Source organism: Corvus hawaiiensis, chromosome 15 (genome assembly GCF_020740725.1).
Source record: "Corvus hawaiiensis isolate bCorHaw1 chromosome 15, bCorHaw1.pri.cur, whole genome shotgun sequence".
NCBI lineage: Eukaryota > Metazoa > Chordata > Aves > Passeriformes > Corvidae > Corvus > Corvus hawaiiensis.
Window position 1 is genome coordinate 9,033,483 of NC_063227.1, and position 137,675 is coordinate 9,171,157.

Consider the following 137,675-nt stretch of genomic DNA (forward strand, 5'->3'; position numbering starts at 1 on the left):
TGTTCAGAGACCTCTGGGCCATCTCCCACCACCATCTCTCCAGGCAAAGGGTTTCCTCTGGGCTTAAACTCCCAGAGGCACGGCAGGTGAGACAGGGTGGCATTATATGGTAATTGAAATGGGGTGTATGATGAGGTGGGGATCCCTGCACACAGGTAAGGTAAAGCAGGTGGGCAGGGGAGTTGCACCAGTGGGGAAGGACACAGAAGGTCATGGACTTGTAGAGCCCTGTGTGACTGGAGCTTCATGGCAGGCAGTGGGAGCATCCTGAGGGCTGATCAGGAGAAGAACACCTGCTCTTACCACTTGGAATGGGGTGCAGAATGATGCCCCAGTGCTCCTGGATGCAGCTTGAAGTTGTTCTGGCAGCTCTCCTCTGCCACGGAAGGGAGGGGATTCATTGAATTGACTGATTATTTTGCATGTCGGTTTCACACTCCCTTTCCCTCCACTCCTGGCACACACATACACACACGCCTTCTCTGCTACCTCCTAAAAGACAAAATCTCCTAGGTAAGGGACCAGACAATCTCAACCTGGGCACGGCAGATGGGGAGAAGCGGCTCCAACCACTCCCAGCAGAGGGGCGGCACAGCCGGATGAGGCAGGAGTGTGGCATGTGAGCGGGAAAACCCCCGACGGAGCCCCCCACCCGTTGGGCAGCCTGCAGGCAGCCCTGGAAGGCTGGAAGGTTCTCTCGCCACGCCTGCTCTGGGGCAGCCCTTGGGTACTCGTCCACCTCCGGCTGAGAAGGGGGCGCTCCCAAAACAGAATCGAATCCACACCTACAGGAGGACAACGGCGTGGGAAGAGGGGGAGGGAAGACGGGGAGAACAACGCAACTCTCATGCCAACCTCGCAGCCGGCTCTTCCTGCAGGAAGCGAATCCCGGGAGCTCCCGGGGAGCTCTGCCCCAGCAGCGCCGAGGGGATAAGGATGAGACGCCTCCTCGCCCGCGCCGGCGGCGGCTGCAGCACCGCGGACAGCGGCCGGCCCGTGCGGCCGCGCTGAGCGCTTCAGCACCGCGGACAGCGGCCGGCCCGTGCGGCCGCGCTGAGCGCTTCAGCACCGCGGACAGCGGCCCCGCGGACATGGGCGGCCGCGCCCGCCCCGCGCCCCGGCACTGAAGCGGAGCCGGCCCCACGCGCACATGTAAGATGCTGACCGGGGGTGGTGCCCTGCCCGAGCCGTTCTCCTCTCAGCTCCTTTAAGAAGCGCCCTGGTTCTAATGCCGCTCCTTACTTAGGCGCTGGGAAGTTTTGTGGGGGTTAGAGACGTGTCGGGGCGACTCGGTCTCCTGCGAGCCTGAGGATGGGCTGGTGAGAGTGAGGCGGGTTGGCTGCGTGTGGCAGTGGTTTGGCTTTTTACTCTTGGAATCTGTGCTTGGTTTCAGTGTAACGCAAAGGGCTTGTTGTTACCAGCCACATGGTTTGGAGCCACGCTGTTGTCTTCTTTTGTAGTTGGGTGAGATCTGTAAGGGGTTTCTTTTCGTGAAAGTAGTGTGGTCAAGGTGAAAAAAATTTAGAAAAAAAAAGTGAACGGGGACACTGTATCATGCCTGTTGCAGCTTGCAGGGTCTAATGGTTGTCAGGAGTCCTTCTGTCCACGTTGTTTCCTGTCTAGAGATACCTAGGAAGTGAGCATTGCAAAGGGTGCATCAGTAGGGAAAAACGAAATACAGCGAGAACAGAGATTACTAGTTCTTTTCAAAGCTTTTCTTTCTCTTTTTAATAGAACTGCTTGTTGAAAATCAGCGTTACACTGCCCCCTGCTTGAAAAATTACAGATTTTTCGTTGCTCTCATCACTAGTAAAAATTTATGAATGAACAGGTATTTCTCTGTTGTGTTCTCACTATGATCTGAGCCTGAGTTTTGAAGCACTTCAACAGTGAGACTGAATTATTCCTAGTTCCCAAAGCCAGATTGAAATAAAGGAAAAGTAGAACTCATTCTTTTCATGACAGTTCATTTGGTGGTCAAACATATTAATGAATGAACAATGGGAGAGAATGTAAAAATAGCCTTATTTTTGGTACACCTATTTTGTATGTTCTGTGATAAATTTGCAATAACTAGCCAACTTCACAACTATAGATTAAGGGGAAACAAGGAGGGACGGAAGGAAAAAAAAGTAACCTAGTATTTATTTTATAACACAAGAAGAACTTGAATAAAAGAACAAAGGTGACTATTTTTCAGTTGCTCTTGCTGTAAAAGTCTTCTGTTGGTCCATGACATTGCTTTGGGATGGGAAAGAAAATGCTGATGATTAGTGTATAAGAAAGAGGAGGGCGAGACAGCTGAAAAGCAGTGGATGTTTTTTTCTGCAAGATAGCTGGTAGAAAGCCAAATTCCACTTCCTTTTTTTTTTCAAACCACAAGACAGAGCCTCCTTTCTAAAAGAGATCAGGGAGGATTTGAAAATGTAGATACTGGTAAAGATTTGGTGGTCTGTCCTAAATGTTTCTTGGCTGTTGTCCTCAGACCTTGTGCTTCATGACATGAAGATGTTGAAAGTGTTTGTGTGTGTCATTGATCAGCATTTTTTAATGGCATGAGAGGTCTGGTTTGTCTTCCTGAACATTCTCATGCTGCCATGCCCTAAAGGGATTTGAAAAGGTGTGGTTTTGCTGACTGCTCCTGTAATTCTACAAGGAGAAAGATCTGTTTCCAAATTTTTGTTTTATCTGTATGAGCAGTGGGAATGATGGGGAGGGGATATTGCTTCCTGCTACTGGTTTGTAGGGCTATGCTGCAAATGAATGGATATCTACCTGCATAGGCTAAAAAATTCTATTAATTACATCTAAAAATCTATTATAAAAAAAATCTAATAGTACATCCTAGACATGTACTCAACTTTTCATGTAGGAGAATGGTCACATTGCTGACAGTATTGAATTGGGGTTTTCAATGTTGGCCACAATCCAAGAATAAATGAAGTGGCACTTCAGCTTTTCAAAGCATAGAAAACTTCAGAAAAAGCTGCTGTCCATCAAGGCAGCCATCCCAAATTATACTGAGTCTGTTTACATAGTAAATCAGCAATATGGGAAAAAGGATACTTAAAAGTCTTGTCTTACAGGAAAAAAACCTTGACTTAAGGTAAGATTTAGAAGGCTGATCAAGATATTGGAGAAAAAGGGGATATCAGAGGACTCTGGTAATACAAGCCCGTGCAGCATTTGGAATAGCCAGAGTAGCCTATTGCATACAGGATAATAAATGTATGCAGTTGTGTTCAGTCTGCACTCCTCTGAAGTCTGGAGTATACTTCAAAATAAGTTGCAATTTTTAATTAAAAGATTAAACATCCTACTGTTTTTACTCCGAACAATTTGAATTACTCTTTTAAATGGATTGATTTCTATATCAATTTGTGTTTGCTTTTAGAACCCAACTTCCTTGGTTTTTGTTCGTGTTTATAGCATGTCTTGGCTGGCCAGGTTTTCTGTGTGGAACTAAGGGTTAACAGAGAAAAATGGTCCATTTGATGTATAAGAGCTGTGTCAATTCCAAAGAGGCCTCAGGGAGTCTGCAGCCTTTATGTGCCCTGATTCTTTTCAGAAGTATTGATGTAAGTAGAAAGAAAAATAATAAGTAAAGTGTCAATTTGACAGTTTCTGAGGCTCTGCAGGAACCGAGGGCAGTGCTTTCAAAATGGCTTTCAGAAACTGAAATTTTCTTTTCAACAAGGCAGAGGCAATGTCTCATCAAAGCCTGCTCTGATGGGTGCTTACAGAGCTTATAGAGCATAGTAATGGTTACGTATCTGAAGACTCTTCTGTAGTTTCTGGACAAAGAGGGCCATTGAAAGGGCACAGGGAGACTCCTGCCAACCTCTCTCCACTTAGGGAAAGCAAACCCAAAGTGTAGTCAGAGACCATAAGTTCCTAAAGCTGCCTTTGCAAATGTCCTGCTCAATTTTTAGGCTTAAAGACAAGTAAAGGTTGACATCACTTGAGAATTCCAGAATTGCTGCAGTTCCTAATACCTATTGATTTCAGTATCTTTTGTAGACTTCAGATGTTTTAAAAACTCAAGCAGGTACTATTCAGCCTCTCCTATACACTTTTAAAACTCTGGTTCAAAGTCATCTGTAAGAGCTCCAATTCAGCCTTTTAAGGCACTTGGGCCTTTGAATATTTTCTCCAAGCCCCAGCTCCAGGTGGTAGCCCTGCCCTTCCATAGGTTTTTGTGTGGGACTAGAGAGGCAGCAGAAGGTCTTGAATGGCAGAGTCGGGAGCACTGTGGAAAGGAGGGTCAGGGAGAAGCCATTTGCTGGAATAAGCTCGAAATGAAGCAGTTCAACTTCTTTCCTATGTCCACCCTGTCCTACACATCAGCACTCAGACCAGTTAAGAGAGTGTGGTTGAGGAAAAAAAAGCAGAGTTTCAGCTTCAGTGTGTTTCCAATGCCACCACGTTAAGAACAAATGTCATGTTATGCCATGTTCCCCTCTCAGACACTGAGTGTCTCAGCACCAAGTACTGTCAGAGCCAATTGCAAGGACCTGCTCTTAGTCACTTTAATTAGAAACTGAAACACTCCCACAGGAAGATTTGTTATGAGCTAAATCACCTTTCAGAAAGAGCTGTTCTTCTCCACTCCCCACAGGAGTCCAGACATCTTGTGGCTCCCACAGCCATGGAAAGCTGGATGTGCTTTGCTGCAAGCGGTACTCAGGCCCTGAAATTTTTTATTTTCATTTCCCAGACCATTTTCTCTCCAACAGCACTGCATGCATTGGCATCCTTTCCTAGAAAACACAGTATTTAACTGCAGTGCCTGATGAGTTTGATCACTAGTTGTCTCAATAAAATATGCAAATACAGTCATTTCAATCCAAAGCACCTTTGAAGAAAAGTGGTAAGATAAATGCAATCAAGTTACAATTACTTTTATTAAGAAAGCACATTACACACGCTCAGTAAATATGATTAGTTCTAAATCTGCCTGTGTGTAACTGAAAAGCAGAACAGAACAAGGTGCTGAGTGCAGTTGTGACATTGCAGTAGAGTTCAGTTTCCAAGAGCTTCAGCTGCTGCATACTTCACTCTTTGCACTACTGCTTCTCTTGTCATGATTCAGTGCTCAGGTCAAGCATAATTGTAACTTTTTTTTCAGAACAGGGTTTGATAGCTGAGCATTTCTAATGAAATTATTCAAAGTTAAAAGTGTAATTTTTTATTCATCTCTACATCTCTATAAAGATGGTAAAGTATAATAGCTGAGATATTGATCTCCTCTGCTGATGGCCAAGATGGGGGGGGTCATAATTCATCTGAGGTGAAGCCCTCTGAATGATGGTGCTCTTGCCCTTACCTGCAGGGAGTGTAGATCAACTCTGTGCTGTAGGGAAATCCCTGCAGAACATTTATTTCAGGATAAATATTGGATAGTCATTATCTCTTTGAAGAGCAGGTGTGCTTTCCTGTTTCCTCTTTTTCTGATGCAATTTCTGTTTTTAGAAACTGTGTATGAAACCAGTGTTCTCTCTGAATTGAAGAAAGTGAAATGAAGGTCCTTTGTTTTTGGCACGTTATTACATATACAACAAACAGGTGTGAATTAGCTCTAGGCCAAACTCTAACCTCTTTTGCAGGCAAAAATCTTAGAACTAGGCCAACAGCAAAATTTTATGTGGGTTTATGTTTACTTTGGGTGTGATTATAAGGTTATCTGTCCAATCTATCTGGGTTGTCCTTCAGAGGTAATAACATACCTAAAGAGAAAAGTTTTTCTAACAAAAAAAAAAGAATAAAGTATCAAGAACTGTTCTTCTACATCAGGGAAAATATCTAATAGATTCGTCACTGTTGAAAATTATAGATATTTCTGAGTTTCTTCCAGTATTGACACTTAAGTATAACAACAAACATAAGGTTGCCAAATATCTTACTGTGCATGGGTTTGGATATCAGAAAAGCCCAGTGGAATTCCTCCAGTTTGAAGCAGCTAATAAAATTAATTGTCCTAAAATATTCATGCATGTGCAATGCTCCTGCACTCAAGGGTGATCACTGAGCACCTACCAGAGCTGGACTGGTTTCCACGTGATCCCAGAAATGATGGCTTAAGTCATCACCAGCTCATCCTTTCAAGTTGCTTAACATTTTAAAAGATTTAATTCAACATTCAGGAGCTCCCAAGGCTGTAAATGTGCAAAGTGCTTTCTGGTTCTGTAACTCCCCATTTAACAAAGTCACAGTTGAGAAGTGTTTATTTGCATGTATAGTCCTTGCTTGAACTCAGCAAGGTTTCACTACATGTTTAAAACTTAAATGCTCTCCTGGATAGCTAAGGACAGGAGCTCCAGTTTAAAGAAGCACTTGTGCATATGGTTAAAAACTTCATTTTAACCACATGTTGCTCCTCGTGGCATCACTGGAACTGCTTCTGAGATGAAAGCTAATTGCTGAGGAAAATATATGTATGTATGCATATATGTTTCCAAAATTTGGACTCCACTGAAACCAATGAAACTTAAAATTTTGACTTCAAAGGGTCCCCAAATTTACCCCAGGCATTTTTCTGCTTTAGGAAACTCTGTATCTCTGTCAGATGTTAATTGCATACTTTATTTATTTAGATGTTATTGTTTTCTCTTATAGTGAACTTCATGCAGTCTAGGGAATTAATTCACTTAACCATATCTCCTTCATTATTCTTGTATCCCTCATTTCTGTGTGCTTCTTCAACTTCAAACCATGTTGGAAGGAAATAGTTTTAAGATTCATACAGCACTTTACCTCTCTGTGGAGCCTGAGATGTTATGTTCAGTTCCTACTAGCTTTTATTAAGTTGTTACACTGATGCATCAAAGCTTAGGAGGAGAGATTCTCAATTACGAACCTCTTTTTCAACCTTGTGTGGTCACAAATTTGATTTCTTCGGATTTGTTTACATTTTAATGTAACTTCTAAAAAATTGCTGTAAAATTTGTTTGAAACTCTTCAGTACTAGCTTTCTGTTCCACATCAGTACAAAAGCAATGAATTAAAATGATAGATACCTGTGTATATGTTAGTTCCATAAGAACAGCTACCTTGAGAATTTCTGTGTCTCAGATCTTTAGGTATTTTGGGTTTCTGATAACCCTGTGTTTTACCAGGTTCTTGCTGCTTCCTTTACTCCTTTGTTACCTGTTCTTGAAGGCAATGCATCTACTCCACTTTGTCTCCTGGCACAGTTCCCTCTCATCACTCACTGCAGCATTTTCCAACTTCTGTAGTATTTCTTCAGAGCAACACATGAACTTTTCGTTGACTGAAGGTCATAACCGACTTGGAGAACAGATGGAGTGTGGAAGGATGAACCTTTGCCACCCACTGAGCATTAACACCTGCTTATTTGTTACATCTGTCCACTGCAGCTCAGAGGCTCCTGAAGATTTTACCCAAGTGATTTAGGACTTGCTATTGGCCTGAGTGCAAATGCTGTCTGTGAAAGAGGTGTTTTTACATTTTTACTCAGGCTGCACATTCTATGGGCTTTGGATGGCAATTAACTCTGCATGCTTAGACTCTAAAAGACACTATGAATTTGCTGAAATTCTGCTGCAATAAAATTTTAAAGAAGAGCAACATTGAGAGCACTGAATGCAAAGTGTGAATGTTTTAAAGGCACAAATACATTTAGGATCTCAGTTAATTTCATACAACAGTGTGTTTTCTCACCCATGAGCCCAATTGCACATAGCATAGCTTTCTTTGGGACTTCCAGAGAAGGTGGAATAAGAATAGCTTGTCTTCATCTCACCAGCTCCAAGTGAAGGGCATTTCAGCCACGTAATCAGTGGGGAAATTAATGACCCTTTTCTCCTGCCCTCTGTTTGTGGTGAGAGATCTGTATCTTGTCTTTCTGCAGTAGCTCTCTAAAAGGTGCTTACTGGGGACTGATGTGACACTACATCAAGAGTTATTCCTGTGTTTTTCTAGACTCTCCCCTGAATCTGGGTACTTGTATTTGGCGTAGCTGCCAACTGTATTTCACTAAGAAATTAGATAGATCATTATTAAACTGCTCTAGATCAGGAAACAGAAACATGGTATTATGTACCATGAAAAAAAGCAGGGAATGAATAAGTGGCTTGCTTGTACCAGCTGAATCTTAGCAGAATATGCAATATAATTATCCTTGTTACCACATGTTTAAAATTAGAAACATGGTTTTTAACTTTATGGAACATAGTTTATTGGCCTGATCCAAGGTCTATTGACAGGAGACAGTCCTGCTAACTTTCTTTAGGGCTTGTGCCCTCAAGGACAAAATTCAAGAAGAGTAATTCAGAGAAATAATGTCCTGTGTATATGAATCCTAGATATGATGTAATGAAATTCTAAACAATACAAATGGAAAATTATGTGTTCAAGCATTTCTTTTTCTATTTATCAAGTCAAGAATATGCTGAGTATCCTTGTTGCAATCGGAAAGGGTGAACAAATCACAGGAGAGCTTGTCTTTTGTTCAGAAGCTAATCTTCATTCCACATGTGTCCTAAATGATTATTAGTAACTGGCTCAGGCCAGATCTGGTCACAATGACACATTTCCAACCTTATTTCAGGTTCTGTGAAATTATGACTCTGCCAGAGTATAACCAACATTCCTTTCTGGTTTTCTGCAGGTTGAGACACAGCAATTCTAAAGACATGCATCGGAGGCACGCGACCCTTCGGGAGAAGGGCCGGCGCCAGGCCATCCGTGGCCCTGCCTACATGTTCAACGAGAAAGGCACCAGCCTCACTGCAGAGGAGGAACATTTCCTCGATTCTGCAGAATATGGCAACATTCCTGTTGTGCGAAAAATGCTGGAGGAATCCAAAACCTTGAACTTCAATTGTGTCGATTACATGGGACAAAATGCCCTCCAGTTAGCGGTAGGGAATGAGCATCTGGAAGTGACAGAGCTGCTCCTCAAGAAGGAGAATCTCGCTCGAGTCGGGGACGCACTTTTGTTAGCCATCAGCAAAGGATACGTGCGCATTGTCGAAGCAATATTGAACCACCCAGCCTTCGCACAAGGACAGCGTCTCACACTCAGCCCTCTCGAGCAGGAACTGAGGGATGATGATTTTTATGCTTACGATGAAGATGGAACTCGGTTCTCCCATGATATTACCCCCATCATACTTGCTGCCCACTGCCAGGAGTATGAAATTGTTCACATCTTACTTCTAAAAGGCGCACGGATTGAAAGGCCACATGACTATTTTTGCAAGTGCAATGAATGTATGGAAAAGCAGAAGAAAGACTCCTTTAGTCACTCTCGCTCAAGAATGAATGCCTACAAAGGATTAGCCAGTGCTGCTTATTTGTCTCTGTCCAGTGAAGACCCTGTCCTTACTGCTCTAGAGCTTAGCAATGAATTGGCCAGACTAGCCAACATTGAAACTGAATTTAAGGTAACTCACCACTGTGCCTTTTTCCTTGGGCTGAGAGTGTTCAGGCTATTGTGTGGTTTACATGTTTGATCAAATTTTGGGTTGCTGTTTGAGGGGTGGGGGAGTAAGAGAGACTGGCAGAGACTGCCAGGTGTGTTAGCTATGCACAGAGTCAGATCACTGTCATTCTCCAGTTAATAAATGCTTGGAACTGAACATTGCATATTACAGCAGAAACTTAAGTTTCTGTGTTGCACACTGGGATTGCTGAGAATCTCTAGTTGGCAGCAGGAATAAAAATTAGATTATTCCAAAAATGGAGACTCATTTTTTGCAAAAAAAGGTAAGTCTTTTTAATTGAGCAATCTATTTCAGAGGCAGAGTTCTAGAGGCTGTTTTAAGAATCCAGTACATCTAGTTCTGCTACAATGATAAAAGGTATAAATCAAGACATTTTGGTCCTCTGTAAAATAATTTAAACTGCATTGCCTCTTAATGTTTTGCTGCTGCAACTATACATGATGAATTTCACGAAAAACAGGAAAAGAGAAACAATCAATAAATTGTTATGAAGTTTATCATCATGCCAAATACAGCAGTGTGGCTTGTGGAACTCTCTTACAAGTTATTTGAGATTTCCATTATCATAATGAGTTTGTAAATGTCCAATGCCATTTGCAGTATTTCTCTAAGTCATTTACATGACATAAAGGGCATTTTCTTCCTTTCTAAAATAAACTAGTCATTAAACCCATCATTTTCAGTGGCTCAGCCATCAACATAAGGCTGTTCTCTGACTTATGGCTATTGTGCAGCTACAATCATGATCAGTGACTCTGGGGTAATAAAGTCCACGTTGTGAGTACACTGGGGTAGGATGCTCACCAGGAATCCATGATTTCCAATTTGGAAAACTATTCATGTGTTAAAGCATCTATTTCAGGATTTGTGGCTCTATACTACGAAGGCCTAGGGAGGAGATCATCCCCCTGCACTGGGCACTGGGGAGGCTGTCTTGAATCCTGGGTTGGTTTTGGGCCCCTCACTCCAGGAAAGACATTGAGGTTCTACAGCAGGTCCAGAGAAGGGCAAGGGAGCTGGGGAAGGGTCTGGAACAGAAGTCTGATGAGGAGCAACTGAGGGGGCTGAGCCTTGAGAAAAGGAGGCTCAGGGGGCACCTTCTCACTCTCTACCGCTCCCTGAGGGGAGCCAGGTGGGGGTTGGTCTTTTCTCCCAGGTAACAAGCAACAGGAGAAACAGCCTCAAGTTGTGCCCAGGGGAGGTTTAGACAGGATATTAGGAAAAATCTCTTCACAGAGAAGGGGGTCAAGCCCTGGGAGAGGTTCCCCACAGAAGTGGCTGAGTCACCAATCCTGAAGGGATTTAAGAGATGTGTAGATGTGTCACTTGGGGACATGGCTTAGTGGTGCCCTTGGCAGTGCTGGGTTTACAGCTGGATCTTAGAGGGCTTTTCCAACCTAAATGGTTCTATGAATCTATGCTCTCCAATTGAAAAGTAAGAAGAAAACCTATTCTCGGGCTTTAAAACACTTTAGTAACCCTCTAACAGGAAAAAATTCCCAAACCACTGAGATCTCTGGGCAATAAAATCAGGGTAAGATTTTGCAAACTCTTTTTCCTCATTTCTATTAGAATGCAAGGACACAATAACTTGAAGGGGAAGTTTCATTTGGATTCAGTCTCAGTGAAGCAACCTCACTGGGCTCAGTGAATCCAACTGCTTGCTCCAGTGTGAAGCCATTAGGCTCATGCCCACACTTAACAACATTAATATCTCATTAATGCTCCAGCTTCTTCTCATAGAAAACTATGTATTGAGTGGAGCATGAGCAGCCTCAGCATTGCATGCCTGTCAGTCCTGATAAGTGTCTTGCCACAGAAGAGTAAATGTTTCTACCAGAATCCTTCCTTTTGTTCCTGGAGCTGCCAGCAGCATCAATACTGGCACTGGCAGGTACACAAATCCTCCAGGAGCAAACCAGCAATCAAATGCTGAAGAGTTTCATGGTGGTTATATCTCTGCACTGGCAAATGGATGGGAATAAATCAATACCAGAAAAAAACCCAGCACATTAGAAACCATTTGCAAAATGACTGCATTTCCAGGTTTTCCATGTTCATTGTCTTATTGGAAGGTTCTGTGCAACACATCCATACATGTTAGTGAAGTACCTACCCCTACCATTAGTTTACTTCAAAGATTTCACATTCCTTTAGTGTATTAATTCTTCCAGAAATTAGAAATTTCTCAGGATTCTAATGTATTCTCACTGTAGCAAAAAACCCCCAGAGGTATGTATTTATGTAAAAATATTTATTCTTATTAACATAATCAGTGTGATGTGAAATAGGGTATTAATAAAACAGTGGGGGTTTTTTCACAGAACATGACAATTTAAGAATTTGAGGAAAGAACACAATTGCTGAAAATGTATTTAAGAAGCCCACAAATGAAGAAGATTTATGAAATTAGACAAGTTGTAGAGGGCTTTCTTTGTGACTAAAATAGTACTTTCCCAGAATCTTAACTTGTTTGATTCCTAAAGTTCTATAATTAAAATTGGCTCAACAGATTTATAAAATGATCACTTTGGATTATTTAAGAACATTATTTAAAAATGATATGCAATTGCAGCAATACAGTTTTCAGGAGGTACAAAGAGTCCTTGAAACGGAAAGACACAAAATTTTAATAATGTAGGTGGACAAATAGTAATTTAGTAACCTCTAAAGAAACTCCTACCATGAGCTAATTAAAATATAAATGCAGTGCCTCTTGCCTGCTGCTTGCTGCCCCAAATCTCTTATGCAATAGCACCTTTCAGCACATCAAAATGAGAAGCCAATACATGTGCTATGTTTTTAGAGAACATGAATTTTTTTAAGCAAGTTGCCTCTTTGTACAGAGAAATGTGAAACAAAACAGCCACATGAACCACTTTAAAGGAGAAAACTTGTGTTACCTGTGGTTGGCCAGTTTATCCATTCTTTTGGTTTTTTACAATGGCAGAAGCTGAATAGATTTTTTCTCACTCTAAATTACTAAGATTCAGTAATATGCTGCAGATCTGATGAAACAGCTTTGCAAAACATTCCCCAGAAAAGTTTTCATATTAATTGGAGAAAAAAAAAATGCTGTGAAATATGTAGCCCATTAATCCAGAAATAGGTAAGGCCCTTTCCCCAAAGTAAAATGAAAAATAAGGAACCAATTGTTTCTATGAAAATACATGTAGGAATGGGGTGGGTGGGACACCCCTAGGAGATGGACTTCAGAAAAGAGAGAAGTGAACATCAGAGTCCCTGTGTATGTTTGCAGATCTTTATGCAAGGATATTCTCCTGTAGTGGAGGCAGCCCAAGTTGAAAAAATAACCTTAATGAAGCACTTTTTCAGTTTTGTATATCCCACTTGAAAGCTGAGAATTAAGAACCAGTTCATGACTGTCTCTCTGTTTCTAGTTTTCATTTTGTGTTTTAAAAAACCAAAAAAGCATCCACTGGAGCAAAGGCAGTAGAGATCGGGGGCCTCATTTAGTCCACAGGATGGGTCCCTTCATCTGTATTGCTCTTGGAAAAACACAGAAAGAGAGGATCCTGTGTGGATTGAAGGGTTCCAAGTGACCATGCTTCTGCAGAGTGTACGAACAACTGGGTGGGAAACTGAGGGGCACTTCAATTAAAAAATCAAAAGTACAATTAAGACAGAAATATAGAACAAAGTTAATGTGATTTGTAGTTTTCCACAAAGGGTGAAAACCAGACATTAGGCTAGTGATTAATATGTGAATCTGTTTTGAGGGGAAAAGCATTTATTGTCAGCCTAGCAGAGCTAGGATCCCTCTAGTCCACACCAGAAGAATTCTCCTCTCTCATTCTCCCTTTTTTACTCAAAAACCCCATTGCTGTACATTCCAATTTCTTTAAAAGCTTGCAGATCTTGGACCTCAGTCATAAAGCAAAGAATCCTTTTGCCATCTACCAGAGGATTCTGTTTGTTCTGCTCATATAAATAACCTTTATGTCACTTGTAGTATGAATAACACAGCCAGGATTTGTCCATCTGAACCAGTGATCACCCCTGAGCCAGGCTGATGAGAATTGCTCTCCTCCTTGGTCCAGAGAAATCAATCTCCCTCATGTCAGCCTGGTGTGAAAGCATATGCAGATGTCTGCACAGTTGCCAGCTGTTCACAGCCAGGTGACTCATTTCGAAGACTGGAATATTAAAAGCAGAGTCAACAGAATCGTTTTTATATGTCCATCAAAAGCCTTAGGAGATTGAATTTCTAGCAACCAGCCTGCAGGAAATGCCCTTGAAAGTGTCTTTAATAGCAGCATCAGGCTTAATATTACTGTCCACATTTAGGAAACTGAGTGAAACGCAGAATAATAGTTCTGTTTATTTTTCCTAAAGCAGCGTACTCCTGGCTGTGTACTCCTTTCTCTGGCGAGATCCCCCTCCACAGCCAGGACTGTTTTACAGCATTGCATGCTCTCAAATTAGACCACATACTTGTGTATGTCAGGAAACATCCTTGTGATGAAGTAAATCAGGCAATCCGGACAAATCAAATTAGAGACTTGCAAAGGAGGCTTAGGAAAGATCTCACCAACCATAAGCGGTAAATCAGATCTCAGCTCCTCTTGATTAAAATGTTACTAAAAGCAAGATCAAAATCACCACCTGGAAGACATATGGTGTGTGGTCTTTGTTTACTGCTCCCACCAACATTGTCAGGGTATTTACTACAGTGTAATGTTTTGTTTCTCATTCCCATGCTTCTTTGCTGTCACTTTTCCGCTCACTGTTGTCTTTTCTCTAAAAGCTGCTGGGATCCAAAAGCAGGTCCTGGCAGTGAACCTGCTCTCATGTGCAGGTGAGCATCACGTCCAGGCTCAGCTGGCTGAGGGACTGCAAGTGGCTGTGGGATGGGTGGCTGGCAGGGCAGCAAGTCAAGCGTGTGGATGCCCGCAGGGAGGTATGTGCCTCCTGAGCTGCCTCTTGTTCCATTGGGGCTGCAGTGATGCAAAGCAGCTGAGGCTCAAATCCCTGCATTCTCAGGATGTTCAAAGAAGAACAAAACAGCCCTTGAGACTCAATGGATTGTAGCTGTTAGGGATGATCTGGCTGGCATTCCTCTTGCCTCAGTAAGTCAGCTCCAACTTTTCTTCTGCCTAACTACAAATTGTTAACTTCACAGGATACGCTTAACTTAAACATCTTAAGGAAAATTACTTTGACAATTTTCTTGGTATTTCTGGCTCCATGCTGCATGGTGTTAAGAAAATCATTATTAGACTCTTGGTTTTTTGAAATGAGTGACAAAAACCAGAAAATGGCAGAAAACACTGAGGAATAAAATAGTAGGAAGTGGGCTTGTGAGAATGGAGGATAGCAGTGAACTTGGAAAGAGAATACTTGAAAACCATCAGACTGTAAACCAGCAAGGCTGCAATTTTAAACTCTGCTTCCTACCCAGGCTGCACAGACTCTTGGATTTGTTTGCTCTCAGGACTGACTGATGGGAGCAGGTGCCGGCAACTCCTCTCCCACTGAAACCAGAAACTGGCATGGGAACCTCCCTAATTAGCCTCATGAACATTCTTGTAAATCTCTCACTTAATATTTCTGCTCTGACCCGTTCTTCCTTGAGTGATCCTTTAATCTTTTCTTAATTTCTGGCCTCAGCATATTCTCTGGTAGACATCCTGCTTCTGTTATGTTTGCGAATGCTTTTTATGACTCATGTTTAATATTTCAGCAAGCTGCTCTTACAGGCTTTAGTGTGTTTATATGGCATTTGTTTAGGTTTTCACTTAATTTTTCAGAAATTCTGTTCTTTTCTGTATTTTTCTTCCAGACAGGATTTACATATTTTAAAGAGATGTATTTTTACTCAAGCAGCTTTCATTTTTTTTCTCATGTTTCACTTTGCTGGGTTTTAAGAAGAGAAGGCAGAAGGGAACTTCAGAAATTTGGTCTGGTATGCAGAATGTATTCATTGCCTTTTTCTTCTGTTTTTATTTTCTGCTGCACAGCTCTCAGTCTAACCTAGTGCCTGTTTTGAAAATCAAGCATCACCAATATAAATACTTATGAGTATATGAACAGTCACTATTCCCAAGTGATTTTTTTTTTGATATGAACTTTTCCAGGTCAGTCTTTAGTGAGAATATTATTTTTTTTCTTAGGGATGGAGTCAGGGATGTGGTTTGGTGGATTTTAGCCTTTAAAAAGAAGTGATCTTTTTTTCCCCTCTCACCTATAAGCCAATTTTCCCCACTGCCATGAGAACATGCACATTTAGAACCTATGATTTTTTTATTTCAATTTTCACTTGTGCAAAGCAAATGCATAAGCAGGTACAACCAATTATCCAACTCATAATACAGGAAAGAATCAAGTCCCAGTAAAGCAGGGAAACAAATTTCCTATTGTTGGAAGTTTAACTTCTTGTTGGAACAAACGAGGTATTAAAATAAGAGAGGAAATTACAAACTATAATGGAAATAGCCTGGGAGAAGGAGAATATATTTAAGCCTTGTAGTGAAATTAGTGTTTGGCTCTCTGAGTGGGACTTGCTCTGTGCAGAAGGAACTCATTCTCTATGCTGTTCTTTTTCAGAGACAAATTCACTAATAATAGATGCTACACCAGCTTTGTCTTGAGAGCTAAATTAATTAATTGCAGTTACATTTTTCCATGGGTATGTAGCAAAGACTGTGGAAAAAGGATATATATAGTCTTTCTGCCCTTAAAACCCACCAAATTTGTGACTCGTGTTGCTCGCTTTAAATATTTATAAATTAGGAAATATCCTTTATATGTTGAGAGTTGTTATTGTAAGTGCTCTTTTTAGGTTCTGTGATTAAATCATTTTGTGCCTGGCACATTGCCCAAGAAAAATGGTTTTAAAATGTTGCATGAGAAGAAAATTCAAAGCTTTTCAGAGGGGTGTAGAACTGATGCCAAAGCTGTGATGTCTGGAGCTGTGTTGAGAAATCCAGATTTGTATTTGTGTGTGTGAAGGTGTGTTAGCATCTGTCTATGTCTGTTCACAGTCAAGCAGAGTAGTGGATGCTGTGATTCATAGTGAAGGGTAACACTCAGTCATCTACAACCCACACCTGTACCTGGAAAAATTAAGACCATTATTTATGGAAGTTGTAACTCTGTTGGCAGCACAAGCCACTGAGCAGTCACATAAAATTGGATAATGTCCACTGCCCATGAGGGTATTTCACCTACTTTATGAGTGACATTGTTAAAACGTCCCAGCTAAAAGAAAACCTCTTTAAATGTTGCCAAAACACTTTATGCAGGAAAATGTTTTCTTCACTTTCCTGGGGAACCAGTCCATTCTCTCTTTTGAAAGAGTGAAAGGGGAAAAAAGACTCTTTCTACACATCAAATCACAGACCATAATCTTGCATTAGTGCAAGAAAATGTAGTGTTTGAATTAATGCCTCAAGGGTTCTGCTCCCCTAAAAAAAAACCCTAAAAATTGAAGGAAACTTTCAACATTTGAGGATGGCAAGACAGCTGCAACCCTGGAAATATTTGACTCTCCCAGAGTATAGCTGGTGTACTTTTGTTTCCTGTGATGCTACTGCAAGTGAGATTCTTGGCAATGCCAGTGTGCACGCCATCACTGCAATGTTTATTACCCTTTACAGCTCCCTGGGAAGTCATTTTTAGTCCTACTCAGTTAAGGATGAGCAACATTGCAACTGCAGCACTTACAGCTTACTGCTCCCAGCTTGACTGAACACGTCCCTGGAGCAGGATTCTAGTTTAGGTGAGCAACAGACATTATCATAAAAATATAAAATAACATGGAATCCTCTTAAATCTTTAATAGGAGACAACAGGTGGGTTCACCAGCTAGGTGGAAAGTAGAGAGCAATAGAAAAGTGTCACATAAGGAAGTAGCACAGCAGTTGTCTCACCACTGAAGAGCAATTTAGAAGCATTTTCATGCATAAAACTTTTAAGCCAATCACTGTGATGCTTTAGCCAGGTAGAGAAATAAATGTAAAATCTGGAACCAGTTGAAATTGCTTTAAGGTAATTTTCCTCCTGGGATTTCAGTGTTTCCTTACAAATAAGCAGCCCATCCTCCAACAAGAGCACATTTCTGTGGAGTTGGAAAACCCCTATTAACAGATACATTTTTAAGGGACCTGAAAGGCAGCAGCTGCTAAGGGTGGTGAGCAGAGTGAACTCTTTTACACATAAATAATCCTGGGATGAAAGTGTAACAAAAAAAAGGGGGGAAATCCAGCACTGCATTTTTTTTTTTCTCCCCTGCCAGAAATATCTGATATTAAATTTCTGAATCTGAAGCTTCAACCTCCCAGAAAATGGGTTGGACTGGGACTGTCAGCATGCTTCTCTCTGTATACATGGCTGGTGACTTCTACTTCTTCCTTTTGTAGCCTGCTGTAATGATTATATTAAGTCCAGATTTTCCACATAGTTCTTAAAATTCTGGATGTGATGAGCAATTTGGAAATTAATTTTTGTTATGTGACATGATTTCTGTAAACCCTTCTGAGGCACCATGGCCTTGTGGCAAGTAATTTCACTGAACCATTATTTTCAGGAAATATATTTGTGTATGTGCCATCTTATATACATAACATGGAGCATATTGAATATGTTTAGAAGGAGTTTAGAGCTGAGGGATCTCCTTTTCATCCTTCTTAAACCTAAACTTCTGTTAGTGAATACAAGAGTCATTTGCCTTTGATACAAGCAGTTGCTGAATGTTTTGTAGCCAGGGTGAAGTACAATAAAGCTTGTAATGTTAATCAGGAATGTAAAGTGTTTTGACTAAATAGAAGGAAAATAAACACCTGATATTTTGAGATAATTTGTTGTGTTTAAGGGGATTTGTGGGAAGGCAAGGTTAAATACAGTTATATTAATTAGTGCTACTATGATATAAAGCAAGTGAAATAAGGTCAAATTAAATGAATATAATGTCCACATGTGTTGTGGAGTCATATACACCACACATGGCTGAGCAAGGGAGAGTAAGGTAACTGCTGCGAAGATTTAAGTGGCATTTAACTGGCTAATGGGAGCTCTTGTAGCAGAAGTGAGGCTGATACCTGCTCCTCAGCCTGTTTCTGCTCCTCAGAGACAAGGTGTTAAGAAAGTTCTTTGGATTTAGAGATTATTTTGAGTTTAGGAATGAAGATGACCTGCCTGCATTGTGTCTTTTGTGTGCAGGCACTACTCTGAAACAACTTTTTGAGTACAGATGCTTAGAAGGTTGAATCTAACAGATACAATGACTGTCACAAACCCAGCAGAGAAGCAACAAATAGTTTAGAGATACTTTCAAAATTTAAGTGTAAAAAGTTCAGCTTACTACAATCTTATTATTGTCACATTTTGATCGTTATAACAGCTTTAACATGGGAGAAAAGCTCAGTAGCTGGCAAAATCATGACCCATTTGACCATTGAGTCACCTTCAGATTTGTTGAAGCCATGATTTCATCCTCACCCTTTGAAAGAATCATGTGCAGTGAAGCAGTGGGGTTACCAGTGGGTCTGATCCGAGGCTGCCCCCTGCTCATGGATTCCTCTCTTTATACAAATGAGGAATAATGTATCACATCTCGGATCAAGCCATCTATCACAGCAAGGTGTGATAGGCTGGTGTATCAGTAGGTGGGATCTATGTCTACCACAACCTCTCCCAATGATCTGGATTCTCCCATAGAATGTACCTTGGTCTCTCCAGTCTCTAAGCAGTAAAGGTGAGACAAACTCCTCTGTGCCACCTCCTGCTCTTCCTTTGGCTGCCTGGCCCAAGTGCCAGGCCCTTGCTGTGGTGCTCAGCCAGAGCCCTCGCTGCTGCTCCAGAGCAGAGCATCCTGCATTTCCCTGCCAGGTCTGCTGCCAGCTGCTCAGAGAGCTCCAATCAGTAGGGAGAATGATTTGGCCAGTTGCCTGTGTTTAGTTAACAGTGACAGAGTGTTTTCCTTTCTTGCCCACTGAGCGTGGAAGACAAAATGAGTCCTGGTAATCAAACTGGTGCATGCACTCGATGGCAGTGCAGCAAGGAGGGTTCCTGCTGCCCAGAGCTGGCTGTTTGAAAGGAAAGACTTATTGGCTCTTTCCCTGCCAGTCACTGGATCATCTGCAGTGAGTACAGAGCTCCTCTGACTTTCACCTTGCCCTTACACACTCACCATTCATCTAAGAGAATTTTCTCAGTGCATTTACTGATATAAAATGACACAGCAAGGTCATTTATTGTCAATTATTGTCCGCCTCCCATCAGCAATGAGTGGAACCAAGAGGGGTCCACCTTAGACCACCAAAGATGTTTTTCAGAAAGCCAAAATCCAATTCTTGTTGAGGAAAACAGACAGAAAAGGCTGTGATCACTACTGTAATATCAGTCCAATACAACATTGGTAAGCTTTGCATTTAATCAGTAACACCAAATGGCCAACCCATTCAGCTGGTATCAGCACTGGGGGTTTGGGGATAGTTAGGAGCCGGGAGGTTTATTATGAGCAAGATGACTGGTTTCCAAAGAGTGCTGCTCATTGTTCACGTTGGGAAGGGATATCTACTGGAACTACAAATGAGCATAATTAGGACGATTGCTCCGAATAGAATAATGATGTTAGATCAGCAGATGGGAGAATGGAGCCAGGTACATTTATCCAAGGCACAGTAGGGAATCAATATCATATTAATGAATGTAAACGAAGTAACACATTCTGAGGATCTCAAGTCTGACATTAAATAGGATGCAGATGGGAAGTGATTTAGTTTATCCCTCATTATGTTGTTAATTGTTGTTATTGTAGATAATTATGATGAACTTATCCTCACTGAGCCCAGGCAGACTATTCAGACAATTGTGGATAAACAGTAATGGTATACAAACAATTTTACATTGCTTTAAAATGGTGCTAGGTACTATAGTATCTATGGGGTTTTGGCATTTACATGATCAAAAATGGAATTTTTCTGGAATATAATTTGTTGCAGGGAAATTGTCACCAGTGCAGCATGGAAAGAGCTCATTGCCCACTGAGTGTCATTTCATTCTCACTGTCCAAACCCCAGGATCTGAACTCATTTCAGAACAAAGAGATGTAATTATGCACTTTTTATATTCATATTTCTGCTCAAGAAGGTTCTGCAGCATGACTTCTAAGTCTGCTTTTCTTACAGAGAGGACAATTTCCATATGGTCAAGAGTGCTCTGTGCCAGGACTCTGCAGCTAGGATCACATTTTTCCAAAGTGCTTGGTTGCTGCTTATGTGCTGTGGGAACCAGAATTTCACCCACATTGATGCTTGTGACCAGTTTTATAAGGAGTTGTTCTTCCCGGACATTGAGAACTGTGGTAGCTGGCTGTTTGAGACCTGGAAGACATATGGTTATTTTAATTATTGATATTATTTGCACCGTGGCTCGCAGTTAAACCAACATTCACTTGCAGGATGCATTTAGGAGGAGTCTTTGTCCTGATATGCATGTGCTGCTTGTAGCCAAAATTCCCATGAGAGGAGGGACTCATAGCACCTTTGAACATATAAGTGTGTTCCTTAAGCGAGTTGAAGCTGCCACACTTACCTCAGCCTAAGGGATAAATGAAGCTGTGTTGAGCAAATAGTTGCTTTGAATTTAAATCCATCATTTTCTCCTAGTTTTTTCCCATCTGATTTTCAGGAAACAGAGATTTCAAGCAGCTGAGCTGAAAAGAGCCACACAATTGAGGGAGAGAGAGCAGCTAATTCTTTTAGTGCAAGGAAACTATTTCCTCTCAAATTGTATAGAAAATAGAAATCTTCCCCAGTGAAGCTTGCCACAGAGAGATCAGGAATGTAATAAACATGGGAAAATGTGAGAGAGAAAAGGTATGCATGGCATGAGGAATGAGAAGCTTGGCCCAGAGATAACTTTGTACTTTGATTACGTCTCTGTAGTGGTTTGGTCCAAAATACTCATTACTGTTTATCTGCTGTGAGAGAAATGCAAAGCAGGCACCAAACTTGAAAGAATATAAAGAAGTTTATTAACAGACCTAAAAGAGGGAAAAAAAAATTATACCACCTTCAGAACTCTCCTCCTCCCCCTACCTTCCTCCCTTCTCCCACTGACAATGTAAAAAGACAACCCTTAAGATGTTCAGTCTGTTTACCACTTCCATAATAACCTTGTTCAGTCCGTTTAGAAAGAGAAGTCTCTTCTTGCTCGTGCTATGAAAACATTATCACAACGAGACAGCCGCCCACTTCCAAATATTGTTCAGTCCATTTAGGAAGAGGAGTCTCTCTGCTCGCATGTGAGTCCCTTCCCCCGACTTGCAGCTTTTCCCGCAACTGCCTTCGAGGGTCCACTCTTGAAGTTTTCTGGGGTACAATTTTAAGGTTAAGCCGTTCAGAAACAAAAACAGAGGCCCTTCTCCTTCCCTGGGAGCAAAGGGTCTTCATCATCTTCATCTTTAGGACTACCTCTGGGAGCATCTCTAGGAACTGAGGTTTTCTCCTTTCCCATTTGGAGCCGAAGTCCTCATCTGGTCCATCTCTCCCTGTCCACACTTCTCATGAAATTACAGCTGCATCAGCATCTGCCTATCTCAGCACAGGTGCTTTTGCTTACGAGTTGAACACTCCACCCCCCATATCTTCATGAAATTACAACGGGATACTCTGATATATCATAGCTTCACAACAGAATTTCAGCTTTAAGCATCTCCTCTCTCTCTTCCCTCAGGTTTTCAGCTGTTCGCAGCAATAAAAGGGTTACTCTCACCTCAGCCTTGCAGCTTTGCAGCTGGAATGTTGAATTTTTCTTATCGCAGTGGAGAGGGGGGAGAGCCGAGCCGATCCGGCTGCCCACGGCAAGGCAGTGGGGGGGGTTCCACAGCTGGAACAGGTCCATAGCTTCAGGATGGCCGTGGCCCAGCCCGGCCTGGCCCAAGCAGGGCCTGGCCGGGCCCGCTGGCCCCCACACGGGTCCTGCAGCCACCTGTCCCAGCGCTGGAAACGAGAGAGAGCTTGGAGGGGGAGTTTGCCTATTCTTAAATGTGGATCACAGAGGTGGTCACAACTTTAAGTGGCTTAGAGAATTGTCCATATTCAAACTGGCCAGCTGATAGGTTCTGTCAGGTCCCAGAGGAAGCTGTAAGCACCCCTTAGCAAGGACATCCCTTCCGGGACTATGCTTGCTAACCTATGACAGTGTCTCACGTCAGAGCTGCAGAATGACCTGAAAGGAGGTTGTGGTGGGGTGGGGGGTTGGCCTTTTCTCCCAGGTAACCAGTGATTCTCAGTGTCATATCCCCACACAAGGAGCAAACAAGTATTTGAATGTCATGGAGAGGGATTTGGAGCATGGCACTGCATCAGCATGAGCTTGACTTTACTGTTAATGTGAACAGATCCTAAACTCTTTTTCAACAAGAAAATTATCAGAGTATTCCTTTGAAATGCATAGATTGCATTTAAAGAGAAGCTGTTGACAGGGCACAGGAGACAGACCCTCTCCTTGGCCGAATTTGTGTGTTCCCTACATTTGGCATGCACATTTCACTAATACCTCTGTACAGCCTGTCCTGTTTTTGTGACGTCCAGGGACTTGGTAGTTTATCTTCAGAAAACAGGTGTTTCAGCATAAACATTCAAATGAGCTCAGGAAAATCTGCAAGAAAAAAACCACCTTTCACTTACTTGAGGAATCAAAAGCGTGTGGCTTATTTGTGATGTGTGCTTGAAAATGAGCTGTGGTGATATGAAAGAGAAGTACATCAAGCATCAAATGCCATCTTATGTTGAAAAGCTGCTATGCCAACCTTGGGACTTTAAATTCTCTCATTTTAAAAAAATTGTCAACCAGCATAATTTCTGTTCTAGGTTAAATAAATATTTTCAGAGACTTGGAATGGACTGTTAGTTCTCTGCTGAATAGCACTGATACTCGTGCACAGGGATGCTCAGTAATGGCACCTGTCAGGCTGAAGGTGACTTTGGGAGAAAGGAGTAGAGGAGATGGAGGTGCTTTTCCGGCAACTCCTTAAGTGTGAAAAAGAAAGATTGTATTCTGTTCAGGGTGAGAACTTTGGATAAGTCAAGTCATCCTTTAATTTCAGTGTAGAGGGAGTTCACATGTACAGGAAACTTATTTTAAGTTTCAAATAGTAAAGAAAATCAATAGAAGTAATAAAAAAGGTTGAGAGTGGACTGATTCTGAAATTTCTTATGCTAGGGAATCTAAAACTTTGGTTGAAGAGGTAGGAATTCTGCTCAGTCTCAATCCTTAATTTTCTTCAAGGATTATATTCAGTTCCTGCCTTTGCTTCCCCAAATAATCCATCCATTAATTTTAGATTTAAACAAAACAAAACAACCAAACACCTTTTAAAGGAATTGTTCCAAGGGTAAGTCAAAGTATTTTTCATTTTCTAATGTTTTTATTGATGGAGAAATAGCTTCCAAAATTTATTCATTAGTTTTGGTCGCACAGAAGCTACATTTATCAAAAACATGAATAATTTCCCAGAAGAAATTATTGGTAGAGTTGGCAGATTCATAAGAGCTAGAGCAGAAAAGAGCTAAAGTGCAAAAGAGTAGAAATAAAACAGGGAGGTGCAAACCTGTCCTTTCTGCTGCCTTTGACAGTTTGCACTTTAAAGTTCTTGGAATGTTATTGCTGAAGATTAAACATATACCTGCACCTGCAAATGATGCTGCAAAAGCACGGTGACAAATTTTAAAGGCTTTTCAACTCCACATCTGGAATCACTACCACCATCTTCTCGAGCTTCTTTAAGGATTTGATATATCTACCAGAAAATAGGTATAAGGTGAAATCCAAAGTCAGTGGTTTGATTGATTCCTTACTGCTCTATCCCCTTGGTGGAGGGATATGCTCTCTTAGAGATGAGTTTCTGCAGTGCATGTGAAGAGATGAATTGCAGCTAGAATGCTGAGGAGAATAAAGACACACACAAAAAAATAGTCTTATGGTAAATCAGCCAGTGCAACTGCCATTGAAATCCCTGTAGTGATGCAAGGGATGTTATTTCCATGGCTTGTTGGAAGTCAGAAAATTTTTTGTCTCTATCAAATCATCCTGTTGTTTTCTGGGCTTCTTTGGAGAAGAATAATGTCAACACAGACAGCACTGTGGTTTGTCCTTGGGCTCTTATATTGGCCGCACCTCTTTGTGTCTCATGACAGATCTAATCCCCCTTTGCCTGGAGGCCCCTCTGCTCTGCCATGCTGCAGCACTGTTCAGAGGACAAACCATGGCCATGTTTCTCTTGGATCCATTTAGAAGGGTCCAAATTGCTTGGAAAGCAACAGAGTCACACTTCTGAAATGTCAAACTCTTGTATATGAACAGATTGTTGATTATATTATGCTCGCTGGAGATTAAGAAGTCAAGGTCTGGATGATTTTAAAAATGAACCAGAGCATCTGTTCCTACCTCTAGAAACATTTAGTAACCTGCACCTGAGTAGTGAAATGTTTTAAACGAGCACTTGGCTTTAAACTCAGAGACATGCCCACTGGGTAAGGCACAGTATACCCAGAGCACCAATAATTCTCTGCTGCCACTTAAGAAGCAAGAGAACATAGACCAACTGGATGTGCTTTCTGGAAAATTAACTGTACAGCCTTGGCATACATAGACTGTGCATGCAGGCATTTAGTCTGGAAACAATAGGAATGCACTCAACTGTATTCAAAAGTGTCAGCAGCTGGCAAAGCTCTTTGGGAGGGGTGCTCAGTGCATTTCAGAGGATAACGAGGTTACATGGTCAGGATCAGTGCAGAGCACTTCCTTAGCATCTTCTCTCATTGCCTTCTCTCCCACAGGCCTCGTGCTTCTTTTCATTCCCAAATGTATGGCCAGTCAACAACGCTGTAAATACTCAGAAGGAAATCTGTCCCACAGCTTTTCTGTACCGGCTTGTGCATATTTCATATGATATCTAATCAGTAAATATTTATAAGCATTTTGAATATTTGATATGATGGCTTATTTAACAATTTCATTTCAAATATTGCATGAAATATTTCTGCTTTTTGTCCCCCTCCTTTCTCTCAGCTTTGTTTTCTTTCCACAATAATTTTTACTTGGGGGAGTTTTCTGTTCATATTTACAGAATTACCTCTCCATGTTTTTTTCTGCTGCCTCTTCTCAAAATGCTAATCTAAGCAATGCAATATTTCTCCCCTTGATATATGTGCATGTGTGATGTAGATTAAACACAAAGAGCCAAGAGCTCATGGAAACATGAAAAGAGGCTCTGTGCAATGCGCCTACAGCTTTCATTTGCACAGCAAATTTAATGCTACCCAGTAATTCCAGATAGGTTCTTGGTTTTAGTTTTTCTCATTTCACTTAACTTTTTACTCAAACTCCATCCCTCTGACCTGAAACAGCTCCTTTCTGAAAAAATCTGGTTGTTTTTGAACAGATGTGGAGACATGACAGAGTTCATTTAGAACATAATCAACAGATAATAATAGGGTACTTGGAGAAATTGCAGTGAATGACAAGTACCATCAGCCTTTTCAAAACAGCAAAATTAGACATTTTTAACTCCACATGCACAACAGTGTTACAAGAAGCAGGAAATGACTAATTTGGAATCCTTTTATTACATTCTAGTTTTTAAAAAATGATATTGTAACATTCTCAGGCATTATCCTGACCCTTCTCTGCTCACTGCCTCTATTGGAAATAAAATTCTGTTACATGTGTTATTTGAAACAGACTGGCTCTGTTGCCTACTTGTATCCCTCATCTTCTTCCCTGAGGCTTGACAGCTCTCAGCCTGTCAGGATGAGGCCCCTGCATCTCTCATGTGTGATTTGCAGTTTTCATTACTGTAAAAATCCATCTGGTTTATGAACCTCATAATCCTCAGACTTCTATAATATGGCACCTGATTGGGATGCTTGGGAAGGTTTGGGTTATTTTCATTGCCTGTGTCTGCTTTTGCTGCACTGCCAGGAGGACTGAGCTGGATTTTGTGTCTCCAGCCCTGAGTTTCTTGTTGTGGTACAAGTCTGACCCCAATTGCCGCCCACTGCCTGCCCAGGCTTGCAGCCAGGATAGTTCTCCACAAAACTTATTTAGACAGGAGGGCCATGAGGTGCCTGGTTTAGGGGTTGAACCTCGCTGGCAGGGCAGCGGTGAAGTGGTAACTGTCCCTTTGCACCCCAAGACACAGTGGCCATGTGCCCCTCAGTGTTCTGGCAGAGTCACGGGTGTCCTCAGGGCTATGATCTTCTAAAACTTGGTGTAACAAGTATCACAGAGAATCACAGAATACTCTGAGTTCGAAAGGAGCCCCAAGGATCATCAAAGTCCAGCTCCTGACCCTGCACAGAACAGCCCCAAGAATCCCACCATATTCCAGAGAGCCTTGTCCAAACACTTGTTTAGCTCTGTCAGATTGGTGCTGTGACCACTGCCCTGGGGAGCTTTTTCCAGTGCCCAACCACCCTCTGGGTGAAGAACCTTCTTCTAATATCCAACCTGAACCTCCCCCGACACAACTTCAGGCCATTCCCTCAGGTCCTGTCACTGGTCACCAGTGTCTGGGAGTATCTGGAAATGTGTGCTTGCTCTCCTTCACCTCTTCCTCCCACCTCTCACTGATCCTTGCCCTGGGGTGCAGCCTTCCATCCACTGTCCCACACTCCTTCCTGCAGGGAAAGCAGGATCTTGGATGCTTCCAAATGTGTGAAATATAGGCAAATGTGTGAAATACCCAGTGCTGGCACAAACACCGATAGAGCTTGGATGCTGCTTGTAAATAAATCTTCTTGGCTTCCTTGGGATTTTTCCTGTGCGTCAGAACTCGCAATTCAGGATTTTAGATGCAGGTACAGAATTTCTACTTGCATCACCAGAACTGTGCTTTGCAAGCCAGGATCAGGAGAAGCTTGGCTGTCAGACCTCTGTTAATCTCAGTTTTTAAGTAAAGAATAATGTGTGCTTGAGAGAAATACACTGACAGGAGAGTCATTGAGTGTGTTCTCGCCATCAGGGTGATCAGGATTTTCTGTGAAGACTGTGAGCATTAAGGAAGCCAGAACAAAGATGACAAATGGTTTAGAAAAGGGATCATCAGAAGACACAGCAGGTTCAGTTATCTTTGAGACATGTCTTAACAGATGAGCAGTCTCCTGAGAGATGTAATCTGCTCTCCTGCCTGGCTGCAGAATTGCTGGAGGGCACTTTACTTCATGTTATGTTATGTTATGTTACGTTATGTTATGTTATGTTATATGTTCTTTCTACAGTCTGTATCTTGGATAGGGTGTATGGCTGCTTGTGTCTGCTTAAAAATCAGAGTAAAAAACTTTGAATGGGGAAATCGTCCATAGTCTCTACAAATGTACAGAACCAGTAAAAACATTAAGCTTGGAGATGTGAATAAAGTTGGGTCGTGATAGCGTTTTCCAGCTGGGAACCTGCCATTTGCAGATGTTTTGGAAGCACTTTTCTAGTTGCTAACTAAACTCTTTCCTTAAAGAAAAGAGAAGAGGGGAGAAAACCTAATCTAATACAAGCTAGTTGCTCAGACGATGTGGAAGTGTTGATGAGAATTTCCTAAAATGTGCTGGTTAAGAGATAACCTTGTGAACTTTGCAAACGGTACATAGAGAATGATATTGAAGCTCAGCAGAGTTCTCACTCTTGTTATTTTAAAGCTGCAGAGCTAATAAAGTATCTCCATTACCTGTGGCAGCAAGGCATTTCATTCCCACTCTACATCTACTTTCAAATCTATTTATATTTGCTGTCCTTCACTGTTTCTGTAGTTATTTTGAGGCTGATATTTTTGTTTGGCCATCTATTCTCTCAGTGAAGAGGCAAGCTTTCTGTTTATTGAAATTCATCTTGGTGTGGGGAAGATAAAAGCACAGAACTGATTTGAGAGGAGCACTTTGAAGCCATAAAGAACAATCTGTCTTTCATTTACATTTCAGACCTTACCTCACCCTGTATTTGAAAACATTTACTCCACAGATCCTATCTATCTCCACAAAATGCTCAGGTACTAGATTTAGGTATAAATGGACCATCGTTTTCTGCCTGAGCCATGCGGACATCTTAAATCTTAGTGCTCCAGCTTGGCACATTTGTGGAAGTCTTGGTGCCCCAGCTTCTGCAATGGGGCATTCACCCAGATACAGATCTGCTTGTTGGACTCTTATGTCTCCTCTTAATGAAGATTTGAAGTTCTTGCTCCTCTCCATTAACAACACAATGAGAACATCCGGTCTGATTACAGCACTCAAGGACAAAAAGAGGAACTCAGATTTAAACCTTTTTCATAGCTAATAGGATGTAACCATACAAGTTTCACCTTGCAGAAGGTGTCAGCAGTAAAATCCCTGCTATTCCCCAGCTGTCTTCAGCCCTTTCTCCTAAACACGGATCAGAAACTGCTTCTTCCCTTTCCTGTGAGAATGCCCCACTTCCACTCCTGAGGGGCTTTCTAGTTCCCTGTGATTCTTCAATTATTCTGTGCTCTTCCCAGCTCTTCCATGCATGGAAAGCAAAGTTGGGACACACACACACACATGCACAGTAAAAACAACCTCAAACCTATAACGAAGTCATTAAACCCCCTGATGTTAGAAACTCCTTATCATCTCAGTCCTGAAGGGTAAAAACTGACCAAAGAAGTTAAGCCACCTCTAATGACATCATATTTTAGACAGTGCCGTTCTACTTAATTAATGAATGTTTGCACAGCGCTTTGAGATCTTTGTCTAACAAGGAAGGCTAATATGTTGCTATGAGTAAATGATAGAATCGATAATTTAGAAAATATAGAAGCACAAAGTCAGGTTGCCCTTATCATTTCTGCAAAGCCAGGTTTAACTATCTTCTTCTTTTGGCTGCTGGCTTAATTAGATAAGGTACTGAATTTAATTAACTCATCAAACCTAATTTGAAAAGATCTCTCAAGTCAGTAAGAGCTTGTCTTACGGTTATTATTCTATTTGTTGCATTGAGCCTTTAATATCACCATTTTGTTATGATATTAATGGTAGCCTTAATTGTGTTCTAAATTACAACATTTACTCAGGTGGCACTTTCCTTGTTTTTTAAGTGTCAGCATGTGAAAATCAATCACAATTTAATTTAAGGCAGGGAAATTGCTCTTCTACCCCTCTGTCAAGTCAGCTATAGGCTATCTCTTTTCCTGTAAGTGTAATTTGGGTTTGCAAAGTGCAATTATTTCACAGGAAGTCATGTTGAGTTTCTGAAGTCCCATTTCTTGGAGAGGTGTTATGACAATGATCATCTGGATGCTCTTTTGGGAATGGTTAACTAAATTCTAAGGTTTGAGGCTGAAGTTGGTATTACAACTATATAATTCATTTGAACACATCTGTGCGTGATGCTCCAGCTTGTTGTACCAGTCTGAAACTTCTTCAAAGTTATTAAAGAAAGAATTACTAGGAAAGAACCTAAACTGAAAAATTTGCTGTATTATTTTAATACAGTTAGCAGGACCTTTTTTTTGGACATATTTTTACATTCCTAGAAATATGCCACACAGAGAGGAGAGGTCAACTAATTGCTTAAAATCAAAATTTCTCTAGAAATTATTTACTTGTTCTGTAAAACTTGTTCTATTCTCATGCAAACTATGCTGCTGATATAGACATTGCTAATTAAGTCTGGAGGAGTTCCTGTACTTTCATGAAAAGCCATCAACATGCTGTGTGGAATCAAATGCTTTCTTAGTCTTCCAGGCAGTAGTTTTGCAGAAGTAACCTTGCTCACAATTGCTGTCTCTTCTTTTTTCGTTTGCCTGTTTGCAGCACAAATAAAGACCTTTTTTTCTGCTCTCCCTCAGAACGACTATCGGAAGTTATCTATGCAATGCAAGGACTTTGTCGTGGGGGTGCTGGACCTGTGCAGAGACACTGAAGAAGTGGAGGCTATTCTGAATGGAGATGTGAACATCCATTTGTGCCCTGAGCACCACCGGCCAAGTCTGAGCAGGATTAAACTTGCTATTAAATATGAGGTCAAAAAGGTAAGAATCAGTCCACTCTCAACCTTTTTTATTACTTCTATTGATCTTCTTTACTATTTGAAACTTAAAATAAGTTTCCTGTACATGTGAAGTCCCTTTGGGTCCCTGGTGAATATGTCGTCGCATTTAATTATGCTTCGTTGATGTCACCTGAAAAATAAACAAAAGATAGATTTCAGTGGGACCAGGACTATCCCTAGAACTTTAGCAGCTTGTGGCTTGATTTGCATTTTCTCACATCTTTTAATATGAAGAAGGTTATTTGCAAAGTGAAAAATAAATTCTTCTACAAGTATTTAAAACAATGATTCAGCCTTACAGAAGGGTGTTGTGTGAATGGAAAATGTTATTCTGGCAAATTCTAGGCCTGGGTGGTCCCAACTAATTGCTCCTACAATATGCATTGATGGAAACTGGGCTCCTGCTACAGGACTCGAAGAGCGTTCCAAATTTTCAAGCTAACATCTGCTCTCTCTTCCCCTCCCAAACCCACCACCTGCTTCCTTCTGCCTCTTGACTGTGCTGCTGTGCTGGCTGGAGAAAGTCCTTTCCTGCTACGAAAGCCATTAATTAAAGAGAATCTTAAAACATATTTGAAATTAAATGCTTTCATGCACGAGCATGTAGTATGGAGCCAAATATTTTCTCCTAGAATGTTGTGTCTCCGCTTTGTTCCATCACCAAAACCAAGTGGAACATCCCACTTCACTCTTAGTCAGATGTTCAACAAGCTGGGTCAAGTTTAGTTGTTGAAGCTGTTGCTTTGGTAACAGGCGGCCAAACTTGCTCTGATGGTCTTTCAGAAAATGAACTAATCTAAACGACACAGATAGTACCTCATCAAGGAACAGTGCCCAGTGATCCATGGCCTGAGAATCATCAGTCACAGAATCAGGGAACATTCTGAGTTGCAAAGGACTTGGTCAGAACCTCGAGCCTTTTCAGTGTGTGAATTCTCCTGTGCTACTTTGCTCACTTATCCTTCTAAATATTTGTGTCCTCCTCTCGATACCAAGACCATGAGCTGAAGCTGCTGTGCTGCTCTGAGCACTTCCATCCTGGTTTGCCTGGTTCCAGAGGGACATTCCCCCATTTCTTACCCTCTCTATACATAGAACTTTTCACAGTGCATGAATGCTGACCTAAAGCACCTGTGGGAGGTCATGTACACTTGATCTTTTCATGTATAAATATCTTCCTATACCCAGGAAAGCTGAGCATCCTTTCTGGATCACAGCAACTTGTTGCACATTGATAAAAACCATTAAACTAATTGCAGGATATGACCTTGAGCATTCAGCAGTCTGGTGATGACTCTCAGGTCAGCACAATCTTTTCAGCAGCTAGTGTGTGTCTATGTGTAAGATGAGTACTTAGCAGCTATCTTGAATCTGTGGGAGACAGACACATTTAGATAAATGGTTTTGGGCTTTGGCAGTGACATGATAATAGACTGGTTTTGGTCACACTTGCTGAACAAAGACATTGTGTTATGGTAACACAGTAATTATTTCCTTAAGAGGCAATGCATTTCAGGTGCAAGCTTTTTATTCAGTTGAGAGATATTTAGGTTTATGTGTACAAATCCAGTGCTTTGAAATCCATTTCCATTTTAAGGAAATCCTGTAATAGAGAGAGGTGAGAGGGAGGGTGAAGTATTATGGATATTTAACAGACCAATTTTTGGACAGATTCTGTAAATTTCAAGTCACTTTTTCAAAGCTAATGACTCATCATGACTAAACCATGTCCAGTCCTGGGCTCCCGAGTCTGAGATGTGCAGCTCCTGTAATGGGTCCAGCAGAGAACAAAGGTAATTAGGGGACCAGAGCATCTCTCTTATGAGGAAAGGCTGAGGGAGCTGGGCCTGCTCAGAGCTGAGAAAAGAAAACTGAGAGGAGAGCTCATCAATGTCTGTCAGTGTCTGCAGGGAAGGTGTCGAGAGGATGGACCAGGCTCTGCTCAGTGCTCCAGGTAACAGGACAAGAGGCATCGGACAGAAACTGATGCCCAGGAAGTTCCACCTGGATATGGGAAGAATTTCTTTACTGTTCATGTGACCGAGTACTGGAACAGATTGCCCAGAGCGTGTGGAGTCTCCCTCACTGAGGACATTCAAGAACTGTCCAAACATAATCCTGTGCCGTGTGCTCTGGGATGACCCTGCTTGCACAGGAGTTTTATACAAGACAACTTTAGGGACTTCAGAATGGTCTGAAAAAAAAAAAAAATCCAAAAAAAGGAGTTAGAGGTTATGAGTTATTTTTTCATTAAGTTCATATGCAGACTAAATATTTGCATTTGCATGTGAAATTTTAAGAAATATTTGATGTTTAAAAAATCTATTTCTACCATTAGCTTCCTAATTCACATTTCCATATTAACACTCAGTGCCTACAATAGGCTTTCTTTGATGAAAAATTGCAGAGAACAATGAAACACATTGAAAATTATTATTTAATATCCATTATTTTACTTTTACAGCTGCTGATGCAGTCTGTATTTCATCACGCTTTTATTTCCAGAGTCTGGGAAAGATGTCAAGGACTCCCACCCTCAGACAGAAGAGCAATTGTTCATCAGAGTTTCATCAGGTCTTTTAAAATCTCCCTTGTTCTTTTAAATTTCTTTGTTCCTTCACTGTCCTCATACAGTGCAGTCACTGCAGCCACAGTGCCTAAGGAAAATCTTGTGTTCACACCAGGGCTGAAGCCTTCACACCTCCCCTGCTCAGGAAACCTGTAACTGGTACCTATAGCAGGTTTTTGTCCATGCCCTAAATGATCTGTCTCTGCATTTTTCCTTCTTTGCTTCCCATTAAAGTCCCCTGTTACTTCGTTCATTTTCAACTTCAGAAAAGCAATTCTCTGGTCAAGTGAAAGGACACAGCTTTATTGATCAGTATCTTTCTTCCTAATTTACAAAGTTTGAGATGAATCTTGTAAAGTCATTCAAGAAAGCATCAAAAATTACAGGCTTCACTTGTTGGTCTTTTTTTCCTTTTTTTCCTTTTTTTTCTTTTGCAAAGCATGCTACTAGCACATATGAAATGATGGTGAGAAGCTTAAGGCTCTAATTAAAGGACTCTCCATAAAAGATATCTGAAGAATTAGGAAATTCTGCTTTTTCATATTTTGCACCAAAGAGTAACCCAAAATTACAGTAGTTTACAAAGTTGTTTATAAAAATGCTGTATTGCTGTTATTCTTACCACTTTTTGAAAGAACTAAATAATCACTCTGTACCCCAGGATTTTTGGAAAAAATTCACTCAAATGTCCTCTGCTCAAGTTTTTCAGAGGCATTCTTCTGTTTAGACCAGCTGTCTTAATGATTCCCGGAAAATTATTAAAATGGGAACAGTTTGTCAAGAGCAAAACAAACAATTTTCAAACACTTAAGCATTTACTGAGTCCTGGATTCTTTCCAAGAACTAGACTTTTAGCCCATGTTATGGGATGGCTGCAAATTTACCATTGTGTCCCCTGGTTTATTTAGTGATGCTTTGCACTTGCACACTTCAGCCAATAAGAGATTTCTTGCTCTTCCAGCCACGCAGGGTCTCAGGGACAGGGAGGTTGGGTGCAGGAAGAGCAGCCAAGCACTCTGATGATGCTGCAGCTAGGCTGTGCAGTTGTTAACCTGGACACTGGAGCACAGGCTGGGAAGTCTCATGGTGAGAGCAAACTGTGGAGTCCAGCAGCTGCTCATAGAAGTGGCAAAATAAAAAGCAGCATTAAGGTGGAACAGGTGGTTTTGGTGGATTATAACCAGAAGTGGCTTCAGTTGCCTAGTGGAAGTTCTGATCCCGAGGACGATGAGCTCTGTGGGCCATGGATACCCTCAGCTGCTCCTCAGGCAGGTTTACAACATCTGAAAGCTTACTGTGTTCTTGACTGAAATTTTTATAGTAAGGTTTTTTTTCTTTTCTTGAAACATTCAAACAAATTTGTTTTCACTCAGATACTTGAAGTGTAAGAGTAGCACACATTTTTTCTGTGTGTGAACTCATTTCTAATTAAGCCAGCACATGATTTCTGCTTTTGAGAAGCAGAGGTTGGAAATACCTTTGGACAGCCAATGATGAGAAAATTAAAGTTTTGATGTCTCACAACAAAACCATTTTGCTGCTGTATATCAGCTGCACAGATGCCTTCATATTTTATATTCTCATTTTAGTCTGTACCAATATGATCCTTTCTTGCCTCTCTTTAATGTTGGCAGGGGACTTGTGTTGACATTTACCTTTAGGTGTAAAGCTGTTGCTTCTCTGTAGGTGTAAAGCTGTTGCTCTTCTGTAGGAGGTGACATTCATTTTCCTTCTTTCCCAATGGCAGAATTATCATTGCTCTATTCTTTTAATTGCAAATGTTGAGTGCCCACCTCTGTCTTCTCAGCAGCTCCGTTCATAACCACCATAAAGCCAGAGCACCTTTCTCTTTCATGAGTTTTAATTTAATTAACAGTAAGACACACAAATTGGGTTGGAAAAAAAAAAAATTAAACAGTACACCAGATGGCTGTGTAAATCCTATTTAAGAGAGAGCTGGAACAGGAACTTTTTTCATAACTATATTATTAATAATTAACATATGGAGGATGCTCTGAACAGAATACTCGTGGCTGCATTAGATTATAACTTTGCACTGCGTTGGTCACGCGACTCCGATGCTTGAGGGCATAAGATGTCCCAGCTCTCATTAACTGCTGCCACAGCCTGAGTGGGAGCTGGAGAAGGTTAGTCCCTGAATGGGCAAAAGAACCAGCCCTGCCTGTGCTGAAGAGAGAGTTTTGACCCCAAAACATGCAGTAACAGACACTGTCCCAGCCACAGGCTGGGGGACAGCTCCTGTAGAGCATCCTTAGGAAGGTTACCTGGGAAAGCTTGGGTTTTGCATGGGAAGCACAGGAAAATAAGGTGGAGAACAGAGGGCAGGAGAAACCCAAAACTGACAAGAAGTTCTGACACTTCTCCCCTTGGAGAGCAAGGAGTGTATCTGTGCCACGTGCCATGGTGGGTGACATCAGAGCGCTCTCAATTTGCAGTTATCCTGCAGAATCCTGTGGGGAGTGCCCTGGGGAGGGACTGCTGCAGGGGAAAGGGGAGAGGGCACAGAGGGCACTGCCCACAGGCTGCACACCAGCCTTAACACCAATGGAAAACTACATTTTGGTAACACAAATGAAATTATTCAGATGCACAACTTTAGTTTAGGAATTTCTCATAGGATGAACATTGATCTTTCAGTGCCCCAGTGGTTATAACATGCACAGATACATGTCCTGAACAGGACAGGGCTATGTTTTACCACCAAATGAGAAGCCTCAAGGAGGAGAACTCCTCAGTCAAAAGGACTTTCAGGAAGTTGTACTTTTGTTCGTGCAATCCCTCGTTAATTTTTTTTCCCACTTTTTAGTTTCAGGAATATTTAACTGAGGCCTTGTGAAGTCATTGATGTCTTGGACAGTGGTGGTGGGAAGAAAAGTATCTCTTGTTTCCATCAGGGGAGAGCCAGTGAATACTGTAAAATGTAATTTAATATCTAAGTGAACAGTGGAAACACTGTGGTCATTCTGGACTCTAAAGCTTATCCATGTAATTTTTCTTTTTACACTTTTAATTGCATGTTGCAGATGTTTTGACAGAGATGGGAAAGGGAAGGAGTTACTTCCCTTCCCCACAGAATGCATTTCTATATCTGAGTATTTCATTAGCAAGGTTCCTTCCTCCCACTGAAATCTGTGACTCTGATTATTTCCTTTTTCCCAGATGTTTTAATTTCTTTTCTTTGACAAATCTCATTTTGTTATTTCCTGCCCATACATCCATCCTCTTAAGGTTTCAATGAATCATTTCTCCATCCTGAATATTGTTTGCAATATTCCAAATTTACTGTAATATGCAGACTTAATTATTTTCATTTGCAAAGTGTCAGGGTCTTAAATGTCCATCAAGATACAGACAAGTGAGCAGAGGAACACATCAAAATCATTGCATGGATGTACCTCACATATGAAAGGACTTAAATTACCTTTAATAAATAAATAAAATTCCCACAGGAAAGAGCAATTGATATGGTTTGCTACAAATCTGACCTTACATGACTTCAATTTTGACTTTGCCTATTTCCCCACAGGCAATAGACCTGTAAAGGTGCATTTGGGATGAAAAGTCAGATATGGATTAATAGAACCCTTAAAATAAATATAAATAAACCAGTATTTCAAGTTCTTGAGGGTCTTTTCCCAAGTGATATTTAAATGTAGATCTGCATGGATACTGTCCCAGGGTGAGGCTCTCCTGCATGAGCTTCTTGTCACACTCCTGTAGATGTCTGCATTTGAGCATATTTTTGGGACTCTATACCTGGTGGAGAGAGGAGTCTCATCCTATGAGCGAGTCTGTCTCCCCACCAGCCCTGCTGGGAATAAATCCATCTACACTAGAGGCAGCTGAGCTCGAGCACCAGCCCAGTTTCTTCACCATGTGGCCAAGGGAAAATAGTTCCTGGCTCTCCTGGGGGAGGAAGAGGCTATGGCGTTTTAAATCTCTTCTTCTGTGCCCTCTGTGGCTGTTTTTTGAGATACCAAAGGGACACTGTTGCTTGGTAGTTTTTTACTATGGCATGTTTTCAGATGAATAATTCAATAATAAGGATTTTCAAGTGGTTTTGATTTTGCACAGATATGAAAATCCTGGAATGTTAAAGGCTGGGACTTGCAATTCAGTTTCTTGTTTTCAGATAAATAATTCAATGATAATATTTATTCATATATGTAAAAAGAGGAGAAATCAGACAGTAACAATAAATCTCTTCAGCAAACATGCAGCCCACTAGAACAAGAAACTGACGTTTTCCAAAGAGCCAACCGCCTTATTCCCTACCCTAGAGAAGAATGCTGAGCCCAAAAAAGCCCTATCTTTGTCTCAGGAAAGTCAAATTATAAAGAAACTGAAGGCAAAACAAGGCTTAAACTGAACCAAAGAATTTGTGTAAACTCTACATTTTCTAGTTACACATCTCAAATATATCAGGCTTACCTTTTCATTTCATATGGTATAAAATTAACAGGAGAACAACAAAAGTCCCTTCCACTATTATTATTAATTTTGCTTTTCCAGTCAGCACTGAAAAGCATTAGTGTCAATGGGCAAATTGCATTTGCAATGGTCTTGGCAGTTTTATTTACCCCATCATTTTTGTCTTCTATTAGACTAATTTGTTTTTATTGGGTTTTAAATGGTGTCTGGTCAAAGCCTGTTTCTACCCACGTTGCTCATCCTGCCAGGATCGTGCCATGGCCTTTACGGAGCTGAGCCACACGGGGGCTTTGGGACAATCACACAAGCACCGGGATGATCTTCACTGCCCTGCTTCTGTCCTTTGTCACCTTTGCAAAGTGAGATCCCAGTCCTGCTAACGTACTCACTGGTTTAGCAGGGAGCAGATCTGCCCCAAACACTCTTGTTTTTATAGAGCAGAATGAGTCACAGGAAGGAGATGTGCTTGTAAGCTGGAGCTATGTGAAGGTCTCAACTGTTCAAAATTATGATTTTGTACTGGATAACTCAGGTCAACCAGCAAGTGGATCCAGGTATTGGATTTCAATAAAACTGGGGAATGTGTGAGTATCCTGGGATTTTATGTATTTGCCCTCTGCCAAATGGCTCTAACAAGAAAGATTTTGGTTCAGAAGGAAACAATGTGAAAGGTTTTGTGAAAGGTGCAATTAATTACTAATACTAAATACTTGTGGGCTTACACCTTAAAAGTAATTCAGAGTGTGAAGTTGCACAATTAGTTGGGGCTTTTTTTCCTGATAATTCTGGCTCATCTGGGCCCTGCTTACAAATATAAACCTCTTCCCTTTGCTGCAGGTTTAAAACCACTGAAGTTAGACTCCAGATAGCAGGTCTGACTATTCACCAAGCCTGTCACAAAGCTCATCTGCAGGATGAGCAAGATCTTCATGAATATTTGTGTGCTGCCATTAGACAGTCAAATGAACCCCAGGGACAGAGGGAAAGCTGCAGCAATCCTCAGGGCAGGGACCTTTCCTTATTGTCTGGGTGTCTGCAGCAGTATCTCAGATATATATCTTTTGTCACGTAGTGTTTCCTTTTGTGCTGTGGTCAGATCCCATTGAAATGAGTCTTGATCAGTTGAATTTTCTTTCGTCCATGAAAATCTTACTTTTGCATCTGGACAAAGGAATTTGGACCTGCTTTTACTCTCTCTTATAAGGTTAGTCTGGTGCAAAGTGTTTTTAAAACTGGGCCTGTGGCCATGGATAGAATTTAAATATAATTAGAGCAAGTCTCTTTTGTGAAAAGGTCCTGGTGTCACAGCATGGGTCTTTGGAATTGAACTTCACTTGTTATTTTTAATTCATTAACAGTAGGGCATGTACTTTTCTATTTATTTCTTAAACTTTCTGCAGTTTTATTTGCCTCTCTTGCAGCCACAACAGCAAAGAGGGAACCAAGTTCCAGCCATATTTACCCTCTGACAACTTCACCTATCAGAATTTAACAGCACAAGCATTTGCTAAAGGCAAATTTTTTTCGCACTCCAGAGCATGAAATAAATCCATAGTATCATACAGAATACCCCACCTGCTTCTGCTAAGGTCTCAGAATAGTTTCTACAAAACAAAGGGCTCTTTGTTCACTTGGAGGTTCACAGAGCAGAGTACAACGTGGAGATAAGAAAAGGCTTCTGCTTGTGCTGGTCTTTCCCTGCACTGTGTGTTTTCCAGCAAACTTCAGTAATTCCCCCTGAGCTCTGTCATCTTCTGCTCTGCGTCAGGTGAAATGACTCTGCAATGGGTCTTTTACTGGATAAAAAAAATGTTTTGACACATTTTCCACCTTTTCTCCAGCCTCCAAAAATGTATCTTTCAGTCAAAGAAAAGTATTTTATTCAGTATAAATGCAGACCCTTTATTTAGGCTTCAAGCCTTAAAAATGCTTAAAATATCAAAAGAATCTTCAAAAGGGAAAAGTGTTATAAAAGCAAAGAAATTATGTTTTGTTTTAATACATTCATTGGTTTTTTTCCCCTGTCATTTGCATGTGGGCATATGCATACCCCTTAATTCATCTGATCCTCTTTGGTGAAATGGCAGTGTATTTTTCACCCTTCAGGGGAAGAGCAGTAATATCCTGCTTTGACCTTTCCCTGAGTTTCTTCCACCCCTGCCAATGTTTGCTGATACTCCCACAGCCTTCAGCAACCTGCTGAAAAAGGATGATTTCATTTCTCCTTTGGTGAATGCTTCACTGGGAGAAACACGGCACTGCCTATGCAGCAAGCTCAGCTTTCCCTCCCTCCCTCCCTCTGGTTTTGCTCAAGCACAGCAAAGCTGCCAAGGAAACCCCAACTCACCTTTCCAGACCAGCACTGGCTTTGGTCCTGCTGGGAACACAAGCACAGCAAGCTCAGTCAGCTCAGGCTGTGTTTGTCTGTGAGGTGTCAAGAAATCTTCGTGATAATTCTGACGTACTTTTAACTTTGCAGAGCACACAATGTGTGGGGTTCAGATCCCACCTGGTTTTTCCAATGTGTGGATCCCGGAAGGAGCACTGCTCCTCTGCTCCTGGCAACACAGAATCACAGAATGGTTTGGGTTGGAAGGGACCTTAAAGATCACCCAGGTCCAACCCTCCTGCCATGGGCAGGGATGCTGGCAAAATGGGAAAAGCCATGTATGCAACCCATTTGCTGTCCCCTTCTTTTTCACTTGTAATTTAGAGGCACGAGGTGACAATTGAAACCCTTTGGATGACTCATTTGAGTCAGCATTTTCCCTCAGATCTCTGGCATTTGATGCCTTACACACCCAGCCCAGGGTTCCTGTGAGCAGGTGCTGCAGCCTAAAATGTGTTAATAAATGTAGGTTTGCAGAAGCAAAGAGCTACATCAAAAGATAAATGCTTAATAATGAACCCAGAAAGGTTGTTCCAAGGACATGAATGCAGCTACATGATGGAAAGAGAAATTGCTCATCCCTGCCCCTGCCAGTGTCTCTTGACATCCCCAGTGTTCTACTGAAAGTCTATTTATGCAGCTCCATTTTAGCTCACACTCAGTGATTAAACACACTGAGGTTTGCCATAAGGCTGACAAGAAGGGACAAGCTGAGAGAACATGACAGGAGCACCTCAGGACTCTACAGTCACAGGTTCACGTTGTTAGTTCTGATATGCAGGGTTTTAAACTCCTTCCACTGCTTCACTGATGAGTTTTTCCTTCCTACCACAGCTCCTGGCTATTCTGTGTAGGGTACATTAGAAAAGTGAGATGATCCTGTCTGGGTGGTTAATTCTTTTGCCTGTACTTTTAAGGGGAATAGAATTATTTCAGTAATAAAAGAGAGACTGGTTTGTTTCTGCACGATTAATTCCAATGATCTGAGGCTGACCTCTGTCTTTTAGCTGTCTTGCCATAAGTTTCCTTATTTCTGCTGACACCATTTTTCTGTCCAAGACAGAGATTTTTCTCCTCTCCTCTCCTCTCCTCTCCTCTCCTCTCCTCTCCTCTCCTCTCCTCTCCTCTCCTCTCCTCTCCTCTCCTCTTACAGGCTCTTTCTCTGTTCAATATAGTAGAAAATAAAAAAGTCTCTCTATTACAGTGTTTTCTATCAGAAGTAACTTTCTATATGTTCACAGAAATATAAAGGTACTTTATCATCTGTGGGCTGAAACTCCTGTTTTGAACAGCTATGCTGAGGAAAAGACTCTCATTCTGTCGTAACGGCTGGAAAGTGTTTCCCCACAATGCATATACACGCTGAGCTAGCAGAAAGAGCTGCCACACATCGAATTAGATAGAAATGTGGAGAAGTTATCACTCAATGTGGTATCCACAATGATCTCTGAAACACCCTCTTTATTCCTATATGTAAAACTGTTTCTTTAGGTCCTTTCAATTCCCACTGAAGTCTCTGAGGAACTTTTTTCCATATTCCAGACAAATACTAATCTCTCTCATTTAATCCCCTGTAGCACAGGACAGGGGCTTTTGGAGCTGTCAATACTTTCCTGAGTCTTTCACTGCCTCTCAAAAATGCTGCTTTGACAGCTTCATTATTTGAGCTGACTGATGTGTGATTTTATTATAATTATTTTAGCCTTTTTTTAACTTAAAAAGCTGGGTGACTGATAGGCTGGAGGGAAGTACAGTTTCCTTCCTATATCAAAAGGTATGCACGGTACCAGCAAAAAGCACTGCCATCTACTGGGATCCCAGGGCCATGGGACCAGAAAAGCTTCCACCGTGGTTTCTGAATGCACAAGCACTGGAAAACATTTTGCTTTAGCTCGCAGGTCCTGATGCATTACCTTACTGCCTCTGCCCAGGAGATAAAGCACTCAATGCTTTTAAGTGGCTGGTTTTGGAGCCAGGCAATCCCCTCCACTGCCAGTGCTTCCATTTCAATCAGAGATATCCTGCCCTTCTGCACAGCCCTGCTCACACCACTCTTTCTTGTCTGCAGCACAGGAGCATCCACAGTTTGTCCCTAAAAGCCTCCTCGCCTCATTTTCCGGCACTGAAGAAAGGAAAATAGCATTTAATGGGAACATTGAAAAAGCACTGCAGCATTCAGTCCTCTGAAATTCAATATCACACATCACCATTTGTCATAATGCTTTGAAGCATTCTGCCTTGAAGCTTTTGTCTCAAGCTCTGTTCTTCTCCGTGCCTAAGTCACTAAGCAAAGCATTAGTGTAATCTTTAACTTGGTGTTAGTGCCCATTCCCAGGGGACAGAGAAAGTTAAATGGCTCTGTAACATCTCTGAGGAGATCTAAGATGAGTTTCTGAAATGTTGATAGAGAGAGGGCTGGCAGTGCCCAGGGGTCACTGTGTGTTTCATTAATGTCTGATAGAGAAAACAATGAAAACTGTACTGCTTGCTATAAGCAAATAACAGATCAAAACTCATTCATGCACTGATCTTTCTGATCCTTAACCTATTTTTCCCTCATTTTTGTAATAATCAGAGTAAGATGAACACCATCAAGGCTCTATGCCACTCCACCTGTCTTTATTGCCTTGTACAAAATAAACTGTTCCACTGAACTGGGTTTTATGGCAATTCCTTCTCAATTTTCCTATATTTGTATTTTCATTGTAGCTGTTCCCAGACAAAGTGAAAAAATGGACAGATTAAAATGTCTGATGAAGTCTCTGAAATGCCAACCAGAAGTCTTTGACTGTCTCATTGCCAAGGACAACTGAATTTCTTTGTTTGAATCAATTCTCATAATGCAGTGAGCAATTGCAAGAGGAGGAGGAAGTCTGGATGTTGCTTGGGCCCTTCATCCCAGAAGTCTGCACATTCACCAGTGTAATTTCCCTTTCCATGAGCCTCTACAATTGTTGTTGAATTCATGATATCTGAAAATAAAATTTGGAAAAGGGATCAATTCTCTACCGAGCTTCCTTCCACTTGATTTTTCTGTCAATTTGCCAGAAAGATAACAAGCCCAAGCAGCATTAGTACAGACATAAACGCTGGGCATTAGGAAATGCCTCCGTGTAATACTGCTGTCATCACCTAAAACTTTAAATGCTCAGAAGGACTAGGACTCATGATTTATAATTATCTTTTTTAAAAGCTTGCTTTTTTTTGAAAGCAGATTAAAAGAAAGCATATTAAAATGCTAATATTTCCAGGAAAAAATTCTAAAGACAAAGGAGGTTAAAAGTACCTACAAATTACTTTGTTCTGATTGATTTATTCAGTGGAAGGGGTAAAGTCTCATTTTCTTTTTTTTTTTCTTTTTGAGAAAAGCCAAATTCATCTCAAGAGCACATTTTAAACATCTGCTAATGTGCTTTTAATGAAGGAAAAGTGCTATTCCACAGCAATCCTAATTACTGTGCAACTGTATTTCCTTCTGAACAGTAACAGTTTTGCTATGCAAACATCTCAAAAAGAGTCCATTAAGTTCCCAATTCGATCATGGTTCACAGATAGTGAAGATGAAAGCAGAGTTAGCATTTTCTCTGCTTTTCAGTCCCAAGAAAACTACAGACAACGGCTGAAATCTTTCAGCTTAAAGGGCTGATCCAGGGCAAGGAGTGGCTGCCAGACCTGGTCCATGTCCAGGCAGGCAGGGCAGCAGTGGCCACCAAGCTCCAGCAGCCTCTGCTTTCCTCCTCTCTTTTTTTCTTGACCCCCTTCATCCTCCCCTTCACCTCCAGAAAGTTCTGCTCATTGAAATAGTAGAGCATTTTATATTTCCCTCCTAGGAACATTCATTCAGCCACTGAACTAATAAATGAAACCCTCAGTTCTGCTAATGCAATTAACTGCATCAGCAACATATTTATTTTTCATGTTTTCTTTCTGTTATTTTGCCTTTTAATTATCCTTCTTTGTGATTAAAGGTAGCCACATTCTAAATTCAATCACCTCAAAGAACAATATGAAATAAAGAAGTTTAATCTTTTATTATAAAACCGTTAGGTGGGATCTGGTGGTGCTGTAATTTTGCCATTAAGAAATTGTCCTTTTCACTTTTCTGCTGCTTGCCTTTCCTTTTATCTCTTTTTTTTTACCTCTGAACAGTAAACTGCAGAAGAGTCTCAGTTACAGGGTACAAAACAGGTACTTTCTGTACCAGAGCACCACAGCTTTTCCTTCTGCTTTTGAATTTGTCTTTTTGTCTGATCAGTAAAGAATGAGCTGTCATATTTTGAAAGGTACTCTGAGATAAAGCATTTAAAGTAGCAAAATACCAGCCAGATCTCATAATTTGCAGGAGAGCCCTGCAGAATGGCTCCCTTTTGGTCTTTACACAGTGAATAGAACACTATAATATTAGTGCCATGTTAAGCTGCTGGGTCAAGGGCCTCTGTCTCTAGCAAAGTCATGATGGTGTTTTTCAGCTTGACTTCCAAGTACATCTGTGTCTTTTCTGAATCCCAGGTAGACTGTCTTACCCCAAGAGGTAACTTGCTCAGAGGCATTTTGTCAGTGCTGACCACATGGATTTTGGGGTTTGGCTCTGACATTCTGCTTTTTAATCACATAAAGGTAGCTCTACCCTAGGGAAGACAAGGAGTAGAAGTGATGCACATTCTGCCAGTACCTGAGGGTCTTGTGTGCCTGCTTTGCAGTTTTCTGTTTGTTTGTCAGACAACAAAGACACGACCTGTCACGTTCCATGGGCAAGCTCAGGTTATTCCCTGAAATCTCATCCTCCTTAGACAATGCTACTGATGTCTCTATTTCTGCTTTTCTCACAGTTTGTTGCTCACCCCAACTGCCAGCAGCAATTGCTCACCATGTGGTATGAAAACCTCTCAGGCTTAAGGCAGCAATCCATAGCTGTGAAGTTCTTGGCTGTCTTTGGAGTCTCCATCGGCCTGCCCTTCCTTGCAATAGCCTACTGGATCGCTCCCTGCAGCAAGGTACAAACTCCTGACGGTGCGTGGGGTCTATGGGCATTTCTACCCAGGGCCTGGAATGAAGCCCCAGATTTTTCCATAATGCTGTTGGGAAATGATTAATGGCACCCTCTAGTATTGCGCCGGGGGAGAGCAAGCTGGAGGTGTCACTTGACAGCACAAATGGAACAAACTGGCATGGTTTGAGATTCATCTTGACAGGGAAAAAAGTGGGGTGGTGGGGAAAGAGGGTGAAGAGTGGGTGACAAGAAAGGAACAAGAAATTTATAGGAGATAACAACATGGGAGTGGAGTGAAGCAAGAACAGAAGAGCCACCAAAACTGGAAATAACTAAAGACAAGATTCTTTAGTTAAACTCTTGTTCCTTTCATGCACTTTTTATTGTGGGTTCCTCCCTTCTTCATGGCTCCTTTGTTACCTCTCCTCCTTCTTTCTGAGTTTGTGGTTTTAATTAGTGGAGCTTTATTGTGGTTTTAGTTAGTGGAGCATTATTGTGGTTTTAATTAGTGGAGCTTTATTGTGGTTTCAGTTAGTGGAGCATTATTGTGGTTTTAGTTAGTGGAGCATTATTATGACACGTGGGCCTGATACTCTGGCAAGCCCCAGGAAACTTCTTAGTGTTGCAGCAAAGACTAGACTTAATCATAAAATATTTATGGTTTTGAGGGAAAAGATGATGAAACTTAGAATACTGCTGTATACCTAAATATAGATCAGATGGAGGAGGAGAATTTGTTGAGACCTAAAGGGCAAAGGACCAGAGCCAACCATTAGCCTGGGTAAAATCTCGAGTTGTTTGTGGTATGAAATTGTAGAGGGTTCATCCTGAAAGAGTCTGCTCAAACAAGGGCAGATAAATAGGTGTGTGGCTGAGTGATAAACAGTTTTCTCACTGCTCTTGCCACAGAAAAACGGGTGGCAGGGGAAAAGATCATTTCACATTCAGCAATAGCCAGCAGCATCATCCCTTCCAAGGTAGATGTCTTCTGCAGGAGGCTTATCACAGGTACTTAAATTTGATCAAAATCACCCCTGGTGATTTTGTACAGTATTCAGTCTTGAAAGTATCTTCTCCCATTTCCTCTAAAAACCAGTGAGGAATCCCTTCTAAATTTATCAAACCCAAGTAGTTATAGATCCATCAATTAGTATTGAGGAGAGATTATAATTTGAAACGTATATTAATAGAATCAGAAAAACAGTCCTTCAGTATGTCTGAGATAATAAAACACACTCGAGCCTTGGTCTCCTCCAAAATAGCTCCAAGAGGAGTACTTGGTGTTAGAGTATATGAGGATGTAACTTCATCTCCTCGAGGTCTGTATCAACACAGAGCCCCTCATCTTCCATGGGTACCAGACAGGACTCCAGAGGTGCTCACAGAGAAGTGCATGTGAAAGCCAGGCTGTGCTGCAGGTGGTTTTGGCTGGATCATAGAGGGAATTAGTGTGGAATTACCACCTCGATTCCCTCATGTCAGACCCCAGTCTAGCAGGGATTTATGAAGCTGTTTAATTTCCTTCACCTCTGTTGAACGTGTTGGGAGTTGGCACACCATCCAACAGCAACGTTTGTGGTGCAGTCTCAGAATTAGAGAGGCCACATTTGAATATAGCAATAGGTAGGGAGAACAATTAGACTAGAAATAAGCGGACAATTTAAAAGAAAAGCATAAAAACGAAGGGGAAAGAAACTGAGGCAAAACCCCCCTAAAACTAAAACAGTTTTACAGCAGAAGTAAGAAACTATTGAGAAAGTTACTTGGTTTTAATTTCTTGAAGTTGATGTATTAAAATTTAAAAAGGGGGGAGGGGGGAGATACTTAACTTTTCATCAGCTTTGATTTCATTACACTAAACCTTTCATGCATTCTCATTTTTCAATGTCCTTTCTTTTCACCCCACTTTAGACTGTGAAAAACCACATGTAATCCTCTAGCACAAAGTCCAATTGAAATTTCTTTCAGGCAGGTATTGTCTTTTAATGCATGGATTTGCCTTGATCAGAACAATGTAGTCTTGATTTTTGATTGGGGCCTGTGATAGAAATAACTGAATAACAAATGCATTTTTCCCCCACAAATTTGTACCTTACCCAAAATCATTGGCCTCAGTTTCAAGGGCTGCAGGTTGATCCAAGAGCCTTGTGTCCTCTCACAGTGTTACTGCAGAAAATTCTACATAGGCAGCGTTTCCACTCTTGAGCAGTCCAGTTTTGTCCTGGTCAACTTTATAAATGTTTTATTTGGTTTTTACTGATGGAAGCAATATTGATATTACACAACTGGGCAATGAAATATTTTTTCCATAGGAACAACCAGTTATGATATTTAACTTAAATCAGGCCTGTCTTACAAGACACACAGGTGCCCAGGAATGAGTCAGGGACTCATTTCTTTACCAAGGCAGTGATAAAAATGGAGGAAATTTCTAATGTGAAATATTGCAATAGGAGCTGTCCAATCAACACTACTGTGTATCATATTTTTATGCTGCTCACATTCTGCAGTTTCACATAGGATAGTAAAGGAATTCATATTCAAAATTACTTCAAAGATACTGATGTATCTTAGCTAGGAACATACTTTGGAGCCTATCCTCCCCAAGAGAAAATTTTCTTTAATAAAGCTCTGTGAGGTTAGAATGTACCATACCAAATACTACCCACAAAAATTTGGTACATAGTATTGCCTGGAGTTTGCACCTCAACCTTATGTATTCTTTTCCACTCAGTTGCACAGAGCTGCCTTTATTAGAAGCAGTTTTACTGTCAGTCATTCATTCATTCATTCATTTCTGGATGCAGAGACTGTTGACACGACCCATGAAGTTTAAGCCTATCCTATCCTGAAATATCCATGCTCACTCATCCATCTCCTGGAGGCCATGAATCTGCAATAAACTATTGCTTTATATGTTGGTCTCTGAAGTTTTTTTTCATTGGTGATCAAAAGAGAAAAGAGATTGGATAGAAAAATTGCACAGTCTGTTGCCCAAAAATGTAATGACAAGAGCATGAGGGACTGTTTGGATTGTCTGTAGAGCTTCAAGATGTGTTCTCTTTCTCCTCGGGTTGGTTGATGTGCACGGCCAAACTTTGCAACACTGAGAGATCATTCATACACAGCCCTCAATGGCTGTTGTCTCATTTTCCTGTAACCATGCTGGGGATTGTGGACTGCAGCTCCCACTGCAACGGACTCTGCATTGTTTAAGCACTGGAACTTTAATGGCTCACTCTGCCTAAGCTGTATCTGTACCTTTTTATCCTGAAATACATGAAATCACTACAACAGTATCCTTCATGCTTCTGCTGTGAGCATAGCACAGAGCACAGTAATGGATTTTTTCTTTATGATGTTTCTATCCTTTTTTGTTCCTGCCTGAGCATTCGCAAAATTTTGTAATGATATCACACTATATATTTTTGTTCTGACATGTCTGTATGCTTCATTATTTTCCTATCATAGAGACAGGATACTAAAGTCATGCACTGATCTATTCTCTTCAGAATGAACCTTTGTATTCATTCACTGTTAGTGTTTCTATCTTAGCAGTACAGCCAGACACTACCCTGCAATCCTGGCTTGATGAAAGTGGTATTTTTATTTTCTAAAAAATCGAGAAATTGATACCCTCATGCAGTTACACACCTTGAGTTTAACGGTATCATGTTGTTTGAAAAATCTTTTAGTCATAAAGTGTTAGACTGGCTGGAGGAATTGACACTTCATTAATTTTTTACAGGATATTTTAGTCAACATCTTCTGTAGCTCTTACTTAAAATCAGATTTCTGAGAAGAGATGAAAAAGCTTCAGCTCAAGAAAATAATTGTAAACTTTCTGCAGTAATAAATGGGACGAAAGGCTGATGTAACACTAACTAAATACAAATTTCTGTTTAATCATGAGAGAAGTAAGTGAAATTACCCATAGAATTCATTTCGTTCTGTAATACACGGGATTATTTCTCTCATAACTGAGACTATGCTGCTTTAATCTAAGGTCTTTCTTTTTTTACATTTCTATAGACAGCAGAAAAATTCTCATTATCTGGAGAGGATTCGTGATTCAATAGGTAGATTCAATTTTTCTCTTTCAGTGAATTCAGGGTAGAAATGAATCTCATACAGATTGCAAATCCACTTTCTTAAAAACTTCTTGTTAAGGATCCATGGCTGTTTTTCCACTTTACTCTTGCAATCTGAACTCTCTCAGGTCACAGGAGGAAAACATCTGAGATTATTATTGTGTGGGACATTTTTCAGGCCTATCCCATCATCCCATCAGTACTGGAATTGTAATTTCTACTACAAAGCATAAATCTACACAACACCAACCATAAAAACTGTTGAGAACTAGCACTACACCAAGGGTGACAGCACTGGGGGTGAACCAGAACTGCAAGTGTTGAGACTATTTTTAACACACTTCATCCACTCCTACATCTGCCATATTATTCCTAGACAAGATTAAAGAAACTTGGCTTTCAAGTCAGTGCAATATCTACCCAATTAAACATGTCCTTATTGACCTCAGGAAATGTTAGCCAGGACCTGGGGAAAGAGCAGACATTTTCATTTTCTTTAATGGAAAGTCTCTCCATATTTAGAAACATGCAAATTTTCCAGTAGGATTTCCTATTCTGTCAACTTTATAAAAGATTTAATTGACATTTTAAAAACTCTGTTAAGAAAAAGAAATAAAACCCAGAATCCTAGGACTTCCTTTGAATTTCTGCTAGACCTAGAGACCTCCACTTTTGAAATACTTCCTGTTCTGCCATGAGCAGAGACCAGGGCTCCTTGGAATTAATCTGCTATTGGAGATAAATAAGAAACAAGGATTTTCCTTTTAATGTCCTTTTTCCTATGAAGTTTTATGATCAAATCAGTAGATATTAAAAAAAAATGGATGATACCTTGGCATCAAGGGGAATGAATCAATGAGTAATATACCAAAAAAAAATATATATATAATTTGCTTTGTGGGGGGTTTGGAAAGGCCCCATCCAGGACAGCTCTTCCATTGCTCCCTGTTGTGTCCAACACTACAGGCTTCAGCCCTAGAGCTCCTGAAAATGCTTCTACTCTTTCTATCTTTCTGGAGTAATGTTTTCTTGGTTCACAGAAAATGTAAAATTAAAAGAGTGATATTTAAATTCATTAACAAAGAAAGCTTTTCAAGAAGAGCAGAACAAATATTATCTGTAGTGAAGAGACCTGCTGCTCTGGTTCTTGGCTTAATGTCTTCAAATAAATCCTTGTGTTCAGGGAGTGATTCTCCAGCTTTTGTACTAATTATGAGAGAAGACTATCATAGCAAAGCATATGAAAAGCATTGCCACAGAATATTTAAACAGAAGGCTCTTTCTTACACATTGATAACAAACCAAGAATTCACCATTAGTAAAAGATTCTGACATATAACAATGATTTAAGGATGACAATTGTGTCCATCACTAGGATTTATATTGACACAAGAGTGCACTCATATAACACATACACAAACAAACATGTCTTTCATCTAAATGTCCTGTCTCTTCATTTTCCACTCACCATATGGCCAGGACAATTAGATATTACATGTGGGTTTAAAGGGGCATTGTAAGACATTGGCACGCATAAAAATTGCCCAATGTATAATGTCTCGTAATAGCAAATAACAACTTGAACAAATCTAAACCCTATTTAGCTAATGATCCAGAATCAATTATTGAATCCTTTTTACCATGGGCAAAAGCTTTCAAAAGGTTTTTTTATAGTGAAAAAAACTTCTAGGAGGTGGGTAAATAAAAACTTTATGATTGTGTATGTTCCATTGCAGCTGGGACGTACCCTTCGAAGTCCTTTCATGAAGTTTGTGGCTCATGCAGTTTCTTTCACAATCTTCCTTGGACTGTTAGTAGTGAACGCTTCAGACCGCTTTGAAGGAGTCAAAAATCTCCCCAACGAGACCATCACGGATCATCCAAAACAAATATTCAGAGTCAAAACAACTCAGTTCTCATGGACAGAATTGCTGATCATGAAGTGGGTATTGGGTAAGTAAAACCAAAATGTCTACAAGTTCTCCGTGGGAACTCAACCTCATTAGGAATAGCATCATACCCAGTGACAAGACAAAGGAAAAATTTAAAAAAACCCAAAACCCAACTAACTAACCAAAAAAAACCAAAACCAAGCTAAACAAACAAAAAACGCAAACCAAGACAACTCCCTGAAACTTAAACAATTCACTATGAGTCTAGAGGTTGATGTCAAGAGTTTTAATTAAAAGACGAGCAAAGACGACTTTGATCATGGTCACCACTTTTGAAAACATTGAATGATGCTTAGCAAATTCTCACTTACCTGATTTTCCACTTTCCATGGTAAATGCTATAGATGTTGCCTATTTACTTCTCTTGGTTTGATCACTGCATCTTAAAGAAGGTCTTGTGGCTTCACTCTAGGACAAAGTGAGCAGAAAGAAGTGTGGTGAGTCTGCCTGATTTATTACCCTGCCATGGGATCCTACTATAATTCACTGAACGTCAGTTTCTTTGTCTGCAAAATGAGTATAATGTCATGTGCTTTTTTTGTAATGCACTCCAAGATCTAGTGATGAAACCTGCTAGGCAAGTAAGCACTGGATTTTATGAAATTCGTAGTATGAAATTTTTACTGGTGAGAGGACAGTGCAGTGCTCAAATCTTTTAAAGGAATTTAAGTTATTCAACAATTACAAAGTAAAGATTCATGTGGGTGAACCCTTTGAGTGCAGAAGTGTGCCACATGCACAAGTTAAATTTCTAAGGAGTTTTAGACAAAATCAGATGTCTCACTTTTCCTACAGGCATCATTTACTCCTGGCAGGTCACTTAGCTTGAACCACTAATCTAAACAAGCTTGGGAAGATTTATTGGGAAATTGAGCTTATCAACTCTGTAGAATCTTTGTCTACTTCTTCTGTATCTATTTTTGCTCACCACCATGATTTTGATTCTTTTCTTGCAGCAAATAATTCCACTGTTCCAGAAGTACTGATGGCATTAAATTCCCCTAAAAAATAGGATATGGCTGCTCTATCTGATGACTTCCTGTCCAATGTTTCTTTGTTCCCTGTTCCCATGATAATCAGAATCCCATACAGGATATTAAGCTAGAAAATACTGAATAGATGCCAGACTGGATAGAGTAAGACTGTAAGATATATTTTTAAAATTATATTAAAGCAGTTGGACAAGATGATTAGATTTTAAACTAGGCATTCTTTTCTTGTAGGCAGTAGGTATCTGTCTGCTTGTTGAGTTCCTGAGAGATGAAGAAGAAAACATTTCATTTAAACTGAAGGTTTTCACTTTTCTGGGATAAGAAAGGTGATTCATTGTACAGACTCCTGAATATAATGAGATTTTCTAATGATTGCCTACATCTGCACTGACAATCTTCTCTGGCCATTTTACCTGCCTGCCTCCATAAAGCTTCAAATAATGTTTCAGCAATACTGAGGTGAAAGTTTGGTGCACATGGCCTGCAGACACCTGCACTTCTTGAGCCCCATGTGTGACCCTGAACTTTAAGGACTCTGAAAGCACCAAGGGTGGCAACTTTTGGTGCTAAAATCTTATAGGTATTATAAATATGTATCTTTAAGTACAAATATAGTTAAAGTGGCTAACATAGACCTACCTAGTGGCCTTCTCTGATGGAGTGACTGTGTAAGTGCACAAGGGACGGGCTGCAGATGTCACTTAACCAGACTTCTGTAAAGCCTTTGACATGGACCCCCACAACATCCTTCTCTCTAAAGCACAGACAGATTTGATGGGTGGACTGATAGATGGATAAGAAAGCTGTTGGAGGGTTGCTTGGTCAGAGGCTCAGAGTCCAGTGATGGACATCAGTGACAAGTGGTGTCCCCCAGGGGTCTGTACTGGGACCAGTGTGTGGATACAAAAATGCTGCTAGCAAGGATTTTCTTGCTATTTTCTAAGCCCGTGAGAGACTTTTCTCTCTCACAGAAGCGGTAGCAGAGTTATGCAAACAATGAAACACCTGCAACCTGGAGAAGTCTTGTTTATAGTCTAGTAGACAAATATTTTGACAATGGATGTTTTAGGATTTTAGCCAATCACCCCCAAGGGGTGGCTTGTCCTTTGTCCAATTAGACTATGAAGAAAAAAGTCTATAAAAGAGTTTGTAAAATAATTAAATAAATCAATCTTGCTGCACAATTCCTGCCTGCTGGATCTTCTCTCCTCCTCCCTACAGCTGCAGGACATGGTAATACACCCTAGGGCATATTTTTTTTTTAATACCAGTGTTATTTAATACAACCATTAATGACATAGACGGAGGCTCGAGAGCACCCTCAGCAAGCCAGCAGATGGTGAGTGCCGAGGCTGACACACCTGAAGGATGGCATGCACCATCCAGACAAGTTTAAGAAATGGAACCATGGGGATCTCATGAGGCTAAACAAGACCAACATCCCCTTGTACATTGGACACAGCAATTTTGGCTCATGCATCCAGGGCTCATTGCATGCCTCTTCCCTGTGGCCAGGTCTTCCTATCTCTTGCCTTCAAATGAGGAAGGCTGGGATTTTCCTTGTGATCAGTATGGACAGAAGCGTGCACTGAAAGCAGGGGGCGTTTATTTCAAAATCCCCACTGCAAGAGCAACCAGGGTAGCAGTTAAACTCTGGGTGGATGCAATCTGAGAAGTCTTAATCTCTTAGTCCAACAGCCTTTGGTGGACCCAGAAAGGCTCAAAGGCAGCTCTGCAACATCTGCTGATGCTCTTGATTTATGTACCAGGCCAGAGGATATAAAAATCTGACAAACTGTTCCTTTGTGTGCACAGGTGGTGAACAGCACTTCTTTCACACTCCCATTTTTCTTCCAGATGGGCTGTGCCTATATCTTGACTCTCCTTCCCCTGCTGAAACCAGAATTGCCCATCAAGGTGACATTTCTGATCATCCCTGCTGTGGGAACAAGAGACATGCAGAAGCTGGAGCATAGGAGCTGCTCATATCCCACATCTCTGAACATCAAACTCAGGGAAATGCCCCCTGCCAGAGCCATTGGGGGTCTCAGAAACACCACATGGAAATGTGATTACATCCTGGCAGAGCTGCTTTGCCTATTTGCTTCTCCTTATTTCTTACACCTCCTCTTATGTCCCATCCCCTGAATTTTAGCTGATTTTTCTCTTCTCAATACTTTTACTAAGGAGAAGCTTTGAATTACTATCTCACAATGTATCTACAATTACCCAGCAGTGCTGACCAAGTAATTACTGGAACTTTTCTACTTGTCCTGAATAGACATTTTTTAAAAATGATTGCCACAAAGTTGGAGAAAAAAACAGTGCAAATTATAGGCACATTACTTTCACATAGTGATTCTAATTTTGGTCAGACTCCTCAGTTTTAGACACTTCTTTGTTCATTAATCTGTGACTTAGGTATATTAAGTGAGCAAGATTAGAAATAAATTTGGATGGGAGTCATTTCTGGTCATCAATGAACAAGTGCTTTGTTGGGCAATGCTACCACGCATGTGGTATTTCCTTGAGTGCTTTAGCACCTTTATACAGCACACATGTGTAATGCACAGGGCTAATGGCTCCTATCCATCACTTCTGGGATGCTTTTTTTTCAAGGTAGAAATGTTTCTTTAATATTTCATCCTCGCTCCAGGAAAAGTCCTGAGAAACCAATTCTTCCACCTTCTCCCTTAGGCTATTTATTATTAAATCTCACTCACGGTGAGTGCCAGTGCAGGATGAAGCTCCTGCTTTTAACTCAGCCAAGCACCTGCAGACTGGAGGAGGAGAGCTGGGAGGCTCCTCTCCTGCCCTCCCTCTCCCTCTGCCTCTGCTCAGTGCTCTGCAGATCTCAGGCTCTCTCCCAAGACAGATCTACACAGGGCATAACCTATATCAGGGTACATCTCCAGGGAGATTCAAGGGATGTGGAGCTCATGGGCTCGCTGTGACCTTGGCTGATGGTGCTATGGATAGCTCAGCTTTCCTTTTTCTCTTTAAATCCTTCTCCATGCACATGGACTGACAGCAGCAGTTCTCCACTCCTCTACCCCCAGGCTACATTCCCACTGACCTGTTTCCCTCCCAGTAACCCATCTTCTGAGTGCAGCTCTGGGGACACCCTGTGCTTCCAAGAGTCTCAGAAGTAGCCAAGCAAATGCATTTACATGCCACACGACGAGAGCTTCCAGCAGAGAGAATGAAAGGAGTTCACAGAAAGGAGAAGATTGCAGGAGGTCACATGGAAATTGGCAGGCACCTCTCCTTCTTGATTAAATGTGAATTTTGCTGCTGCTATGGAAACAGGACTGGGTAGAGTGCAGGAAATATTTATCAGTGGGTTAAATATTCCAACACTTTAGCTATTCAGGACCAAGATTTCGGCCCTGGAGCCCTGCTGGGATTGAAAGTTGGGCAAATTAGTGAATCTGACCTGAGCTCTTTGCCCACTGAATTCACTTGTCCACCCCAGTCCTTCCCAGTAGGACACGGATGTTAAATATTTGAATTCACTGGGTTTGGCATTAAGGTTTATTTTTAAGTCTGTTTTCAGAAATCCTAAATTTGGGCTAAACTCAGTGTTTTCAAAGTGATAGATCAGCCTTTGATATATGGAAATTCATTATTTAATACAGAAAGCTTTATGAAATTGGAAGGACAGAACTTCTATCCTACCCTTTTTTAATCATACTAAACTTACTCTTGAACAGCTCTGTTTGCATTCTCAAAATGGACACACCCACTATCTTTAGGGAAGGAGGAAAAGAGCAGCAGAGCAAGCAGTGCCATTTTCAGTGGCACAGTGTAGGAAGGTCATTTTGGGGACAAGAAAGGAAATCTACATTTTTTCCAAACACATCAGCAGTAGGATTTTGTCATGTCATCAGAATTTTTGAACTGTGCTTTTTCTGTCATCATCAGAAATCAGCTTTACCATTGACTTAAACAGTGACATTTTGAGATTTCTACTTTGTAAGCACAAAAGGACATACAAACTAAAAGGTTGAATTAATTCTTAAGAAAAGATTACATGACCCATTCCCCATAAAGTCATTTAATTAAAGAGTCTTTTGCTTTGGTCTTAGAAGCCACTGAAAACAGGAAACAGATCTGTCTGGATACAAAAACACCTTCTGTGTTTGCCAGTTAAAGATGCTCTGATCCCTCCACAGGTATGATATGGTCAGAGTGCAAGGAGATCTGGGAAGAGGGTCCACGTGAATACGTGGTGCATCTCTGGAACCTGCTGGACTTCGGGATGCTGTCCATCTTCGTGGCATCATTCACTGCCAGGTTCATGGCTTTTCTCAAAGCCTCTGAGGCACAACAGTACGTAGACCAGTACGTTCAAGATGATGACCTCAATAATGTCACCCTTCCCCCTGAAGTTGCTTACTTTACCTACGGTAAGATGCTTTTTGCTATCTAATACTTCCTGTTCTTTTAGGTTAATGTGTGGCAGTACTGAAAGCAGCTTTTTTCTTGTGAATTTATATAGGTTTTTTCCTAATTAAACCGAATTATTTTCCCTAGATCTACCCATTCCAGCCATCTTCCCAGCCAGTAAGAAAGGATCCAAGCCTCATGCAGCCTCTGCTCTTGTGCCATTCAGGTCAATCACATCCTGAAAAAGTAGCTTGAGCAACAGATAATCACGAACTGGGAGTGAGCAGAATATAATTTAAATTACAGATGAATTAATCTGCTTCATTTTCCAGATGTGAGAGGAGGGAGACGTGTAAACTGAGGCTGCAGTAAGTCTGTACTTCTGCTACATCCAACACCTCTATAAAAATAAATAAAAATAGCTGCTGCTCCTCAAAACCTGCATTTTTGTAAAGCCTGTATCACCCATAAGTGCTGATACTGGGAAATGCAAGGAGCAGCAGTGCCTTGAAATTGTTATTTTGGATGGCTGAAATGGTTTTCCTTTGCTTACGGAAATGAATAGAGCTTCACACCCGTGTGGGGACTGGATCCACTGCACACCTCTGCAAACTCTAGATGTCACCCTGGGCAAAATCCATGGGGATTTCTGCTCACAGAGGGGCTGCAGGAGCTCCAGAGCTGGGCACCAAGAACACCACTTGCTCCCTAGAGCTGTGAGGTGGTTGTTGTAGTGCTGGGCTGCAGCGGAGAGCTGAGGCAGCACCTCCTGCCCTGCAGACATACCCCACACAGCCCCAGAGCCACGTGCCTGACCCACAGCAGGGTACAGAGCCACAGGATCTGCGTGGCCCCACCAGCTCAGTCTCTTGCATCCCTCTCTGCCCACGCAAGCAAGAGGCCACAGAAAATGTGGCTTTTCCCTCTCTGGCTTGCTGCTCACCCATTTAAAGTGAGTTCATGATACAAAGGTGCAAAGGGTCCAGAACAGAATATCCCAATGAGATCCTGTGAATCCCTCCATCTGCTGCTTTTCCTTTGGTTCACATTACTGCAAATAATGCCTAAGTTTACTGCTGTGGCCCTGAAGATGTCGCATGTTTTAGCTGTGAATCACAATCTTTCCACCAAGAACCTCAGTTGATGCAAGGACACTTATAAGCCATATTAATATAAATGTTTAAATTTTCAGAATATTAGGTAAATGATGCATATCTGGAGTTTTCTAAAGTAAAAATATTACAGTTACTAGACTTCAGAAACTGGTTTTAATTTAGAGTTAACATGAAAATGGTATACTTAATGTTTATACTTGCTTTATTCGAACAAATCCTAACTTTCTTCTCTAATGGTGAGGAGAGAGATCTTGGTCTCCATAATGCTTCCGTTCCAAATACTGACACAGTGCCCTGTATGCAAACCTACAGCTACATTCCACTGTGTTGTGGTTGTGGTTCTCCATCTTAAGAGCTTCAAATGGAAAAGGCACAACCCAGTTGATATTCAACTAGGAAACAGAAAATACTGAGTTTGTTTAAACCCATGCTGGTTGTTTTCACTGTCTGGCTTCAGTAAATCCCAGTGACTTGGTCATTTCCCATCTTTACCATGTGAAAAATACAACTAATTCACCCCTATTTGTACAGCATGCTGAGGTCCAGTGAACAATTGCCCCAAAGCTGTTTTTTCTCTTTAACTCCTAGCCAAATGCAAGGCTGAGTCTGGAAAAGGGTCATTTATCATAGTAGCTTCCATCTAACCCTTTCTGTTACTAACACCTAGTGTACATGTATTGTTTTAGCCAGGAACAAGTGGCTCCCCTCGGATCCTCAGATCATTTCAGAAGGCCTGTATGCCATAGCTGTGGTACTCAGCTTCTCCCGCATTGCTTACATTCTTCCAGCCAACGAAAGCTTCGGCCCCCTGCAGATCTCTCTGGGGAGGACTGTGAAGGATATCTTCAAGTTCATGGTCATCTTCATCATGGTGTTCCTAGCCTTCATGATTGGGATGTTCAACCTTTACTCCTACTACCTTGGTGCAAAGTACAACCCCGCGTTTACAACGTGAGTACCTGGGGGAAAGAGGCTGCTCTCGCAGGGCTCAGCCCCTTCCAGCCTGCTGCTGATGCAAGGTCTGCTCAGGTACCTTCTGCTGCAGCTGTGTGGGCAAATCACACCCAGGTTTTGACAGGGAAACCTGTACCACAGCCTGCAGCCCTGGCAGCCAGCTCTAGGCCTGAGGGTAGGGAGAGGAGCAGTTCAGAAATGGTTATCTCTGGAAATCAAAACAGCAGATCAGGGACAGGTTTTGTGAGATGTTCAGTTCAGTGTGTGAAGAGAAGCAGTGGAGAATAAGTTAAACCTAAGATTATTGTTCCTAAACCTGTAGGATGAAATGTATGTAAAATAAGAAAGGATTCTGCTTCTCTGAGAGCCAACGTTGGGGGAACTGAACCCAACAAATAGGGGCCATTCATTTAAGATTAGGGGCCATCATTCATTTTGATGATCCTTGTGGGTTCCTTCCAACTCAGAATATTCTGATTGTGTGATCTGTTTTAGGACATCATCTGAGCGCAGGTGTGATTACTGGGTGCCCTTCTGCAGAGCCAACTGCTGGTCATAGTGCTCAAAACAGAGCAAGACCAACCAGGGTGCCTGGGATGTGGGGTTTAAGTCCTGACTGGGAACTTTCCAGCAGAAGCCATCTGAAAGCTGCACAGAGCATCACACCAGGCTCTTCTCCACAGTGGGTCTGCCTGGGCCATGCTCACCTGCCAGCACCCACAGCCCTGCACAGCTGTCTGTGCTAGGTGTCCCCCTCCCTCACCTTGTCAGGGATGTTGGGAAGAGAAAGAGGTTGAAAAACGCCAATGGAATGCGGTTCAGAGTGAGGCTGCTTTTGAACTTACAGCCCTTTGGTGGCAGGACAAAATGCAGTCTCAATTCTGCAGGACCCCAGGAGCACAAGTCCCAATCCTGTGAGGGACAGCTGAGGTCCTAAAGGAGTTTTCAGAGCAGGGTATAGTCCTGCTGACTATGAGGGACGTGTCCCATGCATCCAGGAGAAAGCCTCCTCCCTTGCACTGCGATGTGGCACCAGCACACCACTGGGACAGTCAGTTTTGAGTCTCACAAATCCACCTTGACTGCCTTAGGGACACAGGGGGGGCTTTCCTTCCCACACACCTGTGTGTGTGGGAAGCTTGGCATGGTGTTTTCCCCTTGCTGTGAGCTGACTTCCAGAAAACCACTCCACAGCCACAGTGCCTGAGCTCACAGTGGTTACAGTGTGCACAGCAGACACTTGATGCTGCATTTGATGTGTCAATTCTGGAACATGTTACACAGCGAGCCTGGGGCTTAGCTCATCGCTCCTCTTGGAGAAATGACCTTTTCAGCATCATTTCTGTCCTGCAAGGGGCTGTTGCCTTCCAGTTTTACCACACACCCTCTTGTGCGACATGTAACCTGTAACATAATGTTTACTTTCCCTTGTTGAGCCAAATGTGCCTTCTAAACCTCTCCTGTAGCCTCAGGGTGCATTTTAATGGAAGGATTTGTGAGACCAGATGCATTTACATCTATCTGTGCTCAGTAGTCAGGGAGAAGAGAGCTGAGTATGTGGGATGTGACTTGCTTCATATTTGAAAAGAAGATGCCCTTGAAGCACAAGACGTAATGAGAATCAAGTCAGTACCATCCCTGACTGCCTGGTGGCACAGCAGCCCTCACTTACAGCATCCCCCAGGCACATCCCTGGAGAACGTCATTGACAAATTCCAGTTGCTGGTGCAATTCAGCGCAGTAACTCTCTTATTAGCACTCATTATCTAAGTGGATCTTCCAGCAGTTACTGTCCTTTGATTGAAATAATGATCAAACATTCACTAAAATGATGACTGCTCACTGGAGTAAAGATTGTTTAAATGCCCCAGGTATATTTGGACTGGGGAGAGATCCTCCTTAACTTCAGACTGCTGATTACTTATCCTGGAGGGACTTCATGTTGTTATAAAGCAAATTTTGCAAGAGCATAAATTTTCCTTTTAAGAATTCAGAAAAGACTTTAAAAATACTTACTTTCTTCTGATTATTTAAACACACAAGAGTGGTAAATGATGATCAGGGAAAAAAAGCCCTTTCATCATGTGAAACAGAGAATAGATTTACATTCATTCCAAAAAATCCTTCTTAGACATTCCTTTCAACAAACTAGAAGACTTGAGGTAGACAGTCTCAAACAATTTTAATAAGCTAATGACAAGGTTATTTTGGCAGATGGGCAGTCACCAGTTCTAGCAATGCTTCCTGCTCTATTTTTTGTGGCTGCTTGTTGGCCTTGCTGTAGGTGGTGGTCTCCTGCTGCCATTAACTTACTCATGGAAAGGAGGAAGATTTCAGTATTAGAGCTGAACAAGGAACTCAGCTGTTCCTTCACTGAAAAATCATTGGGCCAAAAAGGGGTAATGCTTACTTTGGTGTCCTCCTAACCCTTCTGTGACTTCAGCAACATCACAGAAGGCATTTCCTGGGGGGCATGTTTGTGAATTCTAATGAGAATGGGTGAAATTTTACACTGTTTTGTAGTCCAAAATATGACTATTTAACTGTGGGACCTGATTCTCAGAGGTCACTTGGACAGTTGTGACAGAAAAAGACCCATTGGATTTGTGCACTTAATTGACTGTGGCCAGTTCCAAAAAGCATTGACAGCTCCCTGGATACCTCAGTGGGAGCCCTTAGACAAACAGCTGCTCACTAAAACAACTCCAAATTACACATTTAAGAAAAGCACACCTTTCCAGGGCAGTATGTAAGCAGAAAAAAAGAGTGTATGCTGAGGGAATTGCTTGCTTCGTTCTAATGATAATGGTTAGTGAATGTTTGGTTTAACTTTCACCCTCCCTTGCTACTGTACTTTTGAAAGTGTGTGCTCAATTTCTCCTCTGTTGTCATCTACAAAGCAAGCACATAGTACCCCTGTGGCCTCTGATTTGAGTTATTATATGAAGTTTGTGACATTTCTTTCATTTTGATGTTCTGGAAGCAAAGGAAATAAAGATGCAGTTGTTTTTACTCCACACAGTTAAATATAGAGATTATTTAACTAACCATGGGATACTTTTAAAATTTTTTGGAAGTTCTTCAATGCTGAAGAGCAGATCATTTCCTCAGCAGTTGCCACTACGCCAGCTATGTTTATCTGTTTATCATATGCTGTGTACAGCACACAGCTCTTGAAACAGCCTGTAATTAAGAACATGCTATGCAAACAAAATCAAAATGGAGGCAAGGCTGATTGTGTTCATCTTGCTTTCTGCATCAGAAATCAGGCTGAAGGCTACAAGGGAAGCTTTTCTGTCTCACTCTCCCAAAGGGAAATGTGACTCACTCTTCAGTGCCACAGCTACTTTGAGGCTTGAAGGCTTTTTTCTACTTGTTTTGTCAAAATGTGATCATTTTGTAATTATATTGACTGCATTACTTTTTTGGCAGAGTTAGTTCTCAAACACATTTAAGGAGATAAATCTGAACGGATGCCTTAAGCTTTCTTGAAGAGGGCACAAGACTGATATGAAATCATAGCCTTGCTGAGAGAAATGACCACAGCAGCCAGTTGTCCTTTTTTAGAGTTCACTGTTTAAGTTGAGACGATTAAGAATCTCTTTGGCAAATCAGCACAACAGTCAGAGGGAAAGGATGCGCACAGGAAGCTCCACTCATGGCCGTGTGCAGGCAGAGAAATCCCCATCCCCTGAGGGACGCTGCCTTTTATTCCCCAGAGAAGCACCACCCTCTTACACCCCAGGCCCCTGCACCTTCCATAGTCCGATTGGCTCGTTTAGATGTCACCTCTAGGACATAGGTTCTCATCTGTGGGGTGATTCTTGGGCATCGAGCGATTCGCTGGTCTCGGTCCTATCAGCAGGTGGTATTGATCCCCTTATGCTAAGGAGACATGACTGGCACAGACCCTCACAGCTTCTAGAACTTTCCCTCTTTACCAACTTGCAACACTCCCCACCATCCTAACACTAATACAGAAAATGCTCCTAACACTACTTCCCCATAACAATTGTTAATCAGCAAATTTCCTAACAATTAACAATCAACTGGCAAAGCCAATACTAAGTGGTTAACTAATTAACAATTAACAGAGAACCCTTAACTATTCTCTCAGCTATGAAAACCAACTTAAGTCAGTTCAATTATAACACTTGCCATGATCCTTTTTGATGAACAGCACACTGCTCTTTACAAAAGCTAGGAAAATCTGCAACTAGATGATTGGCTATGGTCTGTTGGGAAGCATCATCTTCCTTGCTGCAAAATCTTTAACATAATATACAGATCATAATATAATAATAATCTGTAATATGTGTAATGAAAAAAAAAACCAAAAAAATCTCTGTGGTCTCCCCACTGCAACAGTCAGTAAAGAAGGTGATTGCTGCGTACCCACCTCCGCAAGGAGCATCAGCCAATCTGTCACTGCCAGACCCTCCTGCTGCCAGGAGCTGTCAGTCTGTGCAGGACTCCTGACTTCCTCCATGCCTTCATTTGTTTGCCTTTGAGAAGGATAAAACACCTGCTGACCTTGCAGGAAGGGGGTAAATTGCTTAGCTGGCAACAAGGAGACACACTGGCATCGTGGAGTATTTTAGAACTTGGCTCCTGAGGTCCTCCTCTCACGTTTTAGTGAGATATTCTTAAAAAAAAAGCCCAACTGATGTTCCCTGCAACCTGTGCCAGATCTCGTGCAGTTTGGCAGTAATCTAAAAGGGAGAAGGAAAGGGTCATCCAGCCTTTTTGAAGGGTAGGGATGGACTAGTACAAGGTCTCCTTAAACCATTTCCTCTGACAGAGGGAGAACTGTATCTGCCTGGGGACACTGCTAAGCATCACTTTGGCGCTACAGGTTAGGTCAACATCTCCACCACCCTCCCAGTCCCACCACCACGGGCATTGGTCCCTTACCTAACACTGGAAATAAGGTTTATGGACAGTACAGAAGAGCCCGGCACCCCCGCCCTTACCTCTGGGGCTCAGGGTGGTCAAGGCTGCTTGCAGCTCTCAATTAACTTTTCAAGGAGAATTCGGCACTGCTCAAGTGTAGAGGTTAATGTTTAAGCTGCAGAAAAGGAGCAGAGCTGACACATTGTATTAAAATCTGCCAGCAGGGTGAAAAACTTAGGGAACCTTTCCAAATTAAAAGGGAAGTTAATAGCAGGGTGCAGCTGGGCTCAAGGCTGGGGGTTATGGATTTTATTAGTTTGTGAAATCACTTAGGTGGTGGGTTTCAATGCCAGAGATCGTTGGTGTAATATGTGTTCCTTAACTGGAAAGTACAACATTTATTGAAGAAGCAGTGGCCAGATTGCTACTGTACAGTGGAGGGAATCTGACACATTAATGCTAGGTCAGCTCAGCTGCAGATGAGGGCAGGAGAAAAGAGCAGAGTGTTACAGGACGTGAAATGTGCAGCAAGTGGAAAAGTGCTGGTACCTGAGTGTAGCACAGGCAGAGATCATCCCACAAGGGTATCTTTGCAGTTGTGCAGAGCAACAGGGGTCAGTGATTGTGGTATCAGGGGCTTTAGGGATCAATAAAGCTGTGCAACATTTATTTGAAACATCGCTCAAGGTTACTCCCCACAAGAGTACGTTGTAACTATTCTATTTACTGCAGTTTTACTTGTAAATGAAACATGGTGTAACACAAATTATGATGGGAATTAAAACCCAGTTTGCTGCAGCAGAAAGGAACTGCCCAGCAAGCTGCACCAGCCTTTCAAAGGGTTGAAATTAATTTCTCTTGCTTTTTGTGAATGGTGTAATTGACACCAGAGTTGATGTAAAGCTTATTTTTCTTGTAGAATATGCTGTGGTTTGTGTCTATAAGTTGTTTTTAACAGATTTAGCAGGATTAGTCTGCCACCCTAGTAAAAAACATTTCATCAAAATAATTTTGTCTATGGCATTGTTTCATTTGAAGGTGTTCACCTCCTGGCAGGCAAGAGGAGAAAGGAGGAAATTAACTGTTAATGGCTAAGGATTGCTCGGCAAAGGCAAAATGCCTTCTAAATTAATTATTAGGCAAAATGCTTTAAAAATGTGCCAGCATCCCTCCTCCTCCTCCTTCCATCCTTTTCAGCTGTGGCTTGTGGCTGCTCCCCTTCCGCCTGTTACAGCCCCGACTCCTTGGATCAGTCTCTCCTTTTGACATGTTAGTCCAGCCACATTCTTTCCAGCCCCACTTCTCTTTGTCATTGGCTTATTCCCCTTTTTCCCATCTTTTAACCTTTTAATTTTCCTCTTGTTCCTTTCTACTTTCTACTTTTAAGCAAAGATAATAAACAAATCAAAATGCCTCTCTGCAACATCTTCTACCCCTCCTTAAGCCCAGTTTTTTCCTGCAAATGCTTGGGTGTCTGACATGTTTGCAGTCCCAAAGCAGTATGGGAAGAGAATCAGACTATGGTGTGACTATATTTGCACTCTGTGTTCTTTATCTTAATGCCACAAAGCAGAACTTTTCAATCCCTTCTCCTGGGTAAAAGGCTTCTCTTCTGCCCTGGAAACTGCATAGAATGAGGTCAGACCTGGTTCTATCTTCTCAGGATGAAAAAAGAGTGAGTGAGTAGAAGCAAAAAGCACTACATAAAAAGTTTCAAACTGCAAGTTGCCCATGGATTTGTCATCCCTATTAGGGACACAAAATCCAAGTGACAAGTAATGCACCTGATAACAGATGGAGCAAATCAGGGCACACTGGAACTTTGTACTATTAACCAGAAATCATATTTCTTTATCAAATTAGGAAATACGATTTGGCACCTCCCTGGGTGATGGATAATGGTTTACAACAACTGTGCCAAGACATATTTATATTTGTGTGTTGCTGCTTTTATTAGTAGGATGTGGCCTGGCTAACCTGGTGTCAACTCTATAAAGTGATTGTTTGTTTTATTTTTAGGGTAGAAGAAAGCTTTAAAACCTTATTCTGGTCAATATTTGGCTTATCTGAAGTGATATCTGTGGTGCTGAAGTACGACCATAAATTCATTGAGAATATTGGATATGTACTCTATGGAGTATATAACGTGACTATGGTGGTTGTGCTGCTTAATATGCTAATAGCCATGATCAACAACTCCTATCAGGAAATTGAGGTAAGATAAGAAATCAGATTATAAACTCAATGCACTTAATTGTAACTGATAATGCAAATGGTAAAAACCCAAAGAGAGTGTATCTTATTCCACATCCAAGGTTAGAATGCTGAAAACAGATCTTACACATTATGAGTTAAGGCTGAGTCTGTTCCCAGATTATGACTGAATTAATAATCAACAGTGAATCATTTCTAGAACAATTTTGGATTCCTTGTCTTTAATGACCCTCTGTGAGTAAACCCAATTTCCTTTACATATATTTAATGAAAGTGGCTTGTGATATTTTTTATTCCCTGTGTTGGTTATGATAATTTATCAATGTGTGTTGCCTTAGTTGCATTGTTTGCTTATGACAGAGTAATATTTCTTCTGACTTTTTGCCCTGTTCTCTACTGCTTAAACATTCCAGCCCATGTAGATCTGAAGCTCATGTGCATTTCATGAAAATATTCAGAAATTCCGTATTTTCCAATCACCAGGCATAAATTTTTTTTTTTTTTTGAGGAGTCTCTAGCGTGTGCAAAACAAGACTTTGTGGACATTTACAAAAAACATCTTTTAAAGCATATAAACAGAGCCCTCAAGGAATATGAATAGGTTTCTGCAGAAAGGAATTTGCAGGGTTTACCCAGCCCTGCTCAGTAGTATGGCTGTTACAGAGTGGATTTGCTAAATGCTTTGGACATAAACAACTCCCTGCTAATCTAAATAAAGGCAGAAAAAAAAATACATTATTTGGATAATAATGTTGAGTCACCTCTTACTTCTGATTTGTTAAATGTCAAACTTCTGCAGTTGGGTTTGTATTAATTACTTGTCCTAATCTCCACATTGAAAATGGCCAGGGCTGAAAATATTTTCTCACTGTAATGTCTGATTCATCCATGTGCTGTAGTACAAGTATAACTCTATCCTGTGCATGCTGTAACTGAGTCTAAATGTCAGAGAGACCTTACATACGCTCTCTGTCCCAGAATCTTCCAGGCTTGCAGAAAGCGGAGTCATTTCTCCAAAGGTTTCTAATCACTTAAGATCAAGCAATTTCCTGAATTCTATTCACCTGAAACAAGCTCTGCTTCAGAAGGGGTCTCAGCCTCTTACTGCATTTTCTAGTTTATTGTAGTAGACAGAGATGCTCTTGAAAGTTTTTGAGAGAAAAAAGATCTCTGAAACTATCTGAAGAGGTGCCCTATATTAACTTTGCAGTCTAAACTTTCTGATGGCCATTTTCTTGGCAAAATGCTTTGTCATTCTTCTTGATTGTATGGAAATTTTCAAAATTTTGTTAAAGATTACTTTTAAGTATCAGCAAGCAAAACAAGTGTGAACTGTTTGGCCCAGATCCTCCTAATTGAGGAAAAACTAATTCTTCTCATACTAATTAATTTCAGTCCTCACTAGCAGTGAGATTAAAGATAGTTGTAAAATCAGAATCACGTAGGTTGGAAAAAACCTGTGAGATCATGGACTCCAACCATTCATTCAGCATTGCCAAGGCTGTGCCAAACCATGTCCCCCAAGTGCCACATCTGCACATCTTTCAATATCCCCAGGGATGGTGACTGACTGCAGCAAAAGTCCCTACTGCCAAAGTGTTTGTCTGATGAGAGCAACGTCAGTAGTGTCCTAGGATGGACATTACTGAGGAATTAAATTCCATTCTGGTCAGTGGGCAGGTGGTTTACCATAAGCTGGAGTGACAAGACCATGTTCTCCTGCCTTCCATTTAATATCCCTCTTCATCTGCTTCAGGTTTTCTTCTGTTTATGCCTCAAGTATTGGTGCTTCCTGACAAATTTGCATTTATGGAAAGAAATCCTTTTGCCAGCCATAAAACAGAGCTACTCCCATCAGTAGTACTTTTAACTGCTTTAACAGAAAGGCATTAGAACTGCTCACTAGTGGTTTATTCTGTAATTCACCTTAAGGATTCTGTGAGGTGCAACCCCAAACCATGAGAAGAGCAAACGGCAAAAGTGAATGCTGCTGCTCTGGTGAAGACACATTGCTGTAACTGTGGCAGAATTAATCTCCGTTGTGTCATGCCCAGTTCCTGACCAGGTTTCAGAGGTACAGGGTAATCAGAGGTTATGAATTCCAGCAGAACACAGATGTACACGAGTACGGGGAGCTGGCAGATCCACACCTCTACTGCTGCTTCTGCCCTCCATGTACACCACAATGAACACAGCTGTACAGCAGCTGTATCTCATCCTTTCTTCTGCCTGATAAATGGTTCTGATACATGGCCCTGACCATCCTCGTGTATCAATGCCAAGTGAACGGTTTCCTCCATAAAATATTTGCTAACCGTGCCCTTGTTACTTGGAAGTGATCATGGCCCACCTTGGCAATTTATAAAGGAGATCCACAGACACTGAAGGATGGAGTTTTTCTCCACCTTCATCAGTGGCAGGAGGTGAATAGTAGGAGGATTAAGGTGTATAGGGATACATGGTGGTGAATGCAGACAGGATCCATGAGGAAATCAGCGGATGACAGAAGAACGCAGTGTCTGAGCCTCCCGATGGGGGATTCCTGGCCAGTGCAGTGGTAACAGATGACACAGAGCACTGCAGTTCATCGCAACAGTCTTTGCTGCTGTTATGCTCATAAAAGTTTCTCCTGCTTTCCATGTCTCTACGTTCTGACACATTCATTCATCATCATAGCAAAACCACCAGATTGTTACTGAGACAACCCCTTTGATATACAGGGAAATAGTCTAATATTTGGAAGACACATATGTTCTGTTTATGCACCACTTTGTTTAAATTTTCCTTGTTTTGAGATTACCACAGAGAAGCCTACAAATACACATTTTGTGCAGGGGCCTTGTTCTGGCAGGCAGAATCTGGTTCTAGTTAACTCCTACCTGTATGTTTGTCCTAGTCATAGCTAAACTCCTTCCTCTTTATTAATTTGGGTGTTGATTTGTTTTTCCTTCTTCTCTTCCCAAGGAGGATGCGGATGTGGAGTGGAAGTTTGCACGTGCCAAGCTCTGGCTATCCTACTTTGATGAAGGAAGGACTTTACCTGCTCCTTTTAATCTAGTGCCAAGCCCTAAATCATTTTATTATCTCATACTGAGAATAAAAATGTGCCTCATAAAACTCTGCAAATCTAAGGCCAAAAACTGTGAAAATGACCTTGAGATGGGGATGCTGAATTCCAAAAAACGGGTATGTTTTATCTTCCCTTTTCAGCTTCTTTGTGGAAAGGATTCCTGCCAGGGACCTTCTGGAGGGGCTTGCATGGTACACGGGGACATCAGGGACAGCACAGCCTCTCACAGGACCTCATCACTGCATGTTGTTTGTATCACATTGCAAGCAGAGGGTCCTCCCAGAGATGTGGCCTCATTGTCCTAGGCACCATCCTCACACCAGGGAAAGGGCAACCTTTATAAGAACAGGCACTTTTATAACTTTTGTAAAAGCAGGCACTCCAAGGCCAAATAAACAAGGTCAAAGAGAGGGGCAGAAGCAGAGGCACAAACAGGCTCACAGCTTGTCTGGCTCAGGCCCATTGGTCCAGGCTCTCCCAGCTGAGCTCTGTGACTCTGCCCAGGGAGGGGAGAACAGAGTGACACTGGGACTCTCCAGCTGAGACGTGTGCAGCCCGCCCTCAGCTGTAACCTTGAAAGAGAGACTGAGGAGAAGGAAAGGGAAGTTGGAGGAGGCTTTGCAGAATTTGCCTTTGGGATATGTAGACTGCTTTAGGTCTACCTGGATCTCTTGGCTCTCCTTGGAGGCGCAAACAGCCAAGCCATCCAGCTCAGGGTGAGCCATCCACCCATGGTGAGCCATCCACCCATGGTGAGCCATCCAGCTCAGGGTGAGCCATCCAGCCCAGGGTGGGCCATCCAGCCCATGGTGAGCCATCCACCCATGGTGAGCCATCCAGCTCAGGGTGAGCCATCCAGCCCAGGGTGAGCCATCCAGCCCATGGTGAGCCATCCACCCATGGTGAGCCATCCAGCTCAGGGTGAGCCATCCACCCATGGTGAGCCATCCAGCTCAGGGTGAGCCATCCAGCCCATGGTGAGCCATCCAGCCCAGGGTGAGCCATCCAGCTCAGGGTGAGCCATCCAGCCCATGGTGAGCCATCCAGCCCAGGGTGAGCCATCCAGCTCAGGGCGAGCCATCCAGCTCATGGTGAGCCATCCAGCTCAGGGTGAGCCATCCAGCCCATGGTGAGCCATCCAGCCCAGGGCGAGCCATCCAGCTCAGGGCGAGCCATCCAGCTCATGGTGAGCCATCCAGCCCATGGTGAGCCATCCAGCCCATGGTGAGCCATCCAGCCCAGAGTGAGCCATCCAGCTCAGGGCGAGCCATCCAGCTCATGGTGAGCCATCCAGCCCATGGTGAGCCATCCAGCTCAGGGTGAGCCATCCAGCCCAGGGTGGGCCATCCAGCCCAGAGTGAGCCATCCAGCTCAGGGCGAGCCATCCAGCTCATGGTGAGCCATCCAGCCCATGGTGAGCCATCCAGCTCAGGGTGGGCCATCCAGCCCAGGGTGGGCCATCCAGCCCAGGGTGAGCCATCCAACCCAGGGTGAGCCATCCAGCTCCAGGCAAAGCCCACAGCCTCCAAAAAGGATGGTTCTCTCCGGAGTTTGAGAGAACTGCTTGGGTCTGGTGTTCATCCAGTCTCTGCCAGCCCCTAAATTAAAGCGGGAAGTCTATCCATGGGGTTTAGTCCATATTACCAAATAATTTAACTACCAACATAGTGAGCATTGCAAAGATAGACAAGCATGTCTACAAATTCATTTAACACTGCTGTTTGTTACTGAAAGAACCACTAGAACAGTGGAGTATCAAAATGAAAGAAGTGTTTCTCCTTCAACTACCTCAAATAATGATTTAAAAATATAATGGTTTTAAAATGTTATTTGAATCAAACCCCATTAAGCTCACTTTGTTTGAAATTTAATTTCTGCTTCAAAGCCTAAAACAAAGTAATACAATTTTCTCTAAGCCTCTTCTTCCCCAGGCCACATGGGTGAAAGTGTCTGGCTTGCCCTTTTTCATGGAACTCATGCAAAATTCATATTTTCCATGGCTTTAGCATAAACAATTAAGAGTATCAGTCATTTCTTGCTTGCCTATTGATTTTGTTCACATAACATCTTCAAGAGTCTCTGTAACCTCATGACATACCTGATGAATAAGAAAGAATTTTTTAAAAAATTACATTATTACTTCAGATTTTTAATCTAATCATTATAAGCATCCTGATTTGAAAAAAAAAAAATAATAATAATCAGGATCTCTGGTTCAACCAGGGAAGAAAAACCTTTATCCAGGGCCTTCCCTCTACATGCAATTGCACATAGGTGCAGAAGTCTATGATATTTATTCCTCTGAATAAGTGATTTTTTTTTTTTTTGTTAGTACTTGGACCAAAAACCTCAGAGGTGGATTACAGTCAGAGAAATCTCTAACAAATACTGTGTGTGGAGTCCAGAAAATTCTCCTTGGAAGCTTCTAGAGTTGCGATGCCTCTGATAAAAATAAAATGGTTTATTTAAAAAATATATATTTTTCTTGAGCCAAAAGAAGTGGCAAAATGTGCTGCTGTTTTAAAAGGACCAGTGAAAATCAATTGTGTTTCAGAATTAGGTTTTATACCACAGTCTTGTTCTTTCCAGATACAAGTAGTTATCTTTCTTAAGTTGTGTTCTAAATTGATAAACATCAGCCTCATTAAGATAAAAGTATTTTGTGCCTCTTAACACCTTGTTGTCTAAAACTTGTGTGAATACCATTTCTGTCTACATAATTTAGAATCCAGATTTTTCCATTAATTTATATATTTTTTTCTCTTTCCTGTCTTCCAAAAATTTACTTGTTTGCCCTGAATGTTCTGGCTTTTGCTCTACTGTACATAGAAGCGTTTCCTACTGTTTTTCTAAAGCTCTGCTTAGTTTGGGGCTGTCTGGATATGAGAAGCTATCATTGATTTAATCATATCATGATGTTTTATAATTTCAGAAAGTTCGTTTTCACTCTAGCATTCAAAACACTGAGAGTTTTTCTGGGAAGAACGCTTATAACAAGCCCACAAGATACCAGGTAATCACAGCATGAAAGCAAGAGCCAGGGGAGAGGTCTGCCGGTGGACAGCTCTTACCTGCAGGGGTGATGTTTGCATTCTCCCAGTCGATGCCATCCTGGGATGTGCCAGGCTGGGGCACTGGCACAGGGCTGGGCTGGGGTGTTTTGGAGACAAAGGCAGCCTGTCACCCATGGAAATACGCATGGTGTTAGCATTTGTCATGCTGATTAATTCCACTCGAGGGTGTTTAACTTAATACACGAGATGTCATCCAACCTTTGCTCCTCCCATCTTGTATTGACAGCATTTCATTTCCCACGGCACAGAGTCATCTCTCCGGCTGCTGCATTAACATTTGCATGTGCTTCCTCTGGCAGTGGCTCATCCTGGCAAGCTAAACCTGCAATGTGCTATGGTTCAGAGACCTCCTTGTGGCTGCAGAGGTGGCACAGGGTACCACAGCTGTCTGTCCAGCAAGAGTGTTGTGCCAGCAGAAGTGTTATTTCTCGTGCAAGTGTGTCCCTAGGGCAATACAATAAACAGAATGTGCCCCACAGGATTTTTGCCTTCTTCTTTAACATATAGTGAAAAGGAATCTGATGGCAAGTGATATGTCTGAAGGGACTGACATTGAAGACAGATGAGGAAAATAATAGTTAAATTGGCTAAAATGTGCAATGCCCACTCTAGAAGTGGTTTGTCTTGTGTTGGTACAGCATCCAGCGCAATGGGCTCCCAAGCTGTTCAGCTGACCAGTAAGAAATTTCTACTGGTTTAAAAAACTTTTCAGGCTTTTCTGCCACAATAGGAGGGGTATCTAAAATTTAAGTTAGAAATGGGATACATTCACTCGGGCACCTGGAGTTAGTTGGCTTGATTCCATCAAAGGAAAAGAGATGAGAGATTGTGTCCTGCTCAAAGTGGCATTTCAGCACTTTTGACACTTTCCCTCCCATCCAAACCCACAGGTGATGTGTCAGCCTCTGCTGGACTGGTTCTCTTCCTGTAGCTATTATTTCTCAATGAGACCACCTAACAGTTGTGGTAAATTAGACCCTTATTTCCAATATTGAAAAAGCCAGAGGTGACTGTGAAAAATAGATAGAAAAGGATAAGTACCTGTTATTTTGTTTTAATAATGCTAGGTTTGTCTTCAAATTATCTTAGAACATTTCAGTTGCTGCAGGAAGAAATTGCCCAAATAATATAAGGAGAGTGTAATAGTCTTCATTATCTAAAAATAAAGAAGAAGGAACAGTGTGATAATCTGGCTGGCAAGCTTTTCTTCTACAACTGGGAAAACGTTTGAAGCAGATGCTTTTTGCTGAACTGTTTTCTTTAGCAGTGTTTATTGAGTGATGTATCTGCAGTCCCTGCAGTCTGTGTACTTAAGACTACATATGGACAGTGCTCTGGAGGGATAACAAAAATATACAGAATTTGAACATGCAATAATTTGAAAAGCATGAGGAACAAGTCAACGCAGCTGCCATGATCTGGGAATAAACTAGTCTAGGAAAAATGATACCTTTATCAAAGAGGATATGGGAACTGGAGTAGAGAGAGGGTATGTTATCTTTTTTTTTTCCCCACGTAATAAGAGCCTGTGTTCTGACTCCTTGTTTTAGTCTAAATTTCCTCTGACTTCTGCTCTGGAAAAAAATACTTATTTTTGTATCCAGGTTTTCCCTACTTTCCCCAAACATTACTTCATTTATGTTTTCTCAGGTGACAACCCTACCTCCCTCTGGATTCCTCTACCTTGGCCATCTCCAACACAGCGTACGTGCACTGTGCCTCATCTCTGTTGCCTTAGTGACTCACTTGCTTAGCCAGATGCCTCTGACATACAAGGACAGTCTTAGACATCCCATATTCCATGGCTGCATGGCATATACAAATGACTGGATCCTTCTTTGATCTTCACAAGCCTTTTGCACTGCTATAAGCCTTATTCGGCTGCTCAGAAAAAAGGGCAGGTGTACTGTTTCCTTAATCTGTATTTCAGACCCTTTGCAGAATTTTTCAGTGATGTTCCAAGCAGAGATGTGATTGCTCTGTGGAGAAGTGAGTCCATGCTGGGAGAGGCTTCTCCCTTAACACTGGACATCTGGTCAATCAAAGACACTGAGCTCTCCTATGTTTGCAGAGAATGTACCTAAATCTCTGTCTCTTAGAGAGCAATTCTTTTTATATTTAGATGTTTTTATTCCTTTTTTTCCCTTATAGCTTTTTATTATGAGATTTTTTTCCCCACTGAGTATCTTTTCTGCATTGAAGACGAGGCTATCACCGGTACCCCAGTGTGCAGCCCAAGACTGCCAAAGTTACTTTCCTTCTAGATAAAAAGAACTTAGACATTTTTGGAACAATAGCACATTGCAAGCTCATATCCATAACCATAATCTATTTCCATACATACCCTTCCTCACTAACAATCATCTTCCATTTTGTAAGTCTACGTGGCTCTGTATTTTTCACTGTATATGTCTCTTAAAATCTGCCATTTCCCTAAGGAACTTTTCTCTCTTAAGCCAAGTTCCCCACCTCTGTTCAAACTCTCTTTTCTCTGTCCTCCTCTAAATTTATTTTCTCTTAAAAACCCAGTCACAAGGCTGACAGTCTTTCTGTGAACCTCAGGTCAGCTGCATCGTGCGTGAGTTTGTTAACATTATTAATTAACCACTTATTTTTTCCTGTAAATTACTATTAGACAGCAACATGCCAAAAGAAGGCTTTGGAACCCATTCCTTAGCTTTCTATTGGATCAGCTGTGTTTTCGTTCTGTCTGTGGGACATGCTCTACATTCACACACATCCCACAAAATACCCCAAAGTGCTTCATATGTGGGGTCATGATCGAATGGCTGTCAATCAACTACTGTAGTACAATGTCCACAATATAAAATATAAAATAAATGAGAAATAATAATAATAATAGTAATAATAATAATACCCCTAGTGAAGACAGATGTTTGAATTGCTCATAGTAAGTCTGGAATGAAGGCAATGTGGACAGTCTCCTACTAAAGGAGTGGTTCTGTTCTCCTTTCAGAAGATAATGAAGCGTCTGATTAAGCGCTATGTGCTGAAGGCTCAGGTTGACCGAGAAAATGACGAGGTCAATGAAGGCAAGTGGAATTTTATAATTGATACACCTAATGAGCATGTGCTGTTATTGCTGCTGACCTGGCCAGTACGAGGGTTGAGCTCAGTTAAGATCCTCTGTAGAGAGAGCTTGCCCGTGCTCACACTCAGGTGAGCAGTGCTGACTCTGAGCCACCCTTGTAACCTTGAAACTCCAGGTCCTTGTTTTTCCTTAGTGGAACACACATGTCACAGGATTTCCACAGCCCTTCTAACCCCTGTAGCTCTAACTCTCCTTCCCTTACAACAGCCAGGGTATTGCCAACACCCAACCTGACCTTGGTGTCTAAGTAAAGCATTTTCTGACTGTGCTGCCCAGGCCTGCCCCAAGGACACTGCTTTGAGTGGGATCCAGATCCATATTGCCATGCTGGCATGTGGCATTTGTGTGCAGATGGAAAAGAAGCTCCAACACCTCTTAACTGCTACCCTCCTGCAAATACCCTGTGCAGGTGGAGATCAACATGTGGAGAGAGAACAAACTTGAGGAAAAATCATGAACTCTCCACACATATTTGCTGTTGCTATTGGTACCACTACTGCGAGTACAGGTTATTCCTTATAACTGCAGATATCAAGTGCATAGTGCAGGGAGATCAAATGCAGCTCCACACACATTCCTGACCAAACACACTGGAATTACTGCTCTCTCAGGTCTTGAAATCATAGGGATTACTGACTTGGTTCAGTACTGCTAATAAGAACATTTTCCTCTTTCAGGAGAACTTAAAGAAATCAAACAAGACATTTCCAGTCTCCGCTATGAACTCTTAGAGGAAAAGTCCCAAGCTACCGGTGAGCTGGCAAAACTAATACAGCAGCTGAGTGACAAGTTTGGGAAGACCTTAAATAAGGACATTTGATGGTGAATACAGAGAAAGACAACTTGTTCTTGAGACATTGCTCATTCTCAACCAGCATCTTAGGAGGGCAAAAACCATGGGAAAGATGGGTACTGCACACTCAGCTTTTGCTGACAAGCAAGTGTTGGTAGGAGCACTTTGCGTTACTCCTGCACTTGGTGTGAGACCAGTTAAATCTTTTCTAATACAAAAGTGACTTAATGGTAAAAATCTATGCCCCTTGACATCAGAAATAGATGCACCACAGAGAAGGCACCTCCAATTAAAGGCAAAAAAAGCCAGATCTTCATTCATCTGACGCCAGAGAAGACAATGTAACTGTGCTCATTAATACCAACAGAGTCTGTACTTACCAGAATTGGGTGAAGTCTGAAGAAATAATGTGCCAAGCATATTCCCTGCAAAATTTTTAAAATTCCTATTCTTGGGTGTGTACGCTCCTTTTATGTTTACATTGGCAACCCTGACTTTGAACAGCACTGTGGCTAGTGAAAAACTAATGAGAAATCATCTGTTGAAGTGACCAAGGCAGTGAATAACAAGTAGACACTGGCAGCACTGGAAAAATGTAATCAAGCTTGTGGGGTAAATTATCCTTTAACCTGATGAAAGGATTTCCAGCCAAACACTCCTCTCCACCTTTTCCAGCTGTATTAGCTAGTCTGCTGATGGATATGGTCTCTTTATATGCACTTAGCCTCTCTTTTATCCTTAGTCAATCCCATCTCCGACAACAGTGTACTGAAATATTCGTAATGATGTGAAGCTCACTTCCCAGGAATACCCAGAGGTAAAACACCTTGTGCTAAAGTGTTCAGTTCAAAGAACAGCATTAATCCAGAGACAGCGATGCAACTGAGCTCAGCTTTCAGATTCCAGAGGTCAAACTGCAAGCCATAAGGAGAGATCAATCACGAAGAACATTGCCCAGTAGTTTCCAACCTTGAAATTAATACAAAAAGGCTTCAATCGAACATTGTGACCAAAAAAAAAAAAAAAAAAAAAAGGAAATAAAGGAAAAATCATTGTAGAAATTGTAATGTTTTTGGCTCTTACAGAGGGTGAGAAAGGGATTCAAACTGTTCTAAGGCTGTGGTAATACAAGGATCACACTTTTACAACAGGAAAGTTGTGAGTCTGTGCAACACAACTGCAGAAGTGGATGGCTTGGGTTTTCATGGTTGGGTACGTGATCTCAACTTCTTAAAGCACACCTTACTACTTGGGAACCATGGAACTGGACTGTTTGTTTACAAGAGACACCTATAAAATGAAGATGACATTTAGGTTTCAGCTGAGACAAGCAGAGCCAGAAGGTGACCTGTGATCAGTTCTTAAGTGCCAGATGAGAATACATATAGCCTAATAGAATAATAGTTATATTTGTACAAAAATAAAAGAAAACAAAATAAAAAAGTGTACTGTACGTAGATCTGTTTAGACAAAAAAATACTGTATTTTTACCTTTAATAAGATTATCTTGTATACTGTAATATTTTTACCTAAAAATGGAAAAAAAAATAAAATTACCTCATAATATTTTGTTGTACACTGAGTGAAATATTTGCTTGATCTTTTGACTACCTATTACATGGCCTTTTTTTTTTTTTTTGCTTTTTTATGTTTGTTAACAATAAAATCATTATATGAAGCAAATTTGCCATAAGAATTCTGGCATAAGAAGCCTGAAAGAGCCAAAATGCAACACTTAAACTAAAATACATTTAAAATGAACAAAACTAGGGAATTAAAGGCTGTGTGACCAACTACAGTCCACAAAAATGACTCCTCATTTGTGCTTAATTTGAAATTATTGTATCATTTGTAAAATCAACATCTAAAAAGAGAAATTCAGCTCTGCTGGCTTCAGCAAACATAGTGGTGGTACTGAGTGCGCAAACCAAAGTCAAGCAAGTCACAAAGGTTTTATAGACTTTAGCTGGCAGGACAAGTGAAGGGGCATCTGCCCTGATCACCCCATCTGGGTGAGGGGGGCTTTGCTCCCCCAAACCCCTTGTTGCAGCTGTGGGAAATCTGTCCTGTTGTGTGACAGTTCCTGCAATGTGGTGTTGGCATGAAACACCCAGCATCAGTGTGAGAAATCAGACATTGCAGGTAACAGCATTTACTCATCACTTTGGGCTGTCTCCCGCAGTAAGTACTGCCAATATATGTTCAGTTTTCCCCATAAGAAGAGGGAATATATTTTATGGCAATACTGTTTTCCCCCTCCCCACCTTTCCAGCCACTGTGTAAAACTTTTTTTCCATTTGAAAAAACGGCCCTGTTGTCATGGCACTGTCTTAAAATTTAATCGGATTACAGCTCTACACATGGCTCCTGATCGAAGTATTGCTTTACCCTTCCCATTTAGTGTTTTAGGGATTTAAGGAAAATTGTTCTTGGTAGAACTTACAACAACCACCATAATTTAAATTTCTCATGACATTGAATGCAAGTCCTGCAAAAAGGATTAGTGGAAATGCTATGATGCACTTATATTTTGTATATTTAAATGCAGCTCAGCAAAATGCCTGATCTACAGTACAGCAACACCTATGGGAATATTCTTCTGCTGCTAAATATTGCAATCAATGCATGGTCTGGTCAGCACAAATAACACTGTACTGTGAATAACTTTGCTGAATTTTTGGGTCCCAGGTGGAGGTACAGCTGTGCCCATCAGCTCCTGTCCTTCCAGCATCTGTACAGGTGAAGCAATGCAATCCAGCAACAGGTAGTTGGCATGCTGCTCTCACTCAGGAATCTGCCATGGAAGAGCACAATATTCTCTAGGACTTCAAAAGTAGACTAAAAGATGTATTAAAAATACTATTTAAAAAAATCTTCTTCCTCCCCTTTTGCATTTACATTTTTGAAAGTATCAAAGTATGGAGACTCTATATAAATATTCATGACAAGCAAAATCCCACTTCCACAGAGCACTTTCCTCATCTGGTCCCAATAGCACACCCAAAGGAGCTGCTCCCTGTGTATTACTGGGCTGCCAGCAGGAGCAAAGTTGATTCTCCAAGGTCAGTTTATAAGAAGTTAAAATTAAGAAGCTTCACTGAAAGATCCCTTGGAGAACTTAAAGAGTTTGAAGAGGAAGAATCAAGGTAGGTGAGTCCCAGATTAGATTAGACCTGAGACATGTGGGTCCCCTGTCCCATTTCTCATCACCAGGGGGACCTCCTGGCAGTGCAGTGACACATCAACCACCCACTGAGAAGCATTTGGTCCAGTCTGTAACACCTCTTACCTTTGGCTTTGTAATACAGGTTTTAATGTTCCTTGGACAAATTCATACTGTGAAGGGATGGAACTTTACCCCAATTATTTGTAGAGATAGAATTATATCTTTTTATGGGAAATAAGAGAGGTCATACAAAAATGAAACTAACCTGAAGTCGTCCACAGAAAGGTGAATATTCTCCAAGGGATCGTCATAATTCTGCAAATCCCCCAGGCCCATCAAACTAGAACTTAAATAGACACCCTGAGGAAATCAGAACAAAATCATTCACTAGCCAGTATTGATTTATTGACTGCCCAAGTCTCTAGACAGTTGTTTCACACCTTGCAAAGGCCAAACCAGTCAGCTGCTGCTAACAGAGAGGAACAAACAGCAGTAAGCATTAACAGCACTTGATATTTCATGGGGCTGAGCTGCCTGGTTTTAAGCCTGGTTTTAAGCCCTGTTGCCCAGACGTGCAAGCCCCAAACCAAAGGAGCTGTCCAAGGGCAGCTGGCATCATGCCCCTGCTTTCAGCAGCAAGAGATGGGCTGTGCAGCCACAAGGCAGATGTGATGCTTCGTGCACATCTTTGCTCTCCAGCTGGACTAATTCTGCCTGAAACTTTATGGAGAATGACTAACAAATACTGTCCTCAGCTCCCAAAAACATGGTTTAAAAGTATATATGAATAAGAATATGAATGGTGTAATGAATAATGGCTTAAAAGGCTGCCTGCATCCTGACCAGGGCTCATATTAAATAGTCAGAGCTAGGCTTTATTTTTAATTAATCTACATGAGGAAAGCATTTGCAGCAGGCCAAAAGAAATTGCCCTGATTAAAAGATGCAAGAAATGAATGATCACTCAGTAAGGACAAGCCAGGACACAGTCCATCACCACAAAGGCAGGAGACTTGAGCAGTGTGGACGGGGTTCCAAACACATCTCCAGCTGAGAGCAGATCTCTGCTGAGCCATGGCCAGGTCTGGGCTGCAGCCCTGGGCTGCAGATGGGAGGGATGAGACAGGGACCAGTCCTGCATGGTGGGCAGCACCCTGCCACAGAACAGCTCTGCTGCCTCCCAGGCACAAGCAGGAGCCTGGCAAACAAGAACCTGACAAACAGGGAATTTCATTCCTCAGTTGGCTTGTGTTTGCTTCCCCAGCTAACCAACTGGCAGGGGAATGAAAGCCATGACTTCATAGCCAAGGCTGGTGGCTTTCAGATGGGAAGGGTAGGGGTTTCCTCTATCCAGACACTATAAATACTTTCCTTGTGACCTGCAAAACAGTGCTGCCCTTGCTTTGGCCACAAATCCCTCCGCACTCCATGTTAGATGCTACAGGCAGCAGGTCCCATTACTCCCATTTCACCTTGGCTGTGACTGGGCTGTAAACCCCGCAGGTACCACACCTGGTGCTGGACAGCAGCCTGCACAAACTACAGCCTTAAAAACTTACATTTTTATTGAGAAAGGATAGAGATTGCACAGGGGAAATGAAATAACCTTAGCTTCCAGTGAAGGAAGGCAGGTGCAGAGAAATTCAGTGATTTGCCTTAATGACCTGAAAGGAAGGGGCCAAAAATGGGACTGTGGTTCTGAATCTTATTAGAATGAAAATATAATCATTAGCTTTGCCCTCTCTTAGTCCCTGTTCTGCATCTTTATAGGGCATATACTCCTCAGTGAGGGATAAAATCTGCCAATGCCTGATGCCAGCAGCGCAAGAGCAACGGGAAGAAAACAAGAATGATTGCCTCAGTGGCCATATATAATTTTGGGAAGTCGTTCCCTTTGATCTCTGGGAGGTTTTAGTGGCTCTATATCAATGATATGTCTTCACTATAGTTGAATTTAAATAAATTCAAATAGATTATAATGAAAGGAGCAAAATAACTAAACTGCTTCTGGAATTTGTGATGCCTCTAACAGCAGGTAAAAGGGCACTTGCTTCAGGTCATTTGAGACAGACATTTAACACAAACCTGCAGTGTGACAGAGGGGATTTTGAAGAGCTTAAAGAGTTAATGAATAGCTAATGATCCCGTTAATATACAGCTAATGTTTACAATAATACAGACTAATATTTAATTCCCTTACTAATGATTAATTATTGTGCTGCAAAGTTTTAATTAGGCTTACACAGCAGGAGCATGGGGGATCTGGTGAGGAGATGAATTTCTGTGCAGAGTCACTGCCCTGACTCCAGGCTCTTCTCCAGTAGCTGCCCCTGTGGTGAGCACAGCTTTGACACCACAGCACGTCCATGTGATGAGGGAGCAGACTGATGGCTGAGATCTTCTGTAGGATGAAGGTTGTTCCCACATCCAAGTGCGTGGCACACAGACTCCATAACAATTTGCTTTTGAAAACAAGCTGATAGAAACCTGTCCCTGTCCCCTGTCAGCTGAGAGCATCCTGCACTGCTGTCCTGCTCTCCCCTTGGAGCAGGGCTCCCAGTCCCATTGCTCTGGTACCCAGCATCCCTTCTGATGGCAAGGGCTCTGCAGCAGGGATTGCAATAACTCACTCCAAGGTTTTCATTTGAAGATGAAAGCTTCCATGAAATTAAAAAGCTGGTTTGATGCAAAAGTGTTCTCTGTACAATAATATGCTTTGGGCCAAATCTTCCTCATGATTCCCAAACGCAATTAAAAAATTGAGCTCATCCTGAAAAGAAGCTTGTTGGGCTCATGTGTTTAGAATAAGCACTGACTGGTTTTGTCAGTCATTCCTGCAGCCAGCCGGGACAGACAGACAGGGCTTCAGCAAGGTACTCAGAAGACCACACTCCTCCTCCCAACTGTGCATTTGCAGCCAGCCAAGTGAGCCCACAGCTTAGGGATTTTTATTTTTGTCACAGATTTCAGGCAAGCCTTCAGGTGACAAGAGGCCAGCAGGCTTGTTCAAGGGGCAGCCTCTAAGCACACCTGAGAGCTCCCAACTTTCAGGCAAAGCATTAGCGAGATGGAAGTACAACAGGGAATGAATAACAGACACCTCATCAGACACTCTGCATTCACTGCAGAGTGAAAAGACACAACTAGAGGGAGACTTTTGTGCTTATTAAACACTCTTAAGTGTATATTATGTACCTGATAACACCTGGCTCGGTCCCTGCTGCCATCTAGGCATCGCACCAGAGCCACCTTTGTCGTGATGCTCCCGAGCCAGCATTCCTGCTGTGACAGGAATCAGTGTGGGAAATACAGTGGAGGGGTGTGATGGCACAGGCACAGAAGCCGCAGAGAGCAACAGGGTCTGGGGGTAAAACTGCTACCACTTTCCTCCAGGGCAGGAGGGAAGCAATGATATTACAGACTTGAGCCGCAAACTTACAGCAGGTTTTGCTTTCAGAGCAGAACAGAGTGGGAGCAGGTGTCTGCAGGCAGGAGAGGCATGGGAATGAAGGAGGAAATTTGCACTTGTGGCAACTGAGCTGTGGCATGGAGGCTGAGCTGTGCATCACCTGCCTGTGCCTCATCACCCTTTGGGGTGAATTACAGGCCATGGTCTCTGAGTTTTACTGCTGGATTTCTTTAAATGTTTAGAAGAATATTGGGGAAGGTGGGGGCTCATGTTCTGCACCCAGCCTAAAGTGAAAATGATGAGGAAGGAAAGGTGCAACTAAAAGTATAATTAAGTGAGGAAAGAAAGTGGGTGTCAGCAGGCATAAGAGAAAATAATAGCCCTTTCTCAACTGGAGTTACAGCCACCAGCACTAACTGCTGCTTGTAAACACCTTTACCCAAGCTGTGCTGGCTCAGAGCTAACCCCTGGGGATAAACAGAGCATGGATACACCTACAGAGTCTGCCAAAAGCCAATCCTGGGCCCCTCAGTTTAGGAAGGATATTGAGATGCTCAAACGTGTCCAGAGGAGGGCAACAAAGCTGGTGAAGGGGCCTGGAACACAAGCCCTGTGAAGAATGGCTGAGGGAGCTGGGGTTGTTTAGCCTGGGAAAAAGGAGGCTCAGGGGAGACCTTATCACTCTCTACAACTCCCTGAAAGGTGGTTGTAGCCAGGTGGGGGTTGGTCTCTTCTCCCAGGTAACAACTGACAAAATGAGAGGACACAGTCTTAAGCTGTTCCAGAGGAAGTTTAGGTTCGACATCAGGAAAAAATTCTTCACTGAAAGAGTGATTGGGCACTGGAATCGTCTGCCCAGGGAGGAGGTGGAGTCACCATCCCTGGACATGCTTAGAAAAAGACTGGACATGGCCCCCAGTGCCATGGTTTAGTTGATGAGGAGGTGTTAGGTCATAGGTTGGACTTGATGATCTCAAAGGTCTCTTCCAGCCCAGTTCATTCTGTGATTCTGTGACACTGGCTGTGCCTCAGAGAGAGCATCGTAAGGGATAATTGTGCATGGTAATGTCAGCTGATGCCCCAGCCTGCAGTAAGCCCTCAGCGCCCAAGACCCCCAAGTACCTGGTGTTCTGAGAGGAGAGAAACTGTTTGTTGTTTGTTTGATTGGGGTTTTTTCAGGCGCTTTTTCCTGGCTTTTTAATATTTCCTCCATGATTTAGAATAAGCTGTGGATGTCTTATAGGGATTTCAGTGGGCATTCACGAGGGGAAAACACAGTCCAGAGCATTCCCAAACACAAACTGCTGTGGATGGGAGAGGAGGGAGATGGACCCGTGCCTCTCGCTGCTGATTGCGGTGGAAGCCAGCAGGTTGTGCTCATGAACAAGAAATCCACAGCTCTGCCTCTGGGATGCTCCGGAGTAAAAGCAAAGCTACAGGAAAAAAACATTCCTCTTTCTGCAGGGTTTTTCTCCAGCTCATTACAGCAGCCTGCCTGCATGTTTTAACAGCCCATAAAGCCACAAGGATCTGGCACTTATTAAACTCTGTTACTAAAAAAAAGAAATGTTGAGCTGATGCTTTCTTGTTAGAAAGTCAATACTTCTTCAGCTGACTCTGATGAACTCAAAGAAGTCTTCTGCTTTTTGCTGTGTTACTCTTTTTTTTTTTTTTTAAGTGTCTGCTGGCTCCCAGGGGACAACACCTTTCAATATCTCTCTCTCATTCATACCTACACAAAATATAGACATAGAGCTCCAGAAGAAAATTCCCTCTTCCGCTGAATTTTGTGTGTAGGACCCACTGTGGCCAGAACTGCTGCTTCCCTAAATAAGAGATTCTACTATTTAAACTTATTTAAAAATATAAAGGTTAGGTTCTCTTCCAATCTGTACCTACATAAGCCAACACCACACTGCTTTAAATTAGAAAATAAAATCATGTTTCTGCTAGCATCTCACATGCAGGGTTTCCTTAATCTATTCTTCCAATTTTAGGAGTATTTCTAACAAAATGTGGACAATTCTTACATCTGAGGTACCAAGATGTTTGTGATAGCAGAATGACTGACAATTTTTTCCAAAATTTGATGGGGATTCCCTCCGACATTCATCCTTCTTGGAGCTGGAATTGAGCCTTAAGCCTCTTTCTTGTTCCCCTTTCTAGGCACAAAGCCTGTCCTTGATTAAAGACAGCACTTCAGCCATAACCTAAAGTTCCATAAGTGCACTAGTTTATTTCTTGCTAGTCTTCTTGCAGAAGTGAGCCAGAAATCTTCATGTTATAACAGCTTAAACCAACGACCTTGGTGCTCCCGGAAGCACAAGAGACAGGTGAAAGCTCAGGAGCCAAGTGCAGCTCTCCAAAGCCAGCATTAACTCATTCCTGGTGTTCAGGTCTCCAGCAGTACCTGAGATGCTCTGTCAGTAGTAAGGGACTCCTGTGGGGGTGGGGTGAAAGGCAGGAGTGATACAGAATTATGGGGATGACACATCCACCACACCTCACTTTAAATTGGGTATTCACAGTAAAAAAGCTGAGCTGGCCCAGATAAAGAAGTTCAACTGTTTCTTGTAAAAAAGAATAAAGCAGACATAAAAGCGTGCTGTAACTGAATTAGTGAACATCAGAAACATCAAAATGAGTCTATCAACAGCTCTGTGTGTCAGTCTCACTGCTCCCCGTGCTTCCCACAGCCCTGAACTGTGGGGACCTAGAGCCACCCCCACGCCACAGGCACCCCCCTGTACATGACATGCTCAGCCTGAACCACAGCCTGCATCTTGTTCAGGCAGCAGGCTGCAGTTCAGAAACGTATTGTTATCTAAGTCAATCCTCTCCGCCAACCAATTCCAGCAACTCACTTTGAAAACATCACCCACGTTCTATAAAAATTCAGATTTGAGATGCAGCCCACAGAGATTAATGAGGGTTTGAATTTATGCCTCAGGAGCTTCCAGTGGTTTGGTTTTTTTACTATACCATTATAATCTTCCTATACATGAAGGCTGCTCACATACTTCCAGAAAGGGCTTGATTTCACAGCTAATAAAAATTGCATTCAGGAAAATTAAATAGATAAAGCAGTTGCTATTACTAAGGCTGTATTTTAGCACAAAATCTGGTGATGCAAATTAGTGTGTGGTGGCCAAACTGAGTTTCAGGAGGTATTTTTCTCAGCTGAAGCTCTGCCATGTGCAGGTGGGCCCAATGAAAGGGACCCAGTGGGGTGGGGGCTCTGCAAGGCCCCTCCACCTGTCCTGGCACTGGGGGAGCACTTTCCAGCAGCCAGATGGAGGTGTTCCCTGTGGAGAGCTTTTCACTCAAGGTTTGAGGAATGGCAGAAGCCAACAAGACCCTTCCAATATTCCTCAGCCTGGTGACAATTCCAGCTGACCTAGTGACAATACCTCACCACTTATGCACGAATGCTGCTGGAAGCCATCCTGCTGAGTGCCCTCATAAAAAGCAGTCAAGCACGGCTCTGCACGTACCAGGAAGTGCAGTACAAGCACTAAACAAGGTGTTAGCTTGGGCTCAGCAGCTGGAAAACACCTCTGTGAATTTCTAGTTCACTCTACTATGCTGCAGCAGACACAGGCAACCCTATCAGAGCACCGGGGTTTTGCCTTTCTGTGGGAATGTTGCTTTTCAGATTTCATTTTTATCAAGTTTGAATTGGACACTCTGGGGGCAAGGAGGGGCAAGAATCCCAGCACTGACTGAAAAGCCAAATAACCTTGTTCACACAGACTATCAGAAAATGTCTCTATCCTCTCCACCTCTCCCAAAAAGGAAAGAGAGAACATTTACCTTTTCTTAGCACTGAGTATCTCCTCATATATATATTTCTGAGTGATCCGAGAGCCAATATAGCTGTAGGAAAGAAAAGACATTCCTCTCTACACATTGCATGTGAGACACTCTGAAACAGCTCTCAGGATTGTCCCACAGACCAAGCCCAGAATGACAGCGTGGGCCACCACTGTTTGGCACTTGGGATATTCCTGCTTCTGCATCCGTTTGAGCCTCATTATGCACAATCCAGCACAACTGTACACATTTCATGGTTAATGTACTCAAAATAAGCATTACTCAGACTGATGACTAGGTCTTCCCCTACAGCCATCTGGATGGTTTATTTTAGAAAGTGATTTGGAAGAACAGTGCTTTATTCATAATTATTCCGAGGGCTCCATTAGAACACAGGGCTGTCGGGATCCAGCTCCTGCCTTTCTCTCACTGGCCTCCAGCTTCACATTCCCCTCAGTAGTTCCCACAGTTTTTGAAGGAGGAAGATCACATTTATCATTAACCACAACACCCCCTTATCACCAAACTTTGAACTGCAACACCATGCAGGTCCCAGAAAGGACTCACCACAAACTCACTGACCCAGAGCCACCACACACCTCCAGCACATCACCTGGCACAGGGCTGCAGTCATGTGACAGAGCTGCACTTTACATAAATGCAAATTAATGTTCAAATTACTCACTCAGGCCTTTGCTGGAACTGCTGCCTTTCAGTGTGTGTCACTTGCTGAACTGGAGCCGTGATGGGCAGTGGCACACTCAGGATGTCACCAACACGGGTCCCAGAGGCTGATGCCATCCTGCCATGCAGAAAGGGAGAGCCACTTTAAATTTAAGAGGGGTTCTTGTGTATCTCATCCAAGCCTCATGGTACCTAAATTATTTATTGTGCATTTGCTGCATTATTTATTGAGTTCCTTTTGCCCATGCAAGGAACATGCCAGTGGCTCTGCCACAGGTTTCATACACCATCCCAGCTCCAAGATTTCCTTCCTATTCTCCTCTAAAGGACAGATTACCAGGCTATTTTCAAGTTAAATATGTTTTCCCGTGGGTGCAGAGTTCTCCTTGGGTGAAAAGATTCCAACCAGCCTCTGGAGAGGCAGATCTTGCCCAGGAACCATGGCAGAATGAGCTGAAATTATCACAAAAGGCCATGGAAAGAGTTTTTGTTATAAATGTGGTTCTGGTCACTGTGAATAAGGAGCCATCTTGCTACCTCCGGGTGTTCACATGCCCTGGAGGGCACTGCTGGACTCTCCTGCTGTGGCTTCCTCTTCGAAGGGACCCAAAACAACCATTGAGCATTTCCTGTGTTTGAACCACTGAAGCTCTCATGGACTGGCATGAAGCTGTGTCAGGGAAGGTTTTGGTTGGGTATCTTCACCCAGAGGGTGGCTGGGCACTAGAACAGGCTCCTCAGGGCAGTGGTCACAGCACCAAGCCTGACAGAGCTCAGTGAGTGCTTGGACAACCCTGCCAGGCACAGGGTGAGATCTTTGGGGCTGTCCTGTGCACGGCCAGGAGATGGACTCGATGTGGGTCCTTCCCAGCTCAGGATATTCCATGATTCCATGACTGGCTTTGCTTTCCCATGTCAGGGCAAAGCTTCTGTCTGCTGTTTCCCCTGAGCCAACGCTGCCTTTTTAGAGAACATTTCCATCTGTAATTACTGCACAATGGGACAAAGTGAGGGTGCTTTGATCACGTATTCATGATATCTCCCCTGCTTTGAAGATAACTCTGCAGAGTGACAGCAGCTGTTTTAATCCCCAGGTGGTGCCAATAAATACAGGAACCAGTAGTTTAACACAACACTGTCCATGGTCTCATATTCCCCCAATACCTAATAATAGAACAAAAGTGTGAAATATAGCAATGATCCCACATCTGCAAACTACCTATTAAACCAAGACAAGACATGTAAGGGATGGCTGTTAGCACCCTCCAGGCCAGTGAATCGTCAAATACCCTCCCATCTGCAGAAAGGATTGCAGATTTCATTTATTTCTCCAACACCTGTCAGAGCAGAAAAAAAAGGCAGGATGTTTTAAAAGGGTATCAAAAATCATCACTGCCTAGACCAAGATGGAACCTCTTAAACTGTCAGATTTCACAGCAGAGTCTGCATGACACTTCTGCCGGTCTTTCACAATCCTGCCCGGTCAGAAGGCTGTAGGGCTGCTTGTGATTTGATCTCTAAAGTAATTGCTAGTTGGGAGAAAGAAGCAAGACCATTCATTATATTTCACAAAGAACAAAGCAAAACACAACAATAACAAGATAGAGGATAGATTTGGCTCGTTGAAACAGATGGATATTCCCTCAACTACATTTCAAGGGCAGGAAGGTGCGCCAGCCTCTTTCCCACTGTGGATTTTTAATAAAAGAAGCAGAAGCAAACAAGGAGGGTTGATACCATGAGGCTGCAAAGGCATATGCAGTCTCAAGAGAGGCAATTTTACCTACAGTTCGTGCTGTGTGGTCTCCAGGGATGTATTCTTTGCTGGCATTAATTGGCATGGAAAATCAATACAGCCATGTGGATAAGCTGCAGTTGTTGCCTGGATCTTTCTTTCCTTCCCCTCCACTCAGAGTTGCTGTATATTGACAAATTGCTCCTCGGGATGATATGTGCTAACTGCACAGTTCCTCGAGTAAACTCATTTCTCCCTAATCCCCTCTGCTGCAGAGGCTTATGAAGGCAGTTGTGATTCCTGGATCTCTGCCTCTGGCTACACCTGTGATTAATGGCATTCCCCAAGTCTTGCAGATTTGGGATTTTGAGAATATGGTGGGAGAAAATTTGAATTTGTTGGGCCCCAGGAGACTAAAGTGTTTTGAGTGTCGAATCTTCCCTGTGTGGCATTAGATTATCCCCATTTACACATTATTTTATCCAGACTTCACATTCAAATAGCGATTCTTTAGGGGTCCCTTGAACGCATTTTTTGTTAAATATGAAGAAACACACTCAAGCTTTTTTTGCTGCTCTTTCGCCTGAGACTCCATCCATTTTTGGCTGTACTCTCTTGCGTATTCTTCTCTTATTTAAATCTGAAGAGTTTACTCTCCTTTTCTATTTCTACTCAACTTTTCACTGTTTTATTATTGGTTTTTGCATTTCTCTGGTGCTGGTGTGACATCCCAGAGATGACAGGATGGATGCCATGCAGTCCCAATAGAGCTGTCCCTTCTTGCTGAACCTCTGGGACAAAGTACCATTCCTTGTTCTTTACTGGAAATCTACTAAGGGCTGAAATAACAATAAATAAATGAATAAATTCAAATTAAGACCATACCGTATGTGGTTAAGGGGGAGTTAAGCTGGCTGCTGGTTTTCCCTCTCAGTGTCTTTATCTCCAGACCAGTGTCAAAGAGATTTGCTTGACAGCAGCCAAGCAGATAGGAACCTACAGTTCAGATAAACGATATAAACAGGGAAACAATAAAATAATTACATGGATTGCACTTACCATGGGAATGAGAGCAGTAACAGGGGTGTAGCCAGAATGATGCAACTCCACAAGCAAGTTTGTAAGTGTCCTGAGGAAGGGACTTTCTATTCAAAACCTTCTGTTTTCCCAGAATTATCATCTGGTCTAGCAAAAGGCTCTGCCTTTCCCTAAGGATTTGTGTCAGTCATAGATGACATTTGATGCCAGGTTGAGTGTTAGTCATCAGCTCTCTCTGTGTGAAGAGGTGCCCCTGTTGGTGTCCTCACAGACACAGGCCAGAGGAGGAACACGTAGGGCTGAGGGAATTGGGATTGTTCAGTGTGGAGAGAGAAGGCTCTGGGGTGGCCTTTCTGTGGCCTTTGAGCATCTGAAGGGGCTACAGGAAATCTGGAGAGAGGCTGTTTACAAGGGCTTGTAGTGCTAGGACAAGGGGGAACGGCTTCAAACTGAAAAAGAGCAGGTTTAGATTGGATATTACGAATAAATTCTTCCCTGTGAGGGTGGGGAGGCCCTGGCACAGGTTGCCCAGAGAAGCTGTGGCTGCCCTGTCCCTGGAAGTGTCCCTGGAAGTGTTCAAGGCCAGGTTCGATGGGGCTTGGAGCAACCTGGGGTAGTGGAAGGTGTCCCTGCCCATGGCAGGGGGTTGGAACGAGATGAGCTTTAAGGTCCCTTCCAACCCAAACCCCTCTGTGTCCAGGCCTAACTCTTGACACTGCAAAACAAGGACAAAATGAATCCAACTTTGTGATGCTTTTCAAAAAGAAATTGCTCATATCTCTGAGGATTTAAATTATTCTGTCAGACATTGCTGCTGGCATGAACTGTTGGCATGGAGACTGATGCGAAATTTAATACAACATAAATAAAATATTAATGACATAGGAGAAACCAGTAGTGATTTAAAGAGATACTGAGCTGCCAACCAAGCTATGGTTTGGAGTTCATCATATGAACAACAGGGAATGTTGCAGTGGGGATACTGCAACATGCATATATCAAACCAGGAGTCCCGTGGAAAGGAAATATATATGGACAGACAGATTCTTGCTAGATGTTTCAGAGATGTTTATTTCTCCAGCCGCATGGCCGGGGCTCTGCCGAGGAACTGTTCCAGTCACGGGACCAAGGGTCCTTCTGCCCGCGCAGGGAACACAAACCAACCAATGGGAACGAGGCTGAGCAGGGGCAGGGAAACCCCGTGTCTGTGCCCTCAGGGCCCCTCTCCCAGGGCTGCACGGCAGGGGAGGGACCCCAACACCTCACCCGTTTTATTTTAATAAAAGGAGAATGAAAACAACTGGATAAACATAACAAGAACAGTTTCAAAACAAAACAAGCCACTCTCCTGAGTCTATAAATGTCCAAACAGATTCTGTGGAACATCTTAGGGCTGACAGAAGGGAGACAGAACTCTCTGAGCATGCTTTGTGGGGAAACTGAGGCAGGAGAGGGTTTAACTTCTTCCCTCCCCCTTTTCATCCCCCACTCGGCATTGGAAAGGGATTTTTGGGGAAACAATTGGCAAAAGCATGGTTTTGTGAGGGAAACCATGGGTGAAAAAACGGATTGGGAATACACTGGGGGTAATAGGATATAGGGTAAAAGGGAAAGGTGGGATTAGGAAAGGGAGACTGTAGGGGGGGTTTACAATGGAGATATTGTCTAACATGACTACGATTTTTTGCATATATACTGCCTTTCACAGAAACACCATCAGGCCCAGTGACCTGCGATGCTTGTAACCCTTTTCTACCTCGTATAATTTTGAATTCCACCACCTCTCCATCTCCCAAGCTTGGGATGCATTTTTCAGGGTTATTCTTTTTAATAGCAGTTCTATGCACGAATATGTCTTGCTGGTTGTCACACCTTGTTATAAAACCATAATTTTGCTTAACATTATACCATTTTACTATCCCTAAGGTCTTAGTTACTATGATCTTTTCCTTTTTCCGAGTGGCTGCTGTTTTCTGTCTCGCTGCGTCTTTGCTCTCTCCTTCGGTCGCTCCTGTGTTGGAATTGTCGGGGCTGCTGGTGCCTGCGCGCTCTTCCCGGGGTCGCGTTCGGGGCTGCGCGGGCCGGGCCGGGCCGCGCCGCTCAGTTCTCCGTGCGTCGCCTCCTCTGGTCGCAGCTTCGCTGCCGATGCCAGGCGCTGCACCCACGTCTCGGCCGGGCCCCCGAGCGATGACTCCCCCGCGCCCTGCTCCAGCGCGTGTTTCGGTTCGGCGCGGCTCCGTTCCACCGCCGCCAGCCACCACCCGCACGCCGCCCCTCTCGGTCGGGCATTCACAGGGCTCGCTCCACCACGCGCTGCACGGGGCCGGGCGGGCACCACCGGGTCCCGCTGCTCCCGCCACGCCTCGCTCCGCCACTGACACTGCGGCTCGCGTGGCTCCGCCCGCGCGCGGGAACTGCCTCGCTGCTGCTCGCAGAGCACTCGGCGCACGTGGCCTGGGCCGCACGGTCCCTGCGCCAGGCTTCCCTTCGCCAGGACACAGCTGACATTGCTCAACAGTCTCGGTAACTAAATAATATTCACAAAAATATTCTTCCATCGGCATATATTTTGACTCCAGTATTAACTGTGTCCAAACGGTTTTCCAAAAGCCCTTGGTAAGAATTAAATCCCAAGAAACATAGAAAAAGTTCTTAAACAACCATGCCAGGAAGTGTTTCAGTTCTTTTTGAGCTTGAATCAAGCTAAAATTTACAAATCGTTGTTCAAGAATCATTTTAAGTTTAAGATAAATGTCCATATGCGGCTCTGAGAGCCAAGAGTCTTCCCACGGTTCCTCCATAGTTTAGATATGGAATAGCAAAGCAAAACCAAGAAGAGGAATCCAAAGTTTCCAGGGTTTACTCACACAAATCAGTCGCTTAGGGATCGGGGATCGTTCTGCTCTCAATTCTCCACCATTATGTTGCAGTGGGGATACTGCAACACGCATATACCGAAACAGGAGTCCCGTGAAAGGAAATATATATGGACAGACAGATTCTTGCTAGATGTTTCAGAGATGTTTATTTCTCCAGCCGCATGGCCGGAGCTCTGCCGAGGAACTGTCCCAGTCACGGGACCAAGGGTCCTTCTGCCCGCGCAGGGAACACAAACCAACCAATGGGAACGAGGCTGAGCAGGGGCAGGGAAACCCCGTGTCTGTGCCCTCAGGGCCCCTCTCCCAGGGCTACACGGTGGGGGGAGGAGACCCCAACAAGGGAAAACAGTGATTAAAGCTATAAAGGGCAGTGAGGAACAGCCACATTCTGCCAAAGTCTTCTGGCCATCAAAAGAACTCAGAAAGGTCTGATTTGGCAGAGGGATGAAATGAAGAACTTCCTAAAAATGTGGGGTTTTTTTCTTTTTCCCCAACCAAAATTAATGGAAGGTCTCTGTGTCAGGAGGAACAAGGCCGGGCCAGCAGGCTGTGGGACATGGCTGAGAGTGCACATACATCACTCCCTCAGTGATATGCACTCACTGAGGGCAGAAGAACTCTTGCCTCAGTCTTGGGTTGCCTTTGCAAGAAGACAAACACTCAGAGGAGAGGAGAAAGTATATTGCTGGAGTGGGGTGCTGATTATATTAGTGTGGGTATAGTCTGAGAGATTAAGGCTAAAATCCCTGTTTCGATAATAAAATTGTTCCAATAAGTTCAGCTGATTCAGATACCTACCCAGATGTGCAAAGGTCGAGTTACAGCATTTACTGAAGGCAGCATGAAAAATGGATCCCGTTCTCCAATACCCTGAGCAATCACCTTTCCTAGTACAGTAGTTGGGTTTAGTGCTGCACTGCCAGTTTGAGAACTCTTTTTCTTCTGCAAAGATATTTCATTGAAAAGTTCCCAACAGTCCCCAATTCTGAATACTCACACTAAGTTATATTTGTAGTCACACACCTACTAAATGTGCAAAGATAATGAGCACTGAGTGTAGCCGAGAGCATGATGGAAAAACACTAAATGAAATCAGATACTTATATGAGCTTTCACAGGCTCAGATAATTGAAAAGCTGTTGGTAAACTTTCAAAGAGAGTCAGCAGAGAGGCAGGAATGATCAGAACAGGTCCTGAGCTGGTGCAACCAACATAGAGCTCAGAGCCAAACCAACTTTATTAAAATAGCTGGTCTTGGTGGACATGAAGGCAGAATTTCATCCCAAACCAGCATATTTATTATTAATTTATGTCTAAATGAATGAGAATTAAGTCCTCTCTGCTCACATCTCTTTTCTCTTTGCAAAGCTCGGTTATCCACATCCCTCAGTCCAGATCCTCTTACTGGTTGTATGTAAACAATATTAAAAAATAAATAAACTTTCTGAAGCCTGATAATTTCCCATTTACATAAATCATAAAAATTTCTCTTGTGTGCATTGGAAGAGAAAGGCTGAGTGGTTTGGGAGTAATGTAAGTATATCTGGGCTAAATATCTGAGAGAGAGCTGGAGATGAAAGACTCCCAGATACCATGTATTAGTCATAATTTAAAAGCCCTGTCTCCAGGAGATAAAATTGCCCCATCTAACTACTATAAATGCTGAGTTTCTAATACTGAACTTACAGCACTTATTGACTGTTCTGTGCATCACAGAGCATCATCACAAAGAGCCACAGGAGGAGGACATTCTGTTGGGTAACAATGGAGACCAGAGCATAATCACTGGGGATTTGTGCTCTATCATTAACTTACCATTCAAAATGAACCAGAGAAAACAAGAGACACACATCCTCCAGAGCCACAGGGCAACAAATTCAAGGGCCCTTTTCTGTTTGCAGGTGCAGATCAATCAACTGGGCATTTGTGCATGTGCAAAAATTGTCTCAGTCCCTCTTGCACAAATGAGTATAATTGTATCTGAAATATTTTAAGCATAATCTCATTGTAGGAGGCCTACACAGGCACAGAGATTACTGGGAATAGTCACTGAGACAATACACACGGCATAACATCAGTTCACATCTCCATCAATTATTCAGTGAATGAGAGCTGATGTTCGGGCTGGTCTGTGGCTGCATCGGTTTATTGCACACTATCTAGAAAGCTGCATGAGGTGCTTATTGACTCATGGGGATGTGGGGAAATGCAGGAGAATGGTGTGGAAGTGCTCATTAAAGTGTTTAGCACATGCACCTATTGTGCTTGTTTTCCTTCTATTGTCTCTTGGGCAAGCCAGGAGGCTGGGCCGTCTCCCAGAGAGGATGTCTGAAGTCAACATCAAAAATATTTTCCTGGGAAGTGGATACTGATTTATAAACAAAAGTACTCCCGGGCAGAGGCCAAGTGTCCTCATGGCCTGGGTAATGTCACCTCTGCACCTTGCGGGGTCCCTCTGGATCCATCCCACAGAGGATAAACCTCCAGTCTTACCTGCGGGGGAGGGGCGTCGGCAAAGGGCTGTGCCCTGCACCAGTGATGCTGAATACTCAGCACACACTCAGTACAGGTTCCTTGTACCTTCTCCACAGAACTCCCTTCTGTGGGCTCTGTATTCTAGACTGTCTTTTTTCAGCAATAAAGACCACCCTGCAATTCTCACATCATTGTAGAAGAAAAAGACAATGAAAACCAGGATGCCATATTCAGAGCCCCAGTCACTTTAAAAAAAAACAAACAAAAAATCCAAACCAAACCAAACCAACCAAACTTTTCAATTGAAAAAAAAAATTATTTCTTTCTGTTGGTGCCCATAACCCCTATAGCCTGACAATGCTTCTAAAAAAGGGTCCTCGTCTCCTGGTGTCCTACATTCTCCTCTTTTCTACATCCCTACCATCTCCCTTCTCCCCATGCCCCTTGCCTGTCCACACTTTAGAGCAGCTCCTTGCACTGAGAGCTCCTAACTACCCACCCACAGCTGGGATCTTGAGATGTTACTCCCACTCAGACCAGTCCTTTTGGTGGTGTTATCATGCTCTCATGTAGCATTATATTTTCATTACTGTAACTTCAGAGGTTACTTTAGTCCCAGTAAGCGCTAACAACAGCATTGGTGAAAGTACTTGCAATTAGGTAAATAATTATAAACACATTTTTAGGAATTCACCTAGGAAGCCAATCATGAGCCTGCTCAGGAAAAGCTTATTTCCAGGCAAATAGGTTTCAACATTAGTTCCTTCCTACTGCGGAAGGTGAGGGTGATTAGAGATGGATACCTGGGAGGAATGATCCCAGCCTGAACCCCTGTCTTCCAACCTCAGTGGAGGTTGTGGACAGCCAGCAGAGAGGGCAGCACCTCCACTGCTGACCCAGGGAACTCGTACAGCCCCGGCATGTATTTTTCTGGAGCAGGGTCTCACAGGAATGTGTTTTCCTGGCTACCGTCTGCTGTACTGGGCAGAGCATCAACGGTATCCATCAGAGGGTTGATAAAAATCACGTACTGGCAGCAATAAGGCACAGGATTAGCACTGGAGGAGAAAGCCAGCAAATACTCAGTTTTAAACAGCAACGAGGCCAGAGTAAGTGAGAGGTGCAATGAGCAGTCTCAGCAGCATTTCCTATTTTTCTTTTTTTTTTTTTTTTTTAACATCATGCAAAAGCAAGGTATTTCAGCAGCCCTACTAGAAAGTATTCCCTAAGCTGTCTGCTGAGCAAACCTCTGAGATCCAGGAAACCCACAGGAGTCAGCTGCCACCTGCTTCCCAAACAGCAGAGGTGCTGCTCTTTTCAGGTATTCACCATTGTGCTGTTTTTAAAAGATGACTAAAACACATTAAAAGCATCCGTGTTGTGCCAGGAAACTTGCCTGGAGGCATTTAAGAAGTTGTATGCATGCCCTCCTTCCACCCCAACCCTCGGGCTGTTTGCTGTTACCTGGAGATGCAGACGCTGCCTGCACACCTTCCCCCTCCCACCCCCCCATCCTAGCTCAGCTCACAGGGGTTGGTCACTAATTGTACCAATGAAGGTTGTTAAAATAAACCAGCTGATTTCGTGCAGAAACAGTAGCCTTTATGCAATTTTTGTCAACTTTGGCTGTGACAGTGGTTATTATCAGCTGAGGAGTTGCGAGCATCAAGTGGAGATGTTTTCTGCAGCTGCTGCAGCAAGATCACAGCCGACCTGCTGGTGCCCTTTAAATGCTTCTCTCATTGAACATTCAAAAGCTGAAGGGCTTAGACACATTCTTTGCCCCTCATTTCATCACAGCTGACCCAATAACACACAAAGGGAGCTGATTTACCATTGGAATGCCAGGTTTTGCAACCATGGCAATACGTAAATGTGTTTCCCTTCCCCCTTCTCAGGGAAACTAGCTGAAGGACAAAAGCCCAAGAAGAACAGAAAAGTTTGCCTGCTCAGTGAATCTGGAGTGAGCAGGCGGTGTCAGCCGGGAGGGACTCGCCGAGAGTGTCCAAAGTGCCCAATACAAATCCTGTGCAAGGGATTGGCAGCTTGCAAGATTCATACATCTAGCTGAATTTGCTATAAGCTTGGCTTTTAAGGTTTGCATTAACCTTCCAAACAAGCCTGTCTGATTTGTTTAGTCATTCCAGCACAACTTTTTGAGTCAGAAGAATTTAGCGTTTCCATGGCAGAAAACGGTAAGTTCCACTTGGACAAAGCTTGTATGAAAGGAAGTCAGAGCCTGAGAGGAACTTCAATGTAATTTTCACCTTGTGCACCCCGAGTTTCATGGGTTTGTTTTCTTCGATGCGGAAATGCCGATACTTCGATAGATAGAAGCTTTAGCGCAGTAGAACAAAATATTCACACCTTTAGTGAAACATGCTCATGTAGCCTGTGGCTCACTTTGGATGCTCATCTCACTGGCGATTCCTGCCCTAATCTTGTCACACGCCATTTCTCTGGGTGATTGCAGCCTATTTTCCAAAGGAAATGAAAAAGTCTCCTTCAGACGTGCAACAAAATCCCTGCAGCTAAATAGGAAAAAACTTTCACGGCTGCTTTGTGGCTGCTCTCCAGCCTTTCCTTTAGCTGGGCTGGTCGCATTGTGAACAGGAGTTGCTCTTAGCTGAAGCTGCTCCTGCTTTGCAGCGTCCCACCCTCCCACATCCAGCCTCTCCGTAGTGTTTATTTCTTTTCCTGCTGTGGATGCAGGCTGCAGACGTGCGGATACCGGGAAGGTGCAGCAGATGCTGGGCTTCATCCCCCAGCCCACTGAGCGAACGAGCAGCTTGGCTTCGGTCCCATCCCACCCCGCCCGCCGATGCTGAACCCGGCACTTGTGACAGGGAAAGGTAAAGCCGACGGCTCTTCTCGTGCTGCTTTAGTCATCACGGCAAAAGGCATTTCCGTCTCCCTGTACCTACCGGGAATAGCTACAGGAACATGCTGGCAGCATCCTGTTATTCTGAACGAGAACTGCCCCGCAAGTTCTTTCCCATGTTACCTCACCCCTTTGCTATCTGCCGTGTCCGTCTGTCCTGGCTGGCTGGGAGGAGCAGGACACACAGCAAGGCCCTGGGCACGGGGCTCAGCCACACTCACCTCTGCTCCTCTCTGGCCATCAGGCACATCCCTGGCTGACAAAACACCCTGTTTTACAGGAGGTTTTATAGGGGGTTTGGAGGGATGCCTGGCTCTTGCGCAGGTGAATGTAGGAATTGTGCTCTCCCATCTCCCCCACTGACAGTAACCTGCTCTCCTGTAGCAGCCCCTTCCTCACCATCTAGCCCCCAAACTTCCCAAACCCACAAACAAACACAATTTAATAATGAGGTGTTTAAATGCACTAGCACACTCTTACACGCAGAAGCAGCTGTTGCTAATAGAAACAGATGCTCCATTTCTGTAGAGGCAGTTTACTCAGGAATTGATACCAACACGGGGCCTCATCCTGCACGGTGCTGTTGCTCAAGGGGAGCAGAGAACCACGTAGGAGGTGCTGAGCATCTTTCCATAAATACCTTCTTGAAAACAGGCAGTGTCTGTAGCTGTTTGGAAAGTAGGTTTTGATTTCTCTAAAGTGTGAAATAGTTACAGGAAGAAGGAAAACATTCCCCCATCAACAGGATGTCTGAGCAAATGCTCTGAAAGTAGTCACTAGTGTAGAGCACATAAGCAATGCCACATCTCTGATCTCACATTTGATATTGTGGCAACTCTTTGCTACTGTTGACCATTAGCTTTAACATTAAAGACTAAAAACCCCATGGGAGTTAAATACTATTAAGGAGTTCATCTAAGAATTTATCAAATGGCATGTGGGCCACACAGCTCAGGCTGCGTCTGTGTCTATACTCACCCGGGAATCCCAAGGCATCCCTGAGGGCTTTTCTGCAGCAGTGGAAAATGATGGAAACGTGCTCAGTTGTGACATGGATGCATGCACAACATGGGATTCCCCGGACATGAAGGTCCATGGGGGTTCAGGAATGAGAACGAGCAGGTGGAAGTTGAAAGGCATGAAATATCCTGATGTTTTGGGGTTGTGGGTCCTTGAAATCTGCACCTGGCTACAGGATCTCCAGAATCCCAAGCATCTGAGCATCCCAAGCCCTGCACTCTCTCAGGACACCTTGTACCCAGCTCCAGGGGGGAGGCAACTGTCCAGGCTGCAGCCTGTGCCCACTGAGTCATGCAATGCACCATCCCATGCCCATCCCATTAACTGGAATATCCCCCTCTGCGTTATCTCAACTGTCCAGAGGCGGCTGAGGTTGAGCCTGAATTTCCCATTTCTCTCCTTGCCTGTCTCTCCCAGGCAGCAGCAGGCAGAGGAGCCTGAGACACCTTCAGAAAAGCACACAAGACATGGAGCCCTTGATGAGGAGATGCTGCTCTCACTGCTGATCCGTACTACACCTGCTTCTTTCCCTCCTATCATGGGAGGGACAGACATCCAGGTAAGCTCTTAACAGCTGTTCTCAATTCCTATTTCATTTTGAAGGCTGCTATTCCTACTTACAAGCACTTGGATTGTGAAAAGCCCTCCTAACTTTCCAGTAACACTAGATCAATTAAAAAAAATTTCTCTCTGCCTACAGACCTTGCAGTCTCTGCATATTGTCTACTCTCAATGACAGTCAACATATTATTGGTCAATATAAAACCCAAAATGACAATATCAGCATTTAATCTGGTTTCAATGGTAGATTCTCCTCTGATTTCTATAGGTGTAGCATCAAGCAATAAAAAAACCTCTGATTTTAGGGAGTTGCTGTTATTTTTTTTTTTGTCTACAGAGACGGTGTGAAGCTCTATTACATTTTCCTCCTTCTGCCCTTAGATCTGCCTCACGCCTCCCATAAAATAACAGCGCCCTGTTCTGCTGGGAACTAAACAGAGAGCATAAACTATGGCTAAGTGCAGGCTTGCCTCTCCTGTAGCCACAGGACAGAGGACTCAAGGTCCCTGCAGGACAAGCAGCCACCACAAAAGCTCATCTGCTCAGTGAAGGAAGCCTCTGAGGAATGTGGGTTTGGGGTTGGAGCACTCCCCTAACACCCCCTGCACACACAGATGTTTTGTGGACATGTTTTATGGAGGTACCAGGAATTTCTACCCCACTCCCAGAGGAAAGCTGTGCTTACTTGGTGTCTGCTGCCGGTTAACCACAGCAGGACAAGAGCAGCACGTGCTGCAGCTGGCCCTGGGCTCTGTGTGTGTGCTCAGGATGGAGATGATGTTGGCCAGGCAGGAGTCTCCAAGCCTTTCTTGCATCTGGCTACCTGCTGTGTGGGCTGGCAAGAGACCTGGGAGAAGATCTGACAGGTAAAGCCTCCACCTGCAGTCCCTCTGGGTGAGGGGATGGGCAGGCACAGGGTTCCATGGGATGCCTGAGGACAACCAGAGCTGGAGGAGACCTCTGGGGTCCTCTCATCCACCTCCACCTCAGAGAGCAATGACCACGCCAACATCATGCCTGGCAAATGCTTCCCCAGCCTGTCCTTAGAGACCCCAGGGACAATGTCTCCAGACCCACCTCTCCAGCTTCATATCTATGCTGTCACCCCCACCAGTCACTCAGCCGTCTTTTGCCACCCTCCCTCCCAATCAATCACATTTATCTGTCTTCTTTGGTTTTATTCTGCTGCTTTTTCTGTTCCCTCCCTGCCTGTTCTTTCTCTAATTTCTGACATTGATTTCAACACCTTTTGTTCCTCCTGATCCTTGTCTTCCTTTCCCAGATCCTCTTCGTGCCTGTCTCAAGCACAGCCCTAGCTGTGCAAAGTAATCAGCTTTGAAAACCTTTCCAAACTGTATTTTCCTTCTTGGAAAAATCTCAAAACCAAATAATAGATGTTTATTTTAATTAATGATAGACCACAGCCTAGTATTAAAATCACCTTCTGCTGACAGAATGCACTTAACTGACTCCTGATTTGCTCAGTCAATGGGGCTGCTGGATTCTTTCATTAATTCCAGCTGAGAACAGTGTCCCACAGCAGACTTGGCTCTGCACATAAACAGCACTGTAATTATGGAGCACATCTGTAGTTAAGGTTAAGGCAGTCTGCTTCTGCAACCTGTGATTTTCCAGGCTTCTAACCTGGCAGTGATGGGACCTGCTGAACCAAGACTTCTGCACTTTGCTCCTCGGTGAGTGTCTCATTGCAGCAGTGCTCCAGAGAGGCAGGAATGCAGTTTAAAGCTACATAAATTGATAATTGAGAACCCTTCTCACCTTTCACATTAGTCTTCCCATTAGATAACTGCAGCGAATCAGGGAGCTCAAGCCCTCAGTCCTGAGTCCTGTGCAGTCACATCCCTGGGACTGAAAGAAGTCCTTCCCTGATGTCTGGGTAGACAGAATGTCTGTGTCAGGGTCTGTCTCAGACTTCTTCCATGGACAAAAATCAATTATGACTCAAGTGAAATTTCTCTGACTCTAGGGCAGAACAACTCACTTGTTTGACCTTTGCAAACATCTTCTCTTAGTTTGATTATTTCACAGGATTGTGGAATCACAGAGGGGTTTGGGTTGGAAAGAACCTGAAAGATCATCTCATTCCATGCTCATTCCATGGGCAGGGACACCTTCCACTATCCCAGGTTGCTCAGAGCCCCATCCAAACTGGCCTTGAACACTTCCAGGGACGGGGCAGTCACAGTTTCTCTGGGCAACCTGTGCCAGGGCCTCATCATCTTCACAAGCAAGAATTTCTTCTTAATACCTAATCTAGACCTATTCCCTTTCTGTTTGAAGCCACTCCCCATTGTCCTATCACTACATGCCCTTATAAATTCCTTGGTTCCCCTATGAAGGTTTTTAGATTGTTTGGAAGGGGATTTTTTGAGGTAAATACGTAAATAATATTTTGCACTGAGAATTGAGTTATTGGCTGTGAATATCAGCACACTCCTTCCCCCTCTGCCTGGATAAACACACCATTGTAAGTTCCCAGGGGTGGGTAGGTATCTGGAGTGCCTCACTTTTACCATCCCCATGTCACATACCCACTGGTGACCTTTGTCATGCCACATGCATCTCCACATCCTCCAAGCAGTGGGTAAGGCTTCTAGAGGAGATGCTGAGCAATTGCTGCTGCCAGTTCCTGGTGTTCCTCAGGCAATCTCCATCCAGCCCTTCGTGTTTGTCTCTGAGGGGATGGGGAAACAGGATTCATTGACTGAATCTGACCCAAGAGGAGACACAGCCCTGAGCTGGGAAAAGCAGACAGACTTGCTTCACTGCAAGGCGCCATGTGCTGCAGCTGCCAAAATCCCTGAGGGGAGATGACCCCCGGAGATTTATCTTCCATCCTGCCGGAGCCCGAACGTGGGGAGGTGCTGTGTGAGCGCTGGTAATGGGGCCAACCCCCCTGGGCAGCGGGGGCTGGGCTGTTCCTTGCGGCCATGGCTGGGATGCGTCCAGGATGAGCCGGGTTGTGTCACTAAACCTGCTCGTGCTGCCCCAGGTGTCATCCTGGCTGAAACACCTTCAATGACACCCCTCGAAACAGTTTTTCCAGACAGTGTTTGCAATACACCCACTCGTAAAACAGGCAATGCTGCTTTTGGCAGGATTGCTGCAAGCTCACATCATGCTCCAACAAACCTGCTCACAGGCAGAAAAGTTTCTAAGCTGTCCGCTAAAGCGTTGAAGACAGACTTAAACAAATACCCGTTTGTTTCCCCCAAAGTTTGTTTAAATTACACACCTGTTACATCCCGGTTTTATGTTAATATTTCTCATTTTTTAAAGACAAAACGCCTGGACCTGAGACATCAGCCGGCCTTTTGCTGGCTGACACATCCCTAATAAGGCTACAGAAAAAGAACAAGGGTCTATAGTAGAAAAATTATTTTAAAATATATGCAGTTTTTTTAGAGTGAGCTGTTCTCAAAATCAAGTGCCAAATTTCTATTAAAAATTAAACCTTTAAACCAAACACCAGTCAGGTCCCAGCTGCTTGCAGGGGAAACAATCACGCTCAAGCATCAACCGAGAAAAGTTTGCAGCCGCTCTGCCACATGCCCTCAGGGAAGGAGGTTTTCCAAGGCTGTGTTTGCAGCTTGCCTTTCTCCCAGCCAGGCACCAGGTAACGTTTGGGAGCCAGAAGCTGTCAAGCTGAAACCTCTCCTGCTAACAAGCTGCTCGGAAAAGGTCAGTTCCTTATTAATGAAGCCATAGCCAGCACCAGCACCGAGAGAACACAAATGACAGACAGTGCTGGGAAACAGCGGCCGCTGTGCTGCACATGCCACTGGATCTGTCAGCAGCAGCCCCAGTTTTTAATTTGCCCCATGCCCCAGTGAAGAGAATCAGAATAAATCAGGGAGTCAGGATGGGAAGTCATCTGTCCATGTTTCTTCTGTTCCACAGCAAACCAGAACCATATTTGAGGCTTTCTAGGAAAGGGTTCAGACAGGGATCACAGTGCCACTGAGCTTCCACCCTGCCCTGGAAACTGGGACACACACCCGGGGCTGTGCCTCCCCTTCCCCACACTGGTGTCTCTGATGTCTGATTTCAGTCACTTCCTGTCCATGGCTTGTCAGGAAGAAAGCATCTCCTCATTTCTTGTGAGCCAGAGGAAATCCTCTTAGAAGCAAATGCTGTGATGACACATTCCTGAAGATGGCACACGCTGTCCCACGGGGATGGTGCCATGTGTCACCTTGCAGCAGGTACAGCTGTGATGGCTGCCCATGGCTCTGATGGACCTGTGCAGATCTTAGGTGGATCAAGCATCACTCCATGAATTATCTTTCTCCTGATAACACATCTATATACATATACATATATGTGTATATATATATATATATATATATATATAAATACACGTACACATAGATTCACACATTATACAAAAATACAGACATATTGTATAAAATAACTGACAGCATTGGACATGAGGATGGGTTACTGAATATCTGGAATAATCAAAGAAGGCAACAATTTTTCTTTTTTTCCTACAGCAGAAGGGTATTTAACAAAATTACAATTTAAACATTATTTATAGGGTAACTTTGTCACCAAAACCTCGTGCAGTGGAAATAAATTAGGGCTCATCCATCAAGAGCAGATGCTGCTGTTCCAGTCTGCTCTGGTGCAGTGTCAAACCAGACCAGGCAATTTCGCAGGATTTCACCAAGCCCCTGGAGCTGATCCGGTCGCGGCTGCCCTCGGCTGTGCTCGGTTAATGGCTGCGTGGTTAATCACCCTTTCAGCACGAGCGCTCCAGGTGAGATGAGGTCAGCACCACATCACGGTAATCTGGAGCTGCCTGATTCAGATAATCAAAGTCACATCCTCAGGGCTTGCCTCCACTGAGAAACCAATGTGAAACAGCCAGGATGGGAATTACCAGGATGGGAGTTATCAGTGCCACAAGCATTTGCCTTAAGTCCTCCTTCTGCCCCCTAAAATTAATAACCCCCAGTTCAGCCTAACCCAGTTCCCACAGCAAACTGGGCTCAGTGACCTGAAGGTAATTTCAGAGTGGAGGGAAGGTGTGGTGATAGAAGTTAGTGTAAAAAGCTGCAACGTGGCAGTATGAGCTCTGCCTGCTCCTTCAGACGTTCCAGATGGGTCTTTGGACATCTTTCCCTTTGGAGGTAGGAGAGTCATCTTCCTTCTGTTCCTACCCCCTCTCTTATTTTAAGTAAGGAATCATGTTTTACTTTTCTCTATTTCTGTCTTATGAAGCTGGAAGCACAGATGAAGTTTTTCAAGTCCTTCAAAGTTTCTGACTTCTGCAATATCAGCAGCAAATAACCTCTGCTGCTATGAAGTGTTATTTTATCATTGTTAAGTGTCATTTGTCACAGAAGAATGACACTTCTGATTTCTCAGAATGTTCCCCATGTGAGAGACCTTGGTTTCCCCCTAATTAGCAAATTCCTTTCTGATATTCAGAAATAAAGGACATGTTACACTCTGAAATTTCAGGATTAACTGGAGGTCACATCCAGCATGGCTGTGAATCTCCTGAACCATGGAAGAGGTGAGAAGACTGTGGACAGTGTTGAATTATTTTTGTCAGAGAAAGATGATTTTATAGACTTTTATAATAGAACACAAGACCTTGGAAATTATTTCTGTGTGAGAAAATGACAGGGAAAAGCAAAGCAGCAAACCAAAGTGCCCCAGAGCTGATGGCTCGTCCCCAGAGCACTGTGCACAATGTCCTTCAGCTGACAGCAGTTTCATCAGCAGCCAGGCACGCTGCTTTTGCTCCAAGGTGCCTAAAACACACCAGACTGACAGCCCTTCACTTGCTTTATTGGGCCTGTTAGTGAGAGGAGCAGGCAATCAACTGGCAGACAGGCTAATTAAATTGTGTGTAACAGTGTGGACAAACATCCCAAAGTGACTCTCAGCCCGCTGTGGGTGCTGGACCAGGAACCCATCACCCTGAGGCCACAGGAGCTTTAAGGTAGAAGTCAGAGACAAACAAGGACCAATTTGGGCAAATTGTGTGAGATGCTGCTCCATTGTGCAGATAGATCCATTAAATCCTGTCTATCCCATAGAGGAGGGATTTGCTCTACCCTCCCTTTGATTAGGCGGCTCTACCCACAGCCAGCTGCCAGGATTCACATTCCCTCACCACCCTATCTTCACATTTTTTCTAAAGCTCTTCCCATCCTCGTTTTTTTTAAGGTTCTTCCCTGGTGTGAAAAACCTATTTGGACTTGGGGGAGAGAGTTTTCTAGTTGAATCCTATCAGTAAAGCGCCTTTAACAGGCAGCAAATTACTGTCCAGCATAAAAATATGAAAACCCAGGAGGAAACAGAAGGTAGAAAATCTAGGAAAATAATCACCCACATGGCCAGACTGAAGGCAGCAGATTGCTTTGCAAGCTTATCCAGACCATGTGCAATTATCCAAGATTTTTCCCTTTTAATTGTAAAGTAATCAATACCTACTCACTTGTGAACTTTAGTGAAAATAATGAACTGGCACATATTTATAGCAAAAGTCACAGCACATTAGGTATTCCAAAGGACTTATGTAAGCATCACTTTCTTTAATACAGCTTTAGAGAAAATGCTTTAAGAAGCTTTATCAGCATAAAACATATTTTGAATTTAATGGAAATGAGTAATTGACATGGCAAAGTCAAAGCCATCTAAGTGGGATGACTTAACCCTGTTGGACAGTGTTTTTCACTAACTATAATGGTTAATCTGCCAGTTGAGAGGAAAATTCTCTTCTATTGTCAAATGCAGTGAAACAAAGGAGGAAATTTCTGCAGCTGATGGGGACTTGTGGAAATAAATGAAATATGGTAAGTTCTGTGGAATAAGGCGTGTTCTTCAAAATAAATCCAATTAACCCTAAATTGAAGAAACTGAGTCAGAGCTACGTCCCTGTGACTGAGCTAAGCACTGGGGCTTAGTCTGGCCTCAGCCTCTGTCTCCTGAGCAGGTGTTTTCTTCTGGCTAGGCCCGAGGGTGCTGACATGAATTTCCCATGGAAGTCCTTTGCTCTGAAATATTTACACCCTTTTCACACCCATTCAGTGGTTGACTCCAGCATACATTTTAACATGCAAATGGCAAAGCCTAAGGCTTGGATTTTCTTTCAGGAGTTTGTAGCAGAGTCCAGGGTGGCCTAGTCCTGTGCTGTTAGACATTCCTGAATTTGTTCAATTAAATGTATGAATTAAACATACATTTACATATGGAGAAGCCTGGTGAGGCTTTGTGGAGTTTAATTTATACCCGAAATTTGTTGAACATTATCTCTTACCCTGCCATTCTTGCAAAGAACACCCAACCCCACTTACCACAGTAGATGAATTTAGAAAAAAAGCTCCTTTCTCTTGGGTCTCAGGATAATTTTTTCATTTGGGGTAGTTAAGGACACCTCAGGCTTGGGATGTGTCCTTCTGTAGCTACAAGCCATCTGCCAGCAATCATTCCTTCACAAATTCACACCAAATATCACACCAAATTCCCAGCTATCACCAAATACACCTCTAATAACTGAAAATTATGCTCCCTGCCAAAAGAAAGCCAAACAATTTTTGCTTAAAACCAACAGCATACCTTCAAGCTCCCCCCTACCAAGGGCAAGTCAAGTTTCTTATTTATCCTAAATTCAGCCAACCTGTGGGTACTGCTGGGCTGGGCTGACTACAGCCTCCTCCTGGCCAATCCTTCTTGCTCACTCCTGCTCCTCCCTTATACTCAGGCTGCCATGGTGCTATAAAGACTTCCTGGAGCTGTTTAAAAAGAGATCACTTTGGATTACAAGACTTTGCCTGAATTCTTCTCTTTGCTGGCACTTATCACTTGCTGAACTTTTGGGTTCTTTATTAGAAGCAGCAACCAACATCAAAGCAAGAGCTGTTACCAAGGATTGTCGAGTCCCAGATGAAAGCCCAAATCCCACAGGAGTTAGAACAGTGAAAATTGTAGCCTTCTAAGATTTAATGAAATCTCCAGCATCCTTATGCCACTAAAATGAATCATTTCCCTTCAACAAAATGAAACGCCATACCTCCAAGGTTTTCTTGTAGTGCACTCAGCCAACTGTAATTTCTACTTTACATTTATATAATTTGCTTTTGTTATAAAACTCTGAACTCTGAGAAAAACACTGTCCACCAGTCACTGTCTTCCAGAACCTCCAGCACTGCACTGATAATGCAACCTTTCATAGAAATACTCCTTACTCTCCACCATGAACTCCTTGGGGCAAGAAATTATTTTTTCCCCTCTTTTTGTGTGTTGTGCCTGACACAGCAGGGGCCAGATTCCCATTAAGCAGCACATAATAGGATCTACAGCATAATGAGTGATAACAAGCAGAGTGGTAAATGATGTCATTTAGTGGATACTCTCCCTGTGGTTCCCTGTTGGCAGATTTTTTATTGAACTGACTTGTCTTCACAGTTTCCTACTGATCTAAAAGTTTGTCTCTATCATTATGCCTGTCTGATTCTCTATTTAATGCTTTCCTGCTGCAGCTCCTCATTTCTTGTCCCTCTTTTTCAGCCTGCTTCAGGGAATTGGAGACTCTGTTCCTGTGTAACCTTTTCTTCTTTTCCTTTCTTTTCCTCTCTCTTCCTGTTTCACTTCCCAGCTTGGTAAGCAGTGTGGACAGTCAAGTGCTTCTGAAGGCCAAAATGGGACTGCTACCACAGGGAAGCAGATTTACCCCTAAAGCAGAGATGATCCTCACAATCACACATTTCAGGAGACAATATTTCACACATATCACACAAACACGCAGCAGGAGCTAATACAAGGCTGCTTGGTATATTTCTATTAATCATCTTAGCCTCATCCCATCTGCCACCTCTTTGCTTTGATCTGGCTCACCCCACTCCCAATTTTATAGCACTTGATGCAGAAGAGCAAATTGAATCCAATCTCTCAGCACAAGCTCCAGCATCTGCTGTTCCATACTGGGGTCCCAGCACAGGCTGCTCAGTCCCAGCCTCATCTCTCTTGTTTGTACCACAGCTCCCATTAGATCAAATGCAGAACGTATTAATTAATTTGTACCTGAACTTGGAAGTCTCACATGCTTTGTTAGAAATAATCAAAATAGCTCTGCTCTGTGTGGAAACACCTTTTAACTCTGTCTTCTCATTATTTGCAGGGCAGCAAAGCCAGGAGCCCCAGCTCACCCTGGGAGCTCATCTCTGCAGGTCAGAAGAAGGTGAGAGATGCAGCTGAATAAATGGAGGGATGGGAAAGCAAAACAGGGAAAGATAGGCAAAATTCCATGTTTTATGCCATGTGCTCCTTTGAATAACACTTATATGAGTGTGGTTTTCATTATTAACATTTTTAAAAGCTATTGAAATTTAAACAGAAGTAAATAATCAGAGCAGTGTGTTTACCTCCATCCTCACCTGTTTTTTATAACAGAATTTCTTAACAGTTTGTAAATTTTAAAGAAGATGCCTTTAAAATCATAACCACGATGTTTGTTTTATCACAGATACTGAGGCCAGGGTGTTTTCTGGCACAAGAGCCAGTGCAGGAGGCCAGGGCAGGAGGAGGCAGCACTGGAGTCAGGCCGTTCCAAGCACTGTCTGATGAAGAGGGTGAAGTCCCAACAGCCTCAAACTGCCCTTTGATACCACGCCTGGGTTTTGTCCATGTGTTTCCCCCTGAGGAATATCTTGTTCTGCAGGGTCTCTGTCTGCATTGGCCATTCATGGATTTCAGCAGGTAGTGGTGCACAGCAGATCTCTAAACGAGACATGATTGTCCTTTTTGTAACAAAATCAACTCAGTGAAATGATGAGCCTGGGTAAACGAATGGAAAACCTATCATCCAGCAGCACAATCTCACTTTTGCTTTCTTTTGGAGGATGGTACCTCAGGCATTCACTTATTTGACATTCATTACTTTTTCTGGAGCCCAGCTGTGTTGGCTCTACCCCTCATTTCTTTTCTTCACAGTGCAAATCATTTCGATGCCTGCATAGCTCTGAAACAAAGCAGCCATTTCTTCCTCCACTGCTCAGCCTGGTCCTTCTGCTGGAGATAATTCATGTGCCTGCTGTTCTCATCCATCCCTGGAAAGGGGGAGGGCTGGGCTATGTTTAATAAAAAATATCTTATACTGTTTACTGACCAAGAGTTGTTCGACAGATGCTCCATTCTTAGCCATGCTTAAATTATTCCCTAAGCAAACAATGCAAACTGCACACTTCATCTTACCCAACACAAAAATAAACAGAACACGCAAAATACATGGTTCTGGTTTAAGTTCCCATATAAAGAATACTGATTTCTTCTTTGCTTAAATATTTTCTGCATAATGTTTGCTCGGTGATTTATTCTTTCACTGGCTACAACAAATTAAATGTCAAAACCTGTTTATTTTATGAATTTTTAAGACTAATAGTGAGTCTTCTATTTCAGCTTAAATAATGTTGTTCATGAGATGCCTCTTGATGGATTGTATAAATAAAGCCAGATACAGAGATTAAAAAAAACAAGAGCTAGTTTTTTTCCTCCTTTTTTTTAGTTTACCAAAGAAGCAAGTGAATAAAGAAAACAGCTCTATTTTCCCTAAAACTTTTGTAGACATAAGAAAGGACACTACCTGCAAGATCACTGCAGATCTGCTTTGCTGCTTTTGGGTCTCTCCTACCACATCCTGCTGTGTTCCGTCTTGCCAAGAGGCTGGAGGGGATGGAGCTGGGGTGTCCCAGGGCACTGGGACCAGCCCACTCCATGTCCCAGTATGGCCCAGGCTCCGAGGGCCCCTGGGAAACTGGACTGGGATCCACTGAGGCCAGTCCAAACCACAGAGCCCCCGTTCCTTCCAGCCAGGGCCATCCCTTGAGCAGCTCTGCCCATCCTTGGACAAGCCAACACAGGCAGTCTGGCCCTCAGCCTGGCCTCACGGGTCATTCCTGCAGGGCAGGACAGACACTGCCATAAAGATGGATAAAAATCACTTTTCACCTTGACCTTTGAAATATGGAGCTATGTCAGGCATACCAGACACCAGGTCTCATTTGGAGTGAAAATGTCCAAGGAAGGATCTGAGCCATCACCCATCATGGCCCTTCATCCTGTACCAGCTCACTCTGGGCTCTCCAGGGCTGCCACATAGCTTGGAATAAGATCCTGGCTAAAGCCTTAGTATAAATATTTCCCACTAATTAAATAATTTTCTCACAAGCTGTAAACGGATTAAGCCTGGCAAAGACCTTTTGTATCTCTAAAGCCACCTTATGTTAATTCACAAACAAAATATACCAATTTATTTCACACAAGAAGGCAGAGGGAGTAAGAATCAATTTAGAAACATCCTGGCACTGCCAGGAGCTTCCTACCGTTTTCCCTGCCAAAGCAGATGTTGGGCTGTTCTCTTGCTTGCTTGCAGCTAAAACCCAAAGCAATGTGTAACACAGGTCCCCAGAAGAGACTGCCATCCACCTGCTGCCAGCAGCTCCTGCCAATCGCCGTGTGCTTGGAGCCCACCCAGGAGGAATTTTTGTATTAAGACTTTTGTAGCAGGGTCAGGAGCAAGCTCCTGCCTTGCTTTCACTACTGACAGTCTTAAAAGTGTCAGCAGGAAGGAGTGGAGGGGTTGACAGAGCCCAGTGTGTGTGTAAGCCACATGCTGCAGCAGGGCTTCACCTGGGGACATGTCAATACTGGCTTTTTGGATCTGTCAATGTCACTTCCCACCAAATATATTTAAAGAGAAGTCAAACAAAAGAATAAAACATCAGGGAACTAATGAGTCTGATTCGTGGGGGTGTTTCTCCAGATTTAGGCAATTCCACTCAAAACTCTGCTTCAGAAATGCAGAAAAACTGAACAGAGAGACCAGCAGTAGGAGCAGAGCAGCTTCTGTGAGTAGTGATGCAAGAGCAGTGATGCAGCCCTTGAGGGAAAAGAAGGATGCAGGTGGAAAGAGAAGAAAGGAGATTGCCTCAATTAATCAATTACTAATGCAGTGAATGGATTAACAAGATGAGGAAGGCTCAGGGGTAAAGAAATAATGCTCTGGCTGTTGGTGAGCTCTGCTGTTCCTGCTGGGATCAAGTGGCAGCCCTGGCGGGTCCAGCAGGGCTGCTGGGCTCTCAGCAAGGCACAGGTGGGTGCTGGGGAGGGGTGGCTGAAGAGGAGAAGAGATGCCATCAAGGAGGAATCAAAAGTGCAGCTCTTCAAAAAACTGGGATGTTTCTCTGGCTCTTGGTTTATCCAAGCCACTGGGGTGAGGGTGGACCAGTGACAGACCCTCTTGTTTATGCTTTCAGTCTGAGGATGAAAGGGCATTTTTGGACACTGAAGGGGCAGGAGTAATGGCACTGACACCTTCCCAAGGAAGACAGACACAACACAAAACAACTGTTTCTCACATCAAGGAATTACTAGACTCCACAATCTTTTTGTACTAGTGTTTCCAAAGCAGGCGAAGAAATACGGTCTGATTTCTCTCCATAGCCAGGGGAGTACTTGTCCTGACTTGGCAGCAGGGATGAGACAGCGGGGCACAGAGGTGTTTCTTCTGTTTGCCCAAGGCTCCTTGGCAAATCACATCCCTGCCAAACTTGGAGGGCTGAATACTGACACTCCCATGAACAACCTGCCCAAGTGGCCACTCTCCAAATGAGATGCAGGTCAGAGGAGTGTTAAAGAACACAGAATCATAGAATGGTTTGGGTTGGAAGGGATCTTAAAGATCATCCTGTTCCAATCCCCTGTCATGGGCAGGGACACCTTCCACTAGACCAGTTTGATCAAAATGGTAACAAAGCTGACGGGATCCATGCAAAACGGTTCCTTCATTTAAATAACTCTTTTACTGAAGTTTATTTCTTATGCAGCAGCAGTGCTAAGAGAGAGGGAACATCTCCTGGAGCTTCTTCTCACTAAGGAATTCCAAACTCAAGAGAAGAGGCCTGTAACTGAGACAAAGGGGATTTACTTCAGTTCTTTTTGTATCCATGTAGGTTGCTGAGTCTTTTCTCAGTGAATTACAATAGATCACTCAGCTCGGGACCTCTTTACAGTCTTCTGGAATCAGTTGCAATAACAAGTGATAGAAATGTTCCATTCAGGCAAAGGATTAGGAGAAGATACACACACTTGGTGTGAAAATTAGCAGCACACAGGAACGAAATTATGATCTCTTCTCCACCCTACCACCAAAGCTGCAGCCAGCAGGGGGTTCAACCAGCTGAAATTAAGGGCTGTTTCAAGTTTTATGGGAGCTGAAGGAGGCACACACTCTGCCCATCTGTGGGGGGTCAGACCAGATGCTGAGAAGATCTCAAGGCACATGTGGGGGCTGGGATCCCAGCGGGAGGTGGGTACAGCCCTTGGGAAAGAGCTGGGCAGAGCTGGGGTCCAACCTCCCCTGTCAGAGCACAGTTCTGCTGGGCCTGCCCCAACCCCACACACAGCTCATGGTCTAAGAAAACAGTGGGGTCCCACAGTAATGGGTCTGTTGTACTTCTCTGCTGCTGTTAGGGGAAAGTCGAGCACACTCTCTTATTCCTGTGACTTGGTCACATCATGAAGCACTGCCATGAACCTGCTCTACGTGACATCAACTCCCAAACACTGCCTGAGGGTTCAGAGTTTGTCATCAAGGGAAGTGGCATATTCAGGGCTGGTTCACTGAGACTCAGAGCTGGAAAATGCTTTCAAAATGCACTGAATAGAAATACAGATCAGGAGAAGAACTACATTGTAAAATGCCTCTTCAAACATCACTGTCAACAGACCCAGTGTCACTAATACTTTTATGGCCTGTTTCCTTGTGAAAGAGACTGTGAAAGGCATTATTCTGTGAATATTGGTATATTTTCTTCTGCAGGATGATAAAGCACAGACCTATCAATGCAGGCTCCAAGGCAGGAGCAACCCAGATTATCTCGAATATCAAAATGTACAATCACGAATTGCCTGCAAAGGCAAAGAGATCACTTGGCATTGAGTAACTACAGCCTCATTATCATTGTGACTTAATTATTATTTTTATTGCAAAGCTTTTCCCACTGTTGGACCCACAGTCGTCTCTAAGTAAGAGGTTTATATTCCCCTTCCTGTAAATCAAACTTGGAACAAATAAAACTTTGCAAAATTTTGCTGACCTCCTGCTGTTGCCTTTGCATCAGCCTGCCCCAGCCAAATCCCTGTGTGTCCTCTCAGACAAACAGTTCAACTCCTTCCACCAAAATTACACACTGAATTTGCAGACCCCTTGTTTTTCACTATTCCATTGGAGAGTAGAAACAGTATAAGATTTATATAAAGAGTGACCCCAAAACCTGAAAAACTTGCAACCTCTGCACAGACCATCTCTGAACTTGAAAAAGGGCTCACTTAGCTGGCTAACAGAAATATTTACCCAGCTCGAGGGAAAATACTCAGCCACACATTTTTATCTAACAGTGTCTCTAGTGACAGTTTAACATGGAATTTGTATTCAAAGGGGTAATTTAACTTCAACAAGCTTTTCTTACAAAGAACACTGAAAATTGCACTTTCTCTGGTCGATGGGTGCTTTCATTGTTTCTGGTATAATGTTCTCTCAGTGTATAGAAGATTACTCATATTTTGTTACTCATATTATTTACAGACATAGGTCTCAACACATACACAGGTATTGTGTGTACCACTGAGATGCTGGAAAGAAAAACTGCTGAGATTTCCACCTCTCCAAGAGAGGGAGGTTTGAACCAGTTCCCAGATGTCACATGACAGTTAAAATAGAACTATACTCATGTTTTTATTCAAATAACTACTCTAAAATTACAAAAGATAAGTACTACCTTTCAGCATGAATAAACTTGAATACATGCTAAAAATAATCCCACATTAACTCCTGAAGTCGCTGCCTTCTGGAAGGTGTAAACGGATGGAGTTTGCTATTAGATGTTTTACATAACCATATGTCAAAAAATTCAATAGAACGAAAATTGCATATCTGAAAGGTGAATCTGCAGCATTTTGAGAGGTAGTGTCACTTATTTTTTTTAAACAGCTACTCAAATCTTTTATCTAAGATGAAGATTTTTGATGCAAATCATTTTTTTACACTCTGGTGGCATAAAAATTTTAGTGGGTAGACAAAGAGGTCTGAAATACAGTGTGGGGATTAGGGTACAGTTCTCTTACCCTCACTTCAAACTGTTTGTACTTAAGAGTGCAAGTAGCCCTGATGAAATCAATGCACTCCAGAGTAAGGGACAACTCAAAATGAGGAGGGCAAGCAGAGTCTGAGCCACTTCTGATAAATGTCCTCCAGTGGCAGACTGTGGTTTCAGCTATAAACCAGAGTCCTCCCCTTCTTTTATTTTTGCATATCACAGCAGATATGATTTTTTACCTCAGCCAGCTGGTAAGAACAGCACAGGACATCACCTTGGCTCTGCTGCCATGGAAGTTGCTGAGGCCCCTACAAGCTCAGAGAGGAGTTATTTTCTATGCCACTTATTTCCTATAAAGTTCTCTCAAAACAGTGTGTGGCACAGGGTAGGGGGACAGCACAGCCACGGTTCAACAGCTCTTTGGGAGTTTCTTGAGGAAGGGCAGTGCTGGGCTGTGTGTGTTTCTCATTAACTCAGAGGACAATTTTCATCCTTGATTCAGTCATTGCTTTCAGAAAGCACAGCTGCTGAGCTTCACCAGGAGAATGTCTGGAATTGTGAATAATAAAAGATGTATTAACCCAAATACACAGATTACAGCATTTATTCCTGCAAGATACAGCACAAACAGCTTCTTTCTATATGCACGGGTGGGCTCTGTAAATCCAAGTAAAGCAATACCATAAGCAGGCAAAACACAATACAAAATGAATTTGTAAGTAATAAGTGAAGAGTTTGAGAACTACTGCAAATGGCAACTTCTGAGCATTAAAAACATGGAAGGTGTTTCTTACTGGAACAGAATTTCCAGGACTCATCATTTGGGCTGTAGTGTCAAACACAGGACCTCTAAATACCATGGCCTTCGCTCTGCCACTTCTGCACACATCTTAATTACAAAGAAACATATTTTCAAAAATAATGGTATATATTATTATAAACCAGTTCTACTTCCCAACATTATGGTGGTATCCAAATTTCAAGCTGATAAATATGCAGTGAGACTCCTTAATGTTACTTGAAGTTCCAGTGTCAGGGAGGAAATTACATACTGGACCAGTTCCTGGAGAGAGTTTGTAAATTCATTTTGGGTCCCTAAACACTCTGCGTGTGAGCTGGTTTTCCAGTATGTTACTAGGCTCAATAACATTGAATAATGTGTGTGGGGGGGAAAATTCCCTGTAGAAATCACAGGAGTGGATAGCCTTTCCAACACAGTCTTTCCCTGTAGTGTCCAACTCAACATCCATAATTGGCAGGACAGACTGACTTAATTTTTCGTTACTGAGATCTATTCAGCACATAACTTCACAGTTCCCCCTGCTGTAAGTTGGTTCTGCTCTGATGACTTCACCCTCTGGAAGTATAAATGCCTGCCTCATTTGGACATCAAATACCACGCACTGGGGGTGGGAGGGTTTTGAAAGTCCACAGCTTACCCTTCTGTCTTCTGACATGCATCAGAGATTTTCCCTACTCCAACTGGAGCAGAAAAATCCCAGCATAAACTTTCTTTTACAGCCAGTCCCTGCAGTCATACATTTGTAAATCATTCTCAGCTGTGGATATTTATGATTCAAACATCTCTTCTTTTATCAATAAACATCCTTCAAAGCCGAGCCTTTGCTCTGTGACAAACTTGAATTCAACAAGCAAACTTTAGGCATTTTTTTTTTAGATCCAAACAATATGAATGTACAGTTAAGAATCTTTATCTTTGCAATCAGTCATTTGCCATCATTTTCCTTCTCTCCACTTTCAAGTTTTAGCAGAACTACATGATTTTATGTCTTACATAATACAGACTGGATAATTACCAAATGTCCCATGTGTTGTAGGTCATTCCTACAGCTGTTGATGCTTAAACTCTTGCCTCTTGTTTCTCCATGAGCAGGCATCCTACCAAGTTTTGATGCACACAATAGACTGGGTAAAGAGAAAGGATTCCTTTCCAATAATGAAAGAGGAAAAGGAGGAGGGGAAAAAAAAAAAAAGGAAAATTTTGAACTACTAGAGCAAAACATTTTAATCAGGCTGATAAATAAATCAGTCCAAAAAGTATCAAAATCTTTCATGAGATGGCAAAATTTATCCAGCTGTGAGTTTGAAGAGTGGATGCTGAGGGCAGCCTGGAATCTGGAGCAGAGACAGGAAATGATACAAACAGCAGGAGAAGAGGGGTTATTTTATTTACATGAGATAAGCAGCACGGCCCCTGACACACTGATTCACAAGGAAATTCACCATTGCAGGACTGTTGGTGACTGACACTTCGGATCCCGAGGTGCAGAATTCCTGAGGCTCCCGCAGCCTCGTGTTTGGGGGAAGGTAATGAGAGCATTTTGTGAGCAAAGTAGGTCATGGCTCAGTGGGAGAGGCACGTTGTCACGTCAAACTACGACAGCTTCCAAACAGCTTCCAAAGGGTTTCTTTTTTCCTGCAGTTGTTTCGTTTAGCCGAGTATAATCTGTATTTTAAGGCAAACAAGATGGTGGTAACTTATGGGTCACCTCATTCCCTCACAAGGGCTTTGTGAAAGAGGAAAGTGATTGCGCTGCCTCACCAGAAAAGATGGTGATTTGGGTAAGTAAGCTCAATTGTCTGAACAATATTCTGCAAACGAGTGAAAAAAATTGTATCAGAGAACAAAGGATGAGTCACTTAGAATTACTCAATAAGAAACAGCAAGTCAACTTTCACAGGATTAGGGTAATGTGGATATCTCCTGAAGTTATTCTTCGCTGCAGCATCAGTCATGATGGAAACAAGACACACACAGCAATGAAAATACCCTGTTGTTCCATAAGTGGAAAATTTCAAGTGACAAAAAGCAAAGCAAAGCTCTGTCACACCATATTTCTGATAGCTCATGTAAACTCTGCCAAGTGAGCCCAGAAATCTCCCAAAGAAGCCTGAGGAGCAGTAATGTCTTACCCACTATCCCACCAGGAACAAGAGACTGATGACAGGAATGATTGAGGCTGGATTTTGACACTTGAGCATACATAGAGTAGGTGTAGAGAAGATTACAGTTATGCACACAGATGGAAGAAGTAGATCACTGGAGAACAGAAGTGTGACAGTATTAAGACAGATAAAGTAATTTATTTTATAGGAAACGATTATACAGTTGAGAATCGTGGGGTGCTTTCTTTTCCATCAGAGTGAAAAGGAAAGAATATCTGATTTTATTCCACATGATCCACAAGATGTGTCATGTGCTCCTAATGGAGTCAGAGACATAAAATGGTTTAGAGAGTGGGTGAACATTTGGATTTCTACCTGATTGACAATGTGCAAGTCAGGGAATTGGCCCAGCATCAATGAGTATCTCATTAATTTTGTCATTAAATACTGTCAACACTGAGGGAAGAAAGTCATGTAACAGGTTCAGAATCAAGACGTTGCCCTGTATCTGAAGAATCAGCATTGAAATTAATATAATTTTACTAATTCCCTGTCCCAGGATTTGCCCTGTGGAAGCTGGAGCAATTCCTATGTTTAGGAGTGGGGGTTTTTAACCGATGTTTCTCAGTGTCCATTTAATCTAGTGACCAAACATAAAACCCCCCAAAACTCCGTGGGCAGTCACCCACTGGGAGTTACCTTGATGTCAGCAAGAACTTCCACCCAAATCTGGCAAAATATGGTCTTCTGCTCTGAATTACAGGATTTTGTATTGCTTTGCAGCAGTGACACCATGCACAAATCAGAAAATATTCTGCATTCAGGTGTTAATGCTTCTGTCTTCTGTACCAGGTTAAGGTGTGCACAAAACAGGGCTGATTTCTGGCAGCAGAATGGTTTGTATTCTTTGTGTTCTGGCATGCTGAGGCCAAATCCTCTCTTATAGACAACCCAGGAGTTCTACAGAAATTAAAATATGAAATCTGAAATTCTGCTTGAACAGGATGGAAGAAAATGAGTCTTTAAGGAGGAGAAGCAATTTGAAGTAGCTCAAAATTATTTCAGAAATTAATTGACTTTGAAGTAATTGGCAATGCTATCTAGGCACCGGGTAGGCAATTATTTATTTTATAAAGTAAGAGTTCTAAGGGATGTTGAAATTGGAGGGCAGAATACTTCTATAAAATATATGTTTTTTCCTGCTAGTTTTCCATAATGTTGTCTGTACATACAGACAGTACAAAGGCATCAGAGCTTTTCAAAGCCTTTTGTGTATTCTTCCTCTGCACATTAGAGAAGGAAACATTAAGAGTTGAGCAAATCATCAAAAGAAATGTATGTGCCTAAATTCTCTTTGTTTGAGTAGCCTACATGTTTCCTGAGGATCCAAGCCCAGAGACACCAGATGGTTGTTTTTCTCAGATATTTAGGCACCTACACATGCAAATAGATGCCCAGCAGTATTCTCAAGCATGTCCAACACCTCATTCTCTAAATAACCATTAAAAATATTGATGCTACATTTTTATCCTGTGATTTTTTTCTAAAATATCAAAGGAGAAAAACACTTCTGTAGAAATTTGTCAGTAACTGAAGAGATGAGCACCTGCAGGCTGCAGAGCAGGGTCCACACAGATCTGGGGTATTTCTGCCAAATGCAGCACTAGACAGCGGAAAGCCATGGCAGCAGCTCTAGGAACAACCTGGCACTGGAGGAGTTAAAAACTGCAGTTAAAGAGAGGTAAAACTACAGCCAAATTTAGTTGTGTTGCCACCATGTAGTTAAACATCTCTGTCCCTCCTTACCTTCCAGGGTTCATTAAAACTGAATGGGGACACAAAAATACACTTGGGAGGGGTGATTTGAAGAAGTTCAGCTGACATTTACCCTACAAAAATTCAGCAAGGAGTCCTTAACCCCAAAAAGAGAAGATGGAAGCAGCTCAGAGAGGAGAAGATGAGAACTATAAACACTAAACAAAATACCAAATTTACTCCCCCTTTCCTAGGAACGTGGACCTTGTGTAGCTGAGCGCCAGCAGAGCTCTCTGATAACCAAACAGCCTGTGCTGGGTTCTGCTGAAGAGGAATAGGGTGTTACTTCTGTTCTTAAGAAGAATATATGTTAAGAAGAATACGTGATGTTTTGTCCTAGAGATACTTTTTTTAGATTCCTGACACTTCGGCAAATTAGATTATAGCAAAATAGAAAAGAAGATGGTCTTGGGGAACAATTAGGGAGTTTTAAAATGCAATAAAAAGTTACAGGGAACAATCTCTTTGCTATAATTGATAGTTTCATCTCAAAGGGAATTAACAGAATTTTATGACTTTGATCTTCTAAAAAATGAGGTCCTTAACTTCATTAGTCGTTTTGCTTCTGTTTCAGTATGGATGCCACAAGAGAGAAACTCCCAGCCTTTTAAAAGGGGCAATCCTCCTACATCTGTCACAGCTGCCCTACTGAAGTTCTGTTCAAGAGATCAGTTAAAGAGATTTTGTGGCAGAAAATCCATTATAATTAATGAGCATTCATAATTAATGGCTGGCCTGATGTAGCCTTTGAGAACGATCACAGATTTTCTCTTGATGATCTTAATGCAACAATTTAACTTTATGATCACAACCTTTCTCTCTACTTAAAAACTTTGCAATGGGTTAAATGATAGCAGGAGTTAGATAATTCCACTATTAACCAAAGCTAAAAGCTCTTTAGTTTGCTGTTCTCAGAGACTGTATTAACTGTTCTGATTATAAAGCATGAATTTTAATAATAATGCTGTACTGTACTTCTCACCTGCATAGGTTTAGAACTAATTAAAATACAACAGGAACGTATCTGCCTCTATGTAGGCAAGGAACATGACTGAGTAACATCTTCTTCCATCACCTCAAAAGAACCATCTCTTGATAACACTGCTTTTCTCTGCAAAGTTAAAAATCAGGTGAAGTTTTTACTTTACTAAGGGGGGAAATTAGTTGCAAATATTTTTATTTGCTTTCTATTTCATGCAGTTTTATGAGCACTGTTAGAGGTGTGAAAAAGATAATATTGTTTTTCTAACTGATAGTGGGGTTTGAGTTTTTCAAACTTATTTCCATGAAATTACGGCAATGAAATTAAAACCAATTTGCTTGCTCTGTGAAAAAGCAGATCTTCCAGAAGCAATAAGATTTTAGATTATTAAAATAACCCTTGTCACACCCTGATAGATTTTATTTCAGGGTACATTCAATAAGCACAAGTTCCAGACCATTTTTGCTGAGGGCATCTTCCAGCTTTCCTGGGGGTGGCCAGCGAGCACCAGGACACCACACGCTCGTGGCTGAGACATGGCCCTGCCATGAAGCCCTTCTCCAAGGCTTCCCAAAGCACAGGCTGCTCCAGCACGCTGCACTCCCATCCCCTCTGACAGCCGTGGGCAGGCACCTTGCCTTGATCACTGCTAATTACAGGCTCAGGCAATGAGAGCCAAAGGCACGGAGCTGTCAGAGCCAGGAAGGGGACGCAGAGGACGCAGAGGACTCACAAGGAGAAGCTGTGCCAGCCACAGGGATGAGTAAGGGTGGATTCCCCTCCTGCAGACATTGACAGGTGGGCTTCCCACTCACAGATCTCATTTTCCATCCCTCCCTGGCACCTGGGCTTTCTTTTCTTCTGGCTCTCCCCAAAGCTCTGACCAGTAACTGCCCACAGAAACGAGGAGAGGGTGCTCCAAGGTTTGCAGAGAGACTGAGAAATCTTGATCACCAGAAAAAATTCGTCTGATTCAAGGCTGGGTCTGCTCAGGCAGGGACAATGCATTGTCATCTCTACAATAAAATATATCTGAAATATAAAGTGCTGACAATATGCAAATCCTTCTCTGGGATTCAGACTCCACAGAACAAGGAATAAACAGACACAGAAACCTGATGTAGAGGTCTAAGAGCCTTTTGTCTCCCTTTTTGGGTGAATATCTTCAGTGAACAGTACAAATCTTTCAGATCAGCTCTTCTGTAGGAATGGAAATGACAAATTTACCCTTTCCTTGTACATCGGCAGGTGTTTTTAGAGAGCATAAAAATAGGGAAGAGGTTGCTTTTCTCAATTAAGGATTTCATACAAAGAAATCGAAACAAAGTTTTTGTTCTGCCATCCTACAGATAATTTACGTCGGTTTGGGACGCAAACAAGATTTCAACTGATGGAAACCTTGTGTCTACTGAGGACAGAACATCCCCTGCTATGGGCAGGCCCTGTTTTCAGAGGTGCTCTGTGTGATTTAGAGGTGGTTTCTATCATAACACCAAAAAGACCCTGGAGTTAAAAACAAGCAATGTGATTTCTTCACTCAGACTGTTCTGAATGACAAATTAGGAATCACAAAACTGTTTTTCTTTATTGAGCAGCACACAAGCAATTAAATTCTCCAATCCCCTGGTCTGCTGGAGAACACTGTGTTCAATTTTCCTTTAATTTTTTCACAATCATAAATGAAAATATGTCTTAAAGCAGCAACCAGCCACACTGAGGGATTGGTATTTCAGTGGGATGATGGTTTAACTTTCCAGAGTGTCAATACCTTATTAATATTTCAGCTTCATCACCCCCAGGGTTCAGCTCCATCTTCCACCCTGTTTTAGATGGTTCTTTAGTCTTTTTTTTTTAATTTTTTAACCACACCAGAGCACCTTGCCACCTTTACTGATTAATCCTCTGGATCCCTGCAGGGCAAGGAAGTATTACCAAGTCTGTTTTTCAAACTAAGGAGGAGTTTGAAAACAAAGATATTGCAAAATAGGCATCTTGTTGCACAGAACATGACCAGAGATATCCAGGCTTAGCATGCATGCAGGGAGGCAGGAACACCCCCAGTCTGTAAAAAAACCTTCCATCTGTATGTCTAGGGCATCACCCAGGTTTAATAACTCCCCTTATTACTTGGTGTTGACTCCTCTTGGAATTTATAATTAATACCAACCTTAAGAAAAACAGAGCAAAAATCAATAACCAGAGAAGAAAGAGGAACCTCATCTCCCCAGCCTGTCACCTGCTGCCTGACAGACACAGCCACAGCTGCCCACCACTGACAGACCCTGCCCAGGGGTCAGAAAGAGAGGAGGAAAAATTTCTGACACCAGACAGGTGAGTTGTACCAGCAAGAAGCTATAAATAAAGACAAATTCTGGTAATAAAAGAACCCTGTGATGATCTATAGCTTCATGAACAATCCTTGGCTCATCCCAAATACCTGATGCTGGCAAAATTAATGTAGGAAGAAGGAGGGCAATTTCTACCTGATTTCTACCCGAGAGTTCAACACTTTTTCAAAAGATGATGGGGACTCCCAACCACTCCTGATCTGAGTTCCCTACAACGAAGTTAACATTACAGTTAAATAGGAAGTTTTGCAGCATACCAGTGGAACAGGCAGGAGGAGGGTTATACACGCAGGTGGGATGTTTTTGTGCGGCAGCCTGGAGAAAGACTCCTTTTAATCCTTTTGAGAAGAGGCATGAATAGGAGAGAGATGAAAAGCACAATTTTCCACAGCCTCCCCAAATCCACTTCTGATCCCCAGAGGATCTATTCAGGATGGGACTGATACTGCCTTTTATTCATGTTGCAAGCTGGTAAGGGACTGCTAACACCAGAAGCAAATAATATTCAAAACTGAAACCTTGTAGTGAGTTGTAACCCTTCATCTTTTCTTAACTAAACTTCAACCCCCAATAATTGGGGTTAAACACTGGGAACACAGCCCCTGTGAACAGCACACAGCCTTGTTACTGCACATGCCTGTTCTTGGACATGTCTCCCTGTCTGAGAGAGCAACAGGCTGGGCCAGAAACAGCCCCAGGGAGAGTCCTTGTGCTGCAGGGACAGGACTAACGTGGTCCTGAGCCAACATGTGCAGGCAGGCAGCCCTGAGAGCAGCACCCCTGTGTCCAGCCAAGGACTGAGCTGACACCCCTGACCTGGGTGAAGCTTTTCTCCTGCCCAGAGCTGGGCTGCTGCAGAGCCCAGAGCAGCATCCACGGCCCCTTTTGTTCCCAGCTCAGCTGACAAACCAGTGCTGTTTGACTAGAGATCAGTTCAAGTGTAAAGGAGGTACCAAAGACAACCTTTCTCTACAATTAAACCTTTTGCTTTTACTTCCAGAACCCCTTCCTGCTCGTGTTCTACACGTGTGGATGTACAGAAGCTGCATCCCCAGGAGCGCCATTGGATGCCCACCCACATGCTCCTGGCTGTATGAAGCTCTATGAAGCTGTGCTTTGCCTTCTGAATGCACCAAAAAAGCTACTGCACAATGGCAATTTTTGTCAGGACACGGGGAATCCATGCATGACCACACCCAACCGTTCACTATGGGTGAAGCTCTTTGCCCTGCGAAACCCCCCGTAAGCCGTGTGGAGCTGCCTGCTATGCTGGACCAGTGAAGGCAGGGCAGGGAGGCTGGGATGCTCCCCCCATTCAGGTAACAGCCAGAGTCTTTTCCCTACATCCACTGGAGCAGTGGCAAAGCTTACTGGGCTTGCAGGAGGTGTGTGGTGCTTATTGCCCACCCAATGCCTTGATGAGTCACATTGCTCCTCCCAACCTAGAGAAGAAAAAAGGATCTGGATGCAGCACTGACCAAATGCACACAAGCTCCCCTTTATAGAATCATAGGATGGTTTGGGTTGGAAGGGACCTTAAGATCATCCAGTTCCAGCCCCATTGCCTCAGACTTCTCTGGAAACTTCCTAAATACTCCTCCTTTAGCTGGTGCAAACATGTCCTCAGAAACCTAATGGTAGAAGTGAGTTTTAAATAATACACACAGGCTCTTCTGAAGCAAAACATTTTCAAGACTTCTCTGCACTTGAGCCAATTTCTTCAGGCATCCTGCCCCATATTTAAGAACCAAGGGCAAGATCCCCACATTAGATGTCTAGTGCTAAGTTTTATGGCCCTGAACTTGAAAATATGTTCCTAAATATATGAATCTCAGGCACCTGAAAATAAGTATTTGCCTTGGGATTGAACAAAAAAGGAAATAATCCCTGTATATTATTTTTATTTTCTTTCCTTTATATGGTTTTAAGCTGCTTTTATGCGGCACTGGAAAGTTACAGCCCGTGATTTGTTGCATTCTGGTCTGGTAATAGAAACATCCCCCTGACTGCTGCTCACTCTGCAGAGCAGAAGGATCGTAACGCAGATTGTAAATGGTTGCATTACGGAGAAAGATAATGTTTCTTTCCACTTTCATTTCCCTGGGTTGGTATTTATCGTGGTAGGGGTTGCGTAAGCATATGAGAGAGAGATCATGCATTATTTACCAGGCTGAAACAGGGGAAAGGCTCCAGCCTTCACAGTGTGGATGAACGCCCAGCAATTCCCACCTGCTAAGATTTGTGCTGTGTTTGGTGGGAGCTTGGCTGAAGGATTGTTAAAGCAAATAGGATCATCCTGCCAGCCTGGAGAGTGGCAGTGGATGGGGCTGAGTGTCACAGGCTCTGTTCTCCCACCTTCCATCTCTGGACAGTTTATGTCATTATTTATTTCACACCTTGGCAAGACTGGACCAGAACTGTCACCGAGTCACCACAACCATCAGCAAATTCCTTAAGGTCTGCTGGGGCTCCAGCTCCAACACATCTGAAGCACATTTCTTGCTCTTTAATGTAGCTGAGGGCAGACAAACCTAGAGATGGGGGTGACACAGGAGGAGGCAGAAGCCTTTCCAGCTCCATGCTTGTCCCCATGATGCCACCGGAGCCAGTGATGCTGACCCAGTTTCTAAGCAGGACAGGAAGTTGCAACACTCTAAGGTTTATTATCATTAAACTCCAGCCAGTGTCAGAGGCTCTGTGTTTGTCCTTGCAGTGCTACTGCCAGTGCACATAAAAACTAACAAAATAAGCCACAAAATGCTGACAGCCTTGGGAAAGAATTAAAAAAATCCCAAAAACCAAGAAACAAACCTATTGAAACTCCTAAATAAGGAATAAGTTAATGAGGAAAAATTACAAGGAACTGAAGACTTTAAATGCTCTTCCAAATTAAAGAGAACAAAGGGAAAGGATCACCTCTTATTTTTGCAATTAAGGTGCTATTTATGGCAATTTAGCTGTTTTAAGATTAAGCCTGGATACAGTGCCACAGAAAATACATCTGATTTACTCCCAAGGCTTCTCATCAGTTTCTATATAAGCACCAGCCAGCCAAAAAGCAGAAGTTCTGAACTCCCTGCATGCACACAAAGTGGCTGTAAAACACCCCGAGGATTTATCCCCATGCTGGGCAGCTGGACTGTGACCACTGGAATCAATCCTCAACCCACAGTGCTGGCACTGGAGCTGAACTACTGCATCTTCCGAGAATGAGAGAGAACATTTTGTAGGAGCAAAAGGGAAAAATAAAGATTCTGGTTCTGTGTCTACATGCAACCTGCATGTGAAGAGGGGTGGAAAGAGGATGCTCAGAGGGGCACCCCGTGTTTGCAGGGAAGGGACACAGCCCCACGAGGCCGTTTGGAGGCACTGACCTGGCAGAGTAAAGAGCCCCTCTGCCCTGTCCCAGCAGTGAGGGAACCATCCCACCCATGGGACTGTCCCATCCACCTCCAGGGACACATCAGTTGGTGTGGGGGAATGCTCCCCACAGGCTCAAGGGAGGGAGGGAGGTGAAAGATGCCAAGGAGCCCCTGGCAGAGCCCTTTCTTCTGCACCACACTTCTGTGCAGGGAGAAAACACACAATGACCATGACATCCCTATGCAACTTTTGTAGTATTTTCCCCCTATTACAGAGTTTATTTGCAGAGAACCTGTATGTTACACATTACGACTGTGCACACTATTTGTAGGATTCAGCCCCAGATGCCTTCTTGTTTTTCCTACATATTAATAAAGGAAATAAATAAAAAAGGATGTAAAGCTTGTTTAAACTCAAAAACAGATCAGAGAGGAGAGAGCTGAGGATGGGATGGTGCTGGGAAGACGTTCAGCCTTGCTGTGCTGCTGCTCACAGACTCCCTGCTTTGAAGGAGACATGAAAGGAGACATTGCAACATGACAGTTGCAAACTCTGTGGCTCTGTTGATTTTTCCAACCCCCACGGCTGCCTGCCTCGGCGTCCTGTTCTTTGAACCCACACAGAGTAAACAGGTGTCACTCCTGTGGCTCTGTGGGCAGGAGATGTGTTCCCAGAAGGAGCACTGGGGGCAGGCAGGAAAAGCCCCCGCTGCCATCCTGGAGAGCAGCATGTGGCAGTCAGAACACTCGGGCTGAAAAAGGGGGGAAAGAGAGAGAGAGAGAGGAACAAAAATCAAGAAAACCTTCCATAGAGGAAGATCTCCTTGTGAATGAAAGGATCCCCAGGACTTGTAAGTAAATACATAGGTAATGGCTTTTCTGAGGATGGCTGCAGGAGGATTTGAACAGGGATGTGACAGAGATGTGTCAGCTTTCTACCACCCCAGCAGAGCTGCTGGAGGACCAAGGGGTTTAACTGGAGCACCTGGAGCTTGGCAGGAGGTGAGAACACACTGACCAGGGCCTCAGAGGGTGTTGCAGCGATTTGAGTTTATTAAAATCTGACTGACCAGAAGATTTCTCTTCTCTTCATTCACCCTCTCTCAGCAGAAACACTTATTATGCTAAGTGAAATGTTTAACCACTGGCACTGTTGGCTGCAACAGCTCATCATAAGCAGCTTTAGCATTTGCTGGGATCAGCACCCTGGGGCCGGAGATGGTGTTTTCCTCTGCCCAGTTACTCCTCTCTTCCCCACTTCTCTCGCCTCCAGCTCTGTCCCCTGTCCCTTTTTCAAGTTGCAATGCGTTAAAATAAAAGTATTAACAGTGCTTATCTGATGCATGGGAGATTGTGAGAGCAAGCTGGCAAGCAGCCAGGAGCTAATAGCAGCATAAAGCAATTTGCTGAAAAAAAAGAATTAACATGCTAATTGTCAGGCTGGAGAGGGTGCTGGGGATCACAGAGAAGTAAAAAAAAAAAAAAAAAAAAAAAAAAAAAAAGAGAAGAGAAGACATTGATTACTCTAGATTTAAACAATAAAGGACTGAGGAAGAAAGAAAGGTTTTGAGGCAATTTTCTTCTTTTTTGTCCCATTTTCTGCTACCCTCCCCCAGCTCAAAACCTCCAGCCAGAGCCTCAGGCACTCACGGGAATTTATCCGAAGATCTCTTCCTCTTTAGCATCGTGTCACTGCCAGCTGCACCACGGGCTGCGGAGCTGGTCGGCACCACCACGCAGCTCTGCCCTTCCCACGGAGCAAGTGGAGCGGCTGTCGAGGGGAAAGTCAGGTCTGACAGACCCTGCACAGTCCCAGCTCGCAGCTCGCCTGAGCCCAGCGCAGGGAGGAGGTTTCCAAAGAACTGACCCTCTCCCATTCCCAGGGAGGCTTTTTTGGTGTTTCTTTCTTGAACAAAGGGACATTGCTCTTTTTTTTTAATTTCTTTTTTCAATTTATTTTTCTCAAAGCTATGAAAGGAGTGCCTGGAAAGCTCAAGAAGAAAGCTCAGCCTCTTAACACTGGCTCCACAGAGCGCCGTTAACTGGGATTAAGAAAGTCCACTAATGCTTCCCAGCACCAGGATTTCAGCAGCACGGAGACTCCCGAGGCAGAGAACCGCGACGGCAAATCCAGCAGAATCTCAAGGCAGCAGCTGCCTCTCCATGCAGATGCCGTTTAACTCCGGATTTATGTGCATCCCACTTCTGAAAATCGGCTGGAAATCCATCGTGCCTCCCCGTCACGGACAGTGAGTGCTGCCAGCCCAAGCCGTGGCTGCTCTGTGCCTGGTGCCAGCACCGGGGCTGGAAGTGGCTCTTTCCAACCCCATGCAGGTGGAGCGGTGGCACGGGGCTCCCAGCGCATCCCCAGAGCTCCCAGCACATTCCCAGAGCTCCCAGCATGTCCCGGCTGACCAGCAGATGAACCAGCGCATTTCCCCAAACGAGGCGTGCTGGGGGAACAAGGGCCAGGACACGAGGTACCCGTATCATTTTTGATTAATATTTGTGGATAAATGCTGTTAATATGAACCAAGAAGATTTAAAAGAAAGTCACTGAGCCATGCAAGTGAATTAATTTGTTTTAGACAACATGAGGCTGGTTTGCAGCCTTTTACAAGCAGGAACATTTTTTCTTTCCTATGCCAAAGACTGACTGCATTTGCCCTCCTGCTTTACTTCTACTGTGGAGGAAATTTAAGCAAGAACATGTATAGTGAATTGCTCAATTCAACCAGTGCCACTGAAGCTCACCTAATCATTCAGACCAACACGCCCTACCTGAGCAGCACTCCGAGACCCGTGAGCTCCTCCGCTCTTTACACGTCGACAGCCAGGGTGTTAAAAGAAGGGGAAATAAATAAGCCAGACCTGGTGACTTACATCATTCTGTTTTTCTTTCTGTTCTTGACTGTGACATTCATTGTGTTCTTCATAAACTGCCAGCTGAAAAATTCTTTTTTTGCTACTCTTCCTTACGACAGATCGCTCAGGGAAGCGAGGAACCCGTGGAGGACACAAGCTGTCTGACACTTCTCATTCCGGCAGGAGCAGGCACCAGAAACCCTGTGCAATAAGGAGTTAATGCCATGTGCCAGTGCATGGATTTGACCCCGTTTAGAGTAATGGGCAGCAGGAGATTGCTGAAAATTATGCTGTATGCCAATCTGAGTAGCTGTAAATAAAAAGCTGTTATGAACTGAAGAGAATGGTTTAGCAAATTCATACAGTTTTTGCAAAAAATTGCCCCGTGATTCCAGATTAAGCTCTGTGTGTATGCAAATGTCATCATCCACCCATTCAGTGTCCATATAAGGATAATTGTATTAACAACAATCTCTGATTTGGGCATCTGGTGGAGCTTGTTCCCTCGTGTTTATGAAACCAAGCATCAAATGTAAAAACCCTGTGTATTTACCTAACAGCTCCACACTGAGATGAGTTTACTTTCCAGACCCATTTCTCCCAACTGCTGCTGGAACTGCATGGTGATGCCTTGGGAGGCCTACCAGGCAGGAGGAGAAAATGACAAATGTTTATTTAGGCTTTAGATTGTCATTCTGTTAAGGGTGTTTTTGATGTTTGAATGTGTCATCGATCAAGTTTTAAGTTACTACTTATGTGAAACACTTATTACACAAGGAATTTGTTTTCAGCTTTCATAAGCTACAAAGGAAATTATTTGCCACAGCATGAAACCAAAATAATCAGGATGGGGAGAAGGGGGGAAAGGAAATGAATATATTTAATATTATGTAAACTAATGAAAGGGGTGAGCAGAGTGTTCCAAGTTTAGTACACAAAGTAGATAAGTTCTGAAAGCCATAAAACACAGCTTTATAGGAATAGTTGCTTTACTGCACAGTATCCCCACTCCTTGCTCTTCATCTAAATCTAGCCCAATTAGAAGCATGAATTATCAATATGGCAACAGCTTGATTCAACACTGGTCACTGGTACCCCCCACCATTTTAAATTATTAACTATCTGATTTTGTTCTAAAAGCTTCTGCTCAACACTGGTAGCTGACAAGCTATTTTGTGGTGCTGATTTTTTGTAAACTTGCAATTACAGCACAATTCCAGATCAAGCTGCATGAACCCGGGAAGAGTGTCCATAATTCCCACATACAGTGGGCAAAGGGCTTTTTTTTTTTTTTAAACCCAATGGCTCAACGTACAGGAGAATTGCAGCTATCCAGAAACACCCAGTCCCATCCCATATCGTATTTTAGCTGCAGTTTTGGGTATTGGATCATCTGAAATGGGGTTCAAAGTGGAGTCAGACGCTGTACTCCTAACCCCGTTCTTGACCAGCAGAGTACAACAGAGGAACTGTGTGTATATATGTGTACATAACTTCTTTCATCCAAATGAGGAGCTTTTACAATGCAATTACACACACATACAGGCTTGCACTTGAGCACACAGACAAAATGTGTATATATGGAAGTCTGTTTGCAAGCATTTTCTTTTTTAACCCAAAAATTGTGCAGTTGATAACACTTCCATGTCGTTGTCTTTGTTACCATGTTTTATTTTGCTCAAATAAGCTAAACGACTACTTAACAGATCTCAATATTTTATTCCTTGATATGTGGCCAATATTTCCTCTGAACCAAATTTAACTGGTGTAATTCCAAGTAGTTACTCTAATGTAGAAAGCAACAATAAATGCAAGTGTGTTTCTCTCAGCCCTTTTTGAATAAATCAAGTTTTATCAAATCAGGCATTTCTTATTTATTTTTAAGTAATGACAGCTTGTTTTCAGCTACCAGCCATAATGAGTTGGGTCTAAGAATTTCTGCTGGCAAAAGCCTCAGAACCTGACAGAGCACATGTTGTGTTGCACTCTCTATTTAAACATTCAAGAATAACTCTGGAATAATCCTATTTTTCTCTGCAGCCTGGTTGGAGCAATACTACAGAAGAACCTGTCATGCTGAGGGTGTTAACTGATTTTCTGGGAAAGCTTTTATGCATGCCCTGTGTTGCTCTCATCAATATTCAGCATCATTTCTATTGCAGAAGAAAGTTGTATTAATGATATTCAGAATCACAAAATCCCAGAACAATATGGGCTGGAAGGGACCTTAAAGATCATCCAGTACCACCCCCCCTGCCATGGGCAGGGTCTTCTTTCAATGCCAGGTTGCTCCAAGCCCCTTCCGATCTGGCTTTGAGCACTTCCAGGGATGGGGCACCACCACAATTTTAGCCAATGTGTGAAAAGTGCATGTAAGAAAACATTCTGTTTCACCAGGCTCAGAATTCAAGCTGACCAAAAAATCCACTTTCCAATCACAAGCACAAGGGAGGGACTGATAGGCATTGCTTCCCTTGCTGGAACTGCTCTATTAGATGTACAACACCTGTGGGGTCCCACATGGATTCTCCATTCCTTCCCATCACCTTCTGCCAGTCACAGTCCTGCCTCTGACACAAACACACCATTCCCTGTGTCTTTTACCAAATCCCACTTTCTCAATGTGTCTTTTGAAAGAGTCTCTGAACACAGCCCTGCAGCAGCCTCCCCCCTCCTGACGGCTTTTCCTCAAGGCAGACTGGAGGTCAATACACTGCTACACGAAGGATGAGCGAAACACCAGGAATCTGGGGCACGAGGCTGTGAGAAGCAGACTGGTCCCCATTCAGAGGAATTCTTAATTATAGGCTTTGCTTTCAAAAGATGAGCAGCTCCCGTAACACTCTGAGGAGCAGCCATACGCTTCACATCCGTGGCTAAGTGCTCCACTCAATCAGGAGCTGTGTGTTAAACAAGCTTCTAACTCTCCCTCTGGGCCAGGGAAACAACTCATCACTTCCACCTGGAAGCAGTGAGATGCTTTGAAGCTGATGCCATCCTTTCAATAGATTATTATTATAAATATTATTATTATTGTGATATTTCATTCTGTTGGCTTCAACCACTTAGTCCATGGATGGTTTTGAATCCAGCTGCCCAAGCTGTTGGCACAGGTAGTGCCCACGGGGAGTTTGCCACAGCACTGTACTGAGTAACCAAGGAGAAACCACCAGCTCCGTGCTCCTCTGCGAGAGCATTCCATAACTGGGAGCTCACTCATCCCATTGCTCTGCCTGAACACTGGGTTTGTTAACATTCTGGGGACCCAGCAGGACCCATTTTTCTTCTCACATTTCCTGCTGTAGGTGGGCTTCCCCATGAGCATTTGTCCTCCTGCACTTCCCTTTCCCTGAACAAAAAGCAGGAGCTGAGGGTTTTCTATACCCCTTGCCACATGGCCATCACAACTTCTGCCTGGAAAGAGCTCACCCATGGGACTAACAAGTCAGTCAAACTGCACAGCAAGACAAAAGGCTAAGAATAAATCCTAAGAGCTAAATATCCCACGTCTGTTTGGGGTGTCTCAGCCTGGTAAATAACCCAGTGCTGCATGGCAAGGCCGCGTTGCATGATCACACTCCAAACCTGTATCAAAGCACTGGAGCCACAGCAATTTGTAACTCACTTTCAGGAGATTTCCTCTAGCAGGTGCAAGCCCCAATTTCCTGGTGACAAGCGGCTGCCTCGCTCCCACACAGCAGAGTCTGGCCAGACCCGATCCCAGCGGATCAAAAGGCTCAGTTCAGCTCTCCAAGGCAGTGTCCCCACTGAATGCTGCTCTGCCCATTTTGAGGGCAAGGAGCTTTACCTACCTGATATTTGAAACATTTAAAACAATGAAAGACATGTCAGACTGAGACGGTGAAAGGAAGACCTGGATTGTGTTCACAGCACATTTGTCTTTAGGAGGTTCTTTCTTCCAGAAACTACAGGTATAATAGAGAAATTTGCTTTATATCCAATAATCCATACAAAAAGTCTCCCAGGCAACAAGGTACACAGTCACATCTTTTCAAGTTTTTTTTCCCTCCTCTTTGCCCTCCTGGTATCATCAAATTCCTCCCTGCAGGGCCGAGCATCTGCATAGAGTACCACTGGTAAATTCTATTCATGGACACAACCTGTTCAGTCCTAAGTTTGCACTTCTAGGTTTAATATACTGTATTTACCTTAATTTCTTCGAGGAAACTTATGAATTCCTTCTATAAAAATCTTCCAGTGAGAATGCTAGAGACCTGAAATCTCCGAAAAAATAGTCTGCATTTGGCTTTTACAGAACAGAGCCCATTTTGTCTGTTTTGTGTCTGAAGTCAAAGTCACACACACAGCACAAAGCTGTCTCAAGTGGCTCCTGAGTTTGCTGTCAGCAGTTTCTCTAAGAGACTTCAGAAAATCAGAATTTGCAGGAGTGACTGGGTTACACAGCACTTCTAATTTAGTCCTGGAAATAAATTCTGTTATTGCAAACAACAAAGTTATTCCTCAAAAAAATAGAAAAAAAAGGTATTTATAAACAAATTAAAACTGGCCTTAGAACAGAAAAGCTGCGAATTTAAAAAGTGTGGGGTTTTTCTTCCAATGTCTTATGGAAAAAAGGAGTCCTGTAGGAAGCAGGAATACAGAATGTCTGGAGATGACCCAACAGCTCCACCCCCCAGAACCTCACCCTTCAACCCCCTCACCTTCCATCTCCGTGGGAGTGAAGTAAATTTACAGGGTTTATCTTTGGGAGGGGAAATGTTATCTTAGTACACTTATATCTGAACACAAGTTAGAAGCTTATTTTCAAGACTTAAGTCTGATGAAAAAATTGATTTCACATTAATCTGCTGGTGTGTATAAATACCACCTGTCATTTTGCCTTTATGAAACTTTTACCTTGCCCTTGCAGTCCCACATCACCTGTAGCAGAACATTTCCGTGGCATAGTCCCTGTTTGTGCAACTCCCACCTGCAGAGCAGCAGCTCAGTCTCTGCTAACTCAGCATCCCTTTGGTGGCAGCCAAAACCAACTCCTGCCTGAGGCAGGGGGCTCCAGGTGACGACAGTGACACAGCTGCCCATGACACCTCTGCATGTGCTGCCCACTGCTTCTGTCCTGCGGCTCTCCCTCCAGCAGAGCACAGGCAAATCAAACAGCGAGTTCATCAATTAAATATGGAACTGACTGACCTGGCAGAAACCTGCTCTGCACTCCAGGACAAGAAAGCTCTCTCTTGTCACAGGGTATGGGACACCTTACTTTAAATGACAGTGAGATACTTGCTTTTCACATAGCAGTGAACAGAAATAGTCTCTGACTTATTTGACACACAACGTAGGTTGGAGAGGGAGTGGAAGAGAGGTGTTTCACCCAAAGCGTTTTTTCCCCCCTGTGAAAATCCCATGAATGAAAAATTTCAGAGGTTACTTTTCAGAGTTGTTACTGTACCTCCAAATGTCCCAGAAAGACCAGTAAGATTTAAAAAAACCCCTTCATTTCTACAAAATTATTTAAAACTTTTAATAATCAAGGTATTTTGGTTGCTTGCTTTTTACTTATAAAGCTGTTCATAAAAATGCACATAAAGCTTCTGAAAAGCCAGTAAGCCACTGAAACTTAATCTGGATCTTGCTCACAAACTAGACTGTATCATCTGTGTAACACTATTACAGTGTATCTTCTGGGGATTTTCATGGCAATCATTGTTTTGGAAGCAAACCCATCAAAACACTAGAGGAGACACTGATATAAAACAGTAACAAGAGATTAATTAAAAAAACAAATTTTTACCTGAGTGATTGGATTCTCACATTCAGAGGAAAAAAGCTCTTATGATTGAGAAAATGACAGAAATTCAGAGTGATACTGCAGGTGGCAGTCTGCTGGTAAAATTAAATCCCAAAGCAGGAAGCCCAGACAAGATAAAGTCGTATCAACATTTTCATTTCACTTTTATACTAGAGAAATCATTTGTCATTGCAGAACTGGGATTCAGGGGTTTTGTACTCACTCTGTCCAAAAAAGATTTAACATATGCACACCACTTTTCAACCTCTGTTTCTGCAGTATCTTGGTAAACAAGGGTAAAGTTTTCTTCCCTTCAATCTTTAAAAATAAGTTCACTGAACTTCTAAATTTACATTTTGTTGCAGCAGCACTGAGTTACAAGAGATATCTCAGCAGCCTTCAATTCATTGAAAGGCTGTTGGTCAGCAGTTCAAAGCTCGACACATTCAGACATGATGAATTTTTTCAAAATGTTATGGTTGGCCACAATGGTAAAAAAAACCCCAACCACTCCCAACAGTAATCAGATTGCTACAGTCTTATATTTTTCATACTACCAATTGAAGTATTTCTGTAAGTACTATCAAAATGATACCATTTTGGCTGGCTGCATTCTGCAAGAAAAAAGAACTCTTTAAAAGAATGAAATAATTTAAGTCTCTGCTTCTGAGAGCACAGCAGCTTCTATGTCACCAAAAAGCTACAGAAAAGTATTTTTAAAATGAGAGAATCACCTTTGCACGAGGAGGAATATGGACATGGAGAGGCATCAGCAGCAAGTTACATGTGACAAATTAACCCTTGTAAACAAATACTTGAGACACAGAGTTACAGAAGGAATCAGAAGAATCTGTGTGGTTTTTGTTTTGTTTATTGAAATATGAGCAGCAGTATGCAAAAAATATCTTTTAAAACATAACATAGCAAAACCTAGTAATTTTAAAATTAACAAAATAAAAAGATGTTTAGAGTTAAATGAAAAAACGTCATTGCTAGAACTGTGTTTCCTACAATGTAAACAAAAGCATAAAGGTTATGCTTGCAACAAACACAGAAGCAGGTTTATGGAGCAGCACAAGAAAGCAACATTATGTTGTAATCTGATCGTTTGGTCTATTGATTTGAATTCAGAATGGGAAACCTTCCTCAACAGAAACTTCACAACTACAGAAGAAAGTTAGTCACATGTTTGTCATCTGAAGCAAAACATTTAGAAAATGTTTTGCTTTCATTTTTGGTTTTTGTTTGTTTGCTTTTCCAGAAACCATCACTAGCAACACTTTGAGCAAGTAAAAAAATATCTTGAAAAAGTTATTATTTCAGACTAGTGAGGAAGCCTGACACATTTTAATTTCCTCCAGAGTTATACTGCAAGAATCCCAAGTTAATCTTACACCCAAGAATTGACAACTTTCACATTTTAATACTGTGGGGGGAAAAAAAATCATTGCTTCAAACAAAAACAAAAAGAATCCCAGTATTTTAAACAGTTCTATCCTGAATCCTAACACCTGGGCTGTTTCATCATTCTTTTGCCTGTTGGGCTGTTCTGTCAGATTTGTCTCTCATCGGTCAGTCGTACTGGAAGGTTTTATTTTGGTCCTGTAGAATCTATAACCCACTGTCAACCCTTCATGGACAACTACTTCATGCCTAATGCAGTTAAATGAGTGTGATACACAAGGCACTGACTGACTGCCAGCAAGACCCAGGTGTCTAAGGAGCAACAGCCAAGCTGCTGTCTTCCCTCAGTGACCATAAAAGCAATCCCAAGAAAGGCTCAAGTACAAGCCTGCTCCAGGCTCTCTGCTGGTATTGCCAAAGCTGTCAGTCAGTGCTGGGGTTGGCGCAAAGCAGAAAGATGCCCAGAAAGAAGGAAATACACTACAAAAGCCAAAGCAGTTTTTTACTGAAAGTAACATTCAGTCTAAGCTGGGCTACACTGGAAAGGCCCCATCTGCCACTACCACACCACTGGCTGAGTTAATTTCTCCATCCCTCCGTCTAGACCAAGAAGTGAATTCTGCACAATGTGCTGTACCAGGAGCAGCACTCCCTGCTCTCACTACACTTTACATATCGTTGGCATCTAACAACTTTCCATCCAATCCATCCGTGTGCCCATATCTGAATTTTGTATCAGCAGCACAGATGAACAAAACAGGGTTAGGAACACCATGAACCAGTAGCACACAAAATCTGCTACGCAGAAAGCTCCCAAAACGCCCTACTATGAAAGAACAGAGAAGTAGAACGCAGACAAATCTTACTGGGTTCACTCCTGCAAGCCTGCCCTGCCAAAACCAGCAGCCACAAGGATATCCCAGCACTGCATCTATTACAGTTCCAGAATATGCACACAAGCAGAAAAATGCCAGAGCACTTCAGTACTTAATGACAGCATCAGAAGTGGGTTAACTGGATATTATTGCAGAAATTATGGTTCAGTGCACGGGTAGCCAATCTAACCACAATACCAGCACTAAGCACCAGCTCTGGCTCACAACAGCCACTTCAGCACCCATTCTTGAGTCATTCAGTTGGCCACATATAAGCATACAAGTGAAGAGAGATGAAGCCAGGTGAAAAACATTTTGGATAAAGTAAAATCTTGTACCTACAACTGCAATCTTTCCTTAATTCAATGTGCCATGTCATTTATTACATAAGCAAGTCAAGAAATATAACATTCTGTAGTGTCAAATATACATATTCAGCAACTTGACAAAAGTCAGGCCCCAAGAAGAAAATAGAAGCTGGATCCTGTGGCCAACTGACTTGGCATCTTATTCAATCAAAAGAACTGTCTGTGGGTTGCAGCTCCAAAGAATGAAAGGGAAGAACCCAAAGCTAAGTGGCAAATAATGTTACTCCCCTTCTCCTGAAGATGCAATCATCTGTTTTCAAACATACTTGAGACACTGTTTAAAAAAAAAAAAAAACAACAAAACAAAACACAAAAAACCAGAACAGTAATACAGAAAGTCCTGTACATTAAGGTTCTGCAGAAGTGTTACAGTTTATTCCTTTAAGGCAATTCATAAAAAACATTTTAATGACACGTAAACAATTTTAATCCTTTAAGATCATTTGTTACTTAGGTACCATATGATGCACGATTTCCACATTTGAGGAGAAACTGTCATTCAACAGAAGACACAAGAACTTGTTTAAAAAAACCATTGTTTCAGGACTGCAGTAATTAACTGCAACAGATCTTTTAATAAGTATTTGCATATTAGAGTTTTCAGCCTCTTCCCCAAACACTGAACCCTTTTCTGAAGAGGTGTT

At 42.8% G+C, this 137,675-nt stretch overlaps 3 protein-coding genes across 5 annotated transcripts; all 3 read left to right on the top strand.

Moving 5' to 3' along the window:
• The first annotated feature begins 1,074 nt into the window (after positions 1-1,074).
• Positions 1,075-76,066, top strand: TRPC7 (transient receptor potential cation channel subfamily C member 7). Of its 2 annotated transcripts, XM_048320204.1 has the most exons (13): positions 1,075-1,152; positions 8,630-9,407; positions 30,292-30,474; positions 44,734-44,898; positions 50,722-50,938; positions 56,105-56,338; positions 58,120-58,384; positions 65,300-65,495; positions 68,459-68,680; positions 71,497-71,577; positions 73,289-73,342; positions 74,616-74,691; positions 75,428-76,066. In XM_048320204.1, coding segments are annotated over exons 1-13 (2,616 nt in total). In that variant the 5' UTR covers positions 1,075-1,150; the 3' UTR covers positions 75,571-76,066. The 2 variants fall into 2 exon arrangements, with proteins under 2 accessions (XP_048176161.1, XP_048176160.1); XM_048320203.1 differs by lacking the exon at positions 73,289-73,342.
• A 21,210-nt stretch (positions 76,067-97,276) lies between these two features.
• LOC125333972 lies at positions 97,277-109,987 on the top strand. Its single transcript, XM_048320305.1, has 5 exons — positions 97,277-97,594; positions 99,061-99,202; positions 108,362-108,421; positions 108,707-108,939; positions 109,174-109,987. The coding sequence occupies exons 1-5, from the start codon at positions 97,449-97,451 to the stop codon at positions 109,259-109,261; spliced, it is 669 nt and encodes a 222-aa protein (XP_048176262.1). The 5' UTR covers positions 97,277-97,448; the 3' UTR covers positions 109,262-109,987.
• A 16,315-nt stretch (positions 109,988-126,302) lies between these two features.
• Positions 126,303-130,473, top strand: SMIM32 (small integral membrane protein 32). Of its 2 annotated transcripts, XM_048320247.1 has the most exons (3): positions 126,303-126,600; positions 127,718-127,998; positions 128,084-130,473. In XM_048320247.1, the coding sequence occupies exon 3, from the start codon at positions 128,459-128,461 to the stop codon at positions 128,777-128,779; it is 321 nt and encodes a 106-aa protein (XP_048176204.1). In that variant the 5' UTR covers positions 126,303-126,600; positions 127,718-127,998; positions 128,084-128,458; the 3' UTR covers positions 128,780-130,473. The 2 variants fall into 2 exon arrangements, with proteins under 2 accessions (XP_048176204.1, XP_048176203.1); XM_048320246.1 differs by having other exon boundaries at positions 126,303-126,616; positions 127,718-130,473.
• The last annotated feature ends 7,202 nt before the right edge of the window (positions 130,474-137,675 follow it).

Excerpts from the sequence above, each read along its gene's own strand:
- LOC125333972 (XM_048320305.1), top strand. The coding sequence starts at position 97,449 with ATGCAGGCTGCAGACGTGCGGATACCGGGAAGGTGCAGCAGATGCTGG. Across the intron at positions 97,595-99,060 it reads GGCACTTGTGACAGGGAAAG|GCAGCAGCAGGCAGAGGAGC; the intron begins GTAAAGCCGACG and ends TGTCTCTCCCAG. Across the intron at positions 108,940-109,173 it reads CCATTCATGGATTTCAGCAG|TGCAAATCATTTCGATGCCT; the intron begins GTAGTGGTGCAC and ends TTTTCTTCACAG.
- TRPC7 (XM_048320204.1), top strand. Across the intron at positions 30,475-44,733 it reads TTAAATATGAGGTCAAAAAG|TTTGTTGCTCACCCCAACTG; the intron begins GTAAGAATCAGT and ends CTTTTCTCACAG. Across the intron at positions 65,496-68,458 it reads ACTCCTATCAGGAAATTGAG|GAGGATGCGGATGTGGAGTG; the intron begins GTAAGATAAGAA and ends TCTCTTCCCAAG.
- SMIM32 (XM_048320246.1), top strand. The coding sequence starts at position 128,459 with ATGTATAGTGAATTGCTCAATTCAACCAGTGCCACTGAAGCTCACCTA.